The sequence below is a fragment of the Jaculus jaculus genome, chromosome 5 (assembly GCF_020740685.1).
Source record: "Jaculus jaculus isolate mJacJac1 chromosome 5, mJacJac1.mat.Y.cur, whole genome shotgun sequence".
NCBI lineage: Eukaryota > Metazoa > Chordata > Mammalia > Rodentia > Dipodidae > Jaculus > Jaculus jaculus.
This window is the reverse complement of record NC_059106.1, coordinates 1,881,645-1,988,355: the sequence shown is the minus strand read 5'-3', so window position 1 is coordinate 1,988,355 and position 106,711 is coordinate 1,881,645. Positions and strand designations below refer to the sequence as shown.

Here is a 106,711-nt window from a genome sequence, read left to right as displayed (position 1 = left end):
GCGGTGTAGGTACCACGCCAAAGCAGCTTAGGGGGGAAAAAGACTAAAAAAAACTCAGCAAAATACACACTTTTACTAAAAAGTAAGGTGTATAGGAAGAGGCAGTGGAGAAGTAGAAGAGATCCAGAGCATCCAGAGCCCATACAGGCTGGCAAAAGTGGCCCCAGAAGCTCCGCCAACCCTAGCAGCGGTGCAACAGAAAGCCGCCAGGCTCAGCTCGAGCCACAGGAAAAGCCAGGTGCGGAGCTTCCCCTCACACTGGCGCTCTCTGCAACTCAGGAAACGTGAGGGGAGAGCGGCAGTGAGCAACGAAGGAGCAGACCGCGAGGTAGAAGAACACGTGGAGCAGCGAGAGAACCAGAGCAGCTGCGGCTCCCTCCCCTCCCCCACTGCCTGAGCCCAGCTCCAGCGAACAGAGCAGTGTCCTGGGACCCAGCCACGCCAACTTGAGCCAACAGCGGGACCCAAGCAGGAGCAGAGTTTGGCAGCAACATCAGTGGCTCCGGCACTGGTAATAGAGGCCCCAACAGAAGCAGACCCAGTAGCGGCAGCAGTGGCAGACCCAGCAGCAGCAGCTTCAGCAGCAGCGGTGGCTCCAGCAGTGGCAGCTACAGCAGCAGCAGCAGAGGCAGCAGCAGCAGTGGACGCAGCAGCAGCAGCTACAGACCCAGCAGTGGCACCTTTAGCAGCAGCAGTTCCAGCAGCAGGGGTGCTGATCTGCAGGACCACACTTGCCAGGCTCGGTTTGCCCCACAGGAAAAGCCAGTGCCTAGCTCCAGAAATCAGAACAGCAGCCCAACTACCCAGGCAGCAACTTGACTGAGACCAAAATCATCCAAGGTAACTGGGATTGCACCAGGGAAGGGTCTCACTTGGTCACAAGCTGACTTGGATCCCTCAACAGACCAGAAATCTTAACCTCTTTGTTGATAGAGGATCTGGTTGTTATAATAACTACTCTGGCATACATACTTGGGGCTGTTTTTGATCGAATGGGTACAGTGTTTAGTTAAATTTACAGAATCTACTTGTATTTTATTCCACTCAGCCTACTTGAATACTTCCATAGCAGGGAAACTCAACCCCTAGGAGCACCTTTGTAGATACTCTGAGAGTCTTAAGAGCCACACCTAACACCTTAAGCTCCTACCCTGAAAATATATAACATCAAATCAATTGATACAGCTAAGAATACCCAGCTAGCTAGAAAATCCAAGCATTAACTTAATCCAAGATGCAAAAATATATACATTATAACACAAGAAACACTAAAAAGCAAGACAATATAAATCCACCTAAAAGTATTAATGCATCAGAAATGACCTCCAGTGAGAACAAGTTAGAGGAAATGCCTGAGAAAGATTTCAAAAGAATGATTGTAAATATGTTCAAAGAAGTCAGAGAACAAACCAAAGGAGTCAAAGAGGAAATCTAAGGAATCAAAGAAAACACAGGACACCAATTTCATGAAATAAAGAAGGCAATACAAGACATAAATAAGGAAATAGAAATAATGAAGAAAAACCAGTCAGAATTACTAGCAATGAAGAACACAGTTAATGAAATAAAAAACTGTAGAAAATCTCACCAGTAGAATGGATGAAGGAGAGGACAGAATATCTAAGCTAGAAGACCAGGTGGCAGATCTAATACAGTCCAACAAAGAGAAAGACAAACTTATAGAAAAGTATGAGTGGGAATTTCAAGATATTTGGGACACTATGAAAAGATCAAATATAAGAATTCAGGGCATAGTAGAAGGAGAAGAATTCCATTCCAAAGGCATGGTAGGCGTCTTCAACAAAATCATAGAAGAAAACTTCCCCCAAATTGGGAAAGAGGTGCCAATGTAGATACAGGAAGCCTTTAGAACCCCAGCCAGACAAAACCTGGAAAGAACCTCTCTTCGCCATATTATAATCAAACTTCCAAACACACAAACCAAAGAAAAAATATTGAAAGCAGTTAAAGAGAAAAATCAAGTTACCTACAAAAGCAAGCCCATCAGGATTACAGCAGATTATTTAACACAAACTTTTTTATTAAATTTTTTTTTAATTTATTTGACAGACACACAGAGAGAAAGACAGATAGAGGGAGAGAGAGAGAATGGGCGCGCCAGGGCTTCCAGCCTCTGCAAATGAACTCCAGATGCGTGCGCCCCCTTGTGCATCTGGCTAACGTGGGACCTAGGGAACCGAGCCTCGAACTGGGGTCCTTAGGCTTCACAGGCAAGCACTTAACCGCTAAGCCATCTCTCCAGCCCTTAACACAAACTTTTAAAGCCAGAAGGGCTTGGAGTGATATATTCCAAGTTCTGAAAGATAATAACTATCAACCAAGGTTACTTTATCTTGCAAAGCTATCCATTCAAATAGACGGAGAAATAAGGACATTCCATGACAAAAGCAGGTTAAAGGAGTATTTGAAGACAAAACCAGCTCTACAGGAAATACTTGATAGAATCCTCCATGCTGAAGAAAAAGAAAAGCACACATATAAGGAACCTAAAAAAAAACAAGCAATACTCAAATACTAGTTAACACAAAAGAGCACAGGTAGAACCAGAACCACAAAAAACAACAACAACAACAAAAAACCCCCACAACAACAACATGGCAAACGTAAATACACACCTTTCAATAATATCTCTTAGTATCAACGGCTTCAATGCCCCAACGAAAAGACATAGGTTTGCAGACTGGGTTAAAAAGCAGGATCCTACAATTTGTTGTCTCTGAGAAACTCACCTTTCTACAAAGGATAGACATTATCTTAGGGTGAAAGGTTGGAAGACGGTGTTTCAAGCAAATGGTCCTAGAAAACAAGCAGGGGTTGCTATCCTAATATCTGACAAGGTAGACTTTAGTCCAACGTTAGCCAAGAAAGATAAGGAAGGTCACTTTATATTGATTAAGGGCACACTCCAACAGGAGGACATTACAATCCTAAACATATATGTACCTAACATGGAGGCTCCCAAATTCATCAAACAAACACTATTAGAACTAAGGTCACAGATAACACCAAACATAGTGGTGGTGGCTGACTTTAACACCCTACTCTCATCAATTGACAGGTCATCCCGGGAAAAAATAAACAGAGAGGCATCTGGACTAAATGAGGTCATAGAAGGAATGGCCCTAACTGATATATACAGGACATTTCATCCAAATGCTGCAGAATATACATCCTTTTCAGCAGCACATGGAACATTCTCTAAAATAGACCATATATTAGGATACAAAGCAAATCTTAACAAATTCAGGAAAATTGAAATAATTCCTTGCATTCTATCTGACCACAATGGAATTAAACTACAAATAAGTAGCAAGAAAGGCTATAGAGCATACACAAAATCATGGAAACTAAACAATACACTACTAAATGATGAGTGGGTCAATGAAGAAATCAAGAAGGAAATCAAAAAATTTATAGAGTCAAACGATAATGAGAACACAACATATCAAAATCTCTGGGACAAAATGAAGGCAATTCTAAGAGGTAAATTTATAGCCTTAAGTGCCTATATTAAGAAATTAGAAAGGTCACAAGTAAATGACCTAATGCTTCACCTTAAAGCCTTGGAAAAAGAAGAACAAGGCAAACCAAAAATCAGTAGCAGGAAGAAATAATAAGGATTAGGGCAGAAATTAATGAAATAGAAACAACAACAACAACAACAAAAAACAATCCAAAGAATCAATGAAACAAAGAGTTGGTTCTTTGAAAGGATAAACAAGATTGATAAACCCTTAGCAAAGCTGACCAAAAGAAAAAGAGACACATGGGCTGGAGAGATGGCTTAGCGGTTAAGCGCTTGCCTGTGAAGCCTAAGGACCCCGGTTCGAGGCTCGGTTCCCCAGGTCCCACGTTAGCCAGATGCACAAGGGGGCGCACGCGTCTGGAGTTCGTTTGCAGAGGCTGGAAGCCCTGGCGCGCCCATTCTCTCTCTCTCCCTCTATCTGTCTTTCTCTCTGTGTCTGTCGCTCTCAAATAAATAAATAATTAATTTAAAAAAAAAAAGAAAAAGAGACACAAATTAATAAAATCAGAGATGAACAAGGTAACATCACAACAGATTCCAGAGAAATTCAAAAAATCATAGGGACATACTATAAAAGCATATACTCCACAAAGTATGAAAATCTGAAAGAAATGGATGATTTCCTTGATTTATATGACCTACCTAAGTTAAATCAAAATGAGATTAATCACTTAAATAGCCCTATAACAAACATGCAGATCCGAACAGTTATCAATAAGCTCCCAACTAAAAAAAGCCCAGGCCCAGATGGATTCACTGCTCAATTTTACCAGACCTTTAAGGAAGAGCTAACACCATTGCTCCTTAAGCTTTTCCAGGAAATAGAAAAAGAAGGAATTCTACCAAACTCCTTCTATGAGGCCAGCATCACCCTGATACCAAAACCAGGCAAAGATAGAACAAAAAAAGAAAATTACAGACCAATCTCCCTCATGAACATAGATGCAAAAATTCTCAATAAAATATTGGCAAACAGAATACAAGAGTATATCAAAAAGATCATTCACGGGTGGGGAGGGAGGGAATTACCATGGGATATATTTTATAATCATGGAAAATGTTAATAAAAATTAAAAAAAAAAAAAAAGAATATTATGTATTATGACTGGAGAAATGGTTCAGTTGTTAAAGGTGCTTGTTTGTAAAGTCTGGCATCCTGTGTGTGATTCCCTAATACCTACATAAAGCCAGATGCACAAAGTAGCATGCACCTCTGGAATTTGTTAACAGCACCAGGAGGCCCTGGTGTACCCTTTCTCTGCCTTCTGTCTCTCCCTCTAACTCACTCTCTCTTTCTTTCTCTTCCACTCTCAAATAAATATTTAAAAAAAAAAAAAAAAGATCATTCACCCTGACCAAGTAGGCTTTATCCCAGAGATGCAGGGATGGTTCAACATATGCAAATCTATAAATGTAATACATTACATAAATGGGTTGAAGGACAAAAATCACATGATCATCTCATTAGACGCAGAGAAAGCATTTGACAAAATCCAACATCCCTTCATGATAAAAGTCCTACAGAGACTGGGAATGGAAGGAACATATCTCAATATAATAAAAGCTATTTAAGACAAGCCTACAGCCAACATATTACTAAATGGGGAAAAACTGGAAGCTTTTCCACTAAAACCAGGAACAAGACAAGGGTGTCCACTGTCCACACTTTTATTTAATATAGTTCTGGAAGTCTTAGCCATAGCAATAAGGCAAGAGACACACATAAAAGGGATACAAATTGGAAAGGAAGAGATCAAGTTATCATTATTTGCAGATGACATGATTCTATACATAAAGGACCCTAAAAACTCTACTAGCAAACTGTTAAAACTGATCAAAACCTACAGCCATGTAGCAGGATACAAAATAAATATACAGAAATCAGTAGCCTTCATATATGCTAACAACAAACACACAGAGGATGAAATCAGAGAATCGCTCCCATTCACAATTGCATCAAAAAATATAAAGTACCTTGGAATAAACCTAACCAAGGAAGTAAAGAATCTCTACAATGAGAACTTTAAAACTCAAGCGAGAAATTGCAGAAGACACTAGAAAGTGGAGAAACATCCCCTGTTCCTGGATTGGAAGAATCAATATTGTGAAAATGGCAATCTTACCAAAAGCAATCTACACATTTAATACAATCCCTATCAAAGTTCCAAAAGCATTCTGCATGGAAATAGAAAAAACAATCCAAAAATTCATTTGGAATCACAAAAAAACTCGAATATCTAAAATAATACTGAGCAACAAAAATAAGGCTGGTGGTATCACCATACCTAATTTTAACCTATATTACAGAGCCATAGTAACAAAAACAGCATGGTACTGGCACAAAAACAGACATGTAGATCAATGGAACAGAATAGAGGACCCAGATGGAAGTCCAGGTAGCTATAGCCACCTGATATTTGATAAAAATTGAGGAAAGACAGCCTCTTCAGCAAATGGTGTTGGGAAAACTGGATATATATCTACAGAAGGATGAAAATAGATTCTTCTCTCTCACCATGCACAAGAATTAAGTCCAAATGGATTAAAGACCTTAACATCAGACCTGAAACTCTGAAACTGCTAGAGGAAAAAGTAGGGGAAACTCTTCAACATATTGGTCTTGGCAAAGACTTTCTGAATACAACTCCAATTTCTCAGGCAATAAAACCACAGATTAATCACTTGGACCTCATGAAATTACAAAGATTTTGCACTGCAAAGGACACAGTGAAAAAAGCAAAGAGGCAACCTACAGAATGGGAAAAAAATCTTTGCCAACTATATATCTGATAGAGGATTAATATCTAGGATATACAAAGAACTCAAAAAGTTAAATAATAAGGAATCAAACAAGCCAATCAAAAACTGGGCTATGGAGCGAAATAGAGCATTCTCAAAGGAAGAAATACGAATGGCATATAAGCATCTAAAAAAATGTTCTACATCACTAGCCATCAGGGAAATGCAGATCAAAACTACATTGAGATTCCATCTCACTCCTGTCAGATTGGCCACCATCATGAAAACAAATGATCATAAATGTTGGCGGGGATGTGGAAAAGAGGAACCCTTCTACACTGCTGGTGGGAATGAAATCTGGTCCAGCCATTGTGGAAATCAGTGTGGAGGTTCCTAAAACAGCTAAAGATTGATCTACCATATGACCCAGCTATAGCACTCCTAGGCATATATCCGAAAGTGGAAAAGAGGAACCCTTCTACACTGCTGGTGGGAATGAAATCTGGTCCAGCCATTGTGGAAATCAGTGTGGAGGTTCCTAAAACAGCTAAAGATTGATCTACCATATGACCCAGCTATAGCACTCCTAGGCATATATCCGAAAGAATCATCTCATTTCCTTAGAAGTACATGCGCAACCATGTTTATTGCTGCTCAATTTATAATAGCTGAGAAATGGAACCAGCCTAGATGTCCCTCAACTGATGAGTGGATAATGAAGATGTGGCACATTTATACAATGGAGTTCTACTCAGCAGTAAAGAAAAATGAAGTTATGAAATTTGCAGAAAAATGGATGGACCTGGAAAGGATTATACTAAGTGAGGTAACCCAGGCCCAGAAAGCCAAGCGCCACATGTTCTCTCTCAAATGTGGATCCTAGCTACAAATGATTGGGCTTCTGCGTGAGAATGAAAATACTTAGTAGCAGAGGACAGTAAGTTAAAAAGGAGACATAAAGGGAAGAAAAAGGAAGGGAGGAGGGTACTTAACAGGTTGATATTGTATATATGTAAGTACAGTGATTGTGATGGGGAGTTAATATGATGAAGTATGGAATTTCAAAGGGGAAAGTGTGGGGGGGTAAGGAGGGAATTACCATGGGATATTTTTTTATAATCATGGAAAATGCTAATAAAATTAAAAAAAAAGATTAAAAACATAAAGATAAAAAAAGAAAGAGGCAGAAAGAGAGGGAGAGAATGGGCATGCCAGGGCCTTCAGCCACTGCAAATGAACTCTGGATGCATGTACTACCTTGTGCATCTGGCTTACCTGGGTCCTAGGGAATTGAATTGAACTGGGATCCTGTGGCTTTGCAGGCAAATGTCTTAACCACTATGCCATCTTTCCAGCCCTTAAATTTTATTATTTTTAGGATTTAAAAATTTTAATCTATTTATTTGAGACAAAGAGGGAGACAGAGGAAGAGGCAGCTATAGAGGATCAAATATTATTTTATTATTTTTTATTTTTTGTTTTTTTCTTTGAGGTAGGGTCTCACTCTAGCTGAGGCTGACCTGGAATTCACTATGTAATCTCTCAGGGTGGCCTCGAACTCACAGTGATTCCCCTACCTCTGCCTCTCAAGTGCTGGCATTAAAGATGTGCGCCACCATGCCTGGCTTTCAAAATTTATTTTTTAAAACGTGAAAAGTTTAACTTTGATACCTACAAGGAATCACATTCATTGATGAAATGGAGAAATAGAGAAGCAAAATGACAATAAAAGCCCCCACCAATTGTATGCCACATTTCAACAATTGTGTTCCAAATGAAACTGTAAGATCTGTGTGTGTGTGTGTATGCGTGTGTATGCACGTGTGCAGGTGCGTGTGTGTGCGCCTGCGTGCCCGCATGTGTGCTTGTGAAGGCCATAGGTTGGCTTTGGGTGTCTTCCTTGATTGCTCCCTATTTATTTACAAGGCTAGGTCTCTCTCTGAACCAGAACTCCTGATTCAGCTAGCCAGCTTGCTGGTGCCAATACAAAACGACATGCTCCCATTTTGAACCCTGTTCTCTTTCCCCCCTTTCTTCACTGACTGAGTACTCAGGGAGGTTTTTCAAGGTAGGTTCTCGCTTTAGCCTAGGCTGACCTGGAATTCAGTATGTGTCTCAGGGTAACCTTGAACTCATGGCAATCCTCCTACCTCTGCTGGGATTAAAGGCATGTGCCACCACGCCTGGCTCCTCCCCGCCTCCCCGGGGCTATCTTAACAGACTTTCTCATAAATTGATTTCTCCCACAACATGGGTGTTGCAGTCAGGTTTGCATTGCTGGTAGAAATCACCTAACCAAGAGCAGTTTTTGGGGAAAAGAGGTTTATTTTGGTTTACAGGGGAAGCTCCATGATAGCAGGGGAAAATGATGGAATGAGCAGAGGGTGGACATCACTCCCTGGCCAACATCAGGTGGCCAACAACAGGAACAGGAGAGTGTGCCAAACACTGGCATGGGGAAACTGGCTATAACACCCATAAGCCTGCCCCCAACAACACACCTGGCCTCCAGAAGGTGTTAATTACCAAATCTCCATCAGCTGGGAACCTAGCATTTGGAACACCTAAGTTTATGGGGGACACCTGAATCAAACCACCACAGTGGGGTTCAGCACATTTGCAGGTCTTTAGGCAAGCTAGGTTGTTCATGATTCTCTACCCTAACCCTTTAGTTTGGGTTGGAGAGTTAGAGGTCCTGACAAGCAGGTACCAGCAGGGGCTTATGTGCAGCTGGGCCAGAGCTGATTTAAGGTCCTTTTGTCTTGAAAATGGGCCATCATGTTTTTACTTCCTTTGTGTCCAAGTCTTGTTCAGTGGATTGCATCAAGCCAGTATTTATTCGCTCCATCTTGGCTGTTCATGATGCTCTCTTTCGTTGCACCCCACACAAAGGGTGTGAACTCTGAGAAGGTAGCTTCCTCACATTCTCAGTCCTCAGAGATGGAATCAGACACTGGAATTTGTATGCAGATTTCTTCAGGGGTGCTTTTAGGGTTAACATTTAGAGGGAGAAGGCGGATGCTATGCAACTGTGACAAAGACATCAGCAGAGCTCATTGGGTACTCCAGAGACCACAGGCCTTTCAGGATGGTCCCATTGAGATAATTGAACCAGTGCCAGCTGCCATTGGGTGGAGCCTGTTGGCATGGACAGTGTAACATTGTGTGGAGCCTCTTTAGGTCAAGCAAAAGTCCCAGAGAGGGATGTGGCTATGAGCTGTGCGCAGCCCATGAGGTCCTGTAGCAGGCATCTGGGTGGTATCCACATACACTGCAGTGACTGCCACAGCCCACCCTTGCACCTCCCAGATTCGCTTGCTGTTGACAGCTCAATGGCACCCTAAAAGTGCCCTTGTAGAATTGTGGCTAGCCTCTTTTCCTGGAAGAGGAAGGCTAGTTGAGTGAACTAGTCCTTGCAGTCGGAGCTAATATTGAGGCTATTCTAGTTCTCCCCACTCTTAGCTGGCCTTGTTTCTGGTTGTTACAACTTGAGTATGACATGTCACAGTTGTAGTTTGAATGTAGAAAGTCTCTTCATAGCATCATTGTTTGAATACTTGGCCTCCAGTTGGTTGTACTATTCTGGAAGGTTGTGGAATCTTTAGGAGGTGGAGCCTTGAAGAAGTGGGTAACTGAGAGCAGGCAATAGGTTTTATAGCTTTACTCACTTCCTGCTACTGCTCCTTGACTGCAGTGTGACCAGCTACCTCATACTCATGTCACCATGCATTCCCTGCCAAGATGAGCTGTATCCCCCAAACTGTAAGCTAACTTAAACCCTTTCTTCCTTAAGTTGATTTTTTTTGGTCAGGTATTGTCACAGCCAAAAAAGTAACTAGACTCACATGTTAAAACACTTAGTTTCCAACTCGTGGTGTTAATTCGGAAGGTTGTGGGGACTACCTCGCCGATGGAGTTAGGCATTGGGAGACTGTAGCTTGGCCAAGCATGCTTACTGCCAGAGCTCTGTCGTCACAATGCGAGCAGCTGCCGTAAGCGCCCACTGTCATGGGTCTATGCACTTTGGCAACCATGCCTTCCCTGCCACAGACGGTACCTTCTGAAACCGTGAGCGAAAATAAACCACTCCTCCATCAAGAACAACAAAAGTAGTTAATATAAATATACCGGCCTAGGTGGCTCACATGATGGATGACACATATATCTAGTTAAGTCTTCAGTGGTGGAAGGACTTGATTTCCCAAGCAGACTGCTTATTGCAAAAGATGGTGAGCAGGGCCGGGCATGGTGGCACACGCCTTTAATCCCGGCACTCGGGAGGCAGAGGTAGGAGGATCGCTATGAGTTCAAAGCCACCCTGAGACTACTTACATAGTGAACTCCAGGTCAGCCTGGACCAGAGTGAGACCCTACCTCAACAAACCAAAAAAAAAAAAAGGTGAACAGGACCACTCCTTTCACTTCCGTATACTGGGCCCTTGGGTTCTACCTAGTGGAGGCTCCATCATGGTGTCCCCTCCCCTCCTTGCACAATAGCTTTTTTATTTTTACTTTTGTTTTTCGAGGCAGGGTCTCACTCTGGCCCAGGCTGACCTGGAATTCACTATGTAGTCTCAGGGTGGCCTTGAACTCAGTGATCCATCTACCTCTGGCTCCCAAATGCTGGGATTAAAGGCGTGTATCACCATGCCTAGTTTAGGATAGCATTTTTTCATGTGTATAGCACACATGTATGTGAGTTCACATGTGGATATGTATGCACATGGACACAGATGTAGGCCATAAGATGACACTGAACAAGAGCTTCCTGATTAAGTTAGTCTAGTGGCCATCTTGTCTCTGGGATCCTGCCTCTCCCATGCTAGGATTACAGGTGGGCTGCTGTCCCCACCCAGCATTTTCTTTTTTTTAAAAATTTTTTTGTTGTTGTTCATTTTTTATTTATTTATTTGAGAGTGACAGACACAGAGAGAAAGACAGATAGAGGGAGAGAGAGAGAATGGGCACGCCAGGACTTCCAGCCTCTGCAAACGAACTCCAGACGCGTGCGCCCCCTTCTGCATCTGGCTAACGTGGGACCTGGGGAACCGAGCCTCGAACCGGGGTCCTTAGGCTTCACAGGCAAGCGCTTAACTGCTAAGCCATCTCTCCAGCCCCCCACCCAGCATTTTCTTGGGTGCTAGGGATCTGAACTCAGGTCCTCACACTTGCATAGCAAATACCCAACCCATTGAACCATCTCCCAGCTCTACAGTAGCATCTTGAAAGTGTCTGTCACTCTGTAAAGCTTGCTGGCCCTGGGAATGCAGTCTGTAACAGGATCTCTGTCAGGAGTTAGCTCTGCTGTGGGAGTCACAGTGGTGGATGACACAATACACCAGCGTGAAGCCTGTACTCCACTGCCCAGGCAGAGCCCACATCTGAAGCTGCAGGGCACTAACTCCTGTTTAAGTTCTCTGTAAAGTGCATGGTACTCTAGGTCAGGTGTATCAGCACAAACGGAGTCTCATGCAAAATGGTCTGGCAGTTTTATGGACTGAGCAGGGAGGGTGAAAAATAAGGATGAATGACACATGGGTTTGGAAGCAGCATAGTGTCTTCTAGAGCCCCCTTTTGACCCTAGCTCCTTTTCCTTTACTGAAGGATTTTTCTTGTGGCTCTTGCCCCACTTCTCATTGTTCCTAGAATAGTTATTGTGTATTTAGTATTTGTGATATGAAGTTTATTTATTTTTTTGTGACTTCTCTGGTGAAGTAGGGTGGAAGCAGCATGAACTGTGAGGTCAAAAGGACTACCTTTTTTAAAAAAAATATTTACTTATTTGCAAGGGAGACAGAGTGAGAGAGAAACAGACAGAATGGGCATGACAGGCTCTTTAGCTGCTGCAAATGAACTCCAGATGCATGTGCTACTTTGTGCATCTGGATTTGTGTGGGCACTGGGGAAGTGAACCCAGATCATTAAGCTTTGTAAGCAATCACCTTGACTGCTGAACCGGCTCTCCAGCCCAGGAGCTTAAAAAGAAAAAAAAGGTTTGTGAACAGAGAGTGTGATTGACTGAGTGTCGCAGTCAGGTTTCCATTGCTGGTAGAAATCACCCAACCAAGAGAAGCTTGTGGGAAAAAAAGGTTTATTTAGCTTATAGGCTCGAGGGGGAAGCTCCATGATGGCCAGGAAAACGATGGCATGAGCAGAGAGTGGATATTACCTGCTGGCCAACATAAGGTGGACAATAGCAACAGGAGAGTTGCTGGCAAATACTGGCAAAGGAAAACTGTCTAGAATACCCGTAAGTCCACTCCCAACAAGAGGCCTTAATTCCCAAATCTCTGTTAGCTGGGAACCTAGCATTCAGAACAACTAAGTTTATGGAGGACACCTGAATCAAACCACAAGTGAGTATGGGTGCATCAAGGTGTCTTGAAGCTGCAAACAAACTCCAGATGCATGTGCCATTTTGTGTATCTCATACTTGCATGTAGCTGAGGATAACTTTGAGTTCCTGATCATCCTGCATGCTGGAATGACAGTCATGGCCACCACACAGGGTGCTGTGTCAGTTTTCATTTTAGGCATTTACATAAGGTCAGTTGTACACTTAAAAAAATTATTTGAGAGAGAGTGAGAAGAGAAAGAGGCAGATAGAGAGAATGGGCACAAGGCTTCCAGCCACTGCTAGCAAACTCCAGATGCATGCACCACCTTGTGCATCTGGCTTATGTGGACACTGGGGAACCAAACCTGGGTTCTTAGGCTTTGCAGGCAAGTGCTTTAACTGCTAAGCCATCTCTCCAGCCCAGCTGTACACTTTCTTTTTTATTTTTTGGTGTTTTGAGGTAGGGTCTTGCTTTAGCCCAGGCTGACCTGGAATTTACTATGTAGTCTCAGGGTGGCCTTGAACTCATGGAAATCCTACCTCTGCCTCCTGAGTGCTGGAATTAAAGGTGTGTACCACCATGCCTGGCCAGTTGTGTATATATGTATTTTTAAAAAAATATTTATTTATATATTTGAGAGAGAAAGAGGCAGAGAGGGTGAGAATGGGCTCACCAGGGCCTCCAGCAAACAAACTCCAGTGGGGCCTGGAGAATCAAACCAAGATCCTTTGGGTTTGCAAGCACACGCTTTAACTGCTAAGCCATCTTTCCAGCCTCAGTTTGTATACTTACAAAAAAAAAAAAAATCAAAAAAAAATTTTAAGCCAGATGTGGTGGTGCACACCTTTAATCCCAGTACTCGGGAGGCAGAGGTAGGGAGGAGAGCTTTGAGTTCAAGGTCACCCTGAGACTACATAGTGAATTCCAGGTCCGCCTGGGCCAGAGTGAAACCCTACCTCAAGAAACAAAAACAAAATTAACAAAGGTTTTAGTCTTATATCCCCTCTCTCCCATCCCACTTTCCCTGAGGGCTCACCTCAGTAGTGTTGCTGGGTAACTGAGGTCTCAAGACAGTCTCTATAGGGGGAGGGGGCTGTGCCTCAGGATATTTCTATCTACCCTGTGCCAGTTGTACACTTTTTATTTTCTTGAAGTGTAAATGCCAAGAATAGTTATAAAGCCAATCTGTTACAAAGTCACACAAAACAATACTTAGCTTTAAAATTTTATTGAAATTCAGCTTTAGCATTTAACAACCACTTTTGTCTGATACTGGTCAGTTTTCTCAACCGCAACACATGATTTCTGAGTGTAGCCTGTAAGAACTAGCATTTCAAGTTTTCCATGATATGTCAATTACATGTGTTACAGTGTTAGCTATTCTTACCTCAATGTCAGGAGTTTAAAAAGCTCAAATATTGAAAATTTAGGATGCTAATACTGTGGCTATCTTAATATAGAAAAGATTATACAATCTTAACTGTTTAAAACTTTCATTAGCATGTACTGTAGTAACAGTATGAATAACCATATGAAATCCTCATTAAAATGCTCAAGCATTTCCTACCAAAGCACATCTGAAATCATGAAAATGTTTTCTTAACTTGTACAGAATTAATTAAAAAATAACTCTGGCACTTCAGAAGGATGTTTTTCTATTCATATTTTAAGTACCTCAGGTACAACCTGAGTAACAGCAGATTACAAGAATAAAAGCGTGGCTTTAGGGAGTGAGTCGTTTAGGGTCCCTTGGGAACATGGAGGTCTGCCGTACATTATGCAGTCCTAAAAACAGCATGGTCACCCGTTCCAACCCTGGAGAAAAGAAAATGACTGTTAATTAATTCCCCGTCTGTAAATCTTTCAGGGTCCTACTTAAAGCTACTAACATGTTATTGCTGTTCAACAAAATAGGTTTGTTTCCTCACCAGGAAGGAAAATTTCCATTTGAATTTATCTCAAATTGGATGTTTTGGACAAGGGCTGTGAAGCAGAGGTGCTGCTATAGGTGGGATGGCTGAGGTGATCTGAAGTGGCACAGACAAGTTTGACAGGCAAATGCAAATGAAAATCTACAATTTAAATCACTGGAAAACAAACCCAAAGAAAACTCAGTGAAGTTCCAATAACATTGGATTCTGATTCTGCAGTCCAGGGAATAAGCCATGAATGTGTTCAGAGAGGTTTATTAAGACAAGCACTAAAATGCTATTTTAATTCCATAGTTGTCTGGCATGGGTCCTAGCAGAAGCTCCAGAATTCATTATTAAACAGATTTTGACATGTGGTGTAGACACTATACTACTCTCAAGAATTAAGACCAAGTACCACCTGACAAGCACATGACACCTCATTTGCATCTCAGTTATCTGTTTCACTGAGGTTTCTCAAGGCCAAAGAGTATATGGCAATGAGTTTAAATACTTAAATAAGTACTCTAAATAGAAATACAGGAACATTACTATTGCTATTATTTACCAACATATCCTCTCTTCCTCTTAAATGTTTTTATTTTTATTTATTTGTTGATTTATTTAGGTTTTTTTCCTGAGGTAGGGTCTCACTCTAGCCCAGGATTAAAGGTGTGTTGCCACCAAGCCCAGCCCATTAAAAATTTATTTATTTATTTATTTGAGAGTGATAGACAGAGAGAAAGAGGCAGACAGGTAGAGAGAGAACAGGCATGACAGGGCTTCCAGCCACTGCAAACGAACTCCAGATGTATGCACCACCTCGTGCATTTGGCTTATGTGGGTCTTGGGGAATTAAGCCTCAAACAGGGGTTCTTAGACTTCACAGGCAAGCACTTAACTGCTAAGCCATCTCTCTAGCCTGTATCTTTTGTTCTTCTGAGATAGGGTCTTGCTCTAGCCTAGGCTGATCTGGAATCTACTATGTAGTCTTAGGCTGGCCTCAAACCTGCAGTCATCCTCCTACCCCCCCCCCCCCCACCAAATGCTGGGATTAAAGGCGTGTGCCACCACACCTGGCTTTGGCTATCATTTTTAATTTTGAATCCGACTCTATTGTAGTCATATAACGAGATCTACCTACTTACATCCTATTTCCTTTATCTATCGCCTGTCACTAGAACTTAAAAGACTGAATATATATTTTGGCTAATGTAAATATTGCTACCCTGAAGAGGGACATGCTAATGTCTCCCTGACACACTGATCTCGTTTCTTTTGTACATACACCTGGAAGAGTAAGTGACAGATCTACATATTAGTTCTACATGTAACCTTTAACAAATATGAATATTGTTTTCTAGAGTTGCAATACCCATTTGTATTCTCATTAACTGTGTACAAAGATTCCCTTTTCTCCAAATCTTTGCCAATAATTACTTTTTGTGGTGCTAGGGACTGAATCTAGGCATGTATTCTACTGAGCTATACCCCCAGCTTATCAATCTTATGTTTTTGAGCACAGCTCCTTTAACAGGTATACAGTGACATCTTATAAATTATGATTTCCATTTGTAATTCACTGATGATGATTTCAGCACCTTTCCATACACGCCAAACATTCCAACCTGTTTGGCCATTTATATTTCTTTTTTTTTTTTTTTTTTTTTGGTTTTTTCGAGGTAGGGTCTCACTCTGGTCCAGGCTGACCTGGAATTAACTCTGTCATCTCAGGGTGGCCTTGAACTCATGGCAATCCTCCTACCTCTGCCTCCCGAGTGCTGGGATTAAAGGCGTGCGCCACCACGCCCGGCCATTTATATTTCTTCTATGCAAACCATACGTCAGATGTATGGTTTGCAAATACTTTCTCCTATTCTCTGAGGTGTTTCTTTCCATTTGTTTGTGTCTCATTTATCAATGCTCTGTACTTTTCTGTACATGTCCTGAGAGTTCACTTCTTTGGTTAAGCATATTTCGTTTCTATATGCTATTGTCAATACTAGTGTTTATTTCCTTTTTGGTTAGTCTGTTGGCATATACAAATATGACTGGCTTCTATGTTGTGTATCCTGCAATTTTATTTACTTACTAATTCTAACAGCTTTTTGGTACAATATAACTTGCTCGTTAGTCCAGGCTGGCCTCAAACTTGCTATGTAGCCAAGAATGACCTTGACCTTCTGCCTTCAACTCCCCAATGCTGGTGTTATAGGTATGGTGAGCCACCATACCAGGTTTATGTGCTGCTGAGGACAGAAACCAGGGCTTTGTGCATGTGAGGCCAGCACTACAAACTGAGCAACATCCCCAGCACCCATAACTTTGTGTTTTATAAAACTGAAACCCTACACTATTAAACATCAATTCTGCATTTACTCTTCTTCCAAGTCTTTGGCAATCATTATCTGCTTCTTTGATCATTCTAAAATACCTCATTCTTGGTCCTTTTGCCATTGCTTTATTTCATTCAGTATTAATATCCTCATGGTTCATTCATGCTGAAATACACACCAGCATTTCCTTCCTTTTAAGCAAAACTGTAAGAATCTGAAATACTTCTGGTCCTAAGCATGTTGGACTGGGGATCCTCCACCTGATCACATCTTGCTTGCTTGCACTGGTGGGCTGCCTGGCTGCTTCCATGCTCAGCCGCTGTGAACTTTGCTAAATGGGTGCACAGATTGAGCCTGTCATACAACACCCTGTCTCTAGCAGTCTAAAGAACCATCACATTGCTTTCGGGGGGGGGGGGGGGAGGGGAGCACATTCTTTCCAGCACTTCCATCCTTTTAGAGCAGCAGCAGCCATCCTACTGGTGTGAGGTGGAGTTTTAGTTTGCAACCCTTGATGAGTGGTGATGGTGAGCATCAATTTCTGGGCTTACTGGAGAAATGTCCAAGCCCATATTTAAACCGAATTGAATTTATTCTGGAAATTTATCACCTATCAGATATACGACTTGCAAATATTTGTTCCCACTATGCAGACTACTCTTTCAGTTTATTGATCACAGGGCCTGAGCACACAAGGCAAACATTAACTATCACTGAGCTACATCTCTATCCATCACTGTAACTGTTGTTTCCTGCCCCCACCTCATAAGTGCTGTGGGGCAAACCTGGAGCCTAAGTCCAATTGGGCTATTATTTTGCTACATGTCTTTCTGTATCTTGCCCAAGAACCCACTGTCAAACCCAGTGTCCTGAAGCGTCTGTCCTGCTTTCTCCCAAGAGTACTCCATATCTTACTAAGCACTTATGTAGCTACTTATAAGCAGTAAGCGTATTACCAATGCCTCCGCCAGCATGAGGAGGGGCTCCAAAGCGGAAGGAATCAATGTAAGCTTTGATTTTCTCCAAATCTACAAAAACAAAATCCATCATTTTATTTAGCTTAAGAATTTCAAAAGCAAATACTGTTCAATGAACATTTGATAGAACTTTTTTTTCTGAGCCATCTTAAAAATGTTTAGTGTGTCATTTTCAGAATACATTTTTGAGTTGCTTACCAATTCCATGATGTAAGGCTCTCTCTGTTAGTAGCTGAGGATCATGTATTCTTTGAGCTCCTGAAAGTATTTCTTCTCCTCTCATGAACATATCATAGGAGTTGGACTGTTTCTGAAGAACAAACAGATACACACTACTCTTCAAGTGCTGTTCTGCAGCCCTTTTGTTGTGTGCACGTGTGGGGATCTATGCTGCTTGCACAGCAAGTCTATTCTGCCCACAATTAGTAAGCACTCCATTGAAGACTGTAAGGGCTTGAACAAACACTCTACACAAACAGCTGCATCTACTTCGAACAAGACTGATTACCTGGGACTCCTATTGTATAGAGATAAACTGTTACAAGCTCAGAGCCAAATTATTTCCAGCTACTTTAAATCTTCTAAGCAGCCTTTTATTGCCCATCTTTATGTGTGACTATCAGGCAAAACTTTTGGACTGCACTAACGGACCCCGAGCTTCCACCAACTAAAGGCAAAGAATGTCATCAGAGGCTTGTGACAGATTGTCCTGCTTTGTTGTCATAGCCTACCTGGTTATTTGAAAGGTGCCTTGACTTATGACTCTGTTCTATTATGATAAAAACTTTATGAAACATCATGTTGGAACAAGAACTTGAGGTAATCTAAACCTGTGATTTGTGTTTTCAGGCCATGGCCGCTAATATTTGATTACAGAATAAACTATTATTTCCTTTGAGGTGAGAGCTATGGCCCTCCCCCCATTCATAGGCTTAATCATTTCTTTCTTCCTTGTATCAAGACTCTGTGCTGACCTTTACTAAACCTCCCATAACATGTCAGAACAGTTGGTATGATTTTGGTGACTTTCCTAATTTAATCTTTCTTTTTTCTTTTCTTTTCTTTTCTTTTTTTTTTTTTGAGTCAAGCTCTCACTGTAGCCCAGGCTGACCTGGAACTTGCTCTATGACCTCAGACTGGCTTTGAATTCATGGTGATTGATTCTCCGACCTCAGCCTTCTAAGTGCTGGGACTAAAGGGATACACCACCATGCATGGCTTTAATTAAGATATTTCATTTAAGGAAAGTAAATTGAAACTCAGTTAACCAATGCTTAACTTGTTCCCTATCAGGTATTTGATGCCAGTTTTAACTTCCTCTTTCAATAAGCAATGTGGACTTTAGCCCCAGACAAGCAGCTTCCCACTACCAACCAAGTTTCTAAGCACCACCCAAGACCAGAGAATCATAATGACAATAGGGTTAGCAATTTCCCCTTCATGTGTGCGTGCACATGAGTGTGTATCAGGGTCTCTTGCCACTGCAAACAAATGCCAGATACTGTACCATTTTTTTGTACCTGGATTTATGTCAGTACTGGAGAATTATATCCAGGCCAGAAGGCTTTGCAAGCCAAGTGCCTTTAACTGCTGAGCAATCTCCTCAGCCCTAAGGTCTTTATCACCCAACTGAAATTGTGCTTTTTAACCAACATGAATTTTACTTGGCCTACCAAGTGATACTGACACAACCTATCATCTAGGAACCACTGCAAAGGAATTTACTCCTAAAACACATGATTCCCAATTCAAAGTCAATAGTAAAATGATCTGCTAAAGTTTGCATCTCTAGTACTATTTATCATTTATTTTACTTTATAAAAAATTTTGGTCATTTGTTATTTATTTGAGAGTGACAGAAAGAGTGAGAAAGGCAGAGAGACAGACAGAATGGGCACCCCAGGGCTTCCAGCCACTGCAAAAGAACTTCAGACACATGTGCCCCCTTGTGCATCTGGCTAACGTGGGTCCTGGGGAATTGAGCCTCGACCCAGGGTCTTTAAGCTTCACAGGCAAGCGCTTAATCACTAAGCCATCTCTCCAGTCCCTATTTATCATTTATTATTGACCTCAACCTCCTATAAATCTTTTTAGAAAAAGAAAAGCCCATGAACACGACCTTTTGTGTAGGTTTTCAGGACTAGTTGGTTAGTTTTCAATTGCAGTGATAATAAAGTCCTTTTCTTTTCCCCAGATAGGTTGTTACTTACAGGGTTCCTTGGGTCAGGCATGGTGTAGAAAGGCCTCACAGCCAATGGATACTTATCCAGAACATAAAAGTCTGTGTCGTACTATAAAAAGAATAAGGGTAATTAAAGTACATTTTAAAAGTAAAAAGGCTAACTTTTTGTAATGCTCCCTCCTCCCGCCCAAATAGGGTCTCACTCTAGCTCAGGCTGACCTGGAGTTCACTATATAGTCTCAGGATGGCCTTGAATTCAAGGCGATCCTCCTACCTCTGCCTCCCAAGTGCTGGGATTAAAGGTAGGTACCACCATGCCTGGCTTACTTTTTGCAATTTTTTTCTTTTGTTTTTGTTGGAGGTAGGGTTTCACTCTAGTCCAGGTTGACCTGGAATTCCCTATGTGGTCTTAGGCTGGCCTCTAACTCATGGTGATCCTCCTACTTCTGCCTCCTAAGTGCTGGGATTAAAGGCATGCACCACCATGTCTGGCATACTTTTTGTAATTTTTTTTTGGCTTTACGAGGTAGGGTCTCACATTAGCTCAGGCTGATCTGGAATACTCTATGTAGTCTCAGGGTGGCCTCGAACTCATGGCAATCCTCCTACCTCTGCCTCCCAAGTGCTGGGATTAAAGGCGTGCGCCACCACGCCTGGCTACTTTTTTGTAATTTTTTAACATAAACTTTTGTCTATAGTTACTCTAACTGCATTCTTCTTTTTTTTTTTTTTGGTTTTTCGAGTTAGGGTCTCACTCTGGCTCAGGCTGACCTGGAATTCACTATGTAGTCTCAGGGTGGCCTCGAACTCTCAGCGATCCTCCTACCTCTGCCTCCCAAGTGCTGGGATTAAAGGCGTGCGCCACCACGCCCGGCTTAACTGCATTATTCTATAGTCTCCTGCTCTTTCAAGTAACATCTATCCCTATAGCACCTTTGCCAGGCTATACATTCTTCTAGTACCTAATCTTTGATAAATATTTACTCTCCATACAGAATGCAGTGTTTTTTTTTTTTTTGAGGTAGGGTTTCACTCTAGCCCATGACAACCTGGAATTCACTCTGTAGTTCCAGGCTGGCCTTGTGATCTTCCTACTTCAGCCTCCAGAGTGCTGGGATTAAAGGTGTACATGCACCACCATGGAGAGTACAAATGTTCACTTTGTTTAACAAGTAATCTCTTCCTGACTTCTCCCCACCCTAAACTTTGTGGCAAAACACCTTTGATTTTGTTATAATAGTTCATTTTGTCTTTCACAGGCATTAAATATAAACTGTTCTGTCAAATTACTTAAAATCGTTTTGAGGTTTTTGTTTTTTAAGCCTTTTTTTAAATTTTTTTAATACTTTTTGTTCATTTTTTATTTATTTATTTGAGAGTGACAGACACAGAGAGAAAGACAGATAGAGGGAGAGAGAGAATGGGCGCGCCAGGGCTTCCAGCCTCTGCAAACGAACTCCAGACGCGTGCGCCCCCTTGTGCATCTGGCTAACGTGGGACCTGGGGAACCGAGCCTCGAACCGGGGTCCTTAGGCTTCACAGGCAAGCGCTTAACCACTAAGCCATCTCTCCAGCCCTTGTTTTTTGTTTTTTGAGGTAGGGTCTCACTCTGGTCCAGGCTGACCTGGAATTAACTCTGTCATCTCAGGGTGGCCTCGAACTCATGGCAATCCTCCTACCTCTGCCTCCCGAGTGCTGGGATTAAAGGCGTGCGCCACCACGCCCAGCTTCCTTTTGAGTTTTATAGAAACTATGTTCAATCTAAAATATTTTGGAAAAACTTGACACCCTTTGTAATATTAATATTTAAAGAATCTTGGATTATTTCTCTAGAAATTTAACTTTTAGCTATTTATATAAAATTGGACAGTTTCCTTCAAATGAAAATTGCAATTGAGCCTGGTGTGGTGGCGCACACCTTTAATCCCAGCACTCGGGAGGCAGAGGTAGGAGGATCGCCATGAGTTCGAGGCCACCCTGAGACTGTAGAGTGAATTCCAAGTCAGCCTGAGCTAGAGTGAAACCCTACCTCAAAAAATCAAAAAAAAAAATTCAATTGAAATATACAGTATTAACATGAAATATTTTCTATGCAACAGATTTAGTTAAACAGATAACAATACATTTCAAGTGTTTTTTTCCCCCTTTTACGTCAAACATTTTTATCACACTGGTGATTAGAGAGAACATCAACAGAACTGACAAATCGGACCAGGCTCTCCCAAGCAGCAGACAAACTGGACTTGACACTCTGGAGCAGCAGTTTCAAGGCACAATGTACAGCGTGTGATTGCAGAGCTGAGTTCCTTAGTCCTGAAAGCTATCTCAAGAACAACCAGCAGGAGGAGCTCAAGGACTTTTTTCATTTCATCATTGTCTGAATTTCTTTTGTTTTTGATTTTTCGAGGTAGTGGTTCACTCTAGCTCAGGCTCTCCTGGAATTCACTATGTAGTCTCAGGGTGGCCTTGAACTCATGGCGATCCTCCTACCTCTGCCTCCTGAGTGCTGGGATTAAAGGCATGTGCCACCACGCCCGGCTTGTCTGAATTTCTTATTTATTTATTTATTTATTTTGTTTTTTTGTTTTGTCTGAATTTCTTAAAGACCACACCGAGTGTAGCTTTTATCCCTTTAGTATTTTAGTTTCCTGAGCGTAGGGGTAAAAAAGTAAGACCTTAAAAATATTCGCAAATAATTTTGAGGTCCTTTCTATCTTCCCTGTCAACCTAACATAGGAGCTAAGCATCTCACTATAACAGCACAAATACCAGGTACTGAGTTAATCAAACTGTTGGCCAGAGTGTGCCTCAATGTTCTTTTCATTTTCTAAGAAAAAAACATACATAGTTGTCTTTTTATTTATTCTGGAAGCATAGAGAAGATCTTGGAATTGTCTGCAATTGTCCTTTTATCAGGATACATTTTAGAGATAAGAAATCTAGCAAGTACAAGAGCCCTACCTTTTCCTTCACCAAACGACCCAGCAATTTTTCATTTGGCGTACTGAAAAAGAAACATGAAATCAGGTGTCTTACGGTCAAATGTCAAGTAAATTGATAAGGCTATCTTCTATTTAAAGTTCTTAAAGGATAAAACTTTAGGCAAAAGTGCAGTCAACTTTTCCACTCCTTTTTCAAAAGAAAAGTACTTCAGAAAGCCACTTCTAGGTGCTCCTGCTATATAGTGACTTAGTGCTTGGTACATATTGGTCCAGTATTTAAATAAAGTCAAGTAGAACTGAACAACTTATTGATTCAAAAATGTCATGGATGAAATGATTTACAACTATGTATAATAAAAGTCCACTAGACCAGGCTGGAGAGATGGCTTAGTGGTTAATAAGGTGCTTGCCTGTGAGGCTTTATGGGCCCAAGTTTGAGTTCCCAGTACTCATGTAAGCCAGATGCCCAAGGTGACCCATGTGTTTAGAGTTTGTTTGCAGTGGCTAGAGGCCCTGATGTGCCCATTCTCTCTCTCACATAAATAAAATGACATTAAGGAAAACCAGTTTAAAAAAAAAGTTCACCAGACCAGCAGGGGTTGGTTTATAATATAAAAATCAGCATATTATAACCACACCTTAAAAATGTCATAGTAGCTGGGGCATGGTGGTGCACACCTTTAATCCCAGCACTACGGAGGCAAAGGTAGGAGAATCCATGTGAGTTTGAGGCCAGTCTGGGACTACAGTGAGCTCTAGGTTAGCCTGAGATAAAAGTGAGACCCTACCTTAAACAAACAAATCACAACAAAACAGAAATTGAACAGTATTTACATAAGCAAGTTTAAATTTTGTGACCAAGAGGTGATTTGTTTGGCTTATTTAAAAATAATTCCCTTGGGATGGAGGGATGGCTTAGCAGTTAAAGTGCTTGCCTGCAAAGCCAAAAGACCCAGGTTAGATTCCCTAGGACCCACATAAGCCAGATGCACAGATACATGTATCTGGAGTTCATTTGCAGCAGCTGAAGGCCTTGGTGTGCCCATTCAATTTCTCTGAGAAATAAATAAAAATTAAAAATAAAGTTCCCAAGCTGGACATGGTGGCTGTAAGTTCAAGGCCACCTTGAGACTACATAGTGAATTCCAGGTCAGCCTGGGCTAGAGTGAAACCCTACCTCGAAACAACAACAACAACAAAAAACCCCAAAATACAAAAGGAAATACTGCCTCAGCTAGGTGTGGCTGTGACACCATTAATCCTAGAAGCTGAGGAAGGGTTGGTGTTCAAGGCTAGCCTGGACTACAGAGTAAGACCAATCAATACTTCTCAATGCAAACTGATCATAAAATCTGTGATTTGCCTTAAAATATCACCTTGCAATACATAGGATACATAAAAATAATGTTTTTCTTACTCATATCCTTCAGGTCCTTCTACCCCTGCCTCCCAAGTGTTGGGCCTTTAATCCCAGCACTCAGGAGGCAGAGGTAGGATCACTGTGAGTTTGAGGCCACCCTGAGACTACATAGTGAATTCTAGGTCAGCCTGAGCTAGAGTGAGACCCTACCTCAAAAAAAAAAAAAAAAAAAAAAAAAAAAAAAAAAAAAAATGGGGCTGGCGAGATAGCTTAGCAGTTAAGGCACTTGCCTTCAAAGCCTGAGGACCCAAGTTTGAGTCCCCAGTACCCATGTAAGCCAGATGCACAAGGTGGCACATGCATCTGGAGTTTTTTTGCCGTGGTTTGTGGCCCTGGTGTGCCCATTCACTCTCTATCTGCCTCTCTGTGTTAAATAAATACATAAATAACAAAATATTTAAAAAGCTGTTTATTAATATATTTCCTTATACCTAACCTAATTACTAAAGTTGGTATCTACTTGCAAAGCCTGCCAGCTTGGTTTTAGTTCTCCAGCAACTCACATAAAGGTGGATTCAAAAAGTGGCACAAGTATTTGGCATTCATTTGTAGTGTCAAGAAACCCTGGCTGACCCACACTTACACACATATACACAAAGAAATAAGAGACAAACCTTAGGTCCTCTTCGTCTCCCATTTCAACCCCAGCCTCTCTAAGCATGGCCAGTGCTTCACAGTACTCTAGCCTTAAAGTTGGCTCCAAAAACTTGAATGGCTCACACGCAAACTGTTTATTCACAGTCTGAATTTCAGTCTGGAACCTGTGGTTCAATGATTTAGGGAAGAAGATGAGTGAAACAAATGTCTCCTCCACAAGAGGTCACTATGGCAATACACAGCACTGTTCTTTCAATCTATGTATGTACCAAGAAAAGTATGATTAACTATTAAGCTAAGGAATTATATTTACTTAAAATATTTAATAGCATTTCTTGGTCTCATGCTATTGTAATCACAGTGGCTTTAAGGGACTAAATTTTTTATTTACAACTCCTATCAACTAATATTGTTAGAAACATAAAATATCCATTTATAAATCATTTAAAAATGTGACTTTTTAATCCTTTAGCAACACTTCTCACCCCCAAGGCAGACCAGATTAATGAATACTCGTCTCCGTCCCCACTACACTCATTATGCCACTACAAGTTCATTTAGGGGAGTTTCCAGTGTCTTTTTCCATTTTGATAACCCCTACCATATAATGCCTACCCTGCACACACTAGGCCTGAGACAAATGTTAACGGCAGTGAACTGAATTTCTGCTGTGGAAGGTAACTCTTTTTTTGAGACAAGGTCTTGCAATAGCCAGAGGCTGGGATTACAGGTATGTATTACCACACTAGGCTCCAAATCTTAAGAGTTAAAAAGCATATTTTTGCTAAAATATGTATGGGTGAAATGATAGTGAGGATTTGCTTCAAAATAAAAGAGGGCACAGGAAATGGGCCTAACAAAATTAGTCATGGCCTGAAAAAGTTTGTCCAAACCTGTAATAAGGAGAGATGTGATTAATCCCAAGGGCATGATTCATGCTTATTCTCTTATTTACAAGCAAGGTGAAGATTTCAGCCCACGGCTCAACTTTCTTAATCTCTAACATGTCTGGTTAGAAATGTTAACTCAATCAGACCCACACACGTTAAAAAGCTCCTTAAAGGGGCTGGAGAGATGGCTTAGCAGTTAAGGCAGTTTACCTGCAAAGCCAAAGGACCTCGGTTCGATTCCCCAGGACCCACGTGACCCAGATGCATAAGGGGGTGCACATGTCTGGAGTTTGTCAATTGCCGTGGCTGGAGGCCCTGGGGCGCCCATTCTCTCTCCCTCTCAAATTAAAAAAAAAAAAAAAAAAAAAAAAAAAAGCTCCTTAAAGACCTTAAGTTCCCCTCCCCCCCAAAAAGTCCCTTAAGGTTACTAGTTTGATCTTTCTTTACTAAACACTCATGTTTATGTATTTTTTTTTAAAAAGTGCTGGGCATGACGACGCACACCTTTAATCCCAGCACTCAGGAGGCAGAGGTAGGAGGATCGCCGTGAATTCAAGGCCACCCTGGGCTACAGTGAGACCCTACCTCGAAAAACCAAAAAGTGCCAGGCATGGTGGTGCACACCTTTAATCGTAGCACTAGGGAGGCAGAGGTAGGAGGATCACTGATTTCCAGGCCACCCTGAGACTCCATAGTGAATTCCAGGTCAGCCTGGGGTTGAGTGAGACCCTATATCGAAAAACTAAAAACCAAACAACCTAGGCTTCATCTATATATGTATAGGTTCAGTACAGATGATGCCATTAGGTTATATACTCTTTTTTTTTTTTTGAGGTAGGGTCTCACTCTAGCCCAGGCTGACCTGGAATTCATTATGGAGTCTCAGGGTGGCCTCGAACTCATGGCAATCCTACCTCTACCTCCCGAGTGCTGGGATTAAAGGTGTGCACCACCATGCCTGGCTAGGTAATATCCTCTTGTGAGCACTGTGGTATTTCTATTTTTTTTTTTTTTTAGCTGTCTGTCTTGCTATGTACTGCAGGTTGGCCTGAACCCTCAATACTTTGCCTCAGTGTAATGAATACTGGGATTACAAACATGAGCCACCATGCCCCATCAATTCGAGCATCCTCATGGAGCACATAACTGTATTTAAATTGACTTTAACTGGCAAGAATACCTTACAGAAATATAGTTTATATGTTCCAATTCAAGAATTATTACCTTTATGCTGGGCACAGTATGTGTGTATAATCTCAGCACTTGGGAGGTTGAGACAGAAGACTTAAGAGTTTAAGACCAGTTTAGGCTACACAGAGAGACCCTCACATCCTAGCCCGCCCAAAAAAGGAACCCAAACTGATTCGAAATTGAGGCCATGTGGGGATAGAAATACTTTTTACCTTTCTTGAAGTCCTTTGAATATTTGTACCAAGGTGTCAGCAATTTCTTCTAAAACTTCATGGTAATGATAACTAAAAGCCATCTCAATATCCAAACCAACAAACTCTGTTAGATGTCGGTGGGTATTGGAGTCTTCAGCTCTGAAAACTGAAGTGAACAAGAGAATATGCTGAATTTTAAATTTCTACAGAGCTGGAAGGACCTCTGATAAGCCATCTGCTTCAGCGCTCTCTTAGACAGCAAGTTCATTACAGACTCCCACAGTCATGTAGTAAAAGCGGTATGCAAATTAATAAACGAGGCTCATAAAATCTCAGGGGAATGCAAGATCCTGAGGTACCTTCTCAATAATTAAAAACAGACTCAATTATGACTAATATAGTGAGCTTGTCTCAAGTTTATTAGAATGTGGCTCTGGCTAAATGAAACTGAACAAGCGAAGTAGCATTATACATATTTTAGACATCCCCTCAATCCAGCTCTTATTATCCTCACGACGTCTTTCCTCTGCAGCCCGTCTGCCTCTAACTCAGCTCATCTTTCACATCACTGTCACATTGATATTCCTACAACACATCCTCGCTCAAAGGCTCCCCCATAACTACTGTTACAAGACACAAAATGACAAGTTTAGAAACCTTTCCACTTTAACAATTTAATCTTAACCAGTGTTTCACATTTCTTTTATAAAATAATTTTTTGTTTTATTTTAAAGTATGTATTTGAGAAAGAGAGGCAGAGAGACAGGCAGGCAGAATGGTTATGCCAGGGCCTCCAGCTGCTGTAAACAAACTCCAGAAGCATGCTCCACCTTATGAATCTGGCCTACATGGGTCCTAGGGAATCGGACCTGTGTTCTTTGTCTTTGCAGGCAAGTGTTTTAACCGCTAAGCCATCTCTCCAGCTTTCCCCATTTCTTCTTAATACTATCATTCTTGTTTTTGTTTTCTATTCCATGCTTTTACTCTACCTGTTTTCTTTGACTAGAATATCATCTCTGTTGCTTATATATTCTAGCAGGTCCTTACAAGTCCACTTTGGTTTGAATTTTCTTTCATGGTGACTAGCAAACTCAATCATCTCCTTTTTACACTCATTACAGAATCCATACTGATACGACTGCATAGCACAGCCTGATTTTTTTTTTTTTTAATAACTTTTTGGGCTGGAGAGATGGTTTATAGTGGCCTTGCCTGTGGAGCCTAAGGACCTAGGTTCAACTCCCCAGTACCCACATAAGCCAGATATGCAAAAGAGTTCATTTGCAGTGGCTAGAGGACCTGGTGTGCCTATTTTCTATCTGTTCCCCATAAATAAATAAAAATTTTACTTAATTTTAATTTTTAGAGAGCGAGCAAGAGAGAGGAGATAGCGAATGGGTGTGCCAGGGCCTCAGCCACTCCAATTCAACTGTAGACACTTGCACCACCTACTGGGCATGTGCAGCCTTGCACTTGCCTCACCTTTGTGCATCTGCTAACATGGGATTTGGAGAGTAGAACATGGGTCCTTAGGCTTCACAGGCAAGTGACTTAACTGCTAAGCCATCTCTCTAGACCAAATAAACTATTTTTTAAAAATAATTTTTAAGCTGGGCATGGTACTGCATGCCTTTAATCCCAGCACAGAGGAGGCAGAGGTAAGAGAATCATCATGAGTTCAAGGCCACCCTGAGACTACATAGCGAATTCCAGGTCAGCTTGGACTAGAATGAGAGCCTACCTCAAAAAACCAAAAGAAAATCTTAAAAAAAAAAATATCTGCAGGCAGAGCGAGCGAGCGAGAGAGAGAGAGAGAGAGAGAGAGAGAGAGAGAGAGGGAGGGAGGGAGAGAGGGAGGGAGGGGAGAAGGGGGAGGAGGGAGGGAAGAAGAAAGAAAGAAGGGGGAGGAAGGGGGAGAGAGAAAGACAGAGAATACAAGAATGGATGTGGCATGGCCTCTAGCCACTGCAAAAAAATGTCAGACTCATGCACCACTTTGTGCATGGCTTTATGTTGGTAATGGGGAACTGAACCCAGGTCATTAAGCTTTGCAGGCAAGTGCCTTAATGCTAAGCCAGCCCCTTCTTTTGTTTTTGAGATGGACTTTCACCCTGTAATCCATACTGGCCTCAAACCTGTGGCAATCTCCCTGCCTCAGTTCCTAAGTGCTGGGATTGCAGGTGTGAGCCATCATGCCCAGCTTATGTTCTGAAATTCATTGATGGTACCCTGTGAGTGCTGCATGTAGCGTGCACGCACATCTTTATCAGTCCTGGGAGCAGGGAGTCAGTCATTGAAAACATGACCTGCAAATGAGGAGCATCAGCAGTCATCTGGATGCTCATAAGAGCAGTCTCAGGTTTCACACATGCCTGGGACCTACAGTTATTTTTAAATTATTCATTTATTTATGTGTGTATATATGTTATGTGTGCATGCACATCATGTGTGTGCATATGACAGGCTCTCTTGCTGCTGCAAATAGATGCCTATATGGTTTATGTGGGTGGATGGGAACTGAACCTGGGCTGGTAGGCTTTGCAAGCAAAGCTCTTTAGCAGCTCAACCATCACCCCCAGTCCCAGAATCCGTATTTTTATCAAGATCCCTAGATATCTGTGTGCACTAAAGTTTGCCAAGTGCTGGTATTCTTTTTCTTATGTAAATGGCACCAAATATAAGAATATACACTTAACAGGTATTCAGCAAATAAAAGATTAATAAATTCAGAAAATTAAGATATTCAGGGCTGGAGAGATGGCTCAGCAGTTAAGGTGCTTGCCTGCAGAGCCTAGTGACCCATGTTTGATTCTCCAGTACCCACATAAAGCTAGATGCATGAAGTGGCACATATATCTGGAATCCATTTGCAGCAGCTGGAGGCCCTGGTGCACCCATTCTCTCTCTCTTTGCAAAAAATTGTTCTGTTCTAATTGCCTTTAGGTATGATAAAGAATATACTTAGGTAAAGGTCAGAAGATTTTTTTAAAATTTTTATTTATTTGAGAAGGACAGAGTCTTAGAAAGAGGCGGGGGGGGGGGGGGAGGACAGAATGGGTGTGCGAGGGCCTCCTGCCACTGCAAACGAACTCCAGATGCATGCGCCCCTTGTGCATCTGGCTAACATGGGTCCTGGTGAATGGAGTCTTGAACTGGGGTCATCAGGCTTCACAGGAAGTGCTTAACCGCTAAACCATCTCTCCAGCCCACAACGAGATGGTTTTGAGACAGAAAATTTTCTTCAGCAAGAATATTGAATGCTGGCCAAGCATGGTGGCATGCACCTTTAAGCCAGGCACACTCGGGAGGCAGAGGTAGAAGGATCACAGTGAGTTGCAGGCTACCCTGAGACTACATAATGAATTACAGGTCAGCCTGCCTGTACTAGAGTGAAACCCCACCTTGAAAAAAAAATGAATATAGAATGTTTATGATTTTACTCACACGAGTGATGCATACATGTTTAAAGAACTACTGACACACTTATGAGACTAAGGTAGAAGAATTGCCATGAGTTCAAGGTCAGCCTGGGCTACAGAGTAAGACCCTTCCTTAAAATCCAAAAATAACTTTTTTTTGAGGTAGGGTATGTAATCTCAGGATAGCTTTGAACTCATGGTGATCCTCTTAACTCCTGAGTGCTGGGATTAAAAGCATGTGTTACCACACCTCACCTAAAAAGAACTTCAGAACTACTGCATGAGAGAGAGAGAAAGAGAGTGTGTGCGTTTTTCTGTGCATGTACATACTACTTTCATTTCTACCTTGAAGTCTAGTATTAAATTTTTTTTTAAAAAAGTTATTTATTAAAGACACAGAGAGAAAAGAGGCAGACAGAATGTACGCACCAGGCCCTCCAGCCACTGCAAATGAACTCCAGATGCGTGTACCACCATGTGCATCTGGCTTACGTGGGACCTGGAGAATTGAGCCTGAGTCCTTGGGCTTTACAGGCATGCGCCTTAACTGCTAAGCCATCTCTCCAGCCTCTAAAGTCTAGTATTTTTTATTTATTTATTTATTTATTTATTTTTTATTTTTTTGGTTTTTTTGAGGTAAAGTCTCACTCTGGTCCAGGCTGACCTGGAATTAACTCTGTAGTCTCAGGGTGGCCTTGAACTCATGGCGATCCTCCTACCTCTGCCTCCCAAGTTCTGGGATTAAAGGCGTGCGCCACCACGCCCGGCTTTTATTTTTTATTTATTATTCATTTATTTGACAGAGAAAGAGCAGGGGAGAGAGAGAGAATGGGCATGCCAGGGCCTCCAACCACTGCAAACAAACTTTTAGATGACTGCGCCTCCTTATGTATCTGGCTAACGTGGGTCCTGGGGAACTGAATCTGGGTCCTTAGGCTTTGTAGGCAAATGCCTTAACTGCTGAGCCATCCCTCTAGTCCCTGAAGTCTGCATTTTTATATTCATTCATTCATTCTGCGGCACTGGGAGTTGAACCCAGGCTTTCCACATGCTTGAGACAAGTAGTATACCAGTGAGCTACATCCCCAGCTTTCCAAAGTCTAGTGTTTGTATAGTCAGCAGATAAAATAATTTGTTTTCAAAAGGTTTGAACACCATGTAAAATGTGTCTCTAGCATTACGACCACTGTACAAGTAACAAAGGTAACTGACAAAACCATACCTGGGCCAATACAGAAAACTTTCTCAAAGTCAGCACAGATGCACATCTGCTTATACAGTTGTGGGGACTGAGCGAGGTAAGCGTTATTTTTAAAATATGACACAGTGAAAACATTGGCTCCTCCTTCACTGGCAGCTGAAATATAAACATTTACATTACTACAGTCAACTGTATATCAACGTAAACTTTCAGTAAAAACAGTTTATAAGCCGGGCGTGGTAGTGCATGCCTTTAATCCCAGCACTTGGAACGCAGAGGCAGGAGGATTACCATGAGTTTGAGGCCACCCTGAGAATACAGAGTGAATTTCAGGTCAGCCTGGACTAGAGTGAAACCCTACCTTGGAAAAAAAAAAGTTCATGGTTTGATTCATGTAGTTCATTTAATAGTCCTAGAAAGTCAAGGACTTCAGGTAAGCTAACATCCATAGATGCATTCTTATGTGTGATTTTGCAGTTTGTATCTAAACCAGGTTGACTTTAGATACAAATGACCCCTTCCTTTGCTGTGCAAATTTCAAATCTACTATGTTGAGGCTATAAAAATTAAGATAAATAAGCCAGGTGAGGTGGCGCATGCCTTTAATCCCAGCACTCGGAAGGTAGAGGTAGGAGAATCACTTTGAGTTCGAGGCCACCCTGAGATTTCATAGTGAATTCCAGGTCAGCCTGAGGTAGTGAGATACCACCTTCAACAGCAACAACAACAACAACAACAAAGACAAAAAGAAAAAGAAGTACTCTTAATTATTTTTCTAATTGTTAAGCAGGCAATGTTTAATATTTTATTTGTAACTGACTGATATTCATAACACACCTTTTTTTAAGCATTAAGCAACCTAAAGAGTAAACTGGCCAAGACAAGAGTCACATAAGGATTACAATTAATATAACTTCTCTATCAGTATATATTTAATCATTTTACAATGCAGTTTGTACAAAACAAAAATGCAATACCAATTCTGAAAAAAAACAGTGATATTATTTCTGGTTTAACTTATACCATAGGAATTGTGCTTTGTGTGTTATTACCTCATTTCATAATCACTGCCACAAACTGACTCCTGGAATAAAAATGTAGTGCTATGGGTGGCAGTGATACTATGAATGCGTTACATGGTCTTTGAAACAAATGGTTTCATAGAAAAAACCTTAAGGGACTCTTGGGATCCTTCAGTTAAAAACAACAACAAAATTCAATATAAGCAATTTTGGAGAAAAACAATTTATTTTCAAAAAATTACAGGAAATATTGTGAGGCATACCTGAAATAATTTTAGGAGTTTGGATTTCCACAAAACCTTTGTTAATTAAAGTTTCTCGGAAGAGATGGCAGATGCCGGACTGGAGACGGAACACTGCCTGACTAGTGGATGTCTGTAAGGCAATAACAAAGCCCAGTTAACTCAGCAGCACACTGCACACCCACCAGGCGCCTAAGCAGCACTGCTAGGAGCTACAGGTGCATTAAAGTACTCTTCTCTCAACCTCGGAAATCTAGTGGGGGAGGGTGACACAAGCGCACAGACACAATACGAGCCAGAGGAGGTAAAACAGGCTGGAGTCTAATGAACAGAAATAAGCCAAAGAAGCTATTCTCACCAGCAACGCTTAGCAAGCACATGTTTCAACTTATCATTACTTGTGGATTCTCTTAACTTTTTTTTTTTTTTAATACTTTTTTGTTCATTTTTTATTTATTTATTTGAGAGCGACAGACACAGATAGAAAGACACATAGAGGGAGAGAGAGAGAGAATGGGCACGCCAGGGCTTCCAGCCTCTGCAAACGAACTCCAGACACGTGTGCCCCCTTGTGCATCTGGCTAACGTGGGACCTGGGGAACCGAGCCTCGAACCGGGGTCCTTAGGCTTCACAGGCAAGCGCTTAACCGCTAAGCCATCTCTCCAGCCCTCTCTTAACTTTTTTTAAAGGTAACCTATTAAGTGAGATGTATCAATGTTTGTGTCGCATACAAATGTTCTCAGGAAGATTTCAGCACTGAACAATAAACAAAGACACCATACACTATTTTTTTCTTTTGGTTTTATGAAGTAGCATCTCATTCTACCCAGGGTTGACCTAGACCTCACTCTGTAGCAACAAACTGGACTCCAATTTATAGGGATCCTCCTACCTCAGCCTCCCACGCCCGGCTGCTTTCCTTTAAATCAATACAATAAATGCAGAAGTCATGTGCTGGTTCCAATTCAAACTGAAGACAAATAAGTAAGGATAGGCACCTATGACACATGTCCCCAAATGACACAGAAAGCAGTACTGCCACACTGTCCTTCTGCTTCATTTTCTTTCCCCTCTTTTCTTTCTCAGTTTCTCTGCCCCAAACTCTAGTGTACCCAGTCTCGTCTGACAGTGGTGACAAAACTCTAGTAGTTATCTGTGCTGTAGACTAATTATAGGACATCTGGTCAAAAGAAGTGTATTCTTTTTCAATTTAGAGAGAATGAGAGAGACAGTGACAGAGAGAATTAGTGTGCCAGGGCCTCAGCTACTGAAATTGAACTCCAGATGCTTGCGCCACCTAGTGGGTATGCACCTTACCTTTGTGCATCTGGCTAATGTGGGACCTGGAGGGTAAAACATGGGTCCTTAGGCTTTGCAGGCAAGTGCCCCAACTGCTAAGCCATCTCTCCAGGCCAAGAAGTGTACTCTCTTGTTTGCTTTTTTTCAGACAGGGTCTTACTGTAGCCCAGGATGACTTGGAACTCACTCTGTAGTTTGAGATGGCCTCACTCTCATGGAGATCCTCCTATCTTAGCCCCCAGAGTGCTGGGACTAAAGGTGTGCATCACCATACCTAGCTAAAACAAATGGATTCTTTTTTTTTGAGGTAGGGTCTCACTCTGGTCCAGGTTGACCTGGAATTAACTATGTAGTCTCAGGGTGGCCTTGAACTCATGGCGATCCTCCTACCTCTGCCTGCCAAGTGCTGGGAATAAAGGCGTGCACCACCACGCCCAGCAAGAAGTGGATTCTTATCAGTACGTCTTGCACAATACATTTTTTAAAAAATAGTCATCTTAGAACCAGGTAAAATGCTTAACTACATACTAACTCAGCTGTGCGTACCCAGCTGTTACATCAAAGGGCCCACTTAGCACTTACAGCATTCTGATTTAGAAAGTAGTACCCTCCAGAAATAGTATGATAGAGATGGCTATTCTAACTTCCCTTCACTAGAAAGAATGCTACTTTAAGGGCTGGAGAGATGGCTCAGCAGTTAAAGACAAGTGCTCACAAAGCCTGTTGGCTTGGCACCTATGTAAAGCCAGACACAAAAAGTGGCACATGCAGCTGGTGTTTGTTTGCAGCCCAGTGTTTGTTTATAGTAACAAGAGAACCTGAAGCATGCCCACTCAAATAATTTTTTTAAAGACCATTTTTTTAAACTTTGTTTGTTTGTTTGTTTGTTTTTACTTATTTGAGAGCAACAGAGAGCGAGAAAGAGGCAGATATATAGAGAGAATGGGCGTGCCAGGGCCTCCAGCCACTGCAAACCAAGCTCCAGATGCATGCGGCCCCTTGTGCATCTGGCTAAAGTGGGTCCTGGAGAATTGAGCCTTGAATCGAGGTCCTCAGGCTTCACAGGCAAGCGCTTAATGGCTAAGCCATCTCTCCAGCCCTTTTTTATTTTTTTTTAACTTTTTTTGTTTGTTTTTATTTATTTGAGAGCAACAGAGAGAGAGAGAAAGAGGCATATATATAGAGAGAATTTTTTTTTGTTGTTGCTTTTTGAGGTAGGGTCTCACTCTGGCCCAGGCTGACCTGGAATTAACTCTGTCATCTCAGGATGGCCTTGAACTCATGGCAATCCTCCTACTTCTGCCTCCCGAGTGCTGGGATTAAAAATGTGCGCTGCCCAGCTCTTTAAAGACCATTATTAAACAAAAGAATACTACTTCACCTCCAGCCCCTGCAAATGAACTCCAGATGCACCTGGCTTTATGTGGGTATTGGGGAATGAAACATGGGTCCTTTGGCTTTCCTGGCAAGCACCTGAATCACTAAGTCATCTCTCCAACCCCAAGAACTCCAACCCCAAGAACATTATTTTATAATTCAAATTTAAAGATACTAATCAATAATTTCTCACAAAACTATGGAGATCATTTAAAAGACTTATGTAATTCGTTATACTATTTACTTAATGATTTTCAAGATATCTACAGTTAAACTAGAGACAATAACTTCTGGCTTTTTTATTTTTTTGTTTTAACTCATTATGTTGTTTAAGGAAACTCTGTTCATCTGACAACAAACTGCATAATCTTCTGCTTTCAAAAACCTAGCAACCTGTTTCAAACAAAAAGCTGTTTCACTGGCACTGACATATGCAGAGACATTTTTCTTCAAGGCTACTGAATACATTTCATGCCACTTACCTCTTTTAGCTAGCCCCACTAAACTTATTTTAGCCTCTTATAAATTGGAAATTAAACTTTGGACTGATATTCACAGCTCATATAATATGAATACAAATCCCTCTGAACTGCAATTCTGAAGGTTTGATATTTCATCTATTAAATTAGTATTTTTTTTTTTTCTTACACAGAGAGAAAGACAGGTAGAGGGAGAGAGAGAATGGGCGCGCCAGGGCCTCCAGCCTCTGCAAACGAACTCCAGACGCGTGCGCCCCCTTGTGCATCTGGCTAACGTGGGACCTGGGGAACTGCGGTGGTTTGATTCAGGTGTCCCCCATAAACTTAGGTGTTCTGAATGCTAGGTTCCCAGCTGATGGATATTTGGGAATTAATGCCTCCTGGAGGGAGTGTATTGTTGGGGGCGGGCTTATGGTCTTTATAGCCAGTTTCCCCGTGCCAGTGTTTGGCACACCCTCCTGTTGCTGTGGTCCATCTTCTGTTGGCCAGGGGGTGATGTCCACCCTCTGCTCATGCCACCGTTTTCCCCTGCCATCGTGAAGCTTCCCCTTGAGCCTGTAAGGCAAAATAAACCTCTTTTTCCCAGAAGCTACTCTTGGTTGGGTGATGTCTACCAGCAATGCGAACCGGACTGCAACAGGAACCGAGCCTCGAACCAGGGTCCTTAGGCTTCACAGGCAAGCACTTAACCGCTACGCCATCTTTCCAGCCCTAAATTAGTATTTTATTCTAAAGCATAATTTCCCTAAACTGATAGAAAATAACATGGGGCTGGAGAAATGGTTCAGTGAGTAACAATGTGTGTTGTGCAAGCATGAAGGTTTAAGAAGGCCTGAGTCTGATCCCCAGGAACCATGTAAAAAGTTGGGTATGGCCTCAGAAGCCTCTAGCCCTAGTCACATGGGAGACAGAGATAGAAGAGTCACTGGGTCAGCCAGTCTGACTGAAAAACAGCAGGTCCATGTGCACTGAGAGACTCTACCTCAAGGAAGTAACACAGGAAAACTACAGAGGAAGACACCCAACATTCTCCTCTGGCTTCTACAGATGGGGTACACACATTTGCTAACAGGTGTGTATACACAACACAAACATCACACCATACACACCAAAAGAATGTTTGTACATCATTTATGGGAGTAGAGGGGCAGATTCATGGAAAGAATCTGAGTTAAGAAGTTAACATTCTGCCGAGTGTGGTGGTGCATGCCTTTAATCCCAGCACTCGGGAGGGAGAGGTAGGAGGATCACCGTGAGTTTAAGGCCGCCCTGAGACTACATAGTGAATTCCAGGTCAGCCTGAGCTAGAGTGAGACCCTACCTCGAAAAAACAAAACAAGTCATGGTGGAAACGAACTGCCCTCCAATTGGACTGGAGGCCCACTCCATGGGAGAGAATACATCCCTGATACTGAAAACTTAAAACAGGAGTAGTCATGAGCCCTAGGAGTGTAACATCTGGCGATGTCTGGAAAAATGTACATACTATGCTTATCAAACTACCCAGTAAGCACTTCTTTTAATATTTATACCCTTATATTAATGCTACTCTCACTTTGGGTAGAGAATCTTCTCTTTTCAGATAGCAGTGACCTTGGGACAACTCAGAAGGTATCATGGTGCTGGAAAGAAGTGACTGGAGTACTGAGTAACATCTCGATCACACCTTCCAAGGCTCAGGGTCTAATGTGGAAGAGGTGGCGGAAAGAATGTAAGAGCCAAAGGAAGGGTAGGACTCCTTACAACATGCTCCTCCAGACATAAAATGGCCTGCATATCCATGACCTCATAGTGCCTGACACTACATACATAAGACCAACATAAGAGGAAGAACAGATCATGACATCAAAATAAAAGAAAGACTAATCAGAGATGGGGAGGGGATATGACAGAGAATGGAATTTCAAAGGGGAAAGTGGGGGGAGGGAGAGTATTACCATGGGCTATTTTTTATAGTCATGGAAAATGTTAATAAAAACTGAGAAAAATAAAATAAATTAAAAAAAAGAAAGGGTGAGAATGGGTGCGCCAGGGCCTCTAGCCACTGCAAACTCCAGACGCATGCACCACCATCGAACCTGGGTCCTTAGGCTTTCAGGCCAGTGTCTTAACCGCTAAACCATCTCTCCAGCACTTTTTTTTTTTTTATTTTGTTTTGTTTTTGGAGGTAGGGTCTCACTCTAGACCAAGCTGACCTGGAATTTGCTCTATTCTCAGAGTGGCCTTGAACTCACAGCAACCCTCCTACTCCTACCTTGGCCTGTTTTCTCCCTCCCTCCTTCTTTCCTCTCTTTCATCCCCCCTCAGCTCTTCCAATTGGATAAATAAATAAAATATTTTAAAAATTATGTTAATGAAGTATTATCTTGTTTAGACTTGGGTCCCATCCTTGGTTATCTTATCATGTACATGTAAATATTCCAAACCTGACCCCCCCCAAAAAATCTAAAGTGTTTGTGGTTTCAGGTATGCAGATATGGAAATCTGCACTAGAAAAGAATTTCTAAAATGAGACATACCTCTTTTCACACCAAGTGAGCTGGCTATTAATTAAAAAAAAAAAAAAGTCAGGGGCTGGAGAGATAGCTTAGTGGTTAAATGCTTGCCTGTAAAGCCTAAGGACCCCAGTTTGAGGCTCGATTCCCATGTAAGCCATATGCACAGGTGACACATGAATCTGGAATTTGTTTGCAGTGGCTGGGGGCCCTGGTTCGCTCATTCTTTCTTTCTGCCTCTTTCTCTGTTGCTCTCAAATAAATAAAATAAATCTTTAAAAAGAAAATCAGGTTGATACAGAGTTTTTAATCAAGTAGAAGTAATTTCTGGGACTAAGAATTTGACCTGCTTGCAATACTTTTATACTACTGACTGTAACAATGAACTCCAACAGTGTTCAGAGTAAATCTGGGTTAAGACTCCACAGCATGCACCCCTTCTAATATACAATGAAGATATCACAGATCAAGCAGGCACACACCATGGGAGTGGGGGAGGAGCTGTGGCTCACAGCAGTGCACAGTACCCCTAAAGGATTCTTCTGATTGATGTAGGCCAATGGTTAAAACACCCTTCATTCAGGACACCATCCCTGACTATTTCAGGCCACTCAGATCTACATTTAAAGAGCTTAAATTGCCGTGGTACTTGCATACCTGTAATTTTCACAGCAACCCTAAGTTCCCAATATTCCACTTGTGGCTTAAATAAACCAGCATAGCTTAAATTTGTCTTATGTTCTACTACCACTTCTGTCACAGTAGGTTTCACTTGCTCTATTATTAGTAGTAATTTTTGTTAAGTTACACCTTAAAACTTGGCTCATCCCAAGCAATGATATCCATGAATCTATCAATCTAATTTGCTGGTCACATCACATAACTATTAAAATATGCATGTGTGTCAGTCTCACACCCAAAAATCATTATTTTCAGTGGTAAGGAGTAACACTGCAAAACCATGAAATGTCATATAAATTTCAATATGTTACCATCATAACTATGGTATGAAGACAATCTTTTTTTTTAAGTATTTATTTATTGGAAGGGGTGGGCAGATAAAGAATGGGCACACCAGGGCTTCTAGCCACTGCAAACAAACTCCAGCGCCACCTTGTACAACTGGCTTATGTGGATACTGGGGAATGGAACCTGGGTCATTAGGCTTCACAGGCAAGCCTTAACTGCTAAGCCATCTCTCCAGCCCAAGGTAGGGACTCACTCTAGCTCAGGCTGAACTGGAATTCACTATGTAGTCTCAGGGTGGCCTCAAACTCATGGTGATCCTCTTACCTTTGCTTCCCAAGTGCTGGGATTAAAGGTGTGTGCCACCACAACTGGCCCAAGACAATCTTTTATGTTATCAGAATGCAAAAATTCTTTTAGGAGTATAATTTTGATTTTTCACTTGGCAGAAGAAAAAGTAATGAGGTAGGGCAACTGTGCCATCACAGCCTGGGTAAACACAGTATGATATCTAATTTCTATGCACAAAACATGAAAAATGTGTGACTTCAAGGTAGTACTAAGAGGACTAAAAAATATTTTTATTTATTTATTTATTTGACAGAGAAAGAGGGAGAGGGGAGAGAGAGAATATGAATGGGTGCACCAGGGCCTCCAGGCACTGCAAAAGAACTCCAGACGCATGCACCTCCTTGTGTATCTGGCTAATGTGGGTCCTGGGGAATTGAACCTGAGTCCTTTGGCTGCAGGCAAATGCCTTAACTGCTAAGCCATCCCTCCACCCCTTAAGAGGACTTTTGATTACTATTTGTCTTTTGTAAAAACAAAAAAAACAAAAAAACATTTATTTACTATTTTGAGAGAGAGACAGACAGACAGAGAGACTGTGGGTGGGGGGAGGGTGCAGATAGAGAATGGGCATGCCAGGGCCTCCAGCCACTGCAAATGAACTTGAGACTCATGCGTCACCTTGTGTATCTAGCTTACGTGCGTACTGGGGAATTGAACCTGGGTCCTTAAGACTTCACAGGCAGGTGCCTTAACTACTAAGCCATCATTCCAGCCCCCCCTTTTCCTTTCTTCCTTTCTTTCTCTTTTGAGGTAGAGTCTTGCTCTGGTTCAGACTGACCTGGAATTCACTTTGTAGTCTCACAGAGATCCTCCTACCTCTGCCTCTTGGGTGTTGGTATTAAAGGTGTGCACCACCATGCCCAGCTTGGTTTTTCAAAACAAGAAAAACAGAGAAGGTAAAATAGAAAGCAGATCATCAGGAGTTTCATTGAGTAGACTGCAAGGGAGCCTTGTATTTACATGATTGCAGAAGAGTTGGACAGTACTCTTGAGGTGACAAATAATTTTAGCATCAGGTAGAGTATTTGAGTAAAGGAAGAAGATGTGGTCAAATATGAAGAAAGGAAGATGACATTGGCTTTGCTACAATGATGAAACCAGTGAAATCTCACTTGCAACCAAACCAAAGGGGAAACAAGCCCATGAGACTACCTTCTAGATCACAAGGGACATGTTTCGTAGTAACTCTAATGGTTACATTTTTAACCCACTGATTAAACTGGTCCAAAACCGGTATCACTTGAAAGTGACATCTATTTGCTTTGTAATCACATGTCATTTTAAAACAAAGCAAGTTAACATCGTATAGACAAGTACTTACCTGTTCCTGTTGCTGGCAGTCAGAAAGGCACACTATTTCTCTTATGGTCATACTTATCCATAGGTAAGTGCCAATTAGCATTATGGCAACCCTGCCCATCTCAAGTTTGACATGGTCACATCAATAAATAAATAAATGAGGCATACCCGAAGATCAATGACTCTGTTGTCTAATCTTGTATCCTGGTTAACAGTAGCTCTTCCTTCCTAAAAAAAGAGGGGAGGAGATGAAAAAAATATATTCTTACCAACTTTCTGAAGCATGTGGGCATATGCATGTACACATATGCACCACTCGTAGAATAAAAATGGATGTGTTTAGTATTCTGCATGAAATTAGAGAGCCAATATCTTGGTAGAAATAAGAGGCAAGGCCATGGGACAATTAAGTTAAAAAATAGAGAAGGAAAGAGGAGATATGAAAATGAGCAGATGCTAATGGGTCTGCTCTCTTCTCCACCCCCAAAGCCTGGCCCTATTCTTGGAACATTAGAATTACCCACTTGTGCTTCTACAGAGCCCTGGATTTAATCCACCAGCTCTTGCCAATGGAACAGGTTAAAGATACAGGATTAGTAGTTCTCAGCATTGTGCTCTGGGAGCTACTGAAGGTCCTGAGGACTCTAGTCCTAGAAGTGATAGCTACATTTTCACTATAATATTTTTCTTTTCCATTTTCATTCCTCATGAGTGCACTGAGGCACTTACTAAAGGTGGAATGATAACCTACAAACACAGAGAATTCAAAGACCGTAAGAATCTAGATGATTATTAAGGCAGTTATTATCTCATGCTTGACATAAAATTATCTGTTTTAGAAAATACAACTTGTCATTTTAATTAGTTATAAGACATATACAAACATGAAATATACATATTATTTTAAATAAATTAATACTTTAAAGTTTGTTTTATGTTCTACTCCTCTAAATAATGACAGCCACACCATTAAAGTAAAAGCTTCAAGTCCCACTGAAGAGGGCCCTGAGTGGAATGGGGACAGCGAGGATGGAAATGATGGTACTAACCTATGATGTAGCCATACAACTTTCTACTTAATAAAATAAATAAATAAAAAAAGAAAAGCTTGACTTATGAGTATAAAAGATTTTTTTGTTTTCTCCTTTTCAGTGCTGAGTATCAAACACAGAACCTCTCATATGCTAGGCAAGCCCTCTACCACTGAGCTACATCTGCAGCCCCTGGAAGAGCAAGTTAAAATTAAAATGGAGCTCAGACATGCTTGATACAAAAGCAGGACACTGGGCTTTACTTCTTTACATAGTAACCCTGCAGAAGCAGCAGCTCTCATACCACAAATCTCACCTCTTCTCCATCTCCCTCAGGCCGAACAGCATCATCCAGCTGCAGTGGCAAGCGAGGTTCAGCCAAACTGATCACATAGATCTGAAAGCCATGAAGTGCCATAAACGTCAGCAAGCACACACAATTGGTTAAAAGACAATCATATGAAGCACTATTTGCATGTATCTTTAAACTAAAACCACTTGCTCATTTCTTACTGTTCTTTTGGGACCTGCCATAAAGAATGTTCCTTTATGTTGTCAAAATCCCTCAATATGCATGCATGTTAATTCCATGTTTTAGTGATACAAATTAAGTAGCTCATGAAGACTGAGCTAGGGTTTTCTGAGTGCCCTTCAAAAACAAGTGACTTTACTGCTTGTACCCTGAACTCTGTCTGGCAAACCTGGTAGAGCACAAAGAGAAGGCCCTTTATTTAAGTCTTCCAGTTTCAGATTATACCAAGCATTCATCTCAGATACTGCCAGTAATAAGGTATCAGAAGGATTTCCTTCAGTTCCTCTCATAGCAAACAGAATTGTTACTCTTCCCTATACCCACACTGTATGGTTACCTTTGACAACAGAAATTTGAAGAGCTGTGATTTTTATAGTTGGTGGAAAGTCATCATATCCTGTGTTAAGTTCAATTTCATGGAGTACTTGGTACAAAATATATATAGCTAGTAATTGCTGATCATTAAGTAAATGATAAAGTCATTGTGTATAAGATTTCATGTTGTTTGCAAAATGTTTTATGAAATACTTTAAGTTCTGTAGGCTTTATATTTAAAAGTAACACTGCATGCTAGATTGTAAGAATATCATTTGTATACTGGGTACTGAACCCAGGGCCTTAGTCATGCTATGCAAGTACTTTGCCACTGAGCTATATCCCTGATCTAATAATAGTATCTTAAAAATACATTTATTAGGGGCTGGAGAGATGGCTTAGTGGTTAAGGTGCTTGCCTGCGAAGCCTAAGAGCTCAGGTCCAATTCTCCAGGTCCCACATAAGCCAGATGCACATGGTAGCACATGTGTCTGCAATCTGTCTGCAGTGGCTGAGGCCCTGATGCACCAATTCTATCTTTCTCTTTGACTCCCTAAAAAACAAACTCATAGCAAGACAAAATCTCAATAGTAAATAAAGCTTTTTAAAATAAAATCTTTATTTTAGAGACAGCAAGAGAAACAGAGAGAGAGAATTGGAGTGCCAAGGTCTTAGCCACTGAAACTGAACTCCAGACACTTGTGCCACCCAGTGTGCAAGTGTGACCCTGGCACTTGCCTCACCTTTGTGCATCTGGCTAACGTGGGATCTAGACAGTAGAACATGAGTCCTTAGGCTTTGCAGGCAAGCGCCTTAACTGCTAAGCCATCTCTCCATCCTAATGAAGCTTTCCTGATGCACCTTGTTCTGTTCCCTACATGACCATAGCAGACTGCAAAGATGGCTGCAGCAGTCTTTCCTTTCTGTATGTTGCTTGCAAGGGGTGTTGGCCCTCTTCCCAGAAAGAGCTGGAACCTTCCTCCACCCCTTAAACCCAAGTTTTACCATGTGACTTTAATTCATGGGATATTTAGTACCCAAGCATGCCACAGCAGAAAGCAGGAAAGTGAGCCCTTGAGGACTTCCTCCCGGCCTCTGTGAGTGCCCAGAATCACGCCCACACATCTGGGTGGGCCTTTGGGATGAGGAGACCCCTTGCAATGGGTCCATCTTGACTTGTTCACAGAATTATAAGAAAATAAATGTTTGTTGTTCTAAGTCACTAAATATTGAGGTGATCTGTTATATAACAAACGGTAATTCCTTCAGTAATTAACTTATAAATACCAATATTTTATGTGAATTCAAGTTATTAAAAACATATAGATTTGACATGAAAAGCTGTAAGGCTTACTCTAAACATAATTTTATTACACATGCATACAAGCACACTTTCATTTTTTGTCGTGTTGGAGATTGAGCCAGAGTGTTGTACACAGTTAGCTATTATCTTCAGCCTCACAATTTTGTATTTTGAAGAGTTACCTTCTGAACATGTAACTCCACATCTTGCTGTGTACAGCTTCCAACTTTCTGATTTACTTTTCTCACAACTCCTTCTACATCTACGATGCTCTCTTTGTTGATGCTGTTGAAAGAAAAACAAAAACAAAAAACAAATCCCAGCTTTAACCATCTCACGAGAGGTGTCAGAACTCATCTGGTATTTAGCAGGAAGTGTCAAAGTCTGCTGTAACATGGCAGCTGCTCAAGACGCAACAGACTATTTAAAACAGCATGTAGCATATCCTGAGATTCCTAAGAGATGAGTTTTTTTAGATGTCATAACTCAGTAACCTTTTATAAGATACTTAAAGACATAAAAGGCAGCAAGACCAAGTGAATTGTGAAAAGCAGTAAAGTCTCTGAATTATTAAAGACCATTTTCCACTGAATACTTGAGATTTACTAAGATCAGCATTTCCTAGAACAAGAAGCATTGGCTTCACTAAATGCAATTACTGGTCTGTAATGGAATTAATAATAGAAGAAGGTGAGCTGCAAAGACTTCAGGAACCAAGAGGACATTAGGGTGCTGCTCTGCAATTAAATCTTTATTGCCTTAAGTTTCTGTGTATACTTTTTCGCCAGATGTGTGGCCTGCTGGACTGGCCATCACACTTGCTGTGTCTTTAGGAAGCTTATTCCAAGGTAAGTGGAAAATGAGTACTATTCCTATTTTCACATTCTGAAATCTAAATATTATGAAGTGGCCTATTAAACAACAAATTATTCTCTAGTATATAAACAAGGAAGAAAAGGTATAATCTGAAATGGTGAGTTCCACACAAAAACAATTCGTTCTTTTGTGTATATTCTGGTACTGACAGCATATGACAATGCATTTGGTACAAGTAAGATGTTTAACTTCCAAGACAAGGAATGAGTCTTTTGCAGCTCTGCTGCCATCAGACATTCTAGGAACTTGAGTGTTTTTGTTACCCATGAGGACACCAGTCTATTTCATGAATGTCTGCTCTAGGTTGGAAAGGGCTAGATTGTTCTGCCTAAAATTGTGTCACCAACTACCTTTACAAAATTCAACAGTACACAAACTCTTAATTCTCTTCAGCCTCTTCACTAGAGTGTCACCTAATACCCACACAAGAAAATCACACCTCATTATTGCAGAAGTTGGTCAGTTTGGAAGCCTGAAGGGTAGAGAGACTTCTGTTGACTACTGCAAGGGCCTGCAGTATCACTGAAGTCATCTCAGTGACAGCTCTCTATCAGCTGCCTTGCATTTCATGTGTCAGCTTGATGCCCGAGTATGACTCAGAGCTGTTCCACATGTCCCCACGAGGAGCCCTAGGTAGAGCACCAACAGTTCTGCTATGTCCCCAAGCTCTTGGCTGTCTTTCCTTACTCCTTTTTGATACCTTTGTGGAAAGCATTTAATGGTCCTCTGGGCCTCCACTTATCAGACAGCCTTCTTCAAGCCTCTCAAATTAAATGACTACTCTTGCGTATGTGGTGTATGCACGTGCCCATGCAGCATGCCATACGCTCACCTCTGACGGCTAAAAGAGAATGTCACGTGTCCTTCTCCATTGCCTTGTACACGTGTGTGTGTGTGTGTGTGTGTGTGTGTGTGTGTGTACGGTTTTTTTGAGGTAGGATCTTGCTCTAGGCAAGGCTGAGTTCACTATTTACTCTCAGGGTGGCTTTGAACTCTTGGCAATCCTACCTCTGCTTCCCAAGTGCTGGGATTAAAGGCATGTGCCACCACTCGTGGCTTCTTCTGACCATTCTTATTTGAGCTAGTCTCTTACCGATCCCAAAGCCTGCCATTTTTTCTGGTCTCTCCCCCCGACAGGGTTGAAGTTACAGAGATGTGTGGCTATGCCCAGCTATTTATGTGGGTCCTAGGGACTGAACTTAAGCAGCCTCTCAGGCTGCCTCAAACCTTCGTGCTTGCACAGGAAGTGCTCTTAACCACAGAGCCATCTCTACAGTCCAAATATGTGTATCTTTCTGAAAGAAGCTGGAATATGGGCAAAAGATTCTGCCCAGGGCCAGCTAGAGATCCCATGGAAAACAAAACAAATTTCTCTTTTTCCCTCAAAAGTACCAGATAAGGGCTGGAGAGATGGCTTAGTGGTTAAGGTGCTTGCCTGCAAAGCCCAAGGACCCGTTTGATTCTCCAGATCCCATGTAAGCCAGATGCACAAAGGTAAGTGTAAGGTCACACATGTCCAATAGGTGGTGTAAGCACCCGGAGTTTGACTCCAGCGGCTGAGGCCCTGGTGCACAATTCTCTCTCTTGCTTGCTTGCTCTCTCTAAAATTATACATCTAGATGGTATGTTTTTATTACCTATTCCTCCTATTTGTAGAAATGAATGAATTCAGAAGAATAAGCATTAAGACAACAAAGGAGAGCTTTGTGGGAAGGGTCAAACTATATCTTGCTAGCTACAACTTACAGAAAGTTATATGAGGATTTTGTTGTTTTTTTTTTTTGAGTCAGAGTTTCACTCTAGCTCAGGTTGACCTGGAACTCACACTCTAGCTCAGACTAGCCTCAAAATCTGGGCAATCCTCCTGAGTGCTGGGATTATCAGTATAAGCCACCATGCTCAGCTATATGAGATTTTTCAATATTTTTGTGTGCATGTATGTATATATATTTAAAATAAAAAAAAGGATAAGACTACTTGACTATGTCTTTGCCAGGATGACTTTCCATTCTAGCAGTAATTGTGTGTGTGTGTGTGTGTGTGTGTGTGTGTGTGTGTGTGTGTGTGTCGGGGGTTTGTAACAGGGTCTCATGTATCCCAGGCTGGCCTCATATTCTCCATGTGGCAGATCCCTTCTGCTCCATTTCCCAACACTGGGCTTAGAGATGTGTGCTGTCACAACTGGCTCCAGTCTAATTACATGACTGTCACTGACTTGTATGAGGACAGCTTAACACTGTTATACCTACCATAGTCTGATTGGTATCAGAAAGAGTCTAGTAAGGATGCAGCTTTACACTTGGAAACAAATAGAGCACTATGTTCTTATTTTGAAAAAGGGCTGTATTTTACAGAGGATGTGGAGAAGGAAAAAAACAAAACAGAACAAAAAACATCGTGGAGAACAGAGGAACTCCCGGGAGCAATTTTACTACAGGAAAGATGGATGTAGTAAATTAAACACATCTTTTCAAGAGCAAAGTCAGCTGTTTTTGTTATTACCACCCTGAAACACACCATAACTGTGCTGTATTTCCTATCTTTCATCTTTCAAATACCCTTTGACTCACCACATTAGTAACTCAACAAAGATGACAAATTAGTAAAGTCTTGATATCAAGATGCCCTAGGGAAGAGGCATAAGAGTTCCTCCTGTCTATTAGGAATGACCCAACCACCACTTTAACAGTTTAGCTTTAACCAAAACTGTCTTAATGGAATAAAACTGTAAGAACCACCACTTTCTACATAGAAATGGCCAACAAGTTTTTGCCTCGCTTGTTTTGTTTTGAGACAGGACATTGCCATAATAGCTCATGTTGGCTTTTAGCTCATGATCCTTCTGTCTTAGGTTCTCCAAGTTCTGGGATTATAGGCATGTGTTAACATGCCTGGCCACTTGCCTATTTCTGTAGCTCAGTTTTGTAAAATATAACTCTCTGAAAGCAGTGAACTAATAAGCACAATAGACATCGGCTGTAATACACTGATGGTAAGCCAGAGCCTGAGAGTACCCAGCAGCTCCTTTCATCACTGGAATCTTCAGAAACCTTGTCTACCACAGGTGATGCAATCCAATTGATGGAACCTGTGTTTACCTACAAATTAACTACTAGAAAAATTCAAACACTCCCTGCCTTTTCAGATAAAAGAAGAAAAGGAGAGCTGGGTGTGGTGGTGCACACCTTTAATCCCAGCACTCAAGAGGCAGAGGTAGGAGGATTGCCATGAGTTCAAGGCCACCCTGAGACTACATAGTGAAACACTATGCTAGAGTGAAACACTACCTTGAAAAACCAAAAAAATAAAAAAAGAAAAGGATGACCAGACAAAAAGGATGAGAAAGGAGGACAAGAACAAGGGAGGGCTGCTGTTGGAGTGATGTGAAGGTAACGGGGCTGGAGATAGCATTTTAAATAAATATTTTTGTTTATTTATTTGACAGAGGGAGGGAGAGAAAGAAAGAATGGGTGTGCCAGGGCCTCCAGCCACTGCAAACAAACTCCTGACCCCCTTGTGCATCTGGCTAACATGGGTCCTGGGGAATTGAACTGGGATCCTTTGGCTTTGCAAGCAAATGACTTAACCACTAAGTCATCCCTCCAGCCCAGCTTAAAAATTTTTTTTTCTAGGTAAGGTCTCACTCTAGCTCAGGTTGACCTGGAACTCACTCTGTAGTCCCAGGCTGGCCTCGAATTTGAGTGATCCTACTACCATTGCCTCCCAAGTGCTGGGATCAAAGTTGTGCACTACCACAGGTGACAAAACACTAGAGCACACGCAGCTCTAGTCCAAGGTCACCATATGACATACAAATAGCAAGGAGACAAATCTGAGAAAGAATAGTTCATCTATCTGCTGTTGTTTGGGCTCAGGGTAAGGTGCTGGTAAACCATTCTTCAGCTGGGCATGGTGGCCATGGCTGTAATCCCAGCACTTGGAAGTCTGAAGCAGGGGAATTGCTGAGAGTTTGGGGTCAGTCTATATTAAGTAGTACATTCAAGAAAGTCTGGTATATCAAACGAGACCCCATACAAAACCACTTCCAGTAACTGGAAGTGACAGGAAGTGGCAGTTTGTTCTTCTGATTTTAAGTTATTTGTTTTGGTCGTGCTGGGGAATGAATTCAGGGTTTCACTCATGCAAGGCAAGCAACAAGCATTCTACTACTGAGCCACATCCCCTGTCCTGAAACTATTCTTGAAAAAGATGTTTGGCTGGAGGCCCTCGTGCACCCATTTTCTTTTGTCTCTTCTCGCCTTTCTCTCTCAAATAAATAAATAAAAGTAAAATATCTTTAAAAAAAACTTGTTTTTCTACTTATAAAATAATATACTTATTTATTACCCAGAATTAAAATGTTAATCCAACCCCTTCTAAAAGTCACTGTTTTCTATTTGGTCCATACTCCACATTTTTTTCCCATTTGCAGAAAATATGGGATACTTCATAAATTTTTGCCACTCTTTTTTGGTGGCTTTGTTTATTTTCTCAAGTGCTGAAAAAGCTCACTTTTAAAAAAAGATTATTTTTGGTGTGCACACGCCTTGGGAGCATGTGTGTGGAGGCCAGAGGAGAACATCACTGTTCACCTGCCTATTTCCCTGAGATGGAGCTTCTCACTCAACCCAGAGCTGCTGTTCTCGTCACCCTACCCAGCAAGCCCCAAAGGACTAGGGCTACAGACATGTATGGCCATGCCTAGCTTATGTGGGTACTGATGAACTGAACTCAGGCAGTCCCAGGCCCTCATGCTTATGCAGCAAGCACTCGTAGCTGTTAAGCTATTTCCCCAGCCCACACATTTGTTTGTTTGTTTATTTATTTTTCTGGTTTCTCAAGGTAGGGTCTCACTCTAGCCCAGGCTGACCTGGCATTCACAATGGAGTCTCAGGGTGGCCTCGAACTCATGGCAATCCTCCTACCTCTACCTCCTGAGTGCTGGGATTAAAGGTGTGCGCCACCACGCCCAGCTATTTATTTATTTTTTAAGGTAGGGTCTGGATCTAGTCCAGGCTGACCTGGAATCCACTAAGTCTCAGGCTGGCCTTGAACTCATGGCAATCCTATCTCTGCCTCCCAAGTGCTGGGATTAAAGGCATGTACCACTGCGCCTGGCTTTTATTTTATTTTATTTTTTCTTTCTTTCTTCAAGATAGGATCTTCTAGCCCAGGCTGACCTGGAATTCACTCTAGTCTCAGGGTGGCCTTGAACTCATGGCAATCCTCCTACCTCTGCCTCCTAAGTGCTGGGATTAAAGGCATGTGCCACCATACCTGGCTTGTTACTGACTTGAAATTTAGTGTTAAGTTTTTAAATACCTTCAGAATGCATCTACAGCTCAGTTGGAAACAATACATTCTCATTTTCTCTCTCTCTCTTTTTTTTTTTTTTTGGTTTTTCAAGGCAGGGTCTCACTTTAGCTCAGGCTGACCTGGAATTCTCTATGTAGTCTCAGGGTGGCCTTGAACTCATAGTTCCTACCTCCTACCTCTGCCTCCCAAGTGCTGGGATTAAAGGCGTGGGCCACCACTCCCGGCTTACATTCTCATTCTTAAGAAACTCGTGGGCTGCAAGATTTCTCTTAAGTTTATGCAATGACACCCAAGTTTTCTAAATGCCCCAAAATTATATTACCTTCTTCTGTAATACTGATGTACTTTGACGTTCTGCTCATTGCCAACCTTAGCAGAAATTAAAGAGAATCTTTGTATAAGATAATTGGAAGTCATGCCGGGTGTGGTGGCATATGCCTTTAATCCCAGCACTAGAGAGGCAGAGGTAGGAGGATCACTGTGAGTTCAAGGCCACCATGGACTAGATAGAGTAAAACCCTACCTCGAACCCCCCCCCCAAAGTCACTATTTAAAGTTATATTTCTTCTATGTTTTAAAAATACTTCTATTTTAGAGAGAGAATGGGCGTACCAGGGTCTTTAGCCACTGCAAATGAACTCCAGAGGCTTACATGGGGACTGGGGAATTGAACCTGGGTCCTTAGGATTCACAGGCAAATGGCTTAACTGCTAAGTTATCTCTCCATCCTTGGGAATTTTTCTTTCTTCTTTTTATTTTCTTTTAAAATTTTATTTTTATTTATTTGAGAGAAAGGAAGAGACAGAGGGAGGGAGGGAGGAAGAGAATGGGTGAGCCAGGGCCTCCAGCCACTGTAAATGAACTCCAGACACATATGCCCTTGTGCATCTGGCTTACATGGGTCCTGGGGAATCAAACCAAGGTCCTTTGGCTTTGTAGGCAGGTGCCTTAAGCACTAAGCCGTCACTCCAGCCCTCTTTCTTCCTTTTTTTTTTTGGTTTTTGTTTTTGTTTTTTCGAGGTAGGGTCTCACTCAGCTCAGGCTGACCTGGATTTCACTATGTAGTCTCAGGGTGACCTCGAACTCATTGGCGATTCTCCTACCTCTGCCTCCCAAGTGCTGGGATTAAAGGTGTGTACCACCACACCTGGCCAAGGAATTTGTTTTGCATGTGTGTATGTATGTATGTAGTGGCCAGAGGACAACTTTGGTCACTGTTCATCAGGTGTCATCCACCTCTTTTGAGACAGGGTCTCTTACTGGCCTATTACTTGCCTGTTAGGCTAGATTTGTCTCCACTTCCCAGCTCTGGGATTACAAGATGTGCCACCATGCCCAACATTTTTCTGTGGGTCCTGGAGATCAAGCTCAGGCCCTTGTGCTTGTGAGGCAAGTACTGTACTGACTGGGATAACCTCCCTGAGGTCCCTAGCTGGGAGTTTCCAAATTCAGATTTAAGTTTTTCAAAGCACAGTTCATCCAAGGTTTTCAGTGTTGAAGTAGGTCTGCACACAGTTGTTTCTTCTGTAGCAGATGAACAATCTGTTCCAACAAAGGGATAAACATCCAGGTGCCACAGCTCAAGGGGGTGTAATGCACAGCAATGCAATAGCTTAACCTATGCTCACTAACTTACCCAGGTGTCCACCTATCCTTGTGGGCCTCAACTTGAAATGTACATCTACCCTTACCAAAGAACCTGTAACATGACTCTCATTAGTTTTATTTTTTTAGCATTTATTTATTTTTCAAGCAGAGAGAGAGAACTCCAGAACATATGCCACTCTGTGCATTTGACTTTACGTGGGTCCTATGGAAGAGAACCTGGGTCATCAGGCTTTGGAACCAAGTGTCTTAACCGTTGAGTGATCTCTCCAGCCCCCACATTATTTATAGTTTTTATCTCCTTCCCCTCACCCTAAGTCTCTCATATGACACATGTGTCTTACTACTCTGGTCAACCTGAGCCCAGCAGAACGCTTGGAACAGGGCAGATGCCAAATATAAGTTTTCTAAATCAATGAGACTTCTGAGCATTATTTTTGCTAGTTTCTCTCTCTAATAGTAAATGTAGCAAACTGTAATTTTAACCTACCAACTAGTGAAATTCCTATTCATATGTGAAAAATCTAGAAAGAAAGCAAGCAAAAAGACAAATAAATAACTCATTGGAGAATGAGAAATAAAAACTTGCGATTCACCAGTTACCAACCAATCACTTAACCACAGTGATTAATATGAAGAGTAAACAACAATCTATGGTAGTGAGTCAACCTTGTTTTCAGAAACATAAAGTTCTGTCTGGGCTAGGAAGAGGGTTACATGAACAAACACAAGTAGCAATATGTACAAAGTTGTTTTATTTTGCTTTGAGGGAGGGTCTTCCTTTAGTGCAGGTTGACTTGGAATTTACAGCTCCCAAGTTCTGGGATTAAAGGCATAAGCCACCATTCCCAGCTTGTGATATGTAGTTTTTAACTTTAAAAATTATGGTCAAGGGCTGGAGAGATGGCTTAGCGGTTAAGCACTTGCCTGTGAAGCCAAAGGACCTCATTTTGTGGCTCGATTCCATAGGACCCACATCAGCCAGATGCACAAGGGGGCGCACACGTCTGGAGTTCATTTGCAGTGGCTGGAGGCCCTGGCGCGCCCATTCTCTCTCTCTCTCAGCCTCTTTCCCTCTCTGTCACTCTCAAATAAATAAATCAAAATGAACAACAACAAAAAAATTAAGAACAATTATGTTCAATGCAGCCAGAGCTGGTGATGTAGGTCTGTAATCCCAGCTACTCGGGAGGCAAGAGAATCACAAATTCAAAGGCTGCTTGAACTAAAGTATGTTCAAGGCTATTCTGGGCATCTTAGTCTAGAGCCGGCTTCAAAATAAGAAGTAAACAGAGGACTAGAGATACAGCTCAGTGGCAGAGCACTAGCCTAGCACAGGTTCAAGGCACAGTATTCCTGCACCCTCCTCCGCAAGGTCCTCCACAGTGATTGTAGCCCTTTCTAGTAAGGCAGTATAACTTTAGCTTCAACCCTAAACCTGTTCACTGTTGCCCTCTATAGCAATGTAAAAATGCCTCCCGGGCTGTCTTGAAAAATGTGACTTCAGGAGACCCACTGTTAAGTGATTGATATATTTTAAAACAGCACTAAATAAAAAAATAAGTGTTCAGGGGCTGGAGAGATGGCGTAGTGGTTAAGCGCTTGCCTGTGAAGCCTAAGGACCCCGATTCGAGGCTCGGTTCCCCAGGTCCCACATTAGCCAGATGCACAAGGGGGCGCACGCATCTGGAGTTCGTCTGCAGAGGCTGGAGGCCCTGGCGCGCCCATTCTCTCTCTCTCCCTCTACCTGTCTTTCTCTCTGTGTCTGTCGCTCTCAAATAAAAATAAATAAAATTTAAAAAAAAAATAAGTGTTCAAAAGAAAAAAAGGGGATGACTGCTTCTCTGTCTTTAGCTTTGAATCAGGCAATGGATGTCAATTTAAAGCTGGGTTCCAGTACAGTCCTGCTTTGAAAAAATTCCATTCAAACACCTTGCTAACCATTTCAGACATACAATTAGGAATCTGGACTAGAAACCTCTAGGGAATTAGATGTGCCAACCTCTCCATGTAAATTCATTCAGTTGTTTCATTTTTAAAGCATCCAGCCAAGAAAATTGATCTTTCTAACAAATGGATTAAAATAATGTGTTGAAGAATCCTGTAGTACTTAAATCCAATTAGTAAGCAAACTTTTAGATAAGCATATTGATAAATTGAATATGTCTAAAACAGATGTTTTCTTCCACATTAAACCCCAATGTTTCTTTTTAAGGGGAGGGAAAACCTAGAAAGGTAAAAACTGGTCGCAATATAGTTTAGTCAACAATACAAGACAAGTATCTCAGGTTTAATATCTAAAGTAAATGCTAAGATCATTACTTACTTAGGATATTAAAAGTGACCTTGTATGCTCATGCCTTTTAGATGATTAGGAAACCCCAGCTGGAATTATCTGACTTGATATTTTTAATAGTGGTCTTCTGGCTTTTTTCCATCTGAGATTTGGCCAGAGGGAATAGGATTAAATGTAGGTCCTCATGGAATTGACATATAAATGCCACCATGTCTCCTACTTTGTAGTGTATGAGTTCCCGTGTTTTAATGTCCTGTCAGGTAGTAGCGTCACACTGGAAAATCCTGAGAATACCAGTCCTTAGGTGCTTCCCTAGTTAAGGTTGTTGCAAACATTTCACACATAAACACTGACCCAAGATAGAATGAAAATTAAGTAGGGATTAAAAATGGCCTTTTCCTCATAGATGTATTTTTTTTATTTGAAAGAAAGAGGCGGGGGGGGGGGGGAGGGAGGAGAACGTGCACAAGCATGCGAGTGAATGGGTATGCCAGGGCCTCCAACAGCTACAAATGAACTCCAGGTGTATCAACACCTTATGCATCTGGTTTACGTGGGTCCTGGGGAATGGAACCTGGGTCCTTTGGATTTGCAGACAAGTGCCTTAACTGCCAAGCCAGTTCTCCAGCCCTGTAGATACATTTGTATCTATAATGTCTTTCAAGCTAGATCTGGCCAAATTCTGGTTGGTTGGCTGATTCACTAAGCAGCTGGCTTCCCAAACAGTGTGTGCTAGAAAATATTCTTTTGAATCACTTCATGCTTGTTTCTCAAATTTCTTATGTCAGCTAAAAACGTAAGGATTTTCATTTTATTTAAGCAACAACATCCTCCAAAACTGGTTTAGATGTTGGCTATGTGCTGTTTTTAATCCTACCAGAAGGCAGCTAGAATGCTTAGCAATGGAACTCATTATTTTCTAGTGCTTTAAGTTTCTAAAGCTAAAAAGAACATCCTGAAGAACTGAGGGGCAGTCTACAAGCCTTGATTTTCATGAGAAGGTAGAATATGTACCACTAGGTCCAGCTGTAGGACAGCCATCAGTTATTATCCATAAACTGGTGAGACATTATGGCACCAGAGTGTGTGGGCAGAGAAACAGGGAGAGTAGTGCAAAGAATGCAACATGGGGTGTCAGGGTGCCAGGCGGAGACCACTAGGCCAACAGGAACTGGCAGTTTTAGGAAAACCACTTGAAAAGCAGGGGTCTGTCTGGGGAAGGCAGACCACTGGAAACCGGTCAGTAAGATCGAACCTGGAGTTTAATGGTGAAATTCTGCGGTCAGGATCCAAGCTGTGTCCACAGTAGTTGTTAATGTGGCATGATGGTGAAGACATGGAGACAAAGTTAAGTCTTAAAAACATTTAGGATAAGGGCTTCAAGGAGCAAGATACCACTAGCCCACCCCCCAAAAAATTATGATGGTTTTTAGTGAAATATCTGTTTTTGTTGTTGTTGTTTTTCGAGGTAGGGCCTCACTCTAGCTCAGGCTGGCTTTGAACTCATGGTGATCCTCCTCCCTCTGCCTCTCAAGCGCTGGGATTAAAGGCGTGTGCAACCATGCCCGGCTAAACAACTTACCTCTTGGGTTTGCTTGGCAGAGAGAAGCATGGCCCTGGAGGGTTTAAAAAAAAAAAAAAAGCAGAAAGGTCTGCATTTGCTAGAGATCAAAGGATGATCTGACTTATCTCTTTCCTAGTTTCCTAGACCTAATTTTCCATACCTGAGCCCCTCCCTGGAAGGGAGGATTTTTTCTAGAATCCTGACACTATGCTTGGTCAAGTTTAGTCCCCAGAAGTTGGCATCGTGGCTAGACTCTTCGCGAGGCAGCCCCGATCCCAGACCAATCACTGTCCCTCTGGTTCACCTGAGCCAGAAGCCATAGGGCCCACCACCATAAGGTTATCAATATTTATGTGAGAGGAGAGCCAGCTCTCTGGGCTATCTGACCACTCATGAACCTCTGGCTTCTGGCGATTTTTCCTTTTAGCTTGGCCCATCTAGGACAGGCCAAGGGGAGAGAGAACCTCCTAACCCCTCCTGCACTCCACATGGCAGGAGCTCTTTGTACTTTTTTCTTTTATCTTTTTCTTTTTCTCTGTCCCTCCCTCCCTCCCTTCCTTCCTTCCTTTTTGAGCTAATGTCTTGCTGTAGCCCAGGCTGACCTAGAATTCACCATGTAGTCTCAAGCTGGCCTCAAACTCATAGCAATCCTCCTACCTCTGCCTCTCTAGTGCTGGGATTAAAGGTGTGTGCCACCATGTCTAGCTAGCTCTTTGTATTTTCTACTTTGTTCTCTCCACAGTTCTTCCAGGGTTCTTAAGTCACGTGGGTGACTTCCCTTAGTTCTATATTTCCCTAAATAAATACATATGTTAATTTAATAATTATCCTTCTCAGTCTTATTTTATTCAATTCTTTAATTAAAATTAGACATGAACATATGGTTTAGGGTTCAAGAGCTTTCCCGAACCCCTAGCACCGTTTCAGGGTTGCCTGTTCAGAGTCCTAATCTCTTTATTTTTTTTAAGATTGTATTTTAATTTATTTATTAGAGACACACAGGGAGAGAAGGAGTGAGAACGGGCACACCAAGGCCTTTAGCCACTGGAAACAAACTCCAGATGCATGTAGTACCATGTGCATCTGGCTTATGTGGGACATGCAGAATTGAACCTGGGTCCTTAGGCTTCACAAGCATGCGCCTCAACTGCTAAGCCATCTCTCCAGCTCCACAGTCTTGAGGGACTGTGCTGTGTCCACCTTTTATTCGGCCAAGCACGCTAAGGGCAGATGAGCTTACCCAGCTCCAAAGAGTGGTTCAGGCTTAGTCCTTTGCTCAAACTAGAAACTCTGAGGTCATCTTTTACTTCATTACTTTCCTCACTCCCTCACAAGTAGTATGTAAACAAAGACGACTCACATTTCAGCAAACACCATTATCTCTTTCAAGACAATAATCAGTTCTGGTGTAACTTTCATTTTGGAGAGGTAAATTTGTTCCAACACAACTGGAATACTATGAACAACATCAGCAATATAATGTGGTTATCTACCCATGCCAGGTTCCATAGATGAGAAACACCAGTAAATGAAGACAGAGGTGTACAGGTGAACTCAGCCATGCAAACACACAGACAAGCACCTACCTTTTATCTGTGCTATGAGCAATGCCTAATCTTTTGGTGTTACAACTCTCCTTCTAATTTCAGACCGCTTTCCCCTACAACCTCACAATAATTCGCAAGTTGCATTTCTTTTGATGTCCACTTCCACAAGCAAACTACTGATCATTTAAGGAAAAGTACTACATTTATTATAGTACTTATGTATTTAACTACCCAACATACACAAAGCTGCTTAACCTACCTTAAAAAAATTTTTTTTTGTTTATTTTTATTTACTTGAGAGCGACAGACAAAGAGGTGGCAGGGATGGGGGAAGAATGGGTGCGACAGGGCCTCCAGCCACTGCAAACAAACTCCAGATGCATGTGCCACCTTGTGCATCTGGCTTATGTAGGTCCTGGGGAACTGAGCCTTGAACCAGGGTCCTTAGGACTCCCAGGCAAGTGCTTAACTGCTAAGCCATCTCTCTAGCTCTCCTTAACCTACCTTTAACAAGTCAAATTTCCTTTTTGGTTTTTTTGAGGTAGGGTCTCTCTCTAGCTCAGGCTGACATGGAATTAACTATGTAGTCTAAGCATGGCCTCGAACTTGTGGCAATCCTCCTACCACTGCCTCCCAAGTGCTGGAATTAAAGGTGTGTGCCACCATGCCCAGCCCACAAGTCAAATTCTTGACCTGGCAAGCTAGCTCAATTGGTAAAGAGCTTATCTTATAAACATGATGACCTGAGTTGGATTCCCAGAACCTACATGAAATGCTGGGAATGGTGGCCTGTACCTATAATCCCAGTGCTAGGGAGACAAAACCAGATGCACGCACCCACTACTTTGTGCATCTGGCTTTATATGGGTACTGGGGAATCAAAACCAGGCTGTCAGGCTTTGCAAGGAAGTGCCTTTAGCTATCTCTTTAGCCCTATTGCACAACTTCACACGTCCCATGAGTTTTAGGAATGCATTTCACTTAGCAGAATTGATAATGTATCAGTACCACTCTACAAATGTAGTTTAAAAGAATAGCCATACCTGAAATCCCAAGAGTTCTTAACCCCTGTGTAAGACAAGCAATTTGGGAGGGTTCCTTCTCTGCAATTGTCTAACAAGAACACCAACCATTATCTAGCCAAACTCTCATCTCTTTCTAGAATCTTTTTTTTCTTTCCTTTTTAAAAATGTAACTTTAAGCCAGGCATGATGGTGCATGCCTTTAATCCCAGCACTCAGGAGGCAGAGGTAGGAGATCACCATGAGTTTGAGGCCACCCTGAGACTACATAGTGAATTCCAGGTCAGCCTGAGCTAGAGTGAGACCCTACCTCAAAAAACCAAAATAAATAAACAAATAAAAATGCAACATTTAGGGCTGAAGAGATGGCTTAGTGGTTAAGCACTTGCCTGTGAAGCCTAAGGACCCTGGTTCAAGGATTGATTCCCCAGGAACCATGTAAGCCAGATGCACAACACGGCACATACATCTAGAATTCGTTTGCAGTGGCTGGAGGTCCTGGTGTGCCCATTCTCTCTCTCTGCCTCTTTCTCTGTTGCTCTCAGATACATAAATAAAAATTTTTAAAATGCAATATTTATTTCATGCTATATTCCTGTTTTCACACAATAATTTTAAGCATTATGGTACATTTTTTTTTTCCTTTTCTTTTTCGAGGTAGGGTCTCACTCTAGCCCGGGCTGACCTGGAATTCACTAGGTAGTCTCAGGGTGGCCTCAAATTCACAGTGATCACGGCCACCCTGAGACTACCTAGTGAATTCCAGGTCAGCCCGGGCTAGAGTGAGACCCTACCTTGGGGGGGGGGAAGCGGCTCCAAATTCTACATCTGTGATTAATTTCACTCAAGAAGTGGCAAGAACAACACAGCTGTTATACTATGTGACTCTATGCCTCATTTCACATAAGGAGTAATGAGAGTGTATAAAATAGCAATGCTGATAAAAAAATAAGGCAAAAGCCTTATCAAAACTATGTGTAATTATCAGTTGCATGTTAGTAATGATTAAATTTTCTATTACTGAAATTATTCAAGAAAAGCAACTGTTACTGAAAACACATAACTCTCAGTTACAACTCCCTTCCCCCATTGCTTTTATTTAAAATAAAATTAAAGTTTTATTTATTTGAGAGAGTCAGAGAGAAAGAGAGAGAGAGAGAGGAGGGTGGAGAGAATGGGTGTGCCAGGGCTTCCAGCCTCTGCAAATGAACTCCAGACATGTGCACCATGTTGTGCATCTGGCTTACATGTGGGTCCTGGGGAATTGAAACAGGGTCCTTTTTTTAAAATTTACTTTGAGAGAGAGAGAGAGAGAGAGAGAGAGAGAGAGGGAGGGAGGGAGGGAGGGAGGGAGGGAGGGAGGGACGGACGGACAGACAGACAGACAGACAGACAAAGAGGGAGGGAGAAAGAGGGAGAAAGGGAGAGGGAGAGAAAGAAAAAGAGACAGAGAGAGAGAGAAAGAAAGGGCATGCCAGGGCTTCAGCCGCTGTGAACGAGCTCCAGACATGTGCATGCCCCTTGTGATGCACGTGCAACATTGCATGCTTGCATCCCTGTGTCTGACTATGTGGGACCTGGGAATTTGAACATGAGCCATTTGGCCTCAGGGTGGCCTCCAACTCACCTACCACTGCTGCCCAAGTACTGGGATTACAGGTGTGGGCCACCACACCCACTAATGCTTTGTAGAACAAGCTCATTCGTACTAGTGATGGAAAACTGTTTTCAGCATCAGCTGGTTACTCATCCCTACACAAAATACCTGACACAAACCACTTACAGGTGGAAGATCTGCTTTCTTTAGTTTTAGAATTTTCAGTCCATCATGACAGGAAGGAACAGTGGGCAGCTCACATCATGGAAAGAATGTCTGTGCTTGTGGGCTCCCCTTCCCTCTTTATTCCCACCTAGGCTCCAACCCACATTCTGGAGTGTGTCTTTCCTTTCCTGTTAATCCTTTCTAGAAACAGCCTCACAGACAAACCCAGCTGTGTGCTTTACTAATCTCCTAGGCCCATATAAATCCAACCAAGTTGGCAATCAACATTACCCATCTCAATTACTCTATAATGAGTTATATATTTAAAAAATTTGGGCTGGAGAGATGGCTGAGCAGTTAAACATTTGCCTGTGAAGCCTAAGGACCCTGGTTCGAGGATCGGTTCCCCAGTACCTATGTAAGCCAGATGCACAAGATGGCGTATGCATCTGGAGTTTGTATGCAGTGGCTGGAGGGCATGATGTGCCCATTCTCTCTCTCTCTCTCTCTCTCTCTCTGTGTCTCTTTCTCTGTCTGTTGCTCTCAAATAATTAAAGAACAAAAATAAATAAAAAATAAAATATTTAAATTATTTGAGAGTGTGTGAGAAAGAAGCAGATAGAATATTTAGCCTATTTATTTAAGAGAGAGACAGAAAGAAGCAAATAGAATAACTGAGGCCTCCAGCCATGAATGTACCACTCTGCGCTTCCAGCTTTACATGGGTATTGGGGAATTAAACCCAGGCTGTCAGGTTTTGTAAGCAAGCACCTTTAACCACTGAACCATCTCTTCAGCCTGAGCTGTAGGTTTTTTTTCTAAAATAATTATTTTACATTGTTTGAGAGAAAAAGGGGGGTGGGGGAGAGAGAGAGAGAAAGAGAATGGGTGCACCCAAGCTTCCAGCCATTGCAAATGAACTCCAGATGCATACACCGCCTTGTGCATCTGGCTTACATGGGTCTTGAGGAATTCAACTGGGTCCTTTGGCTTTGCAGGCAAGTGCCTTAAGTGCCATCTCTCCAGCCCAAGTTGTTTTTATTAAATTAGAAAACTTCTCTTTTAGTCTAATTGTTAAAAACGTGGCTAAGGGCTTGTCTGCAAAGCCTAAGAACCCAAGTTTGATTCCCCAGTACCCACATAAGACAGATGTACAAGGTGGATTTGGAGTTTGTTTGCAGTGGCTAGAGGCCCTGGTGCTCCCATACTCTCATAAATAAATAAAAAAACTCGGGGACAATGTCTGCAAGTGGTATTCTAAGACCTCTAGAATCAAGCCACAGAGGCTCAAGAGTAGGCCCCAAAGAGACCTTAGTTAAAACACTTAATTCACCGGGTGTGGTGGCGCACGCTTTTAATGCCAGCACTTGGGAGGCAGAGTTAGGAGGATCACTGTGAGTTTGAGGCCACCCTGAGACTACATAGCGAATTCCAGGTCAGCCTGGACTACACTGAAACCCTACCTCAACAAAACAAAACAAAACAAAAACCCACTTAATTCATATCTAATTCTGTAATTCCCCCCCCCCCCCCCGAGGTAGGGTCTCACTTTAGCTCAGGCTGACCTGGAATTCTCTATGTAGTCTCAGGGTAGCTTTGAACTCATGGTGATCCTTCTACCTCTGGCCCCCGAGTGCTGGGATTAAAGGTGTGTACCACCACGCCAGGCTAACTTTGTAATTTTTAAAAATATTTTTATTTGTTTGCAAGCAGAGAGAGATGTAAGAGAAAACAACAAAAACAATGGACGTACCGGGGTCTTTGGCCGCTGCAAATGAACTCCAGACGCATGAGCCACTTTGTGCATCTGGCTTTATGTGGGTACTGGGGAATCGAACCTGGGTGTTAGGATTTGCTGGCAAGTGCCTTAACCACTCAATCATCTTTCCAGCCCTCCTTCATTTGTAAAAAAAAATAAGACTAACCAATCAACCACCAAACAAAAACAAACAAACAAAACCAACTAAGGTAAATTCCCAGCCCAAACAAAACAGCATGCACATGTCACAGAGAGGCCGTGAAGTTCAGGAGAGAAAATGAAGTCCAGTACTTCTTAGCTCTGTGCTGAGTCCACAGGAACAGCCAGGTGTCACTGCTCATCTCATATCAAACTTGCTATCTGCCTGTACAGGACATGGGATGGTGTGCGAGGAAGGGATATTCAAGGAAGTGCAACCATTCACCACACCACATTGGAAACCTTGGCAAGATAAACCAACACCAGCCATTATACTGAATTTTGGTTGTAGACTGTTTTTTAAATATTAAAAACGTCTCACATACCACAAAGTCCAAAAGTGGAGAAAACAGAATTCAAAAAGAGCCTGAGGAGTGTGTTCAAGGAGCCTGTAAGCAGTAAGGAGCTGGGCCTTTGGTTCTCTGGCCTCTATTAGGGCCAGGAGTTCACTGGTGTTTGGAAAAGAGCAGTCTGGGAATTCTATGATAATTTCTTAAAATTGTTTATTTTTATTTATTTGAGAGCGACAGAGAAAGAGGCAGAGAGAGAGAGAGAGAGAGAGAGAAAGAGAGGGAGGGCGAATATGGGCATGCCAGGGCCTCCAGCCACTGCAAATGAACTCCAGACGCATGTGCCCCCTTGTGCATCTGGTTAATGTGGGTCCTGGGGGATCAAGCCTCAAACCGGGGCCCTTAGGCTTCCCAGGCAAGCGCTTAACCACTAAGCCATCTCTCCAGCCCTCTATGATAATTCATCTTATATATTCATCTCTCTCTTTTTTGTTTTTTGGGGTGTATGTCTGTAGCATGTGTGTGGCTGTGGGTGAATGAAGAGTACATTCATGTGTATGCACCCTATGTGCATGTGTGTGAAGGCCAGAGAATGCTGAGTGCCTTCTATTGCTCTGCTGCCCTCATAGAATGTGGAGCTGTTGTTCTTTCAGTCAGACTGGTGGACCAGTGGGGCCTCAGTGATTCTCCAGTCTCTGCCTTCTACAGGACTGGGGGTTACAGGTATGCATGACCATACCTGGCTTTTTACATGTGTGCTAGGGATCTAACTCAGTGTGGTGGTTTGATTCAGGTGTTCCCCATAAACTTAGGTGTTTTGAATGCTAAGTTCCTATGTGACAGAGATTTAGAAATTAATGCCTCCTAGAGGTAGTGTATTGTTGGGGATGGGCTATGGGTATTAGAACCAGTTTCCCCTTGCCAGTGTTTGGCACACTCTACTGTTGCTATTGCCCACCTTATGTTGGCCAGGGGGTGATGTCCACCCTCTGCTCATGCCATTGATTTCCCCTGCCATCATGGAGCTTCCCCTCAAGTCTGTAAGACAAAATAAGTCCTTTCTTTTCTTTTTCCCCACAAGGTGCTCTTGGTAGGGTGATTTCTGCCAGCAATGTGAACCTGACTGTGACACAGGTTCCCTTGGGCCCTCATGCTTGTATGGTAAGCACTCTTAACCTGCTGAGCCATCTCCCCAACCCTAAAATTCACTTTACCCAAACCCTCAATTTTGAATCTAAAATAAGCTCTGGGTGAGAAATATGTATTAGGCAGTATGGTGCAGACCACAGACTCTGAAACAATTTACACAGGCTTTCTTCAGTGCCATGTAAAATGTCAGGGAACATCAGTGACCATGTAAATTAATTTCATCACATTACTTAAATACCCACAAATACAACAACAGTATAAATGCATCCCTTCACAAATACTAGCTTAAGAAAAAAACTGGACTACTGTTATCATTTAAATTACATCTGGACTAAAAAGGGATGAAAGCTTTTGGGGTCAAATATCTTTATTCTGAGACAAGCATAACTTTATTCTCAAATACTTAAAATTTTAGTAGTTACTCTCCTTCTGTTGTCATATCTGACAATTAGATTATCCTTCATATATGAAAAAATGAGAAGCTAAACATTTTTTGGGTGCGGTAAGTGAACTTCTTATTTTTATTTATGATTCGATAATAAATTTATACCTTAGATTCTTGGGGTGGGGGAGAGATGGCCTAGAGGTTATAGGTGTTTGCTTGCAAATCCTGCAAATCCTTAGGTTCAAGTCTCCATTCACATGTGTAAAGCTGGATGGGCATTTGTTTGCAGTAGCAAGAGACCCTGGTACATATATATACAGGTACACAAACACACAGAGTCATTAACATTTTTTTTTAAATTTGAGAGTGGCAGCGGGTGGTGGGGGGGAGCGCAGATATATATAGAATGGGTGTGCCAGGACCTCCAGCCACTGCAAATGAACTCTAGACACATGTGCCACCTTGTGCATCTGCCTTACGTGGGTCCTGGAGAATTGAGCCTTGAACAGGGGTCCTTAGGCTTCACAGGCAAGCGCTTAACCACTAAGACATCTTTCCAGCCCGTCATTAAATTTTAAAGTCATAAAAATTTCATAGATTATTATTTTATGTAATTCCCAGTTCAAACAGTGCCACAAGAACAGGTGACTTCAAAGATAAATGAAAGTTACCTTAATATCACAATGCAGTCAATGCATACCCATGTTATTTCTTTTATTTATTTGCAAGGAGAGAGAGAGAGAATATGAGAGAATGAGAATGAACGAGAATGGGAGTAGCAGGACCTCTAGCCACTGCAAATAAACTCCAGGCGCATGTGCCACTTTGTGCTTTATGTGGTTAATGGGGAAACTGAACTTGGGTGGTTAGGCTTTGCAGGCAAGTGCCTTAACTGATGAGCCATGTGGCAGCCTTGCATATCCACTTTAAATAAAACACAATGTTTAGATTATAACTAGATGATAAACGTAATTTTTAGGAAGGATTCTGAAAGATAAATAAAAGTTGATGCAGCTTTTTCTTAGTTCTAAAGGTTTATCACAACTTACTTCTGATGTAGACAGTTCCACGATGCTGGGAAGAACATCAAACCAATCAGTTTAAGGGAGGAGAAGGGATTTATCTAAGCATACAGATCTGGGGAAGTCCCATCAGTGGCAGAAGTTGGCTCCCATTCATAAATCTAAGCAAAGAGAGAAACCACCACCAGCCAGCAAACACAAGAAGCAGGGACACCACCAGAGCTTAAAGCTTCTCTGCATTTAGGTCTGCCTCAGTGACACAACCCTTGTACCAGAAGTCTGCATCCTGTTAGGGGCTGAAATTGCAAACCCAATTTTGATAAAACACCTGAATCTATGGGGCCATATATTCAAACTACCACAACTTCACAACTGTATTTGATTTATTATTATTCACAAACAGAGCAGAAAATTCTTTTCTTAGTACAATATTTTTTCACCAACATTAGTACCATGTATATAAAGACAATACTGATGTACTTCAATTAGAAAGGACAAGTGTCTCAGACTTAAACTTTTAAGGGTCAGGTTTTCTGAACTATCACAGTAGTCAAAACTCACTTTCAGAAGATAAGCTACTGGGCTGAAGAGATGGCTTAACGGTTAAGGCACTTGCCTGCGAGGCCTAAGGACCCAGGTTTAAGTCCTCAGAACCCATGTAAACCAGATGCACAAGGTGACACATGTGTCTGGAGTTTGACTACAATAGCTAGAGGCCTTGGCATGCCAATTCTGCCTCTCCCTCTCTCATAAGAAAGAAAAAAGGGCTGGAGAGATGGCTTAGTGGTTAAGCGTTTGCGTGTGAAGCCTAAGGACCCCAGTTAGAGAATCAATTCCCCAGGACCCACGTTAGCCAGATGCACAAGGGGGCACATGCATCTGGAGTTCATTTACAGAGGCTAGAGGCCCTAGTGCACCCATCCTATCTGCCTCTTTATCTCTCTTGTCTGTTGCTCTCAAATAAATAAATAAATAAATAAAAATGTTTTTTAAAAAAGACAAGATACTGATTCACCTGGAAGCCTGAACCAATGTTCCTAAGTCATCTTATAGCAACCCAAACAACAAGCTCATCACTTAGCACCAAGAGTCTGAGTCATGAGAAGTTCTGATTTCATGCGGTAATAAAGGCTACCACTGCACTTATCTTTATTACTCTGGCTCCATTCTTCAGCATATCATTGCCAAGATTTATATGATTATAACCTAAGTACCATATGTTAAGCCTATTATATAAAATTGGCTCCATTCATTTGCATATAACCAATCCAAGGCTTTATAATTTTCAATAGCTCAACCTTTTCCCACACACTGCTATTAATATAAAGTCTACTTATTAAGGGATTAACAGCTACATGGTCTTTGTTGTTTGTTTTTTAATCTAATTTACAGCTTACTTGTTAAGACTGAATTACATCTAGATCTTGACTGAATTCCCCTTCAGAAATTATGAATCACCAATTATCTACATTTTCCTTTATCAAGGAAAAATCACTCCTATACCATGCTATCTACCCGACAGTATGGCCTCCCCCTATGAATTACAAGAACATTACAGAACTAGTTTCTCTCTGGGACCTGTCTGCAAGTAGTTCTTCCTGTTTGTAAAATTTAGTTGACATCAATTGTTGTTTCTTGTTCCATTCCCAGAAGTTCCTGAGAAGATGCAAAATAACTTTTTCTGTGGAGTAGTTTAGTATGTCTACTTCTAAAGATATTGCTTGACTGTCCATTGGGAGAATGCCTCTCAGTGAATATGAGTGTTAATAGGATTTCCAAAAGACCAGAATGTTTACTTTAGGAATGTACTACTGCAGCTACACACATCCTAATAAAAACCCATAGATTTATTTGTTTAAGGTAGACTGTTTTCCAGTATTTTTTTAAAAAGTATTTTATTTTTATTTATTTGACAGAGAAAGGGGGAGAGAGAAAGAAAGAATGGGCGCGCCAGGGCCTCCAGCCACTGCAAACGAACTCCAGACGTGTGCGTCCCCTTGTGCATCTGGCTAACGTGGGCCCTGGGGAATTGAACCTGGGTCCTTTGGTTTTGCAGGCAAATGCCTTAGCTACTAAGCCATCCCTCCAGCCCTGTTTTCCAGTATTTTTAAGAACATTAAACCCAATGTAGCATATATGTCTAAGGTTTCCAAGGTTCTTTTCTTCCTTTCCATGGAAGGTTCTCTACGTAGATTATTTCTAGGGAACAGAGTCACCTGTAGGTACACTGACAGAAGACTGGATGGCTGTCTATAGAAACAAGCAAACCTACAGAAGACACGAGAGCAGCTCTCTGGGCAACTGGTCAAGTGAGGAACAGGGGGACTAGCACACAAACAGGAAAAAGCACTACTAAATTTACCAGTGAGTTGATGAAATTCATGTCCTGAAAAACTTAAACATGAGTACAGGGATATCCATGAAATGACAAAACTAAATTTGATAAATAAATCTCAAAATCAAACCCTACAATAAGTCAAACATTGTGCCAGGGTCAGGGAAGGTCCAAACACAAACTCAGATGTTTCATTAGACCATTTTTCAGTTCTTTTTGAGTTCTAGAATTCACAATTCCATCTACATTAACTTACCTTTGGAAAAATATATATAAAGAACAGAATAAAATAATAAAAACAGCATCTACTCTAGGTTTAACTTCTTTTACAAACCTTCACCCCATAAGTATCCTGTTATGTAAAATGCAGAGACCATTTACCTTCCCATGTCTTCTTTGATCATTGTCATGGGAACGCAGTTCTGATTATGTTGAAAGAAACACACCTACACAACTGGCCAAGTCAGCAACTATTAAGTATAAAATCTCATTACTCTGAGCCTGAAACACACCCTTCTTTGCCATCTCTAGGTTCTGCCTCTTGCAAGCTAACCAAGTGATGTGCTTCTGCAGGAACCTGGAACCAGGCAGCCTAGGGAAGCAGCAGGTTCTAACTCCATTCCAGGACCCGCCCTCATGCACAGCACAGCACACTGACAGCTTTACTTCTTTCAGGAGGAAATCTCAGGCAGAAGGACACTCTTTTACCTTATATGCCTTTATTCTTCACTTAGAAAACTTGTTGCTCAGCATGGAAATCTCAAGCGGGGGTGGGGAGGGGAGCGGGAAGAAAGGATGGAGGAAGCTCAGCAAACACAGAATAAGTGCTCTGCCAGGCCTTTTGTCACTCTGCTTGGAAGTAAATGTGACTTGTCTGTAAAGAGTGCTGCTTCAGCAGTTCCAATGAATTTCCAGCCTGTGCTCCATATTTTCTCTTTTGTGAGTTTAATGTATTCAAGCAACACTGAACTGACAATTTAAATAACTACATTTTTAAACAAACGAAGCATTGATGTTAATGTATGAAAATGGTCCAAACCCCTGGGAGTCTTGGTTCCCACCATTGTTTATTCTGACAACAGGATATAATTGCTTACTTACTTGGCAGCAAATTTAACCATCTGCTTGCTCGCGTGGTCTCCCACTGCCACCAGAGCCTGGACATTAAACTGCTGCTGCCGCAGGACCAGGAAGCACTGCTTCCCTGAATGGGGCAGAAAGAACACAAGTTGCAGTTAGTTAGGACAAGCCCAGACAGTAACCATGCTCCGTACTGCAGGACCAGGAAACACTGCTTCCCTGAATGAGAAAAACACACACCCAGGGACACACAGCTTTAAACTGTACTGAGCTTTAAACAGTACATACATAAGGTACTAACCATGCAGTCATATGACTGACAAGCTTTTATCAAAAAGGAGACAATGAACTACTTTGTTTTGCAGTGTGATTCAGATAGAAGCAAAATCCCCCCCGCCCCAACCCCTAGGTAGGGCTTCGCTCTAACTCAGGCTGACCTGGAATTTACTATGTAGTCTCAGGGTGGCCTCGAACTCATGACGATCCTCCTACCTCTGCCTCCCAGGTGCTGGGATTAAAGGCATGCCTGCCTAGAAGTAATTTTTTTTTTTAAAGGGTACAATTTAGGAATATTTTATTATAGAATTTATGGAACTAAAGAAAAGGAAGGTAGGAAGAGCTCTTGCCAAGGAGGGGGGTTCTCAGAAATGGGAAAGCCCACCTGGACACCCTGAAGAAGTAAATTCTTAAAAAGGAAACAATTACCAGAGAAACTGGCAAGTGGATCAAAATGACATCATCCTAAGAGTTGGTACTAAAAGCACAGCAAGACACTAAAAACAGTTTTCGAGAGAAATGGAAGATGTGCCAGGCATGGTGGCGCATGCCTTTAATCTCAGCACTCGGGATTCATCACAGCCATGCAGTGATGAATGCTATAAACTGCACAGAAGACAGAGAGGATGGCTCTGAAGGACCGACCAACAAGGGTGAGCACAGGCAGACGATACAGGTTGGCGCTGCCAAGGGCCAACACTGCACAGAACAGCACTAGTGGGTAACATTTCCTTTAAAGGTTTAGTATAGAGTAAAGACTTTGAAATCACTTATGTGCGCAGCATATAAAGATTGACTATGCTTTCTCCCCTTTCCACAACACGAAAATGAATGTAATGAATGCTGACAGTACCAGGACACATTCAAGATTCAACATGTTAAAAAAAAATTCAGGCTAGGGAGATGGCTCAGTAGCTAAAGGCACTTTTTTTGCAAAGCCCCATGGCCTGGGTTTGATTCCCCAGTAGCCACATAAAATCAGATGCACAAAGTGGCTCATGAATTTGAAGTTCATTTGCAGTAGCCCACTTTTTTTTTCTCTCTCTCCCCCTCCCTTCTCCCCCCCCCCCACAAAATTTAAACCAACCAAACAAACCAAATGAATTCACTCCATGCTCTAAGGGGAACCTGAGAAATTCTAGCAGGCTTGACACCGAAGGGATATTAACTCTGCCAGGGGAATCCGTGGTGAAGGATACAGAAAAAAAATCACTTCCTTTATATATTTAATTTGTTAGATATAATCTAAAATTTAAATTTTTTCTACTTAAGAGGCAACAGATAGGGGAGGGAGGGAAGAACTGAAGTAATGAGGAGACTGGCCCATGGGCATAATTGTGCCATAATGCTATGTAGGATGCAGTAGTTCAAATACAAAAACAGATCAATGGAACACAGGAACTGAGAATCAGTCCTATTCAACTAAGAGACAGTTGATTCTAGATGGAATACAAAACATTAATTTTATTTTATTTTTTAAAAAGGTGAGAAGTGTGGTGGTACACACCTATAATCACAGCACTCAGAGGTGGAGGCGGGAGGATGAGTAGTTCAAGGTAATCCTCAGCCATATGGTGAGTGCGAGCCAGCCAGGGCTGAGAGGAAAAGAGCCAGGGAAGTGACTCTGTGGAAGAGCACACATTTAGCATGTGCCAGGTCCTTCTCCCTACCAAAGAACACCAGTCAAAGGATGGAATTAAGGGGCTGGAGAGATGGCTTAGCTGTTAAGGCATCTGCCTGAGAAGCCAAAGGACCCAAGTTCAATTCTCCAGGAACCATGTTAGCCAGATGCACAAGGGGCACATACATATGGAGTTTGTATGTGGTGGCCAGAGGCCCTGGGGTACCCATTCTCTTTCTGTCTGCCTCTCTTCTCTCTCTCTCTGCTTGCAAATAAATATATAAAATTTTTAAAAAAATGGAATTAAGGAGCAAGACATGGTGGTACACACCTTTAATCCCAGCACTCAGAAGGCAGAGATAGGAGAAACTAGTAAGTTCAAGGCAACCCTAAACCTGTAGTGAATTCCAGGTCAGCCTGGACTAGAGCAAGATACTACCACAAAAAAACCAAAGATAGAATTAAGCATTAAACCATATAATAGAGGAAAAAGGAACTTCCTAACTTAAAAAAAATGGCAGAATATTTATATTAAAAATATGAATGCATAATCTGCATGAGTTAATATGCACAGCATGTAAGTAATAAATCTTATATATTGGAACACTGAGATCCCAAAAAATAAACAGTTAACATTTCAAAAAAGTAGAAAATGAAAGTAAATAAATTCAAGGAATCAAATGTCATTGGTTGTCAAAGGAATGCAAGTGGAAGCAAGCTGATATTGTTTGTTTCTCAAATGAACAAAGATTTTTAAAAGTGTAATATTCAAAACACAATGGATCTAAATAGTAATACTCCTGAAAAACAATCTAGCAAGGGGTATTAAATGATGTCGAATGTCTTGTTTCAACAAATTCATTTCTTGGAAGGTATGTGAAGGAAACAAAATATGGAATAAAGTTTTAGAGGATGGAATATTTTACTTGTGCCATGTACATGCCAAACAAATTTCAGATCTTAGAGCATTTCAGAGTTTCGATTTTTTAGATCAGAAATGTTTAACTCATATATAATAACAACAACTGAATAGAATTTTCCAATTAAAAATGATGAAAAACTGGGGCTAGAGATAGAGATGGCTTAGCAATTAAGACGTTTGTTTGCGAAGCCTAAGGATCCAGGTTCAATTCCCCAGAACTCACATAAGCCAGATGCACATGGAGGTGCATGTCCTGAAGCTTGTTTGCAGTAGCTAGAGGCCCTGGTGTACCTACACACACACTCTCTCTCCCTCTAATAAAGGAGAGTAAAAAACAAACGATGAAAAATGGGGGCTACAGATGGCTCAGTGGCTAAGGCACTTGCCTAGAAAGCCTAGCAACCCTAGTCTGACTCCCCAGTATCCATGTGAAGCTAGATGCACAATGTGGCACATGCATCTGCAGTTTGTTTGCAATGGCTGGAGGCCCTGGGGTGCCCATTCTCCCTGTCTCTCTTTCTCTCTCTATACTTGCAAAAATAAAAAATAAAAAAAAATTAAAAAAGAAAGATGAAAACCTAGGGTTGGGGAGATGGTTCAGCAACTAAAGGCTTTTGCTTGTGAAATTTGCCTACCTGGGTCCAATCTCCCAGTACCCATGTAAAGCCAGATGACAAGAGACTGGTGTGTTCATACACATGTGCATATGGTGCTGCATGCAAATAAATAATTTTTAAAAATGATAAAAAATCTGATTATGCACAATTTCAAGTAAAACTAGCATTATACTAAGAAAATAAACATATCTTTGCCTAATTGTTCTTATTCCAAAAATAGTTCAACACTTAGAATTCCATTATAAATTACTATGATTACAATGTTGATCGTTGTTATTTCGAATGTCTTGTTTCAACAAATTCATTTCTTGGAAGGTATGTGAAGGAAACAAAATATGGATCTTAGAGCATTTCAGAGTTTAGATTTTTTAGATCAGAAATGTTTAACTCATATACAATAACAACAACTGAATAGAATTTTCCAATTAAAAATGCTGAAAAACTGGGGCTAGAGATAGAGATGTTGTAAAGCTGACAAAATGCTTAATTAGTTAATACTGAATCATTGTTCCTAAGGGAAACGTATGGCTCATTTTTTTCAGGCTTGAGTCTATCATATTTTTGTCAAGTGACTGGTGCATAATCTGTGTAGGTTCTGTTTAAAGACATTTAATACACATTGCTGGTCCGTTTCTACCTAGCACACGGACAAGAGTACTATAGTTCATGGTGTAAAAATATCCAAAGCAGGTTATTTTCTCAGTGGACACAGCAAAGCCTTTTGTATTAGTAATACTAAAAACAGCAGGACTTGGAGACTAATTTTAAGTAGCAAAAGTCACAAAAAGAAAGCCCAATATGAGAAGCAGCAGTATATGGATTCTGAGACAGACACTTTTCAGGGTAGGGAAGCTGAAGAGAAGGCGGAGCTCGAAGCATGTGCACTGGGCTTTGCACTTATGCATAGCTGAGGAGGAGCATATAAAGGTTGTAAATGAACTGCAAATGCACGTGCCACTTTGGGCTTTACATAGGTACTGGGGAATTGGACCCAGGCTGGCAGGCCTTGCAAGCAAGCATCTAACTGCTGAACCATCTCCCCAGGACCACTTTCTTTCCTCCCTTCTTTCTTTTCTCGAAAGTTGTTATCTATTTATCTGAGACAGAGAGTGAGCCATAGAGTGAGTGAATATGAGCACGCCAGGGTCTTCTGCCACTGTACTCAAACTCCAGATGCATGTATCACTGTGTACATCTAGCTCTAGGTGGGTACTGGGGAATTGAACCCAGGACATCAGGCTTTGCAAGCAAGTGCCTTTAACCTCTGAGCCATCTTTCCAGGACCCCAGCTTCATTTTCTAATAACTTAATACATAATCCTTCCTTCCCTAAAACACTGAAAAAACTCCCTTATTTGAAAATTTCCTTTTTGGGCAATTCCTGCAGTATTGGAGAGTTTATTATTATTGGGAAAAAAAAAACCAACAAGAAATGAGATAAAACACATGAAAGAAAATGGGAAAAATGATCATTATCTGTAAATGATACCACTTATAATCTATAATCCCATGTACTGAGCTAATTACCAACTGCTTCCATCTCACTCAGTCTGCCCACCCCTCATACCCTATTCTATCCTAAGTCTATTTTACCTCTACACATTCAGTATAGCTCTCTAAAAGATTAGGCCATACACAGCACTATTATCAACTAAAAAAAAAACATTTTTTTTTTTTGATTTTTGGAGGTAGGGTTTTGCTTTAGGCCAGGCTGACCTGGAATTCACTCTGTAGTCTCAGGGTGGCCTCAAATTCACAGCAATCCTCCTATCTCTACCTCCCAAGTGCTGGGAATAAAGGCATGCACCACCATACCCGGCACAAAATTAGTTTTTAAGACATCAAATAATTTAAATTTCCAGTGGTCTCAAATGTCCTACATTTTTTTTCTTTTCCTGTATAACAGAGTGGGATTTAAAAAGTGATTGGTTGAGAAGTATGTTAGGTTTGTTCTAATTCAATTTACTTATTAAAGAAACCAGGTTTTTGGGTTATTTGAGGTAGGGTCTCACTGTAGCCCAGGCTGACCTGAAATTCACTATGTAGTCTCAGGCTGGCCTTGAACTCACGGCGATCTCCTACCTCTGCCTCCCAAGTGCTGGGGTTAAAGCTGTGCACCATCCTATAGTTGAGTTTTATGGATTGCAATCCACTGTCATATAGCATTTTTCTTCATTTTATGTTTATCTTTTGAGTTGCTAATTAGACATAAAGGCTCAGTGAAGTCTGGATGTCTGATAGGAACCTAAAACTGACCAATCACGAATTCTTTACAGTGATTTCTTTTTGTATTTTTATTTTTTGCTCAAGGTAAGGTCTCTAGCTCAGGCTGACTTGGAATTCACTCTGTAGTCTGAGGATGGCCTCATATACCAATCCTCTTACCTCTGCCTCCTGAGTGCTGGGATTAAAGGTGTGAGCCATCACATCCAGCTCAGAAAAAGTTTTTTGTTATGCTTTTTATAGATTTACTTTGGTCTACAGGATTTTTTAAGTCAAAAACTTTGGTGACCTTATCTAAGTGGCTCTCATCCTTGAACACGTCTTACCTTTGGCTCTGCTTGTATGGACTCTTGCACGCACCCAAACAACATCATCCGCTTTCCGTACTGTCAAGTCTCTAATGCGAACCAAAACTCGATCTGCAGGACATAGTAAGACAAATTGCAGATTTAGAATTCACGAAGAGGTCGTAATTATTTACTTGGTATCACCTCAATATATCTTTTTTTTTTTTTTTTTGGTTTTTCAACTAAAGTCTCGCAGTAGCTGAGGCTCACTATGTGGTCTCAGGCTGGCCTCAAACCCAGTGATCATCCTACCCTGCCTCTGCCTCCACAGTGCTGGGATCAAAGGCATATATCACCACATCTGGCTCACCTTAATAATTCTTAATCTTCTTTTGTTTTCCAAATCTTTTTTAAAAAAATATTTATTTTTTGGGGGGAGGGAGATAGAGGGGGGCAGACAGAGAGAGTGGGTGTGCCAGAGCATACAGCCACTGCAAACAAACTCCAGATGCATGCACCACCTTGTGCATCTGGCTTTATGTGGGCATTGGGGAATTAAACATGGGTCCTTTAGCTTTGCAGCAAGCAACTGCTAAGCCATCTCTCCAGTCCCAAATCTTTTTTTTTTTTTAAATTTCTTTATTCATTTGTAAGCAGAGAGAAATAGAGAAGAGAAAGAAAGAGAATGGGCATGCCAGGGCCTACAGCCACTGCAAAAGAACTCCAGATGCATGTGCCATCTTAGGCATCTGACTTTATGTGGATACAGGGGAATCAAAACCCTGGGTCCTTAGGCTTTGTAGGCAAGCATTTTAACCACTGAGCCATCCCTCCAGCCTCCAAATCTTTTTTGAGACAGGGTCTTGCTATGCAGCCCTGACTTAAAACTCATATAGACCAGGCCAGCCTCTGCCTGGGGTTCAGGCATGTGCAAACAAATAGATAATCTGTTCTTCTAGATTAAGAACTCCAAGACAACTTTTTTCTTTTCTTTTTCTTTGAGACAGGATCTTATAACCCAGGCTGGCTTCAAACTTGCTATGCAGCCCAAGATGTCCTGAGTTCCAGATTCTCCTTCCTCTAACTCCCAAAGAACAGGATTCAAGCCATGCCCCACCATGCCCAGTAAACAGACAATGTTTACATAGAGTAATGACATCTATCTGGGCAATAAGTGTCATTTAAGCTTTTCAAAGATATTCACTGGACACTATGCCTTCAGTTATGCCTAGCCTATTTCAAGTTTCATTAAATGTTCCCTAGAGTTAAAAAGAAAAAAGAAAAAGCTTTCATAATCACAACGCTACTAACCTGGTTTTTCCTGTGATTGTATCATTGAAGACAGTCCATATCTCTCGTTAGCATAATCCTAGGGAAAAATTGTCATAACTTAAACACCAACAACAATGGTGGATGGATACACCATGGAAAAGAGCAGCCTCAGACAAACTGACACACATGTACAACACATCTTGGTGCCCTTGTTCAAAAAATAGATTAATCTACTTCAAAGCAGGGACATAAATTTCCTCTGTGAGCAGGATGAAGTACCAAAGTTTTATTAACTTCCCATTACAGGCAGATATTCAAAGAGAACCAACTTTGGGTAAGGTTTCTAAGCACCAGATGTCCAGTTTTTAGAAACTGGAAATGTTGGATATAAGCTAACTACAATTTTCCTTTTGTAAGACGTGAACAGAAAATTTACCAGCTTCCTTTTTCTAAAAACCAGCTTCAGGATAACAGGTTGCAAGTGTCAGATAGTGACAATACGATAAAATTTCCTGCCATAATGTTAGGACAGGATACAAGAAAATTGATGCCGTGCTTATTAACCAACTATAATTATATTAAATAAGTGGCTTTTTATTTAACATTTACTTCTAAAATAATCTGGTTTTAGCTACAAAGTTATAGAATGTGTGGAATGTTTACTTATACCTAGACCTATGTTTTCAAGGGTACACTACTAATTTATATAATTAAACACACTAACCCACAAAAATAATATCCTTAGATTTTTATGACATAATTTAATATCTGTATGAAACAATGTTCCTGGTGTTCTACGCCAGTCTGTTGGGATTCTTTTCTTTCAGATCTGAAGAACACTGGATTTTATGACTAAACCAAGAGCATTTTTTTTGGGGGGGGGATTGAAGGGCTGAGTAATTTAACCCATGGCCTCACATGTGGTAGGCATGTACTCTACCATAGAACTATTTTACCAGCCTTTAGCAATTACTTTTGAAAATTAATAAAATACACTTAAGCACAAATGTCACTTGGGTCATAGTTAAAAAATAGTGTCATACAAGCCGGGCATGGTGGTGCACGCCTTTAATCCCAGCACTGGGGAGGCAGAGTTCAAGGCCAGCCTGAGACTCCACAGTGAATTCCAGGTCAGCCTGGGCTGGAGCGGAAACCCTAACTCGAAAAACAAAAACAAATATAGTGTTATACAATCAATATAAATGGGTGAAAGTGTGTGAGCTCTCTCCGAAAGGTGTCTTCCTAAGTCACATTTCAGCAAGTACCGTATAAGCGTCATATTCTGAATGAGTTATAATGTAGGTTTTGCAGAATATTCTAGGAGGCAGGCGGAGGTGACGGTAAGTTAGGATAAACTGTCCACACACGGACTTCGGCAACGCAGTGAGGGGCCTGGGGGCGGGGTCAGGGGAGCCGGTTCAGGGGACGCGCTAGCCGCGGCCCCACCGGCCTCCTGCAGACGGTCGTTTCCGAGGAGACGCTAAGGACGCGCGGGCGACGAGCAGCGGCGGCCGTGCACGCCGGCCGGGCGGCAGCGGCGGCGGCGCCCCGTGCGGAACGCGCACAGCCCGGCCGCCGCGGTGACCCCGGCCCACTTCCGGCTCAGGGGCAGCGCGGCCTCGCGGGCCGGGAAGCAGCCCGAGCGGCCCCGACCGCCCCGCTCCCCCTCGGCGCCGCGGCCCGGAACCAGGACACCCACTTCCCCCGCGTCCGTGACCTCCCGCGGCTTCTCCGGGCCCTTGCGGCCGGCGCTGGCGTTGACGCTGGGCATCGGGACGCTGGGCTGGGGGCGACTCCCGCGCTCCCCGCACGCTGCCGCGGAACACGCCGGCCCCTCGTTCTCGCGGCGGAAAGATCGCGAGAGCCGCCGTCTCCGCCGCCCTCGATCTCGCGGCCGCCGCGGCTCCCGGCTCCGCCCACGAGTGGCCCTGCCCTTGGGTGCCTTATCCTGGCCCTCCCACCTCATTCTTCTTTTGCGTTGTTCGCCTTCTAGCTCTTAAGGCCTAATCGCCCCATTTCTGACCTCTTTTTTTTTTTTTTAATTCATTTATTTATTTGCAAGTAGAGAGAGAAACAGACAAGAGACGGAGCGACCTTGGGTACATCAGGGCCTCTAGCCACGGCAAACGAACTCCAGGTGCGTGCGCCTGCAGTGCATCTGGCTTACGTGGGTCCTGGGGAATCAGCCTGGGTCGTTAGGTTCTGTAGGCAAGCGCCTTCCTTACCTGTTGAACCATCTCTCTAGCCTCTTTTGGACACTCCCGGCGCCACTGCCCAATGGAGTGTACACCTGCCACCTTAGGAAGCCTTTAGATAAGCTTTTGCTGTGCATGTGCGGTCGAGAGGTCGCAAGTTATAGGCAGTTGGCTTCCTGAGGCAGGTTGGGGTGCAGGTACTAACGTAATAGGTGAGTTGGGAACGCAATAGCAACAACAAAACCCGCATACCTGCCCCCATTGCTTTGACCTGATGAAGTGCATAATGTTGATGTCCAAAGGGTGAAGTTCCCCAAATTAGATTTATATCAGGAAGCCATTAGTAAGTCATTTGGAAATGAAAAGTAATTTGAAGACGTATACCTTTGTCCTGCTGGACCTCTCTGTAGTCATCGAGTTTCAATTGCCTTTGTACTGTCAACCCAGAACCAAGTGGCAAGGTCCATACTTATTAAGGGCTTCAGTAGACCCCATGCAATGAAAATTCATTGGAGTGTATTAATTAGGTCTTCGGGTACAGTACTAACAGGACAGAGGGGCTCTGTCCTGCCATAGCTTACCAGTTAATTTCAGGTAGTGTAAAATGTTGTCCTAATCCTAACTCCTTTGTGCTAACCATTATATTTAAACACCGGCAGTGAAATTAGACATGATTCCCACTCAATACTGCACGGGCGCCTAGATGACAGGTGTTCTATCTTTATACATGTTGGCTGCCTGGAAGTGAAACATCTCATATTCTGCTTCTAGTTTGTTGGCCAAAATAACTAATGTGGGGCCTGCAGAGATTGCTCAGCGGTTAAAGTGCTTGCCTTCAGAGCCTAAGGACCTGAGTTAGATTCCCTAGTACCCACGTAAAGCCAGTTGCACAGAGTAGCACATACATCTGGAGTGGCTGGAGGCCCTAATGCTCTCTGTCTCCCTTCTCTCTCTGCTTGTAAATAAGTAAAAATATATTAAAAAATAAGTAATGTGGACATTGTGATTCCACAAGCAGCAGAATTTGCTCATTGCTTAGGAAGAGACAGAACATTCTATTGCAAAATACATTCCATTATACTTACAGGATTCCAATATCAAAGGAGCCTATGAATTTGATTCGTTGTAGTATTTTTAGAAGCATTTCTTCCTTCAAGTTTAGTACTAATGTAGTAACTGATTGTCAGGAATCTGAATGTATACCACACCTGCTGTCTCTTTACTAAGGTAGAGATCTTATCTTTCCATCTGTCCATGAGGCCTCTCCGTGCCCTTCTTTCTTTGACCCCTTTGCCTTGATACACCACTCTTGTTTTGTTCATAAACTTGGAGCAAGTCTGTAAATATATACTCTTACTTCTGGCTTTTTCCTGATAGATACAAATGATGCATTTGCCAGACCAATGGCTGCTAACTATGTGTCCAAGACAATTTGTCACTTCTATGCAGCCAGCATATATCAGGATGGACCTTCTATCAGCCTCGGTCCCTGTGCAGCATTATGGGTGGCAATCATGACCAATCATTTCATTGCCTGTGTCTTATACAATGCTTAACACAATCTGTTCTAGTAATATAACTGTCTTGGCAGGAATAAAGATATTCTAAAGTGACACTTGTGCCCTTGCCTCTAGCTAACAGACTAGTGGAACAGTGCATCCCAAGAAATTGGAATTTCCCCAGGAGTTTCATGTTGAGAGAAGGGAAAGAATGGGGCCCAGATACTAGCTAAAGGGGGACTTGTCTCTGAGAAAGAGGTTCCACACTTGTCAGAGGACCTTGCAGGAGAGGCTGGAGCTAAAACGATATTGGTAATGGGCAGGAGCACATCTTGACCAGGACTGCTTAGTTATACATGACTTTTGCCCACTAAGCCTAAACTTCATGTCAGGACCCTAAAGAAAAATTTTGAGGGGTAGGGCACTGGACCTTTTAATTTGTTCCTCTTCCTAATGTGGCCATGTTAGCTACATCTTCTCTCTCTGCTTTTCACACTTTGTCTCTTTAAGTGTTCTATTGAGGATGGGTGGTGAGCCCAGCTTTTTAGGGCTGCCAGGGCCTGACCCTAAGAACAACAGTAAAAATACCACCATTGCAATGGAGGCTGTGATTTGGTTGAACTTGCAGCTGTCTACTATTAACCTCTTCGATCTCTTGGCTCTTTGCAGAGGTTGTTCTGATACAAAAAATATGAATATGATAGAAACTGAACCATCAGATCTTTTTTTTTTTTTTTTCAAGGTAGGAGTTCACTGTAGCCCAGGCTGACCTGGAATTCACTATGTAGTCTTAGGATGACCTTGAATTTATAGTAATCCTCCTACATCTGCCTGCCAAGTGCTGGGATTAAAGGCATGTGCCACTACGCCCAGCCAGATCTTTAAGGGTTATAAGAATATCTGCTATTTCTTCTGGTAACATGACAGTGTTTTTGATTTACTCTACTAGTTGGGGACTGTGAAAGTGATTGGCACATAGCCTTGTGCTGTGGTAGCCCATTGCAATCTCACTTCCCTGTCTCTAGGGGAGCTATCAAGGATGGATGGTTTTCTACCAGCCACAGGGTTCTAATGAGGTATGGAATTTCCTGTCTCCTTTCCCCAATACTAAATTCTGAGTTGAGGGAGACCCTGTCTCAAGGAATTCTGCAGTTGAAGGGTAGAGAATTACCAGAGTTCTCTGACACATGCTTCTACACATGTGCATGTGCCATCCCACACACTAGACACTAAACACACATGCTCATGCACCACCCCCACACACTAGACACACACACACACATGCAAAATAAAAGACAAACTACATAACATAAAACTTATTCTCATAAATTTTTGTTTTAAAGTGCTTGATTGTTCACTTTATTTATTTGAGAGTGACACAGAGAGAGAAAGAGGCAGGTAGAGAGAGAGAATGGGTACACCAGGGCTTCCAGCCACTGCAAATGAACTCCAGATGCCTGCGCCCCCTTGTGCATCTGGCTACATGGGTCCTGGTGAATCGAGTCTCGAACCTGGGTCCTTAGGCTTCACAGGCAAGTACTTAACCGCTAAGCCATCTCTCTAGCCCTTGTTTTGATTTTTTGAGGTAGGGTCTCACTCTAGCCCAGGCTGACCTGGAATTCACTAAGTAGTCTCAGGCTGGCCTTGCACTCACGGCAATTCTCTCCAACCTCTGCCTCTTGAGTGCTGGAATTAAAGGCGTGTGCCACCATACCTGGCTATTAACTCTTAAAAAATATATGTAGTTTAGCAATGTTAATTCTTCTTTCTGTTTTTTTCTTTTTGAAGCAGGGTTCTGGCAAGCATCCCTAACTACTGAGCCATCCTCTCAGCCCCAGCAAATTGCTAGTCTTATTTCTCTGTGGTGGGATTACAAGTGTGCACCACTTGTAATGTCTGACATTTTTACATGGATTCTAGGGATTGAACTCAGGTCCTCATGCTTGTGAGACAAGCACTTGTTTTGACTGAGCTCCCTCACCATGACTTTTTTCTTTACAAGGGACCCAGCATCAGATATTATAGCAATAAAAAACAGACTGTGACACCATGGAACAGCTCCCCACTATCCTTCTCCCAGACCTCGCGACCACCATTCTGCGCACTGTCCCCATGAGTCTGACTACTTCAGGCATCTCATAGAAAATGGAATCATAGAGCATTTGCTATTTTGTCAATTACCAAGCTCTTTGAGTTGTAGTAATTTCAGCTCATCCTGGTTCCAGCCTTGCTGTCATTCTGAATTTAGCTGTTTCTTCTCCCGTACCTCTACATAATCAAATCTTAGTACTCTTATTTACCAGCTGAATCAGATGGAATGCCAGGAAGAGAATCCCTGGTCAGGTCCTTTCGAACTGTAAAGGAAAATATCCTCGCATAGTAGGAGGTCTGGAACATGGGGCATTACCAGGTTTGGGGGATACAGGCATTCAATGTCATCAAAGACTGAGCAGTTCTTTCCTTCCCTCAGCTCTGCAGAGTTATTCTTCAGATTGGCAGAAAGATGGCTGCAGCTAGCTCAGCTATCCTGTCCAGGCATGAAGACGTCATGGAAGGAGAGGCATCTTCTTGCGTTTCTCAGACAAAGAAATGTTTTCTCAAAAACCTTGCAACAGGGCTAGAGAGATGGCTTAGCGGTTAAGCGCTTGCCTGTGAAGCCTACGGACCCCGGTTCGAGGCTCGGTTCCCCAGTTCCCACGTTAGCCAGATGCACAAGGGGGCGCATGCGTCTGGAGTTCGTTTGCAGAGGCTGGAAGCCCTGGCGCGCCCATTCTCTCTCTCTCCCTCCATCTGTCTTTCTCTCTGTGTCTGTCTCTCTCAAATAAATAAATAAATATTAAAAAAAAAACAAACAAACCTTGCAACAGGTTTTTCTGCCCAGCTCATGGTCACAATCGGGTCATGTGCCTGGGCCTGCCCTAGTTACTTATAAGGGAAACAGGCTCAGTAGGCTAAGCAGGTCCACCCAGCATTCCAGGGATGGAAGAGGATGTGGCCTCCACTGAAGCATATGGATGCTTTGGGAAAAAGATGAACACATAACTAAACTCAGATTCTGGGGACTGGAGATGGGGCTCAGTTGGTAGAATGGTTGCCTAACATACACCAAGCCCTGAGTTCCATCTCTAGCACCTCATAACCAAGTGTGCACATGTTTTTAAACACTTGGGAGGTAGAAGCAAGAGGATCAGAAGTGCAAAGCCATTTTGGTTACATAGCAAGTATAAAGCCAGCTCTGGCTACATGAAACCCTGTCCCAACAGAACAAAACAAAGTGAAAAACAAAACGCAACTCCACAGGTTGTTTTTAAATTTTTTATTTTATTTATATGTATTATAACAGGTTATACTTTTCCCCTGGGGTTATGGTATCTACTGTGGGGTCATGAAGTCCTCAGTCAGTCCCTGTGGGATAGTGGAGGGTCTGGGAGGAGGGCCATGCTTCAGGGTATGCCTACCTATTCTGTGCCTCTTACAACTTTCTACCCTCTCTTCCCTGAGCCATGGCAGGCCTACTGGCAGTCTGATTTAGTGTTGAGTTCTCTGTGGCCTCTGGATTTCTGCTTTTATGCATTTTGATTTATCACCACATCTGTCACCATTGTCCTGGAACTGGTTGTCAGGCCAGCAGTAAAAGCAGTATTCATGTTGCTGCTCTCTTTGCAATTTCTCTTGTTTGGTTGTCCACAGGTGATTCTTATGTATACTAAAGCTTACAAAGAGCTGATCTATTTGTTAATGTAGAATCTAACTAGTCTGGGTTCATAACTCTACCACTTACTATGGGATAATTTGGTAACTGTTGAAAACTTTTCTGTTCCAATTTCCTCATTTGTACAGTAGGTGTAAACCTAATCCCTATTTCTTAGGTTGTTATGGTGATCAATAAATCCATCTAGAGCTGGAGAGATGGCTCAGTGGTTAATGTACTTGCCTGCAAAACCAAACAAACCTGGTTCCATTCCCCAGAACCCACATAAAGCCAGTGTACAAAGTGGTGCATGCATCTGGAGTTCATTAGCAGTGACTAGAGGCCACGGCTTGCCCAGTCCTGGTGCCCATTTTCTCTCTGCTTGCAAATAAATAAATTAAAAGCTATATAAAATAAATCTATCTAGATATAATTTATTTTAAATATTTCTATCTATTTAAGAGAGAGAGAGAAAGAGAGAGAGAGAGTGCATGGGCATGCCTGGCCCTCTAGTCACTGCAAAGGAACTCTAGATATATGCACCACTTTGTGCATCTGGCTCTATGTGGATACTGGGGAATCAAACCTGGGGCCAGTAGGTTTTGTAAGCAAGCACTTTTAACTGCTAAGTCATCTTCCCAGCCCTTAGATAGAATTTAGAACAGAGCTTTGTGCATACTCCACACTTTGAGATATTATAGGAGATAGTGTGCAAATGTTAAACTTTGAACTCTTAAGTGTTTGAGTTTATAAAAACAGATAATCAAGCTTGTTGGAATTATTTGTACACCAGGATCTGAGGAGGCCCTGCAGTGAAGTTGACAGTTCCAGCCCCTATTTTGACTGCTTGAAAATTTTTTTTTACTTCCTGGTTATGATTGTGCTGTGGAAAACAGAGATGGTGCCAAGTTCTTTGGAGTTTATGCAAATAACACACAACACACTTTGGTAGGTTGCATTCATCCTCTAGGAAAGCCTATTGTCATCAGCTTTATATCCTGTTCCCATGAGAACTTCACCCTTTCCTCCTCTGTGCATTCTGCCTTTTGTTTTATGATGCTGAGGCTGAAACCCCGGACGAGTGTGTGAGTGCCGAGCACACGCACTGCCGCTGAGCTGCGCCCTCGGCCTCTGCGTCTGCTCTTGATGGATTGCCTTGCTTCTCACTTGGACAACATACCCTCCTTCTCTGATGGCCCTCTTAAATGCACCTTCTACTAAAAAAGAAAAAAACAAAAAAACTTTTCCATCAATGCACCTAGCTACTCATTTCCTTTGTTTTTCACCTGCCTCCTATCTGAGGCACTCGATTGTTTTACTATATGCAGCTGCTGCTAGAGCCCAATGACATTTTCATTGTACAAGTTGCATTTCCCGGCCTTGTTTCTGTATATTTGATTGTCTTCAGTGTTTTATGTGAGTTGTAAACACACTGTGTAGAAACAACTCAATAAACGACAAATAGTAAAATGAATAATAAAAAGTTATAGTCTCATAAAATGAGAATGTAGTGCACGTGTGTGTGTGTGGGGGTCTTTCCCATTAGAGAAAGTTAGGGATATCATTGTGGTGGTTTGATTCAGGTGTCCCCCATAAACTTAGGTGTTCTGAATGCTAGGTTCCCAGCTGATGGATATTTGGGAATTAATGCCTCCTGGAGGGAGTGTATTGTTAGGGGCGGGCTCATGGGCTTTATAGCCAGTTTCCCCATGCCAGTGTTTGGCACACCCTCCTGTTGCTGTGTCCTACCTTATGTTGGCCAGGGGGTGATGTCCACCCTCTGCTCATGCCATCGTTTCCCCCTGCCACCATGGAGCCTCCCCTCGAGCCTGTAAGCCAAAATAAATCTCTTTTTCCCAGAAGCTGCTCTTGGTTGGGTGATTTCTACCAGCAATGCGAACCGGACTGCAACAATAATAATGTCTGAAAATTCTGGGTGCTTGCTACTTTCCCTGAAAAAAAATTTTTTTTTTTCAGGGAATAAGCAGATGGCTCAGCAAAGTGCTTGTTACATAAGCATGAGGACCTGCGTCAGATCCCATGTCCCTCCTTCTAAATGCTATGTGTAATGGTGTGCTTCTATAATCTCATTGCTGAGGAGCACAGACAGGAGAACTCCCAGGGCTTGTTGGCTAGCTAGTTAGTGAAATTAGTGAGATCCAGGTTCAGTGAGGGACCATGTCTCAAAAAAGAAGGTGAAGAATGACTGAGGAAGATCCCTGATGCCAATCTTTGGCCTCGACATTTATGCATGCTTACACAGGTGCACCTGCACATATATGCATCTCCATATGCCTGAGAATACAGCACAGACATGTATGCTAAAAGCAAGCCAAAGAGTTTTCATCCCCTAACATTTATTTTTATAATTCCCTGAAAAATATCATTTTTTTTTTGTTGTTGTTTGAGGTAGAGTCTCACTCTAGCCCAGGCTGCCCTTGATCTCATAGTGATCCTCCTACCTCAGTGTCCTGAGTGCTGGGATTATAGCTGTGACCCACCACACTCAAAATACAGTGCTTTTCCCCTTCCACTCACCTTCTTCATCACTCTAGGAAGCCTAACAATGAATTTATCATGTAGGCCCCAAATCTTAGTGCTGTTTCTTATTGCTTTCTTTTCTTCTCCATATTCAAATATCTACCAAGATCTTTTTGCTTTTTCTTTTTTTAATATTATCTACTTCTAACTTAGCTCAAAGACATACTTTCTACATTTGAGGGGAATTGGAAATTCAAGGATAATAATAATTTATTTGACTAGATTATGGCTGATCTTATTTTGTAATTACATATATAACTGCAACCATATCCAGAAATTCTGTTAATTCCTTTAGCTCCTCCTTCCATAAATGAAGACATAAAGCACAAAGCACACATAAATCACTTTACACTTCATTTATTTGCAAGCAGAGAGAGATAAAGGAGAGAGAGAGAGGGAGATAATGGGCCTGCTAGCTGCTGCAAACTCCAGATACATGTACCACTTTGTGCATCTGGCTTTATGTGGGTAATGGGGAATTGAACCTAGGACATTAGACTTTGCAAACAATCACCTTAACTGCTGAACCATTTCTCCTGCCCCTCACATCACAATTTTTAAGGAAATGTATACTGAGGAGGTGAGAAAAAAAAATAACTAGGTAATCCAATGATAAGAATTTCATACCTGCTTAATTTTTTGTGTGCACATACTTGCAAATGTGTGTGGGTGCTTGTGCATGTGGGTGGAGGCCAGAGGTCAAAGTGTTATTCTCCTCAGTCATTCTCCATTGATTCTTTGAGACAAGGTTTCTCTCTGAACCTAGATAGACCTCATTGATTTGGTTAGATTAGCTAGACAGTGAGCCTTAGGGATCCTCCTGTCTCTACTTTCCCAGTGCTGAGATTATAGGCCTGTGCCACTATACCAAACATTGTATTGGTTCTGAGGATCGAACTCAGGTCCTCATAGTGGTGTAGCAGACACTTTGCTCCCAGACTCTTCTTGTGGCCTGTTATCTGACTCTTCCTGGTCATTATTTCAGTTCTCTTTGATTGTACTTTGCTTCACTCATTGTGGTGGTTTGAATGTAAATGGATGAGGTATTTTTGACTAAGACTCATCTTCCTACTTAGTCTTCAGCAGCAGAGCCCTGCTGGAGCAGATGTGTCACTGGGGGCAGATCTTGAGGTATGTAGAGATCTGGAATCTGGAATCTGTAAGCCTGAAATCACCCCTTTCCTCCCATAAGCTGCTTCTGGTTTGCTGTTCGTCCCAGCAATGCAAAACTGCAGCATCCACTTTAATGCAGAACCCTTCAGGTTTTACTACACTCTCACCATTATTCAAACAGTTTTGTTTTTGGTTTTGAAAGTTCATACATGTATACAATTTATTTTGATCACATTCACTCCCACCCTCATTTCCTCTCTTAGCCTCTTTCTATCCTCACTAAAACCCTTCTGCTAGATTTTAAGAAAGCTGACTCTCCTGTCTTCCCCTATCAATAGGTATGCGCAGGATCAGGAAACCCCTATCTACAACTAAGAAAATTATAAGGCATTGCAAGTTTGTTATGCTAAATTTAAACATTTAATTCTATTCCCTGATTTAAAAAAAAAATTATCTGAAAGAGAGAGAGAAAGAGGCAGAGAGAAAGAGGGAGAGAGTACACCAGGGCTTCCAACCATTGCAAATGACTTCTAGACGCACATACCACCTTATACATCTGGCTTACATGGGTACTAGGGATTAGGACCTGGATCCTTAGGCTTCGCAGGCAAACACTTTAACCACTAAGCAATCTTTCCAGCCCTACTTCCAAATTTTAACAGGTAACTCTATGACATAAACTTAGTTTGGTTTTCTTAATTGCCTCACTAAATCTAAATATTGTTAAGAAAATCTAGCTTTTCACTAATCCCTTAGCTGTGATAGGTTATTTTTTCCAAAAATGGCAATGATATTTCCCATCCCCTATGTCTTTTTTTGTAAAAAAAATTTATTTATTTATTTGAGAAATAGAGGAAGAGGCACATATTGAGAGAATAGGTAGGTGTGCCAGAACCTCTAGACACATGTTCTACCTTGTACATCTGGCTTACATGGGTCCTGGGGAATTGAACCTGGGTCCTTTGGCTTTGCAGGCAAGTGTCTTAACCACTAAGCCATCTCTACAGCCCTCCTATGTCCTCTTATGGTGCAACTGTGTCATTCGCTCTTCAGGAAGTAGAGTCCAGGTCACTCCTGTTGACTCTAGGCTGACCCATGACCTGCTTGACCAGAACAATGCAGCCAACAAAGCTGGGCCTTAAGAATTTACCAGCGTCTGCCTTCCCATGTAGACTTTTCCTTAGAACTGGCCTCCATGCTGTGAAAAAACGTAAGGAGTGACTTCATGACGGACAACCAAGGACCTTGGTGAACAATCTCAGTTGAGCTCCCTGACAGAATGTGGAAAGTGTGTGTGTGTGTGTGTGTGTGTGTGTGTGTGTGTGTGTGTACAGCACAGCCTCTTGCTGCTGCAAACAAATACCCATCCTGCTTAAGTGGGTGGCTGGGGAATTGAACCCAGCAGGCTTGGCAAGCAAGCACTTTTAATCAATAAGCCATTTCTCTAACCCTTAAGCTACTACATTTTGAGGTTATCTGAGACGCAGCCATCTCTGACTGGAGCTCTCCACTCATTAACTCCTCTATTCACATGTAGCCCTCAGGCCTTTCTGGGCCTTTTGAATCACTTTTGCCTTTATCACAAAACATTGCAGTGATAATGTCAATGGCCCAGTAGGACTCACAATACTGGGACTAGGGTGAAAGCTCAGTGGGTAACAACACTAGCCATGCAAGCATGTGGACTTGAGTTGGATCTGCAGCACCCAACATAAAAAGTCGGGTATGTGCTGTTATCTGGCTACATGCACATATTATGCCCACCAAACTGCCCTGTAAGCACTTTTTAAATGCCTATGCCCACATATTAATGCTTTCACTTTTGCTTAGAGAAGCTTGTCTTTTCAGATGGTGGTAACCACTGGGATGACTAAAAGCCACCATAGTGCTGAGAAGAAGTGACAGAGGAGTGTTTAATACTCTATCATTACCTTCAAAGGCTCAGTGTCCATTATAGAAGGGGTGGTGGAAAGAATGTAAGAGCCAATGGGAGGGTAGGACTGCTTACTATGCACTCTTGCAGACACAAAATGGCCTTGTTATTCATGACCCCTCAGTGTCTGAAATTACCTACACAAGACCTTTATAATATGAGGAAAAGATGATGATGTCAAAATAAGAGAGAGTAGTTGAGAGCGGAGGGGATATGATGGAGAATAGATTTTTTGTTTGTTTGTTTTTTAAGGTAGGGTCTCACTCTAGCTCAGGTTGACCTGGAATTCACTGCATAGTCTCAGGGTGGCCTGAGCTCATGGCGATCCTCCTACCTCTGCTTCCCAAGTGCTGGGATTAAAGGCATGTGCCACCACATCTGGAAGAGGGTGGATTTGGGAGGGATAAAGTGGGGGTGGGGAGAAAATTATCATGGTTTATTGCCTATAATTATGAAAGCTGTCAATAAAAAGTTAAGCCAGCATAGTGGCACACACCTTTAATCCCAGCACTCAGGAGGTAGAGGTAGGAGGATTGCCACAAGTTTGAGTCTACCCTGAGATTATGTAGTGAATTCTAGGTCAGCCTGGGCTAGAGCAAGACCCTACCTCGAAAAACCAAAAATAAATAAACACATAAAAAGTTTTAAAAAGTGGGCATGGTGACAAAGTGAATTCCAGGTCAGCCTGGATTAGAGTGAAACCCTACTTTGAAAAACTAAAAAAAAAAAAAAAAAAAAAAAGGAATAATAATAAAATTAAATTAAATTAAAAATTAGGGCTGGAGAGATGGCTTAGCAGTTAATCACTTGCCTGTGAAGCCTAAGGACCCTGGTTCGAGGCTCGATTCCCCAGTACCCACGTTAGCCAGATGCACAAGGGGGGTGCATGTGTCTGGAGTTCGTTTATAGTGGCTGGAGGCCCTGGTGGGCCTATTCTCTCTCTCTCTCTATCTGCCTCTTTCTCTGTCTGTCACTTTCAAATAAATAAATAAAAACAAAAGTAAAATTAAAAAAATAAAAAATAAGCCAGGTGTGGCCATGTATGTCTGTAACTGTGGCACTGAAAGGGATAGAGACAGGAACTGGGCTTATTAGTTAGCTAGTCTTATAAAAAAATAGCTAGCTACGGGTTAAGTGAGAGATTCTGTCTCAGGGAACATACAGACATGTGCATGAGGTATGCATGTCTGTACATTCATGTGTACACAACACACACACCATATACCAAGTAAAATAATCACAATACCAGCTAACATTTTTGAGTGTTTATAATAAACCAAGCACTATTCTATCTATTAACATGTTAATTTATTATCTTTAGACCAAGTATGTATTTATTTATTGCAGTACTGGGAATCAAACCCTGGGCCTTATGTGAGTGTACTACCACTGAGCCACAATCCCCAGCTAGAACAATCTTTTGATTTAGATACTGTTATGATCTCCATTTACAGATGGGAAAACTAAGGTACAAAGAGTTAGAAGTACCTTGGCAAACAGCAAGCAGTGGAATCGCCCTCCCTCCCCATGCCACGTTGTCAATCACCAGAGGCTCTGCCTCACAGACTTCAAGCCTGCTGGCTAACCCTATGTGGCTTGGGAGAGTGGTGTTACTTCTTTCGTTATGTTGTTTGATAATTTAAGAAAGTCCTTTAAGGCCTGGAGAAATGGCTTAGCTGTTAAGCGCCTGCTTGTGAGGCCTAAGGACAATGGTTCAAGGCTCGATTACCCAGTAACCACATAAGCCAGATGCATAAGTTGGCATATGCATCTGGAGTTTGTTTGCAGTGGCTGGAGGCCCTGGTTCACCCGTTTTTTTCCCCTCTCTTTCTCTCTCTCTCTCTCTCTGCTTCTTTCTCTCTCTGTCTGTCTGTCGCTCTCAAATAAATAAATAAAAATACACAAAATTTAAAAAAAGTCCTTTAAGGGTTTGATTAACTCATTTGTTTATTCTAAATTCGGGGCTGTGTCCCATGCCACAAGCTACATTTCGGAAAGCCTAAAAGTGTGACTACTCCTCCATTTCCAGCCCAGGGTAGTTTTGGTGTCAGAGGGTGCACTGTTCCCCAGCTCCCTGATCACCTCAGAGGGCAGCAGAGTGATAGGCAGGCAGCCAGGGCTCAAGAGCTGGGGAGGGGTGGTGTGAGGCTCATTCTAACCCACTTAAGGAGAGGACCACTTAAAAAAATAATTTTATTGATTTATATTTGCAAGCAGAGAGATAGAGAGATACTACTGTAAACTAACTTCAAACCCATGTGCTACTTTGTGCATTTGGCTTTACATGGATACTGGGGAACCAAACCTGGGCCAGCAGGATTTGCAACCAAGCACTTTTAACCCATGAGCATCTTCCCAGCCCTGCCTGCTTGCTTTTCTTTCTCTCTTTCTTTCTCTCTCCCCTTCCTTCCTTCCTTCCTTCCTTCCTTCCTTCCTTCCTTCCTTCCTTCCTCCCTCCCTCCCTCCCTCCCTCCCTCCCTCCCTCCCTCCCTCCCTCCCTCCCTCCCTCCCTCCCTCCCTTCCTTCCTTCCTTCCTTCCTTCCTTCCTTCCTTTCCCTTCCTCTTTCTTTCTTCCTTTCTTTCATAATGGACCAGAGCAGCCAAAGGCCTGTCCCCTAGCACCACTTGCCAACTGTGCCATCTCTATCACTACCGTCAAAGGCTCAGGGTCCATTGTGGAAGAGGTGGCAGAAAGCCAAAGGAAAGTTAGGATTGCTTACAGTGTACTCTTCCAGACACAAAATAGCCTGGATATCCATGACTCCTCAGTGTCTGAAATTACCTATACAAAGTGGCCGTGTTATTTTCATGATAAACTCCACAGGCCTGCATTCTCCTGGCATAGCAACACTGCAGCTTCAGGAGGCTGATATCCCTGGGTCAGGCTTGCAGCTCTGCCATGTGGCTTCAGGAAAGTTGCTTCTCTTTTCAAGCATCAACAACCTTAGTGATATTTACTTTGTTTTTGAGAATAAGTGTGTCCTATAGGTAAAGTCTTTGGCTCTCAGGCCACATGGGTGTTCATTTTCCTTCCCTTGGTTTTATAATTCCCTAAATAAATATAATAATTTAATAATTATCCTTTGCAGTCTTATCCAATTTTTTGGATAAAAGCAGACACAAACTAAGGGTTTGGGGCTCAAGGACTTTCCTGGACTCACCACAGTCTCAGTAGCAACAGGAGGATCTCCAGGGCTCACTGGCTAGCTAGTCTAGCTGAACTGGTGAGCTCCAGGATTATGGAGAGATCATGTCTCAAAAAAGTGACTCAGGCTGGAGAGATGGCTTAGCAGTTAGGGCACTTGCCTGCGAAGCCTAAGAACTCATGTTTGAATCTTTAGGTCCCACGTAGCCAGGTGCACAGTGATGCAAGCATGCAATGTCGCACATGCACCCAAGGGGGGACATGCATCTGGAGTTTTTTCACAGTGGTTAAAGCCCCTGGTGCACCCGTTCTCTCTCTCTCTTAAAACAAATCAAAATAAATAAGTTTTAAAGATACAAAAAAGTGACTGAGGGGCTAGAGAGATGGATTAGCTGTTAAGGTGTCTGCCTGCAAAGTCTAAGGACCCATGTTCGACTCTCCAGGTCCCATGTAAGCCAGCCACACAAGGTGACCCATGTTCAACTCTCCATGTCCCATGTAAGCCAGCCACACAAGGTGACCCATGTTCAACTCTCCAGGTCCTATGTGAGCCAGCCACACAAGGTGACCCACGTTCGACTCTCCAGGTCCTATGTAAGCCAGCCACACAAGGTGACCCATGTTCGACTCTCCAGGTCCTATGTAAGCCAGCCACACAAGGTGACCCATGTTCGACTCTCCAGGTCCCATGTAAGCCAGCCACACAAGGTGACCCAAGTGCTCAAGGTCGCATGTGCACACAAGGGGGCACACACGTCTGGAGTCTGACTGCAGAGGCTGGAGGCCCTGAAGTGCCAATGCTCTCTCTTGCTCTCTCATAAAAAAAGTGATTGAGGGTGCTGGAGAGATGGCGTAGCAGTTAAGGTGCTTGCCCGTGAAGCCTAAGGACCCAGAATCGATCCCCAGTACCCACGTAAGCCAGATGCACAAGGTGGCACATGCATGTGGAGTACATTTGTAGTGGCTGGAGGCCTTGGCATGAGCATTCTCTTCTTCTCTCTCTCTTATAAATAAATAAATAAAAATTTTTAAAAAAGTGACTGAGGAGGATACCTGATGTCAACCTCTATATGTACACACACACACACACACACACACACACACACATGCATGAGTACCTGTACACCTGTATACACACACATGCCCACATACAAACACTTATATACACATCAGAGAGAAAGAAAGAAGAGAGGATTGCTCAGTGGTCAAAGGTGCCTGCTTGCAAAGCCTGGTAGCCTGGATTTAATCCCCAAGCCACCCGTGTAAGCTGGATACAAAAGTGGTGCGAGTGTCTGGTGTTTGTTTGCAAGAGGCTTTGGTGGGCCTTGACCCAGCCCCATATGCAAAATAAATAGGGAAAAATTCAAAAACAGAAAGGCAGGGCTGGAGAGGTGGTTTAGCAGTTAAGGCACTTGCCTGCGAAACCTAAGGACCAATGTTTGACTCTCCAGATCCCACATAAGCCAGATGTACAAAGGTGAGGCAAATGCAAGGTTGCACCTGCTCACTAGGTGGCATAAGCATCTGGAGTTTGATTTATGTGGGTGAGGCCCTGGTATGCCAATTCTCATTCTCTCTCTCTAAAAAAATAAATTAAAAAAATAAAAAAAAAAGTACATCCTCAGAGGAGTATGCAGGTGTCATTTAATATTTTATTTATTCATTTGAGAGAGAAAGAGAGGCAGATAGAGAGCAAGAGAGTGAGAGAGAGAATGGGTATGCCAGGGCCTCTAGTCACTGTAATGGAATTCCAGATGCATGTGCCATCTTGTGGTATCTGGCTTTATGTGGTTACTGGGGAATCAAACCTAGGTTCTCAGGTTTCACAGGCAAGTACCTTCACCACTAAGCCATTTCTCCATCCCAAAAGTAGAATTTTTTAAAAAATTTTTGTTCATTTTTATTTATTTATTTGAGTGTGACAGAGAGAGAGAGAGAGAGAGAGAGAGAGAGAGAGAGAGAGAGAGAGAGAATGGGCATGCCAGGGCTTCCAGCCACTGCTAACGAACTCCAGACGCATGCGCCCCCTTGTGCATCTGGCTAACGTGGGTCCTGGGGAATCGAGCCTGGAATTGGGGTCCTTAGGCTTACAGGCAAGTGCTTAACTGCTAAGGCATCTCTCCAGCCCCCCAAAGTACTATTTTTAAAATTCTTTCTACTTTCTCATATTAGTTTTATCCTTTAAATAATTTGGAGATATATGGTATAAAGATGACTTCTATGAATTTAAAAACTAAAAAGCCAGGCATGACAGCACATGCCTTAATTCCAGCACTTAGGAGGCAGAGGTAGGAGGATCGCTGTAAGTTCAAGGCCACCCTGAGATTGCATAGTGAATTACAGGTCAGCCTGGGCTAGAGTGAGACCCTACCTTGAAAAACCAAAACAATAATAATAAAAAAATTGCCAGGTGTGGTGGTGCACGCCTTTAATCCCAGCCCTCGAGAGGCAGAGGTAGGAGGATTGCTGTGAATTTGAGGCCACCCTGAGACTCCATAGTGAATTCCAGGTCAGCCTGGGCTAGAGTGAGACCCTACCTAGAAAAACCAAAAAAAAAAAAAAAAAAAAAAAAAAAAAAAAAAAAAAAAAAATTAAAAATACCTAAGTCTAGATGAAAACACTCTTTTGGCATGTGTGTGTGTATGTTGGTGTATGTATGGACATGTGTGTACACATGCTAGTGGGAGCCCTGCAGGGGTCACTGTTGAGTATCTCCTCAATTTCTCTTCACCTTATTATTATTATTATTATTATTATTATTATTATTATTATTTTTGGTTTTTTGAGATAGGGTCTCACTCTAGTCCAGGCTGACCTGGAATTCACTCTGTAGTCTCAGGGTGGCCTTGAACTTACGGCGATCCTCCTACCACTTCCTCCGAGTGCTGGGATTAAAGGTGTGCGCCACCATGCCCGGCTATTTTTTTTTTAAAGATAGGCTTCCTTCGGGCTCACTGATTTGCCTGGCCAATTAGCCCCGGGGATCCCCTCTCTCTGCCTCTCCAGCACTTGGATCACAGTTATGTGCCATTAGGTCTGCTGTTTTCATGTGGGTTCTGGGGATTGAACTCAGGTCCTCACGCCTGCAAGAAAAGTACTTTACATACGGAGTCACTGCTCTGCTCCCTGATTTATTTTGATTTTTAAATAAAATTATTATTGGTGATAAAATACTTAAAATTCAGCAGGAATGATGGAGGGAAACAATTTAATTTAAGCTTCAATGGATGTCCATTTTTGAAATTGTTATTGTGTCTGTAATTGAGAGATACTTCATGAATTCAGAAGTACATAATAAAAGCCCTACATGTCTATTAGGGCAATGTTTTTGACCCATGGAAATAATTGAGATAAACCGTGGGTGCACCTGTTTGTAGTCATATCCTGGGAATATGTGAAAGCCCGGCACAGGATGAACGTCTGTGGCTATCCGTTCAACAATAACAGACTTGGCAGTGGGCTAGGAAGTCTTTGGTGGGCAAGGCGTTACCGGCTGCAGTGGCTAGCTGTGCTGTCTGATGCCCATCAACCAGGAAAGGGAGTCTAAAGCCTCCAGATGACTCCCCTTCCCCTGCTCCTCACAAACTGTTGTAAAATAAAATACAAATCCTTCCTGAATGCTTCCAGCTTCCCTTCCGTGAGGAAGTTTTCAGTCAATGGGAAACAAAGCCTTATTCAAAGGATTAAAGCTATAGTCATCTATTGTTTATAGCTTCAATAATGTAGCTTTCCTTCCATGGACAAGATTTTCAATTCACGAATCATCTAAAAAACAGGAAATTTTGGGGAAACACGTGCTTATGATAACAAACAAGAGATCTATCCTGTGCCTGTGCTATAGAAGTTTACGCAAAGAGGATTCCAGTTTTACTTAAGGCTTTTTTTTTTTGTTGTTGCCTGTGCAATGTTTTAGATGTATTCTAGGAAGACCATTCATCAAAAGAAAAAGCCATATGCTACTAACATAAAGTGACACTGTTCCCACCCTACCCCCAGAACTGCAAGAAGGAAGGGACATAGATTCTGGCAAAATTTCCACAGCTTCAGTCTGGACAGTACCTTAGAGGTAACAAGTGGGTCTTGACCATGTTATCTCCTTCCTGTTTGTCCTGGAGCCTCTGTTTCCCCTCTCACCTTGTCCAAGTCCTGGACTCTTATTTAAGAAAAGGAGTGAGACTACAGTGTCTATAGCAGGTGACAGTTTTAGGGAACCATAGAAGGTGAAGAGGTTGCAGAAATGGGCATTAGCTTTGTGAGCAATGCTGCAGAGGTGTTAGGACAGGCAGCTGCTGTCTGTGAGCCCTCTCTTTGCAAACCTACTCCAGCTGCTTCCGAGTCAACTAACCAGGGAAGCATTTTATTTAGTTTCCATGTTTTGGTGACAATCTTTGGTTTGTGAGCTAGTTCCCTTGTTTTTTGGGGAAATGCTTTTGTTATTTATTTATTTATTTATTTATTTTTTGTGGTGGTAAGGACCAAATTCAGGGCCTCGTGTTTGCTGAGTGTTCCACTGAGCCAAATCCCTAACCCCTGATTTATGTGTGAAAAGGAACATTCTATGGCTGGAGAAATGGCTTAGCAGATAAGGTGCTTGCCTGCAAAGCCTAAAGACCCATGTTCAACTCTCCAGGTCCCATGTAAGCCAGAGGCACAAGGTGACAGAAGCACGCAAGGTTGCACATGTACACAAGATGGAGTGTGAATCTGGAGTTTGGCTGCAGTGGCTGGAGACCCTGGCATGCCAATTCTCTCTCTTATAAAAAAAAAAAAAGGAACATTCTAGGTATTTTGAGTAATTATTTTGTGTCTATAATTCCTTCATATTATGACTTCCCCCCTTCAGTTTCTATCTTTTTCTCATTCTCTTTAGCTTTTTAAAAACTATTTGTTGTTTATTCATTTACATGTGTGCATATGTGTGTGGAGGCTGCAAACAAATACCAGATGCATGTGACAGCTTTTACATCTGGTTTTACATGGATGTTGTGGAGTTGAACCTGGCTGGCAGGCTCAGAAATGACTCAGCACAATGCCCAGAAGTGACAATGCAAGCATTTAGGAACATCACCAAACCATGGCTCAGCAGAAATGCTCAGTCATGGCCTAGCAACATCACCAAACCACAAAACAGCCAAATTGCCAAACCATTCTTTAGCAAAATCATAAAACTATAATGTGGCAAAAATCATCAGCAATATCAGAAATATCTATGCTGGCCAAATATCTAACCATGAATCATCAAAAAGTCAAGATTCCACCAAAGCACCCAGTGATGCCTCACAAAAATTGCCAAATAATGACTCAGTAAAATACCCAATGATAATTCAGCAAAATATGCTCTACAACTATACATCACAGTGCCCAAAGATGGCTTAGCATAATACCTAGTGATGGGTCAGCATAATGCCCAGCCATGACTTGACACAACACGACTTTGTTCCATTAAGTCTGTCTCCTTGAAGCAAAAATTCAAAGAGTTGATAATCTGTGACAAAAGTCTAGAAAGAGTGCTGTTTTCTGAAAAACTCAGATCTGTGGATGACTTTAGGCTCAATGACAGACTGACTGGAGGTTCACATGGCTGACTCAGTCTCTGTAAGATCTCTACACAAATGCTAAGTTTAGGACACGTGGACTGGGTGATTCCGAAAGGAAATAAATTCTTGCCTGAGAACAACAGCTGAAGCGAAATCTCATAAGCCAGGAAAACAGCCACACAATCACAGTGACAGGTGGTTGGTTTCAAAACAAATTTCAAGGTCTGACTCGTCAGCACCTGCTGGAGTGCCACAGACAGAAGCGTAGCTCTGTCTGGGTCTACGTTAGGTCACCCTTGCCACAGTGTAAGAAAGATTAACTACCTCTGGTAGCAGAGCTAAATCATTTGGTGGCCACTCTGTGTGCCCTGTGAAAGGGGATGAGAGATTTTGGGCATCAGAAAGGACCTTGGTGCTTGATTAGTTCAACCCCCTTTGTAGCAAGGCTAAGTCCAGGCAAACTAAGTAGAAATTGCTCAAGATCACAGGAGCTATGGAAGGAGAACACCACTCCCCCATCTTATTGTGAAAAATTCAAACATAGCAAAGTTGAAAGAACTTTGGCAGGGAACACCTATATACCCAATTCTTGGATTCTAGCGTGAACACTGTATGAAATTCATTTATTGTCTACCTATCTTCCCAACTTACTTCCTTTCCTTATATCATTCCACTTTACTTTTTGTATGCCTTTCAAAGTGAACTGTTGATATTTTTACTTCTTCCTTTAAATCAGCAGTGTTTTTCTATTTTCCTATATTTACTTGTGTACTTATTTATTTATTTTGGTTTTTCAAGGTAAGGTCTGTAGCTTGGGCTGACTTGGAATATGTAGTCTTAGGGTGGCCTCGTACTCACAATGATCCTCCTACCTCTGCCTCCCAACTGCTGACATTAAAGGCATGCATGTGCCACCATGCTCAGCCCTTTTTTTTCCCTTTATCTATTTGGTTTATTTTAGTTTTGAGTTTTTCGGTGCAGTGCACATGTGCTGTGGCATGCACGTGGAGGTCAGGATGACCTTGGAAGTCAGGTCTTGCCATATATCTTGTCTGAGGTAGGGTCTCTCACTGTTCACTGTTGCGTTTATCAGGCTCAAAACCTAGCCTCACCCTAGCCAATCACCTAACTGTTTTGATACTTCGATATAATATACATGGTACCAGAAAAAAAATAGCAACAGAAACACTGAACCCAATAAATGTCAATTGACATCAGTGATCTTGTCAGAGAAGATAGCTTCCTAAGGCCTCACCTCCATGGCTCTTGGGGATTAAACAAATATTTGAGAGAGGGAGGGAAAGAAAGAGAAAGGGAGAGAGAGAGAGAGAGAGAGAGAGAGAGAGAGAGAGAGAGAGAGAGAGAGAGAGAGGGAATGGGTGTCCCAGGACCCTCTTGCAGCTGCAAATGCATTTCAGATACTTGTACTGCACTGTGCATTGTACACGGGTACTGGGAAAATGAACCTGGGACTGCAGATTTTGCAAGCAAGCACCTTTAGCTGTTTAGCCCTCTTCCTAGCCCTCTCGGGAAGTTTTTAAAAACTTTATTTTATTTATTTATTTATTAGAGAGAGAGAGAAACAGAGAGAGAGAGGGAGGCAGGGAGAGCGAGAATGGACATGCCAGGGCCTCCAGCCACTGCAACGAACTCCAGACACATGCACCCCCTTGTGCATCTGGCTAACGTGGGTCCTGGGGAATCAAACCGAGGTCCTTTGGCTTTGCAGGCAAATGCCTTAACTGCTAAGCCATGTCTCCAGGCCCTTCTTGGGAATTTTTTAAAACTATTTTTTATTGACAACTTCCATAATTGCAGACAATAAACCATGACAATTCCCTTCTCTCCCCCACCTTCCCCTTCACAAATCTATTCTCCATTATAACCCCCCCTCCATTATTCTCCCCTTTATTTTGATGTCATTATCTTTTCCTCCTGTTATGAAGGTAGTGCTAGGCACTGTGAGGTCACGGATATCAAGGCCAATTTCTGTCTGAAAGATTGCATTGTAAGCAGTCCTACCCTTCCTTTGGCTCTTACATTCTTTCTGCCACCTCTTCCACAATGGACCCTGAGCCTTGGAAGATATGATAGAGATATTTCACTGCTGAATACTCCTCTGTCACTTCTCAGCACTTTGATGCCTTTTTGGGTCATCCCACTGGTCACCATTATCTGAAAAGAGAAGCTTCTCTAACAAAAAGTGAGAGTAGCATTCATATGTGGGTGTGAACATCAAAAGAAGTGTTTACAGGGCAGTGTGGTGAGCATAATATATATGCTTAGCCAGACAAGAGCAGGAATTATAATCCTAGGGCTCATGACCTCCCCTGTCATAGAATTTTGATTAGGTTTTCAGTAGCAGGTATGTACTCCCTCCCATGGAGTGGTCCTTCAGTTCAATTAGAGAGCATTTGGTTTCCTCCATAACAGACATGCCACTACTGTACCCACTTGGTCATTTGGCCTGGCTGGCCAAACTCAAGGCTTGCAATGTCCACTGTTTTCACCACTGATGACTTCTGTCTCCCATAGGGCTGCATGCAGTGCAGCTTTCCATCAGCTGGTCTATAGGGTGGAGGTTTTCCACTCAGCTCTAGCTTGATTTCTCAGTGACCTTGCAGCCAATGTATGTGGAGTCTTGGTGAGAAACCAAGAGCCTTGGTAATGGCCTGTAATGTTTTGGGGGCATTAGGGACCTCCCTGGCCAGCAACTCACTGGAAGGTATATGATCCCTGGCACTGAAAATTTTCTAGTAACAGTCTATGGCTTCTGGGTATGCTATTGTCCATATGGCTTATTCACATCTTGAATTTTGATTAACCCTCCCCCACCCTTCTTTTACTCAATCTCTTCCCATGAACTCACTTGGGCCCCAGTAACCTGTTTACCTACTTACATATATACAGTTCCATCTCCTTAAGTCCTTCCCTCCCCTCCCTCCCTTATAGCCCATTTCTAGCTTACTGGCCTCTGCTACTGATTTTTTTTTAAATTTACTTATTAGAGTGAGAGAGAGAGAGGAGAGGGAGAGACTAGGTGCACCAGGGTCTCTAGCCACTGCAAATGAACTCCAGTTGCGTGCACCATCATATGCATCTGGCTTACATGGGCTTTGGAGAATTGAACCTGGATGCTTAGGCTTCGCGGGCCAGTGCCTTAACTGCTAAGCCATCCCTCCAGCCCCTGCTACCAATTTTTAATCCAACTCACATACATGTCTAAACATTTATAGCTAGGATCCACCTATGAGAGAGAGGATGTGACGCCTCTTGGGGATTTTTTTTTTTTTTTTTTTGAGGCAGAGTCTCACTCTGGTCCAGGATGACCTGGAAATCACGATGGAGTCTCAAACTCATGGTGATCCTCCTACCTCTGCCCCCTGAGTGCTGGGATTAAAGGCATGCACCACCATGCCTGGCTTTCTTGGGGATTTTTAAAAAGGGCAGATTTTAGAGCTAAAAGAAATCCTGGGTCACAGACATCACTATTTACCCTGCTTGTTCCCTGTTCTCCTGCCCACTCTACCTGTTGAAATCATCTTCATTTCTTCAAGAATGATACCAGATATCTACAGGCAGCACAAGCTACTGTTATAGCTGTGTTCTTCTTAGAAGAAAAGTTATTTAAAAACCCTGAAACTGAGCTGGGTATGGTGGTGTACAACTTTAAACCCAGCACATGGGAGGCAGAGGTAGGAAGATCACTGTGAGTTAGAAGCCTGGGCTAGAGTGACACCCTGCCTCAGAAAACCAACCTCCCTCAAAAAATAAAAATAAAAAATAAAAACAAAGACTTCTAAAAGTGATTGTATCACTGAGGCAGACCTTTGGAGTACATCTGTGAGGGCATTTCCAGAAAGGTTTACTGAGCAAAGAAGACTTGCCTTGAATGTGGGCAGCACCATCTCAGGGACTGGGGACTCAGAGTGAATGAAAAAGGAAAAAGAAGAAAGCAAGATGAGCTACTGGCCAAGCTCTTCCTGCCTCCATGCCTCCTAGCCCTCCTGGGTTGCTTTCCCCGACTTGCTTTTTCTCAGGTCTTGTTAGGTATTTAGATGTTGCCATAAGAAAAGAAACTAATAAGACAACAACTACCAAGTTTCTTTGTGTAAGTCAATACAGAATGGCAAGTAAATTCAAATTTCTTTTTAAAATACATTTTTATTTGTTTACAAGGAGAGAAAGAGAGAAAGAGAAAGGAGGAGAGAAAGAGAGAATGAGAATGGGCACATAAGTGCCTATTACCATTGCAAACAAACTCCAGATACATGTGCCACTTTATGCATCTGGCTTTTGGTGGGTAGTGGGGAATTGAGCCCAGGTAGTCAGACTTTGCAAGCAAGTGCCTTTAACTGCTGAGCCATTATGCTGGTCCTAAGTTCAAATTTCTTTTTCTTCTTTCTTTTATTCCCTTTCTTCCCTCCCTCCCTATCTTCCTCCCTCCCCCCCTGTTCCCTTTCTCCCATCCTTCTACCCATCTCCTTCCCTCCTTCCTTCCCTCCTTCCTTCCTTCCTTCCTTCCTTCCTTCCTTCCTTCCTTCCTTCCTTCCTTCCTTCCTTCCTTCCTTCCTTCCTTCCCTCCCTCCCTCCCTCCCTCCCTCCCTCCCTCCCTTCTTTCTTTCTTTCTTTCTTTCTTTCTTTCTTTTTTCCTTGTTGGTTTTTCAAGGTAGGGTTTTTCACTCTAGCCCAGGCTGACCTGGAATTCACTATGTAGTCTCAGGGTGGCCTCAAACTTACAGTGATCCTCCTACCTCTGCCTCCTGAGTGCTGGGATTAAAGGCAAGTGCCATCACGCCCAGCACCATCTTCTTTCTTTTGACAGTTTTCCTATGCATCTTAGGCTGGCTTTGAACTTGCAATCCTTCTACCTTAGCCTCTGTGGTTCTAGTCTTACAGGCCTGCACCTCTATGGCCAGCTCCTTTAAATTTCAGATCAACAAAACTCTGTATGTGTACATTTCCTAAAGTAAGATCTTAAGGACCTCCTAAATCTGACTTGCCCAGGAGCTTGTTCAGTTTGTAGATTTCTGTAACTTCCACCTCCCATACTGATTCAGCAAGTTTGGAGAGTCCAGGAGGCTGCAGCTTATTGAGGACACCTGTTGGTTTTAATGTAAGCAGCAGAGACCAGGCATGAAGAAACTTTTTCTCAGGTCTACATTACCAACCTTAATTTATGTTAAGCCTTCAATCACTTAAACCAACAGCCCTGATCTCTGATCTGTCGTTTTTTTTTTTTTTTTGAGACAAGGTCTCATGTACCCCATATGACCTTGAACTTGCTGTGTACCTGAGGATAAACTTGAACTCTCGATTCTCCTGCCTCCACCTTCCCAGTGCTGAACTAGGCAAGCACTTTACCAATAATTACAACCCCAGCCCTCTCCTTTCTCTAGAACGTATCTCAGATAAGTGTGGTTAGCAAGGTGCCTGTTATGGCATCCCCTCACCACATTATGGCTGCCAGTTTCTACTTCTGCTGTTGCCACCAATCCCCAAACTTCCCTCTGTCACTTCCCCCTTGCCACCACCAGCTACAAGTACAGTTTTGCTCCTCATTCTCCAATGCTGAGTCAGAATCAATGTCAAATATTTGAGGAAGAAGCCATTTAAGAAGATGGACGAGCATGTCCCCATTCTGCATTCATGATTCTAGGTCTCAAAGCAGAGGAACAATTTCTGATCCTGGCTTCTTAATGAGATCTGCAAAGCCTGTTAGAAAGTTGGGCCCATGGTTAGAAGTTCCTTCCACCTTTGATTTTACAATGAGTGCAAAGTGCAGTTGAGTAACAGATCTCTTGCTTAAGTGGTAAGAGCAACTCCAATGCACTGAGTAGAAGCTGATGACCTGTGGCTGGTCCTTCCTCTAGGCCAACTGCCTCTAGGCAGTAAATGCAACTGGTCATCTCGCTGTGGTCACCTCCACTGCACTGTGTGGTCTTCGCAGAGTGTTTGTTAGGCAGGCAGGACCTTACTTTCTGTCCATTGTCAACATGTTAGTGCTCAGAACACCCAGACAAGTTTGTTGAATCTGCTTTAAGGTTGCAGTTCAGTATTTTTCTTTTTATTTTCTTTCTTTCTTTCTTTCTTTTGGTTTTGTGATTTTTCTTTGAGGTAGGGTCTCTCTCTAGCACAGGCTGACTGCAATTCACTATGTAGTCTCAGGGTGACCTCAAATTTAGGGCCATCCTCCTACCTCAGCCTCCTGAGTGCTGGGATTAAAGGCATGTGCCACCACACCAGGCTGGAGTTTAGTATTTGTTTTTAAAAAGATATTTTATTTATTTGAGAGAGAGAGAGAGAGAGAGAGAGAGAGAGAGAGAGAGAGAGAGAGAATGGGCAAGCCAGGGCATCCAGCCACTGCCAATGAACTCCATATGCATGTGCCCCCTTGTGCATCTGGCTTATGTGGGTTCTGGAGAATCGAACCGGGATCCTTTGGCTTTGCAGTCAAATGCCTTAACAGCTAAGCCGTCTCCCCAGCCCTGAAGTTTAGCATTCTTAATATTATTTCTTTATTTATGAGAGAGAAAGAGAGAGGGAGGGAGGGAGGGAGAGAGAATGGACATGCCAGGGCCTCTAGCCACTGCAAAAGAATTCCAGATGCATGTTCCCCCCTTGTACTTCTGGCTTTGTGTGGATACTGGAGAATCAAACCCTTTAGGATTTTTCAGGCAAGTGCCTTAACCACTGAGCTATCTCTCCAGGCCAAGTTCGGTGTCTTTTTTTTTTTTTGTTTCTCTCTCTCTCTCTTTAAACTCAGATGCATGCTCCACTTTGTGCATCTGGCTTACATGGGTCCTGAGGAATCAAGCCTGGGTCTTTTGGCTTTGCAAGCAAGCACCTTAACCGCTAAGCCATCCCTCCAACCCCAAGTTCAGCATTCTTTTCTTCAAAAATTATTTATTTATTTGCAAGCAGAGAGAGATAGAAGAGAGACAGAGAATGTGTATGTCAGGGCCTCCAGTCACTGCAAACAAACTCCAGATGGATGTACCACTTTGTGCATGTGGCTATAAGTTGGTACTGGGGAATCGAAGTAGAGTTGTTTGGCTTTGTAGGCAAACACCCTAACCACTGAGCAATTCTCCAGCCCCCAAGTGCAGTATTCTTTTTTTTTTTTTTTTTTTGAGGTAGGGTCTCACTCTGGCCTAGGCTGACCTGGAATTCACTATGTAGTCTCAGGGTGGCCTCAAACTCACGCTGAGCCTTCTACCTCTGCCTCCTAAGTGCTGGGATCAAAGGCGTGCGCCACCATGCCCGGCTCAGTGTTCTTGACATCAGTTTCTCTTACATGTTCATAGCTTTATCATTTCAATTTCTCTGTTGCAGTGTTTCTAACTTTGTTAGGTCCCAGATTTCATCCAAAAGGTTCACTAGAACACAGATTTCTGAGATAATAGTGTATGCCAGTAATCCCAGCACCTTGTAGGAGGAAAAGGAGTTCCAGGTCTCCCTTGGCTATAGAGCAAGTTCAAGGACAGTGTGGGCTACATGAAACCCTGTCTCAAAAAATAAAATTAATAAAATTAAGCCGGGTGTGGAGGCGCACGCCTTTAATCCCAGCACTCAGGAGGCAGAGGTAGGAGGACTGCCATGAGTTCAAGGCTACCCTGAGATGACAGAGTTAATTCCAGGTCAGCCTGGACCAGAGTGAGACCCTACCTTGAAAAACCAAAAACAAACAAACAAACAAACAAAAAAAAAAACAAAACCAAGGACTAAGAATGTAGCTCAATTGGCAGAACACCTGCCTAACAGACACAAAAGCCCTAAGGTAGAGACTGGGAGATAGAAAGGTCAAGGTCATTCTCAGCTACATATTAGTTCTAGGCTAGTCAGGTCTATATGAAACCCTGTGTGGTGGTTTGATTCAGGTGTCCCCCATAAACTTAGGTGTTCTGAATGCTAGCTCCCCAGCTGATGGAGATTTGGGAATTAATGCCTCCTGGAGGGAGTGTATTGTTGGGGGCGGGCTTATGGGCTTTATAGCCAGTTTCCCCTTGCCAGTGTTTGGCACACCCTCCTGTTGCTGTGGTCCATCTTCTGTTGGCCAGGGGGTGATGTCCACCCTCTGCTCATGCCATCGTTTCCCCCTGCCATCGTGGAGCTTCCCCTCAAGCCTGTAAGCCAAATAAACCTCTTTTTCCCAGAAGCTACTCTTGGTTGGGTGATTTCTACCAGCAATGCGAACCGGACTGCAACACCCTGTCATGAAAACAAAACAAAACAAAAACAAAAAGTAAGAGATAACAAAACAAAAACACTTACTGATTTCTAGTCCTCACTCATAGTTTTGATTCTTTAGGTTAGCAAAGAGTTCAAGAATGTGTATTTCAAGTAAGTGGCTAAATTATGCTGATATTTTTGGCCTCTTTGAGAACCTCTGCTGGCAGAAAAAAACAAACTGGTAGTATTTCTTAAACCACTTGCTAATTTATCTGCCTCTCTTCTTGTCTCACCAAAGAGCACTGGTTCTCAGCCCTAGCTGTACATTAGAATTACTTTTGGAGCTTTGTATGTATGCATGTGTATGCAGTATAGTGTATGCACACATGTGTGCAGATGTACAGAGGACAGTGGAAGATGTTAGGTGTCCTCTTCTACCACTCTTCCTCCTTTTTAAAAAAACACTTTTATTTATTTATTTGAGAGAGAGTGAGAGAGAGAAAGAGAATGGGTATGCCAGGGCCTTCGGCCACTGCAAACGAACTCCAGATGCATGTGCCACCCTGTGCATCTGGCTTATGTGGGTCCTGGGAAAATGAACCAGTGTCCTTGGATTTGTGGGCAAATGCCTTAACTGCTAAGCATCTCTCCAGACCTCTTCTTCCTTTTTTATATTTTTATTGTTATTTATTTATTTAAGACAGAGAGAAAAAAATTGCAGATAGAGAGAGAATGGGCATGCCAGGGCCTCTAGACACTGCAAATGAACTTCAGACGCATGCACCACCTTGTGCATTTGGCTGCTGTGGGTACTGAGGAATCAAACCTGGGTCCTTAGGCTTCGCAGGCAAGTGCCTTAACCACTAA

The 106,711-nt window shown here is 42.3% G+C and overlaps 1 protein-coding gene across 2 annotated transcripts; it reads right to left on the bottom strand.

Moving 5' to 3' along the window:
• Nucleotides 1-13,836: 13,836 nt before the first annotated feature.
• Dars1 (aspartyl-tRNA synthetase 1) lies at nucleotides 13,837-77,843 on the bottom strand. 2 transcript variants are annotated; one of them, XM_045150933.1, is made up of 17 exons: nucleotides 77,718-77,801; nucleotides 76,058-76,115; nucleotides 74,786-74,878; nucleotides 68,823-68,925; nucleotides 56,271-56,304; nucleotides 44,778-44,880; nucleotides 42,762-42,842; nucleotides 41,583-41,642; nucleotides 33,169-33,280; nucleotides 31,905-32,039; nucleotides 27,282-27,429; nucleotides 25,006-25,152; nucleotides 22,991-23,033; nucleotides 20,058-20,138; nucleotides 18,046-18,157; nucleotides 17,827-17,898; nucleotides 13,837-14,439 (listed from the first exon to the last, which is right to left on the bottom strand). In XM_045150933.1, the coding sequence occupies exons 3-17, from the start codon at nucleotides 74,831-74,833 to the stop codon at nucleotides 14,348-14,350; spliced, it is 1,371 nt and encodes a 456-aa protein (XP_045006868.1). In that variant the 5' UTR covers nucleotides 74,834-74,878; nucleotides 76,058-76,115; nucleotides 77,718-77,801; the 3' UTR covers nucleotides 13,837-14,347. The 2 variants fall into 2 exon arrangements, with proteins under 2 accessions (XP_045006868.1, XP_004668209.1); XM_004668152.2 differs by lacking the exon at nucleotides 56,271-56,304 and having other exon boundaries at nucleotides 77,718-77,843.
• Between the last annotated feature and the right edge of the window lie 28,868 nt (nucleotides 77,844-106,711).

What these genes read in the sequence shown, in the direction of transcription:
- Dars1 (XM_004668152.2), bottom strand. Translation starts at nt 77,789, where the DNA reads ATGCCCAGCGTCAACGCCAGCGCCGGCCGCAAGGGCCCGGAGAAGCCG. An exon ending in AGGTCACGGACGCGGGGGAA is followed by an intron (nt 76,116 to 77,717) that starts GTGGGTGTCCTG and finishes ATTTTTCCCTAG; the next exon opens with GATTATGCTAACGAGAGATA. An exon ending in AACTCCTAAAATTATTTCAG is followed by an intron (nt 32,040 to 33,168) that starts GTATGCCTCACA and finishes TTTATATTTCAG; the next exon opens with CTGCCAGTGAAGGAGGAGCC.